The 109723-nt window shown below is 41.0% G+C and overlaps 10 protein-coding genes across 15 annotated transcripts in view; 4 read left to right on the forward strand and 6 right to left on the reverse strand.

Annotated features, from left to right (window-relative positions):
* The window catches only part of LOC114433660 (kelch-like protein 10), a 3651-nt gene extending 384 nt beyond the window's left edge, over positions 1 to 3267 (reverse strand). Inside the window, exons 1-3 of the mRNA XM_028402304.1 lie at positions 2794 to 3267; positions 907 to 1491; positions 645 to 794 (exon numbers count right to left, since the gene is read on the reverse strand). Coding sequence (XP_028258105.1) covers positions 645 to 794; positions 907 to 1491; positions 2794 to 3210 — 1152 coding nt within the window. The 5' untranslated portion in view covers positions 3211 to 3267. The remainder of the gene's footprint in view (positions 1 to 644; positions 795 to 906; positions 1492 to 2793) is intronic.
* A 5343-nt stretch (positions 3268 to 8610) lies between these two features.
* On the reverse strand, positions 8611 to 10969 carry phospho2 (phosphatase, orphan 2). Its single transcript, XM_028402471.1, has 4 exons — positions 10900 to 10969; positions 10394 to 10471; positions 10191 to 10285; positions 8611 to 10109 (listed from the first exon to the last, which is right to left on the reverse strand). The coding sequence occupies exons 2-4, from the start codon at positions 10462 to 10464 to the stop codon at positions 9526 to 9528; spliced, it is 750 nt and encodes a 249-aa protein (XP_028258272.1). The 5' UTR covers positions 10465 to 10471; positions 10900 to 10969; the 3' UTR covers positions 8611 to 9525.
* A 279-nt stretch (positions 10970 to 11248) lies between these two features.
* LOC114433780 (synapse-associated protein 1-like) lies at positions 11249 to 15701 on the forward strand. The gene is made up of 9 exons (XM_028402470.1): positions 11249 to 11566; positions 11857 to 11975; positions 12184 to 12250; positions 14007 to 14080; positions 14204 to 14343; positions 14483 to 14622; positions 14707 to 14753; positions 14852 to 15008; positions 15097 to 15701. Exons 1-9 carry the CDS (start codon positions 11365 to 11367, stop codon positions 15225 to 15227), a joined length of 1077 nt encoding a protein of 358 aa, XP_028258271.1. The 5' UTR covers positions 11249 to 11364; the 3' UTR covers positions 15228 to 15701.
* Positions 15702 to 22310: 6609 nt separating this feature from the next.
* adgrg1 (adhesion G protein-coupled receptor G1) lies at positions 22311 to 34590 on the forward strand. Its single transcript, XM_028401880.1, has 15 exons — positions 22311 to 22709; positions 28324 to 28396; positions 28778 to 29043; positions 29346 to 29532; positions 29645 to 29690; positions 29911 to 30007; positions 30447 to 30569; positions 30697 to 30813; positions 31246 to 31288; positions 31402 to 31508; positions 31641 to 31756; positions 31839 to 32101; positions 32185 to 32284; positions 32372 to 32646; positions 33255 to 34590. Exons 2-15 carry the CDS (start codon positions 28333 to 28335, stop codon positions 33380 to 33382), a joined length of 1932 nt encoding a protein of 643 aa, XP_028257681.1. The 5' UTR covers positions 22311 to 22709; positions 28324 to 28332; the 3' UTR covers positions 33383 to 34590.
* Positions 34591 to 37378: 2788 nt separating this feature from the next.
* On the forward strand, positions 37379 to 42543 carry slc7a6 (solute carrier family 7 member 6). 2 transcript variants are annotated; one of them, XM_028401189.1, is made up of 10 exons: positions 37379 to 37622; positions 39288 to 39854; positions 39928 to 40053; positions 40174 to 40318; positions 40397 to 40520; positions 40622 to 40725; positions 40806 to 40902; positions 41107 to 41256; positions 41464 to 41647; positions 41741 to 42543. In XM_028401189.1, the coding sequence occupies exons 2-10, from the start codon at positions 39365 to 39367 to the stop codon at positions 41806 to 41808; spliced, it is 1488 nt and encodes a 495-aa protein (XP_028256990.1). In that variant the 5' UTR covers positions 37379 to 37622; positions 39288 to 39364; the 3' UTR covers positions 41809 to 42543. The 2 variants fall into 2 exon arrangements, with proteins under 2 accessions (XP_028256990.1, XP_028256991.1); XM_028401190.1 differs by having other exon boundaries at positions 37379 to 37489.
* Positions 42544 to 43019: 476 nt separating this feature from the next.
* slc7a6os (solute carrier family 7 member 6 opposite strand) lies at positions 43020 to 46649 on the reverse strand. 2 transcript variants are annotated; one of them, XM_028401191.1, is made up of 5 exons: positions 46215 to 46508; positions 45336 to 45665; positions 44878 to 45084; positions 44282 to 44414; positions 43020 to 43894 (listed from the first exon to the last, which is right to left on the reverse strand). In XM_028401191.1, exons 1-5 carry the CDS (start codon positions 46401 to 46403, stop codon positions 43761 to 43763), a joined length of 993 nt encoding a protein of 330 aa, XP_028256992.1. In that variant the 5' UTR covers positions 46404 to 46508; the 3' UTR covers positions 43020 to 43760. The 2 variants fall into 2 exon arrangements, with proteins under 2 accessions (XP_028256992.1, XP_028256993.1); XM_028401192.1 differs by lacking the exon at positions 43020 to 43894 and having other exon boundaries at positions 44280 to 44414; positions 44830 to 45084; positions 46215 to 46649.
* Positions 46650 to 46749: 100 nt separating this feature from the next.
* Positions 46750 to 52013, reverse strand: adgrg3 (adhesion G protein-coupled receptor G3). 3 transcript variants are annotated; one of them, XM_028401187.1, is made up of 12 exons: positions 51856 to 52013; positions 51553 to 51594; positions 50870 to 50957; positions 50585 to 50684; positions 50297 to 50434; positions 50155 to 50209; positions 49971 to 50062; positions 48556 to 48674; positions 47915 to 48189; positions 47609 to 47711; positions 47183 to 47508; positions 46750 to 47097 (listed from the first exon to the last, which is right to left on the reverse strand). In XM_028401187.1, exons 3-12 carry the CDS (start codon positions 50872 to 50874, stop codon positions 46973 to 46975), a joined length of 1338 nt encoding a protein of 445 aa, XP_028256988.1. In that variant the 5' UTR covers positions 50875 to 50957; positions 51553 to 51594; positions 51856 to 52013; the 3' UTR covers positions 46750 to 46972. The 3 variants fall into 3 exon arrangements, with proteins under 3 accessions (XP_028256988.1, XP_028256987.1, XP_028256986.1); XM_028401186.1 differs by having other exon boundaries at positions 51540 to 51594; XM_028401185.1 differs by having other exon boundaries at positions 50585 to 50713; positions 51540 to 51594.
* Positions 52014 to 54585: 2572 nt separating this feature from the next.
* Positions 54586 to 59726, reverse strand: LOC114433861 (adhesion G-protein coupled receptor G5-like). The gene is made up of 14 exons (XM_028402616.1): positions 59671 to 59726; positions 59272 to 59360; positions 58829 to 59038; positions 58503 to 58671; positions 58253 to 58418; positions 58052 to 58174; positions 57825 to 57944; positions 57684 to 57723; positions 57315 to 57421; positions 57094 to 57209; positions 56654 to 56919; positions 56453 to 56558; positions 55015 to 55343; positions 54586 to 54927 (listed from the first exon to the last, which is right to left on the reverse strand). The coding sequence occupies exons 1-14, from the start codon at positions 59676 to 59678 to the stop codon at positions 54815 to 54817; spliced, it is 1962 nt and encodes a 653-aa protein (XP_028258417.1). The 5' UTR covers positions 59679 to 59726; the 3' UTR covers positions 54586 to 54814.
* Positions 59727 to 60200: 474 nt separating this feature from the next.
* Positions 60201 to 68307, reverse strand: LOC114433862 (adhesion G-protein coupled receptor G1-like). 2 transcript variants are annotated; one of them, XM_028402618.1, is made up of 15 exons: positions 68113 to 68307; positions 67079 to 67218; positions 66915 to 66984; positions 66678 to 66819; positions 66354 to 66467; positions 63440 to 63565; positions 63301 to 63346; positions 63123 to 63217; positions 62373 to 62488; positions 61894 to 62162; positions 61736 to 61826; positions 61396 to 61525; positions 61068 to 61224; positions 60421 to 60515; positions 60201 to 60312 (listed from the first exon to the last, which is right to left on the reverse strand). In XM_028402618.1, exons 1-14 carry the CDS (start codon positions 68118 to 68120, stop codon positions 60421 to 60423), a joined length of 1599 nt encoding a protein of 532 aa, XP_028258419.1. In that variant the 5' UTR covers positions 68121 to 68307; the 3' UTR covers positions 60201 to 60312. The 2 variants fall into 2 exon arrangements, with proteins under 2 accessions (XP_028258419.1, XP_028258418.1); XM_028402617.1 differs by lacking the exon at positions 60201 to 60312 and having other exon boundaries at positions 60338 to 60515.
* A 2741-nt stretch (positions 68308 to 71048) lies between these two features.
* mmp15b (matrix metallopeptidase 15b) lies at positions 71049 to 92574 on the forward strand. Its single transcript, XM_028401337.1, has 10 exons — positions 71049 to 71168; positions 77506 to 77654; positions 77871 to 77993; positions 78301 to 78608; positions 80999 to 81160; positions 81524 to 81720; positions 84012 to 84150; positions 86618 to 86768; positions 87230 to 87348; positions 87562 to 92574. The coding sequence occupies exons 1-10, from the start codon at positions 71049 to 71051 to the stop codon at positions 88068 to 88070; spliced, it is 1977 nt and encodes a 658-aa protein (XP_028257138.1). The 3' UTR covers positions 88071 to 92574.
* The last annotated feature ends 17149 nt before the right edge of the window (positions 92575 to 109723 follow it).

Genomic DNA, 109723 nt, shown 5'->3' on the forward strand with positions numbered 1-109723 from the left:
ACCCTTGGGCGTCATTTGGGTAATTTTTGCCTCTTTACCTGGCCACCATTTTATCTGTGTTGGTGCATATCGCACAATTTTTTGGCTCTCTCTAGACACATTTTAGAATTCAAATTTCAATTTTTCAAATACTTCACCAGAACATGGTGAAACAAATTTACTACCCTTTTGTGTAATTCATGGACAAAAACATCCACTGCAAAAACAAAACTGCTATAAAAAATTAACAGATTCATATTTTTTCTGCTTTTTTTCTGCATAAATATGTTAAACAACTTCAGCCCTGCTCAAACCTACCAATCATTAAATCATTTTGAGGAATTTAAAACCCTTGAAAAGCCAGTTTGATTACTTGATGTCACAATAATATTTTATAAAGAAAACACAATAAATGAGTTATTTTCCATAAAACAAAAGTTAGGTGGCTGAGGCATTATTTTTATATCTGTCATGGATATGTCAAAGATTGGACAAAATATTGAGTTTGAGTTAAAATTTACTACCCTTTTGTGTCATTTAGGACAAAAACGTCCAAACAAAATAAATTCCTCAAAATGATTTAATCTTTAACAGATTTATGCAGGAAAAAAGCAAGGGTTAAACCGCTGATGACAGCTGGTCACACATTTCTTTCGTGCACTTACTGCATAAACATGGTTGTCGTATGCAATGACTCCTACTCCATTGCGCCGGCTGCTCATGGGAGAGATCAGGGTCCACTGGTTGGTCTCTGGGTTGTAGCACTCTGCTGTTTGCAGGTGCTCATTCCTGCCAAATCCACCACATATGTAGATCTGAATACAAAAAGGGGGAGTGGGGGGTACAATAAGAAATTGTCATTTTTGTTGGCTCAAACAGATCTTTCTGTTCTCTGTTATGTTCCATTGTGAAAAATGTTCCACCCACCTTGCCGTTGAGTGCTGTGCAGCTGGCGTCGCTCCTCTGCTCATGCATGGGTGCAGTTTCAAGCCACTGGTTGGTTTCTGGCTGGTAGAACTCAGCACTGCTGAGACGTGTGTGCCCATCATAGCCTCCAATGGCATAGATGCACCCGCTCAGCACAGTCACACTCACATTAAAGCGGCAATAGTGCATTGGTGCCACCTCTTGCCATGTCCGTGTGCTCAAGTCAAACCTGCACACAGTATTGGTGGCTATGAACAACTTGTCAAAGCCACCAACACAGTAGACATACCCACTGAGGTAGGCTGCACCATGAAAGGCGTGAGGAGGCTCAGAAAGGTCTGTTATGTTTATCCAGTGATTTGCACGGACGTCAAATGCCTCAATTACATTAGGTAGATTCCTGCTGCTGCTAAAGCCTCCAATGGCCAATAGGATGGCAGAAGGCATACGAGGCCGACCAAGGATTCTGTCTTTGCTTTTGATGACCTCAGAGACCATGGCCTGGCACATCAAGTTGTCCGTCACCAGCTTATTGGACAGCACATGACTCTGTATGTACTCTGTAGGCATCATGCTCAGCCTGACCTTCAACAATACAGATAATAAAGAGGATATAACTTAACAGTCTGTGTCAGAATAAATAAAAATACTTAAAAAAATCATGGTTCCTAATAAAGAACATCACAATAAATACAACAAGTAAATCAATAAAATAATGGTCAGTTATTTGAAATGCTGTTAGCAACCGGAACTAACGAGGTCATCATTCTCTTTGTTTTACATCGTGGCAGTCAGTCAGGATCAGTGGTGGAAAGTAATTAGTACTAGTAGTATTTGTACTTTGTTACTGTACTTCAGTAAAGTTTTATGTATTTCTACTTTACTTAAGTAAAAATAATAGTGCATACTTTATACTTTTACTCCATTACATTTTGCAGCTGTTATCAGTACTTTCTACTCCACTACATACAGCACTGATGTGAGGTCAGACTCTGCATGGAAGTGGTGTCACGCTGCCTGCTGTGTTTCTATAATGAGCCTACAATGGCTCAGTTAGCTAACTAGTTAGCTACTGTCTGCTAACACCAGTCCATCCATTAATGTCTGATTAACATAATTCATAACATTAATCTCAGCAGGAAATACTGACACAGTAAAAATGCTGAATGCCTGTTTTTAGTCTGCATTTTAGTCTTAAAACGCTCATTAGATGCTGCTCTATCAAACTTGTATTACGAATCGTTTCCGCACGCCAGGCTCTCAAAGTTGGAATGGTTTTTGAGGTCTCCTCTGCTGTTACCATGGTGACAGGTTGACGCACAGAGGCATACAAAGCTCTGAATTGCTCTGATTCTCCAGCAATTCAGAGCAATCCTTCACATCAGCGTTCAAAGCAATGCTTCAGCTGCAGCAATCAAACTTGTTAGTTTACGTACTTGTACTAATAATAATAAATTATTATAAATGCTTGTGCCAGCGCCCAGCTTTAACAGGAGGTTTAGTAACTTTTGTTTCATTTTCTCATATTTTCATTTTTTGCTCTTTCATAGGTAGGTTGTCACACCACAAATGCTTGGTAAGGTTTTGGAAAGGATGATGATTTGCATAAATTCTCCATTTTCAGAGTCACCCAGAAGACCAGCATTCACATGAGCACAATGCCTCACTCAGGTAGTCTGTGTTGCTTTCTATTTATCACTCATCAGAATAGATGATGTTGCACCTTCTGGCCTATAAAAGGGTAAAGGATGGCTGTACTGACCATCATCATGACATGGAGCACATCTAATAACAGATAACCCTCTATTGGGCTGAGGTTGGCTTCAGTCACTGTCTTGAAATAGATTAACCTATAATATGAAAATTATAATGTATAATATAAAGTACCTTTGGCAAGAGAAGATCTGCATATCCTTCTCGTTCCTGAGGTTCATGTGTGATCCACCGAATGATGGCCTCAAACACAGCTGCCTCCTGTCTCACATTGAGGTTGTCACTGCTGATGATGTCAATGACATCCTGGTCCGAGAGCTGCAGGAACTCCTCGCCGAAAACCACTTCCTCAAAGTGACTGAGGACATAGTGGAAAGCCTTGAGCTGCAGTTCAGGGACGTGGTAGTTTTTTGTGAACTGCCAGATGCTGGTGCAGTTGTGTGGGCAGAGCGTCTTTTCAAAAAAGTTGCAGCATATTTGCACCAGCTTCACTATATTAAGGGAAACAGCTTCCATGAAAAGCCTCCGTGCATTGGACTCTGTCACGTTAACAGAGCCGGTGTATGCAAACTCAAGGATGAGCTCCATCATGTCTGAGGATAGGTCAGGAATACTGAAGACTTTCTTGTCAGCTTCAGACGAACGTGTGAAGAGAACTCTGAAAGACACAGAAGAAGTTCCACAACATTATACACCACTTTGATGCATTTCAGTTTTTAAAACAGACACTAAAATTAGTCACTAAGTCACTGGTGGATTTATGGGTAACTTTATTCAACAGTCTAATTAAAGGTCTAAATCTGATTGCTGTAACATTATATAATTCACTGATGACTTCTAAACTATAAAGTTTAAGATAATAATTATATAATATGTTTGAGCCTATAGAGGGAAAAATCACTAGTCATCACAACAAAATCAGCAAACACACTGAAACACTGTGAGCTATAAAAACAAGATTGCAGTGAATAATCTCCCAACACTTACATCATAAACTACAACAAATCCTTGTTTTGTCTCCCTATGTAAAAGTTACTAACACATTCATTTAAAATTGAGATAATCAGTTCACCTGAAGTAAGTGTACTTCGCTAAAATGACTCTGTGGATGGGAAAGTCCTCATCCTCCACTCTGATGACAGCATCGCAGAGCAGCCCCTGCTCACGAAGATCTGTGAACACGTTCATGTTGACTTTGCAGACTTTATATTTTCTCTGTTTGTTGCCTGTCTCCTCTCAGTATATAACAGAAGTTCAAAGACTGTGAATGGAACTGTTGTCATCAAAGCAATTCACATCACCATGGAGACATGTGTATACATGTCTCACATCATCATGGAGACATGTGTATACATGTCTCACATCATCATGGAGACATGTGTATACATGTCTCCATGGTGATGTGTGCTTGTTTACACTTAAAAACTATGTATCCTGGCATTGCATTTGTGTCTTTAGTTGATTTTTAAATAATGCCCACCAATACTATGACAACAAATACAACTTTATCAGGTGCTCCAATACATCCCTATAGCCTTCCATCCTCTTTCATAACATGGCTGTATTATTAGTAATCCATGGCTGAGCTGATGCATTTGATTTTTCGCTGTGCCAAACAAAGTTGTTCTCTGTTTACAGTTGTAGTCCACATTTTTCTAACATCAACTAACACTAAAGGGGGGGTTGTTGAAAACAGGCCAGGGGTCACCAGGTCTTTTTTTTTAATTTTCAAATGCCATGAAAGGCCAAAACAAAACCTGGCAGGCTTTTCTGTTCTATCTCAAAATTCCAACTATAATTGAATACTGATAAAACGTTTACTTTGACCAACCTGACTTGCACTATGTTTTTGGTCCCCCTCACCTACAAGTTAACAATTACCTGAGTTAACAAAGCAATGACACTCATATGCTAATTTGATTTATTGTATTATTATGACACTGACGTTTAACTGAGGTAAGATGAACATTTTTCTGACCTGTGCATCTTAATAGTCTATAATACGTCTTGTGTGTCATTCAGGAGCAATCGTGACCTGTTACTTCAAAGTGATTTGACAGTGCTTTATCATTTCATTTGTAATGTTCTGTGAATAAAAATAAATCCAGTTTGGACATTATTTGATTGATTGGAACACAAGCAGTACAAGCCCATATGACGTCTTGGCTGGTGATAAACAGGGTAAATAATAGTAAATAGTTATGCATGCCATGTGCAACCATGTCCTGCAAATTTAATGCTAACATCCGTGTGTGTGTGTTTTATGTTGACATGTTATTGATGTTGTTGGGTCCGTGTGATCTTTGATTAATATTCCTTCGTTTTGCTGTACAGTAGCTGTGGCCCAGCAGTGGCCCTGTCCCTGGTGGTGGATTTTCTTCATGGTGTTTACATTATTGAAACAGCTTCTATTACTTGCCATAGTTTCATATATCTTATTTTACATTTAACATTGCCTCAATTATCATCAGTCATCCATATAAATATTTAGTTGTGCTTTCACATTGAGACAAGGCACACAGTTTACTACCCTTGATTAGGTGGGTCAGTGCTGATTGGCCACAGATGAGCATTACATATGAGCGTACCATTGTCCTGGCACAAGCCATCCAATGAATGTGACATCATAATGACCATGACCTTTGACCTTTGACAACAAATTGATAATGATGTGTCCTTAAATCCAAACAGGCATTTGTACTAAATATAAATTAATATACATATAATTAAAATAACATCAAAGTGTAAAATACTGTGTACACAAGACAGGCAACAGACACATGGACACTACATGCTGGTTAAGATATGACTGCTACTACTAATGTATAATGCTTTCCAGTCATGTTAATATTCCCTCTTTAAGTTCTATGTTTTTTGTATTAATAAAACAATCATTTGGTTAGCGAGAGTTAATAATATAAATATAAAATATAACCTCAGACAAACAACAACGTCCAACATTGTTCACCCTCTTCCATCTAGAACACCCTATATACAGAGATTATGGCTAAAATGAGCTCAAATCATCAGCCCTCCACCGCCATGCTTGACAGTGTGTATGAGGCGTTTCTGCTGAAATGGTGTTTTTGCCTTTTTCCAGACTTGGTGGTGATCATTAAGACTAAACAACTCCACTTTGGTCTCATCTGTCCATAGGACATTGTTCTACAAGTGTGTGTTCTATGTTCAGATGCCATTTTGTTAACCTCAGTTTTTTTTTTAGACAGAAGAGTGTCCTTGTAACACTTCCAAACAACACTTCCAAACAATAACATAATAGATATGCATGCATTGTTTTTGCTCTTTAAAAGCACGTGTTGAGTCACAAGTTACCCTGCCTCTTCTGTTGCTATTATCAAACGTCACTTTTTTTTGTTCTGTTTAGGAGAAATGATTGTGATGGCTTGCTTAGGTGTAGCTTTTCATACCAACATCAAGTTTTCAGCGTTGTTGTCTTCATTGTAGTCTAAATTGTTAAAACCTGTGTCCCTGTCTGACACACTTAGTGTCATGTGTCTTCATTTCATACATCAATAAAGCTACACAAACTCAAAGAGTATACAAGGCCCGATGATGAGTCTTCAGCTGTAATACTAAGTTATACCTTGCTGTCTCTGTCATGCTCTAAATCCCTGTTCAGATCCCTACCTATTTGTGCCAGTCTACTGAGCTGTCTCTCTAGTCCTAGGAATATTCTGAAGGAATATTTTTGCATCCTCTTCATTTAATCATGGTTGACATTTGGGTGACAGCAGCACATTAACATTTACTCGTATTGGCAGAGGCTTTTATCTAGAGTGATGTACAGCTCAGGTACCATGAGAGAAAAGTGTCTCTGTTCCCTGATCCACTTGGAGGGTCCTGTACATGCATTTCCTAAACACTGACACTGAAAACATCATGGAAACTAGATGTTCACCATGGTGCACTAGACTCCTTTAGACTGGACTACAGTACAGTATGTGTTTGTTCTTAGTTCATCTAATATTACAACTAAAGTACTCATACAAATTGCATACTTGTGATTGATCACATGCTATATTCCACATTTATAGCCAGATTGTGAAAACCTGCTTGATAACCACTGCAATAACACAGCTTAGCTTGACTATGGTGTTAAGACTCAGTGAACACAGATCTTGCTTTACAAGTACATCCCTTGGATAGTGCATAGCTTTGCATGTTACTGCTGCAATGAATTGTGGGACACCATAAATGTGACAGGGACAGTGCCCTAAAAATAGAATAACCTGATTGACTCTTAGCAGAGTAACTAGGCCGTTCACTTTGACTATTTAATCACTTACAGTGGGGAAAAAAGTATTTAGTCAGCCACCAATTGTGCAAGTTCTCCTATTTAAAAAGATGAGAGAGCCCTGTAATTTTCATCACAGGTATACCTCAACTATGAGAGACAAAATGAGAAACAAAAATCCAGAAAATCACATTGTAGGATTTTTAAAGAATTTATTTGCAAATTATGGTGGAAAATAAGTATTTGGTCAATAACAAAATGTCATCTCAATACTTTGTTATATACCCTTTGTTGGCAATGACAGAGGTCAAACGTTTTCTGTAAGTCTTCACAAGGTTTTCACACACTTTTGCTGGTATTTTGGCCCATTCCTCCATGCAGATCTCCTCTAGAGCAGTAATGTTTTGGGGCTGACGCTGGGTAACACGGACTTTCAACTCCCTCCAAAGATTTTCTATGGGGTTGAGATCTGGAGACTGGCTAGGCCACTCCAGGACCTTGAAATGCTTCTTACGAAGCCACTCCTTTGTTGCCCGGACGGTGTGTTTGGGATCATTGTCATGTTGAAAGATGGAAGGAGGTTTTCACTCAAAATCTCACGATACATGGCCCCATTCATTCTTTCATTTACACGGATCAGTCGTCCAGGTCCCTTTGCAGAAAAACAGCCCCAAAGCATGATGTTTCCACCCCCATGCTTCACAGTAGGTATGGTGTTCTTCGGATGCAACTCAGCATTCTTTCTCCTCCAAACACGACAAGTTGAGTTTTTACCAAAAAGTTCTATTTTGGTTTCATCTGACCATATGACATTCTCCCAATCCTCTTCTGGATCATCCAAATGCTCTCTAGCAAACTTCAAACGGGCCTGGATATGTACTGGTTTAAGCAGGGGGACACGTCTGGCACTGCAGGATTTGAGTCCCTGGCGGCGCAGTGTGTTAATGATGGTAGCTTTTGTTACTTTGGTCCCAGCTCTCCGGAGGTCATTCACTAGGTCCCCCCGTGTGGTTCTGGGATTTTTGCTCACAGTTCTGGTGATCATTTTGACCCCACGGGGTGAGATCTTGCGTGGAGCCCCAGATCGAGGGAGATTATCAGTGGTCTTGTATGTCTTCCATTTTCTAATAATTGCTCCCACAGTTGATTTCTTCACACCAAGCTGCTTACCTATTGCAGATTCAGTCTTCCCAGCCTGGTGCAGGTCTACAATTTTGTTTCTGGTGTCCTTTGACAGCTCTTTGGTCTTGGCCATAGTGGAGTTTGGAGTGTGACTGTTTGAGGTTGTGGACAGGTGTCTTTTATACTGATAACGACTCCAAACAGATGCCATTAATACAGGTAACGAGTGGAGGACAGAGGAGCCTCTTAAAGAAAAAGTTACAGGTCTGTGAGAGCCAGAAATATTGCTTGTTTGTAGGTGACCAAATACTTCTTTTACTGAGGAATTTACCAATTAATTCATTAAAAATCCTACAATGTGATTTTCTACATTTTCTTTTCTTATTTTGTCTCTCATAGTTCAGGTATACATATGATGAAAATTACAGGCCTCTCTCATCTTTTTAAGTGGGAGAACTTGCACAATTGGTGGCTGACTAAATACTTTTTTTCCCCACTGTAAGTGGTCATTTGTGACAATTTTTAGGATGACCTTAAATGTGTTTTTTGCATATTATTTACATCTAAACAGACACCTTTTCGGAGGATATACCGTGAAAAATAACAGACTGGACTTCTTGCTCATTTATGTTTAGTAGAGCCAAAAACAGATATTTAATAACATGATCTTTGTTAAACTTGTTTAAAATTAAAAATAAAAAAAAAAGAAAGAAAGATGTAAAACACATCACTGGAAGACAGAGGCAGCCACAAAGCAGCACATACTGTTTATAAAAACTAAAATACAACGCTCAAAAATGGATCAAGTGTGTACATTCCTGCTGCATAAAACAAAGAACTGACCATAAAGTTATGCATTTCTTGATAACCAGAAAAAATGAATACATTAATAATTTCAATAGTATTTAGATCAAGTGAGGTAAGTTCATTAGAGGTGTTTTCATTCATAATTCTGATTATGTCCACCGTATAATACGCTTGATATGTTTTCACTGAAGACACTGAGACAAGCCCAACTGTGGCTAACACTGTGATTCATGGCTGAATTCCTTATGGCTCCTTTAATTGTTGCTGGATCATTCTTGGGACAAAACATAGGGGCAATAGCATCTGTGCTTTACCTGCTATGACAAATCAAAACATCATCACTGTCCCATTAAATGAACTGGGTATACTTAAACAGGTATATTGGACATTTAAATATGGTAAAAAATAAGTATTTGACTGTACTGTCATTAGTATGACAAGGTGGATAAAATATAAAGACAGACAAATCTTCCCTTAGCTTAGCAGCAAAAAAACAGGATATTGTATATGTATTACAATTAAACTCTGTAGCACCCATTTTTAAACACCTAATTTCAAATAAATTACAACAAATAATTTGATCACCTAAAATGTATTTCAGTTCTTAAAATTATCATTATTATAGTGTGAAGAAAAAAAAAAGCATCTCGTAACACTGAATCCTCTGTAGTGCAGACTCTTTTGCATTAAGCGCAGTGTTTCCATTACAAATAAGAAGTGTATTACTTTACCGGCAGTAGCTCTGACTGCACACTTGTTTTCAGCTCCTGCAGGATGTCAGTGCCACTGCTCCAGGCAATGACTCGAGCTCTTAGAGAAGCATTGCACTCCTGACCTTCCCGTCTGGCCAGCAGTTTCTCCAGAGTGTACCCCTTCCTGGGCATTACAACATCATGCACTCTCAGACAGGCAGTAGGGCAGAGATCATTCCCACCATCTCCCACGTAAAAGACACGCTCATACTCCACGCCTCTGTCCGACTGCCCAGACAGAAAAAGCTCCAGGACTTTTTTCTTGCAGAGGTTGACGGGGCATCGGTCGCAGTCATGAGAATGATGGCACATCACCTCCATGTACCCGGACTCATTGATCTTAGCCGGGTTGGTGAATACTTGATCGACAGCTGCCTGGAGTCCAGATGCTTGCAGGATCCAGTCTATGAACATGGTATTGGAGTCAGAGATGACAATGCAGTCAACGGCGCTCTTATTCTCTAAAATAAATGTCAGCAAGTCTGTCATTCCATCTGTGAAGGGGATGGTCTCCATTACACTGCGGACCCTGTCAGGGCTGACCTCCTGGTCTCCTGTATGAAACGGGGGAACAAAAATACGTAATATAATAATAATAGAGGAGTTAATATACACACATTATGATGAATGCTCACCTATGTAGTTCATCACTCTGCCCATAAACTCAGTCCAGTGGCCTTTTCTGTAAGAATTCTTCACAGAGTCAGGAAGAGTCTGGCTTGGAAGGCATCTGGGTGCAAGAAGAAACAAAAAAAAGTTATAAATTAGTTGTAACAAATTGGAAAAAATCATTATCTTTAGCAATATATTGATATTAAATAGGACCTTATTGACCTACTTTATCACCCATGTGTCACTGTTGTCGTCAACCACGGTGTGGTCAAAATCAAACACCATCAGAACCTTCATGTTTCAGCTAGAAAATACACAATTGTTTCAGACACACGTTATTGTGCTGCTGGACGTCAAAAAGTATGCGTCTCGTTGCTTATCTCTCATATCTAGGAGTAACCTTTATTTTCGTTTTTTCAGCACAAACTTCAATCAACAAAAATAAACATTTTCCATAACATGTATGCCGATAGCATCGTAACATGTAAGTTAACCTATATATATAGCTTCAGTTATTCTCTTTTAAGTTTGAATGTCGAATTTAACCTCATTACATTTTAAACAAGGCATTTTTAAAGGGAGTCTGGTGAAAACAGCCGGCTAATCGGCTTCCCGTTAAATATTGTACTAACGCTTCAGATAAAAACCACGATTATCTTTATTTCTGTACAATACAACATATGTAGTAAATAAAATACACATTATGATATAAAATATAACATAAAAACAGACCTGTTTTTCATAAGTCCACCGGTCTCTCTTCCTCCTCGTCTTGTTGTGATATAAGAAACTACTTCCGGGCTCATCAGCGCCACCTGCTGATCGGAGACGCACGGTACATATTGAGTGCATTATACAGATACAGCCTAATACTCTTTATATTACACAGCTGTAGCCCTAGAAGATACTCTTTTATCCACTATAACAAGTTTAGACAATATTCTGCCTTTAGTGTTTTTATTTTAAAAGATGTGTTGAAAGTTTATTGTAAAAGTTGTGAAAAATGTAGCTAAATCACTGACAGAAATAAAGGAGTCTTTACGGCGTTTTGCCCAATAGGTGGCAGCATGACACAACTACAATACAGCACAAAGACAGAAGAAGAAAGCCCGTTGGTTTATTTCCTGGTTACACTTCGCCTCTTCTGTCAGGATTGTTGTTTTTCATCGTATTTAGAGACACGTTGTGCCAACCAACATGTTCAAAGGTTTAGGGACGTGGTTGGGTTTGGAGGACACGACGTACACGAAGACGTCGGAAGACAAGGATAGCCTAATTGTGGAGGAGGAGGTAAGGGTGGTAGAAGCACAAAACGAGGTAAACAAACAGCAAGCAGCTGACCAGGATGGAGAACCAGAGGCGGACCAGGAAAACTCGGAGAAAAGCAAAGGACTGGGTGGTGAGGAAAAACTTCTACTGTCAACACCTGCTGTTTTTATACACGCTAGCATAGTTGTGTCTAGCGTCAAGCTAGGTAATGAGATGTACAGGATATTCAACTTGGTAATCTTCCTGTCTGTATTAACTCCTAATGCCATAAAACCAGTTGTCGAACAAATGTCAAGTGTCACTCTCTGCTTTGCTTTTTTCATCAAGAGGTCTGTCTTATTGTACACAGTATATGAAGCAGTGTTTTTATTGAAATGTGCTAATGCTAACACCTTGTTTTGCTCCTCTTCATGTGTGCAGATTTTATTTTCAGTTTTGCATCCAGTGCCACAAAGAAGTTCTCCGATTCTGTGGTGGAGACTGCCCAGACCATCAAGAAGACCGTAGAAGAAGGGAAGATCGATGGCATCATAGACAAGGCATGTTGTTCGTTATGAATACATTTCCTAATACATGGTGAATTAAGAAGAACTGCACTTTAGGGTCCTAGCAGAACAGCCCTTTCTCCTTTGTTGTTATTATCCTAAACAAAAATCACTTTGAAATGTTGCCCTTGGAAATATTTTGAATCTATAAATAAGTCAGTTGCTGTCTTTAATGTGTATCTGATTGTGTGTTTGATTCCAGACCTTTTTAGGAGACTTCCAAAAGGAGCAAGAGAAATTTGTCCAGGAGAAGAAGGCAAAAAAGTCAGGTAAAACAAGAGTGTATGATTATATTCAGTTACTTACTTGTATGTGCCCCGGATAAGTGGATGGATGGATACTTACATGTACACTAAAGACATTTTTTACTGGGCAAATGTTTCTCCTAAGGTCATATTCTTCACATTTAAGTTCACACTGGGGATTGTATAAAGGAAAAATAATTGATTGATTGAGCTGGATTTCAAATCTTTTAAAATCCCAGTACTAGTAAAAGAAATAATTTTTATTGTGGTTGGGAGTGCTGCATAGAAGAGTGAAAAATAAAGAGTTAATAATGGTTCAACAAATACATGGTTCAGTTGGGAAATACAACCAAATCTAAGCTTAAAACTGGGATATTAGATTAAACCCAAATTATACATTGTTGTATGTTTGAGGATTCATTGTATTACTGAACCGCTACAGTGCTCTCAGTCAATCCAATTTATTAGTAAACCTCAAACCTGAATAATTAAGAAGGTATAAGTGAGGTTTAGGCTTTCTGAGGAGAATATCTGTATGTGCACAAGTATTTAGGAAGCTTATTAGTGTGCAGAGTTATTATGCAACTAAATGAAAACACTTGATTGTTTGCATCTGTTAAAGTGATATAAATGTATAAATAATAGATACACAACTCAAAACACCAAAAAAACAACACTAAAGCCACTCTTCTTGTCAATAACAGTCATAAACCTTCCATTCATGAAATCTGTCTGTTACTTGATCTGTTTCAGAGAGGTGTAGTTTTCCTTCACCATAACTCTCCCCTTTAAGAAGGGCACACAAGTTCTTCATAGTGTTTTAGCCTTTACTGGCTAGCCTCACAGTGGAGTACATGGATGCATGCAGTGGATGCATACACATCATGGTCTTCTTTAAAGATGCAGACTTCTTCCTGCACCACTGCTGGTTGGACCTAAAAACAGTTCCAGCTTTCTCACATTTAATAATACCAGCCTCTACCAGAAGCCCACCTCCACTGTGCTGGCAAAGTCAAAGTGGAGCTCTGATACAGCCACGGGCACATCCATCTGCTCCACCAACTCATCAGACCAGAACAAGTCTGTCTTCAAATATGTCTTGTTCCAGTCTTGATGTTTCAAACTATGTGATCAGTGTGGTCAGATTCCAGCCTTCCTTACCTTGGCCATGTCTGAAGCACTGAACACCACGTACTTCTGGAACATGACAGCAGTGGAGCAGAATGGCTTCCTGGTAGCTTCTTCTCAAATCTTTGGCAGTTCATTTGGCTCTATTTTACTCAACATGTTTCTTGATCAAAATACTCAGCCAAACACATATCAGTTAAACGTTCTACAAAAATGTTGACCAATTACTATGGTTGATGCAAATACAGATACCTCTAGTATGTAGTGTTTTTCCACTTATTAAAAAAATAGATTGAGTCCAGTATGTTTTTTATGTGTATAACTGCACACAAGATACGTAACCTTGAATTTCCCCTTGAAACAACACACAAAGTGGACTTTTTATGTTCATTGTTAAAAACAGTGTCATGTGTGTCCATGAGAGGCAAATGAAAAGATCATTGTATTGAGGTAGGAGACTAGGGATTAATTATAATCCATCCATCCATAATCCGAACCTGCTTTGTCCTGCAGTGCAGGGTCACAGGGGGCTGGAGCCTATCCCAGCTATCTACAGGGTCAGAGGCAGGGTACACCCTGGACATCACAGGGCAATTAATAATAATGATAATAAAAAAAGGTACTCTATGACTGACTCTGTGTATGTGTGTAGAAGTGGCAGTGCCTCCATGGGTGGGCTACAACGAAGAAGAAACAATCCAGCAACAGATTCTGGCTCTGTCGGCTGTAAGTGAACACATTTTGTCTGTTAGCATGTTGCTCAGATACACATGTGCCACATTCCTGAATATGTAAAATATAATTATCCCTTTGTGTTACGACTGAGCTAACTGGCTGCTGGTTCTCTAGGACAAGAGGAACTTCCTGCGGGATCCTCCTGGTGGTGTTCAGTTTCACTTTGACATGGAGCAGATGTATCCTCTGGCTGCTGTGATGCTGGAGGAAGACCAGCTCCTCAACCGCATGCGCTTTGACCTGGTTCCTAAACAGTCAGTGCTCCTCCCAACAAAACATATTTACTACATCTATTAGACAATATGTGTCTGCTCCTGCATAAATGGAACTGTGCAGTCCATGTTGAGCTGATAATGTAACAGTGAATTGGTTGTGTGAATGGTTGTTTGACAGTGTGAAGGAGGACGTGTTTTGGAGAAATTATTTCTACCGGGTGTCTCTGGTCAAGCAGTCGGCACAGCTCACGGCGCTGGCGGCGCAGCAGCAGAAGGACGGTGGGGACAGTGTTTTACCCGAGGATGTTGTTTTAACAGGTGGGAATGTTTACTAGATCCAAAGCAAATGTATTCAAGTCCATGTCAGTGATTTTGGTTGAACTCACAGCACTTTCTTTATAGACGTCAGACCAAAAACTCCTCCGGTTTCCATCAGTGACATACAGAAGGTAAAAGTCCTCCATGTCTGCACGCTATCTACCAATCATTCTAGTTAGGAAAGGCTGCAACAGTTTCCTTTTTTTTGTCCTGTCTGTGCGACACTCAGCCACACCATGAAGATGAGGAGGAGATATCAACAAGTCCCGGAGTGTCCGAGTTTGTTAGCGATGCTTTCGACTCAGCGGCCATCAACCACGAAGACCTGAGAAAAGAGATGGAGCAGCTGGTGCTGGATAAGAAGGACAGCACCTCTTCTCCTGACGGTTTGTATAAACTTTTAGTCTAAATTAAAATGCAGCCTTTTGATGTGTAAATGTTGGAGTTTGTGATTGTTTTGCCTGTTACATTTAGAGGAGACAGCAGACTGGGAGAAGGAGCTGCAGCAGGAACTTCAGGAATATGAGGTAGTGACCGAGTCTGACAACAAAGACGACCAGTGGGACCAAGAGATTGAGAAGATGCTCCAGGCTGACAACAGCTAGAGAAGCTGCTCCGTTAGCTTGACGGGCAGTGACCTGGCCTTGAATGGATGAATACTGACTAGCGATGCACAAGGGGAAGAGCCGTCTGCCCGACTCAACTGTGATTACAATCGTGTAAACGTTCTGTACCCGATGAAGTGGTGTAGATCCAGAATTATAGTAAGAGTGTGTCACATCTGTCGGCAGTAGCAGCCATATTGAGGCATATTAGTGAAGTACTATTTCAGCGCTCCTTCCTAAATTAGTTTTGTCTACTCGCTTTCTCCTACCCTCTGTCTTTTTAATAAGAAAAGTCACTTGAGGGTACTCCAGCAAAAGTACCATGATTTTTAAAATGGAGGGAGCCTTTCTGTATTCACTTTTAATCTCATTTTTCACTGCTATTTCCTGGTGAGTTGTGCAGTCAAGTCATGATATAGTAAAATCAAATGTAAAGTCAAGATTTATGTAAATAAAGAAGGTTCTAACACTATACCTCAAGTTGCATTTCATTTCATTATATACAGATACATATGTATAAACAAACGCACATGTGCATTTCCTTTATGCTTTGTTTCTAAACAATTGAGATACTGTCATTTGTTCTGTTTTATCTGTCCGCCTTTAATAAAGTATTTATCTCATGGACCATAATGCATCATGTTAGTACACAGAACATAGAACTAGGTTTTAAATGAAATGTATTGTATGTTTTTTTTATTCCTTCTCAATACGGTCGTATGAAGTACTGTAATTAGTAGTACACATAGTTTTCATACAGAAATGTTTTATTTTCTGTCTCCTCTGTTCTCTTGTCAGTGTCCCTCCCAGTGGATATGCAGCCAAGGTCCTTCAACATGTTTACTGCTCCATTGTACAAATAATAGTATTGTTGTGCTTATATGCACCTTTGCTGACTAATACATATTTATATATAAAGGTTTATTTATCTTCATTTCCCAGGTTGTACAATCTCCTGCTCGATGTGCATATGTCCATTCTATCAAGGTGGATTCCTCCTCTTCACAGAACACTTAGTATCTTCCCATAAAACACAAAAGGTGAAGACATGGCTGTCAACCCTGACCCTTGGGAGTTACAATGCAGTCGATCTTTTTAGTGTGCTTTTCTCATGTTTTTAGATATAGACAGATGAATTGAAATATAGGAAGTATAAATACTAACCAAGAAGACAGAAAAAACACAAAACTTTATGCGTTGACCCATTCTGACCTCAAGAGGGTGCCAGAGGTGCAGTAATGTTATTACAATGATCATGCATCATCAGTGTAGATGTTCAGTGTAATAGCAGTTTATGTAAATATCACAGGCAAGTAATGAATGAACCTAATGCTTTAAAGTGTAAGTAGCATGTTTTTTTAATGATTGGATTATACTTTGTTGTGACACACCACCATACCATGTGTTTTTTTCATGTTATACTATGAAAATTATTAAAAAACACAGTGTCTTTGAGGTGACCCCAAAACCGAATAAAATAATGTTGCAGGCAGCAGAGTGTTCTCCACGGCATCTCCAGACTCTGTTACGTCTGTCACATGTGCTCAGTGTGAACCTTCTCTCATCCATAAAGAGCGCAGGGTGCCAATGGGAAATCTGCCATTCTTGGTGTCCCCTGGTAATGCCAATCACCCTGCATGGTGTTGGGCTGTAAGTACAAGCCCCACTTGTGGACGTCAGGCCCTCATACCTCCCTCATGGAGTCTGTTTCTGACAGTTTGAGTAGAAACATGCATATTAGTGTCCTGCTGGATGTCATGTTGCAGGGCTCTGGCAGTGCTCCTCCTGTTCCTCCTTGCACAAAGGAGGAGGTAGGAGGTCCTGCTGCTGGGTTGTTGCCCTCCTACGACCACCTCCACGTCTCCTGGTGTACTGGCCTGTCTCCTGGTATGTCCTCCATGCTGTGGACACTGTGCTGACAGACACAGCAAACCTTCTTGCCCCAGCTCTCATTGATGTGCCATCCTGGATGAGCTGCACTACCTGAGCAGCTTGTGTGGGTTTAGACACCACCTCATGCTACCTCTAGGGGTGAGAGCACTGACAAAATGCAAAAGTGATCAAACATCAGGCAGAAAGGATGAGAGCAGAGAAATGGTCTGTGGTCAGCACCTGCAGAACCTCTCCTTTATAGGGCTGTCTTGATAACTGCCTCTCATTTCCACCTGTTGTCTGTTCCATTTACACAACAGCAGCTGAAACTGATTCACAATCAGTGTTGATCCTAACTGGACAGGCTGATTTCACAGAAGTGTGACTGACGGAGTTACATTGTGTTCCCTTGATTTTTTTGAGCAGTGACACAAAAACCAGGAAAAAAGAAATTATACTCGTGTGTATTTTCCAGTTCATCCACAAACCATGTGTAATTCTGTGCCAAAAAAACAAATATATATATACACTTATAGAATATCCAGAAAAGATAAAAAACTTAAATAAATAAATACAATTGAAAGTTAATGTTTTTGTAAGAAATATAAGAGCCGATGTGGAAATACCTAATATGGTAGAGAACTCGCAAAAATGCAAAAGTGGAAGGGGTTTAAGCATTTACCCTTAGGGTTTTTTTTAATGGGTCAACTTAATGGGTTTTGTAAGTAACATGAGAGCATGAAAAAACACCCTACCTAGTTTTTTAAAAATGTTTTCCATAGAAATATGGCAAAACACACCTTACAGTTTACAATTCACAAACAAAAAATTCTCCCACACCACCTGTCTTGCCTTCCCACTGCACCTGTATTTCTTTTTTTATGAATATATTTTTAATCTCACCCTGCGACCACATTTTCAAAAGAAAAGTAGTTGTGCTGAAACTGATAAGTCAAAGTTTTCCATCTCAGTCAATGAACTCAGTGTTAACATTTAAACTCGAGTTCGCTGACATTAACCCCTAATCAAACAAAATGCAATACTCTTGTGAACAAGACATCAGATTTCATGTCTGGGACATTCTGTGTAGCACTGTGTTTACCCCTTTCAACTCAAAGATCTATCCAAACCACCTCTCTAACTTATATACATAACATGTATGTTGCATATACAACAGTGCCTTTCTAGCCAGATGTGAAGAGAGACTAAAGGTAGAGAAGAAAGTCATTTAAGAGAGTGAGTCAGTTATCATGGAATGATGGTAAAGAGGCTGCCTGCATGTTTTGGTAGTAGAAAGTCTGTAATCATGTTAAATGAGACAACACATAGTTCTGCCTGTGCCAAGCAGACAGTCCTGTCTCAGCATGCTCCTTACATTCTGTATGAGAGAGGCTGAAACAGATGGCTCGCTGTCTGGAGTGTCAGCACTATGATGAGAACAGTGAAAGGAATTGAAGAATAAATACTCATTTGCAATTAGCAATCAATACAAGGATCAATAAGGCATGTATGTGCTTTCTCTCCTCCTCTTTGCTTCACAGCGTGTGTCCAGGCACATAATGGAAAGCTAAGGCAGCTTAACGAATAGGCCGATTCTCTCTTTGTTTTGTCTCCACATACATACACACACACACACACACAAGTCACATTCTCCGTTAATCGAGCAGCTGGTCTCAAGTGGGACAGGGACCCGTCGCCATGGTGATGAAGCATGACAGATTAGGACCCATGTGTGTGGTTTGTTACTGTGGGTGATGTTGGTTTAACGGTATTTTAATAATTCATAAAGGTAGACAGTGTGTGAGTGTGTGTGTGTGTGTGTGTGTGTGTGTGTGTGTGTCTGTCTCATCCACATAGCCTGCGGTTTTCCCCTGTCAGGCAAAGAGATCAGAGATAGCCATATTAAGATACTGGCTGAAATACATCACAAACCGTTTTGAGATGATGATATGATGAGAATATTGTAAATTGTAGGGATTTTTAATAACTAACATGTTATAAAGAATTATATACAAATAAAAAAACACTTCAAAAGAAATGGTAGAAAGACTAAAGCAAACACAGAGGGCCTGTCATGGTGGTAGCTGTGCCCTCATTAAAGTCAGTTGTTAGTAGTGTTAATGTCCAGAGCTGCATTGCTAGCTGTGATCTGATTCTGTGGACGATGTTAGCGTGGGAGTGAGCATTCTAAACAAAGGAGCACATGGATTATCATGCTACTGCAGCTAGCATCAGTGTCATTTGATCGGGGAAACGTTAAAATTGAACATGTTTTAAGCATGTTAGAAATGATGATAATGTTTATTTTGGTTTACAGAAATAATAAATAGAATCTTTTTTCTGGCGACTGGGTTGGAAGAGACTCCAATTTACACCTCCTTGCCTTGTTTCTGTTTGTGAGGAAAGGCAATTAGCATGTGTGACGTGTGCTATTATTGATCAATTCAACAGTACGTGCTATTTCAACACATAGAGTCTCTGTCTTAAAAACCCATATAAATCCATATTATAATCCATCCAGTCTGATATCAAATAACCGCATCTTTTCCTCTAATGATAATTTAAATAAAGTCATTTATTGAACAGCATGCAATACAATGACCATATACTGGATGAACAGATATTTAAAAATATATATTTAGTTTTTATATGCTTACCTAAAGACAAGATTGTAAATGGTGCTATATAAATAACATTGAAATTAAAGGGGGAACCCCCCTCTTTAGTCATCAGTCTCAGTGATCAGCACACCATCAAACCTTAAAATGCTAATTGGAATTATTTGCATATTGCCTGCTAAGACCTTTATTATGTCTGTGAATTCAGCTCCTACACAGCGGATTACAGTTTTCATTTACTGCAACTGTAAACTGTACAATGAAATAAAATGTGAATACAATGTGAACGTGAGCATGAATAAGTGATAGGAAATAACAGTCAGTGTAAAACTCAGAGTGCCAACTTTAGACATGAAAATGTGAAAACGGTGTCAAATGTGGGACGACAGGTGCCAAGCTGATTCAAACCGCGGTTGTTTTCATAGCAAATGCTCCTTTATGACACGCTGTAAAGTCATTTAGACTGCAGTGAATGTAGCCCAGAGACCTCGAAAGGCTCTGAGACCCCATTGTGACTGAATTTAACAAGAAAGGGGCTCCAACAGTGAAAATACATACAAATGACCCCAGTGGGTCATCACATTACTTACACAAAAGTGTGAGTTAAACACACTTTTAAAAAATAGGGTTGTATATTGGCAAAAGTATTCAAGTTCAGTAGGGTATTTTTCATTGTGGGTACTTTCCCCTTTATCAAGTGTGTTTGCTTTCACAGCACTCTCACAGATTGTTTTCAAAACAACACATATATTTATAATGTAGTTAGTTGATAGTGAGAAAAGATAATTGCAGGGTTTTAGGTCAGCTTTCACTGAGCTACCACTGAAGTCACAGTTGACTGCAGAGGTATTTGTTTCAAGTTGAGGCGAATGTTTTTCACCAAATATGGAGAGACTACTATTACTAAGGGACAAGCATGAACAAATAACGTTACCCTGTTTAACACCAGACCCTTAATGGCTCATCTATTGAGGAGTGACCTCTGTGTCCATCATGGTTTTGCATGGAGATGGAAGATAACTAACCTGTCTAGACTTGTGTGCTGGCTGCTACTCGATATGGTGGTACTTTGTCTAGTTTTTCCTCATCAACCCATCTTTCACTGTTGTCTGTATTTGTATGTGTGTGTCTCTGTCTGTCACCACAATGCCCTTGCACAACTCAGCTGCATGATACACAACCCCCACACACACACACACACACTCTACCACTCACGTAGACAGTAAAACAGAAGAGAAGCCAGGTGCTGAATGAAGTCATTTCCTCCTTTCTTTCTTTCCCCTTCTCTATTGCCTTATTTTTACATTTAAATTGTCAAGGGAGTGCCAGCAATGGGTTCAGATATTAACGATGGGATTAAACATTAACCTGTTTTTATTAGCTGCAGGTGCTCTGTGTATATGTGCCACAAGTCAAAGCCATGTCTATTTAGACCTTATTAACACATGCACACACACGTATGTGCACACACTCAGAAATGAACTGTGGGGCCAGAAGCTGCTTTCTAAACAGACAGCAAAGCCATAAAGTCAACTGTAATGTTTACTGGAACGAGATGTCTTAGTTTAAAAAGGCCACAAAACGAAGGGCACACTTTTATTATTTTTTTCTCTGTCTGTGACATACAGGTTATGAGTATGTTAGTAGTGTTTTCACACTTATATAATAAACATGTATGTTTTATTATGACCTATTTTGGTGAGTATTTTCATGAGAGGAAGTAATAATCCTAGTCGAAGCTAATAGCAGGTTTCAGTTCCCAGTGGCAGCAGTTAAATCCTTGTGTCATGTTTCAGATCTGCCTAAAACGATGCTGTCTGAAATCATTGTCCTCGGTGGACACGTTGAGGTGTCCCGCCATGAAATGAGTGCTGCTTGAGACAGCCTTACCACAATAACAGCTTAAATCTATGTAAATCCGGTTATACAAACTGAGGTGGATTAGAAGATGTGATAGCAAGACCTAATGTGATAAAGGGCCAATAGATCAATAACAATAAAATTAAGTGTTCACTTTTTCATTAAACAAATAAAAACATGTAGACTTAAAGCAGAGGGTTTGTCTGCTGTGTGGGCTGACAGTGGCTGTTAGGAGTGAAAAGACTGATTGTACCTTCATGAGATCCAGCCCCTCCTCTGTCTTCCAGCATTCACCCTGTTTTTTTAACACCTTGCTGCTCTGCAAGGGAGTCAAGGGAGACACCGTATTAGAAAAGAATAGGAAAAGGTTCTGATTTCAAAATAAAAGCACGCAATTTATTACCGCGATAACCAGTGAAATTAGCCTACGTTACGTTCATATGTGGTGTTTTCATTAATTCTCTGAAAAAAACTATCACAGTTGAAAAAAATAAATAAATATATAAATAATGACAAAATAAATAATAAATAAATAAACACAATAAAAAAATCGGGCTTTTCAGATAAATATGATGATTGACTTGAAATTGAAATGAAAGTAAATAAGCTTGGATAGTGAAGATAACTGTCTGTGAACCATGAACAAACTTATTAATTTCACTCTTCACTCTTTGCGTGTCGTGAAAATCATAACCGGAAGTAGCGGTCCCCCCTCATTGAGACCGCATGACAGCAAGTGTTGCTGACACTGTCCGTGAACAGGGGCTTGTGCGAAACGGCGTGAGATTCAGTCCAGGCTGAACTTCGGATTTTCTATTTCCCCTTTTTTAACTTTTATATGTAGATTCGTCTTTTTTATCGCGTGTGCCGAGGACACAATAAATGACGTATAAATAAACAGCGAAAAACACCACTCCAGCTTTTAGTCAGCCCTCTGGTGAACCTGAGTGAGTTTTTACATGACTGATCGTATCAAGTCATCGTCGCGGTTTTTTTTCCATAAACATCTCTTACTTGGACCCGTGTGTGAGAACAGTGGGTGGAAGTTTTGACTGGAGGATCAGAGCATCAGAGAGCGTTGCTGTCTGTAGGAGACCAGAAACGCACAGTGCGCACAGGAGAAGCACACAAGGTGAGCAAAAAGACATATACACCAACAAATACACATTTTTTGTATGTATGTTATTTGTAACTTTTGACTATTAAAATATTTGATATTATTGCATTAAATCAAACTATGATTACTATGATTTTTAGGGGCTCTGTTTTTAGTAGGCAATCCTGAAAGAGAGGTGATTGGCTATGAATTAAATCAACATGTCACTTACATGTGTAATTTAAGTTTTATTTATCTATAAATGAATCATGAAATTGTTTGCCCAGCTACATTGTTCACGTTGAAGTGCTTCTTGGGGTCATGTAGAGTCATCCATAATTCATTGATTACAGTAACAGGGCTGTTCCAAGCCTCCCGCATCATCCTCTTCATCACCGCACAATAAAAGGTGTTGTTTGGGTTGGTGTTGAAAGGCAGCCATCAAAGACTGGAAGGTGGTATTTTTTTTTTTTTTGTTGGCACTACCTTGCGCTTGTTACATGTGTACTGTGTGGTTTCCTGGCTGTGCTATGGTGCACAATCAGAAGACTTCACTCGCTTCAAAATAAAAGGTGTGAAAAAGGAAGGAAAATGTCCTTATTAAAGATGAGTGAAGTAGCACATGAGGTACTTGAAACTGAAAACAGAACGCACAAAGGGACTTTTTTTTGAATTATTGAAATGCAAATATTGCATTGGACAGTGTATGAGTCACTGCAGACAAGCCTTTGTGCTGACTTCATTTTTCATAATGAGGAAAAGAAAGCCCGTGATGGCTAACCAATCCTTGTGACCCACACCTAAGGCCACACAGGGATGATTTATGCCTAATATGCGTGCCTTTGTTCGTGCATGTGCGAGTGTGCGAGTGTGTGTGTCCATTCATTGATTTGTTCATGCCCCCTCTGAAGGAAATATGTGCAGCATTCCACCTGCTCCTTTAATTTCCTCCACGAAGAGGTCAGGGTAGAGATAGAAGGAGCACATAAAAACATGCACGGACCTACACACTGCATCACTATGGTGCTATCACAAAGTATGCGAGGCCTTAGGGAGCATTCCACATCAGCCATATTACATCTAGGCTTTCACTTCAACTTGAGACAGAGGCGTGCAGGGGTCGGTAACACCCTTTACATAACAAGACACGACAATCGGTTCCACTATAAGATAATGCTAATCTGCTGTTTTTCATGCACAAGTCCACAGCTTTATATGATGTGACTCAGAAACACCAACTCAGAATCTTATCTTGCTTGGCAGCAGCAGACACAATATCTTCTCACAGCTGTGTGTAGGTTGTTTCCCCTTCGCTTTCATACTCCACTTTTAGAGAGCTGTTTTCTGTACGTCTCTGCAGTTGTGTGTCTTTTTAACCATCGGCTTAAACAGCCCACAATGCAGCTAGTGATCTTTGACCCTCATTCATGCTCGCTGTCACTTCAGCTCCAAAGCCCGACAACAAAGAGCAGCTTTTTTTTTGTTCCTTTACTCTTTACTCTGCTGTGCACATTCTTTGCTGCTTCACCGTGCTGCTTGTGGCAGAGTGGGGTAAAGGGAAGCAGGGGAGGAATCCAAAGAAAGTCTACCGACAAAACTTCTCTCCATCATGGAGGGTTCCTATCCTCTTTAGGGTATTATGGTCAGCCAGAATAGCGTGTGCAAGATATTCAGAATGACGACTTCCCTAGGAGATCCTTCCTTCTTATGGATTCGCCTAGTCATGCAAAACTTTTCCTTTTCTGTTGAATTTGTATAATTGTACAACTTCTACCATTAATAAAACAGATGTGAGAATACATCATTTGAGTCACAACCCCGTATGACAAACAGAAAGAGAAATTTTACTGGAAGTCATGGTGCAGCAAATGGGTGCACACAAGCACACAAGAGCAGTCTGTCATCTCATATTGACATGACGTATACAGCAACTTTGTTTCAGGTTGAGTGTGGTGTTTGTCCTTCAAGCTGAGAAATTCCAACAACGAGCAACTTTTCACACAGCAGCCAGTCTGCCTTTCTCTCACGCACACACAAACACACAAATGAGAGCTGGGAAGTGAAAGAAAAAGGGGAAATTCTTCTGCTGAATTGATGCCTGCCTGCTATGCAGCTACAATAGGAAGGGTGTGGGAGTCGTAAGTGTTAGTTTACATGCCCTTGCAATTTAGCAAGTGAAAATGCTATTCATGCAAGGTAGAATTTATTAGTTTGTACTGAGAAGGTGAGTTTAGTTTTAAGATCCATACATCCACGAAAATCCTATGAAGTGTTGACTGATAGTTACAGACTTGTGTGTAAGGCAGCCATTTGTACATGGATGCATATCACACATACAGAGTATTGTGTTGATTGGGAGGGGGGGGCATTTTTGTGTCTTCCCCAACCCCCTCTTCCAGAACTGAGCCTTTCACTGTGTCATGTCATTGTAGCCGTGTGTGAGAGAGTGAGAGAGAGAGGGAGAGTGTGTGTGTGTGTGTGTGGGGATGACATTGGTTCACTGTGTCTTCATTGCCACATTGTGTATACTCAGACCATAATGACCGAAATTCTGGTTGAGGCTGAGTCATACATTATGCTGCAGGTTGATTCACCACTACTACGATGCACAGTGACTCTGGCACTACAGGCTCTCGTTGATAAGTTGTGTCTCGTCATCCCATCTCCGAAGAAAGCATAAATTTAGCCACTGCTATCACTAAACCGTAATCTGCAAATACACTCCATATTATCCCTCTGGCCTCTCTCATTTTAAGTTTTGATACAGACTTTTGAGAGGTTTGTTTTTCCAAAAAAAAAAAATCTGTATGGCTCTTAAAAGCCACAGTGGCTGTACTGACTATACAAGTTCATTAGAGTATAGAAAAACAATAGCCATGGCAATAGAAATCAATAGTGTCTCTTACCGTGATCATGCAAATACGAGCATGGTCTAGTTAGCATGGGCCCATCGCCTAGCAGCAAAAAAACTCCATTCATTGTTGTCTAGAAAGTACCTAGAGTACCTAGAGAGAAAACCAATGCAGGCACAGGGGGAATGTGTAATCACGGGCAGATTTGAACTGCTAGGAGGCAACATTAGACATGAAGTTTAGTCAGAGTCAGACCACAGAGTTGCTCGACTGCATACTCTTTATCCGGCTAAAAACTACGCCATAAACCCGACCCTCTCTTCTCTCCATGCACAAGTGATTTGAATTTGGCGATGGTTGGAGAAGCCGTAGGTGCAAAACTGGCAGCCAAGTCTCCAGTCAATGAATGATGCTTTTAACGTAAAGAGCCTTGTATGCCTTGAAGAGCACTATGTGATGTATATTATTATTATTATTAACTGTATTTGTGTCTTTATCATAAACCACTTGAAGACACACCATGGCACCCTTTTCTTCTGACATACATGATGTCACTCTCAAATAATGTGAAAAAAAGGAAATGCCCAAACCACAAAGGTATGAGTTTGTGCTTCACACATCTTAAGGTGTGATAGTTTGCCATCCTGTGTGTAGCACATTCATGTGTGTAATACCCACTGTCTTCAGAATACCCATTTTCCTATTTCTCACAGTCTTGTTGGTGTTTTTGCCGACTCTCATAGACAGGACTTATTCAAAGTGAAACAGAAAATATGAGGTAAGATAGATTCCCGCATGCAAGTCATTACATGTTGTACTTCTCACAGCACCGGAAAGCAGAGGCCTAAATAAAGACTGGCTCTTATCATTCCTTGTGGGCCTCTTTGTTTTTTGTTTCCATCTTTTGCATAGTACAGATTAGAATGTCTATCGTGCAGAAAGGGGAAGAACAATCGAAGGACGGTTGGCTTATCATTTTGTTGTCCAGGTGTCAAGAATGCCGTGTGAACAGATGATAAATAGGAAGATTTGAGCTTGTTTTAACAGCCACAGGATCTGGGCACCTTGCAGTCATTGAGTGGACCATGAACTCCTCTGTGTGTCAGGGTATTCTAGACACAAGTAAACTGTGGGCCACAGGGTCATGCAACAGTCTAATAATTCAAAACACAGCAGGAATTCTACATAAAGAAGGCTGAAAAATAAAACGATCAAGGTTTTGGAATGGTCTTAGTCATAGTCCAAACCTCAACCCAACTGAAATGCTTTGGTGGGACCTTAGGAGTGCTGTGTATAAGCAAATCTGTAAAAATGTAGCCAGGGTCAAATTGTGAATGTGGCCTATAAAAAGGCAGAAATGTGCCGACTGTGAGAATCTAACTGAACCTGGACTTTTTTAGTCTTTACGGACATTCATTTCTATTTCTGAGTCTAAAGCCTGGTTGAACTGGTTGGACCAGCCTAAGTCTATTTGACCTAATAAAATATAAATAAAATAATAAAAAATAAAAAATAATAAAATATGATGTAGTTAGGGTTAGGACCTTAGAAGATCAGTACAGTTCTGTTGGTACAATGTGATGCTTTGAACATAGATACAGTCTTTTGCTGTATAGATATTAATATTAGTACTATTTAGAAATATAAACCTTTAAAATGTAATCAAAGCAAAAGTGTTACAGAGTTACATAACACAACATTTAGCTTCTGCTCAATGTTGTTGTAACACTGCGTGTGTGTTTATCCATGTCTACGTGGCTGTGAGGTTGTCTTCGGTCCTTCTCAAGTATCAGGTGTGTGTTTCTCAACACACTCTTATAAATAGCCGGCTGACCCCGCAGGCCATGCAGTTGTAGTGATATTTTTCCTTCTCTCTGCTGTTTTTTTTGTCTTGACTCCTTTTTCGCTGCTTTGTCTGTGGCTTAACCAGTTCCTGTCTTGTCTTGTGATGTTGAGGTGAACAGCAACTGTTCTGTTTCCTCTGCAAGATCAGCGTCTGCATCTCTTTTCCACAAGATCTCTGACGATTGTCCGTCGTGCCGCACAGTAACAGCACGCAGTCACACGACGAGTGTTTGCTGTTGCTACCTATCACAAAAGTCTAAGCGCACCGGCCCTTTGATAAAAGCTGGCACATGGTTCTAAAGTGTGGGCAACAGGAAACCCTTGTACAGGATGAGCTGGCATCTTTGGATGAAACTGAAAATAACAAAAAAAAAGCCTGTTTGTACGTGTCTGTGGTTAATGCATCGATACAACGTCTGACTGGTTGTTGCAACATGATGTGTTTTTTAAGGGAACTTTTGTCGGTATCAGCTATCTTACGTTTGTCCATAGAAAAAAAAGAGAGGTCACGTTGCTGTAGGGTGATGGAAAGAGTGAACTGCTGCATGTTCACAGTTACAGGGGAAGGCTGTTTCCATTGATAATGGACATAGAAGGGTTCCTGTGTGTATTTTGGGTCTGCACTCATTTGTATTCCTTGAAATGAGTGTGCAGATAACCAAGCAGGCCTGTAAGTAAGAATAGTATCATTAAAATAACATTTTCTTTATTATGCTGAACATGTGCTTCCTCTGGAGACCATTTGGTTTTATTTAGGAAGTGTGTCTGCACATTGAGCATATCAAAGTGCACTTTTAGGCTTTATAAACTACTTACAAATGCACACTGTGCTTACTCATTTAAATCTTATTTATTCAGCAGGTGCTTTCTGCTTCGCTGAATGGCCTGTCTTATTGCATGTGCAGGCAAAAGGATACATTTCTTCCTAAACTCTTGTGTTTTCCCTGTTGCAGTTATAACAGATGGAGCTCCGTCTAACAGATAATCTGAAGATTGTTTTCTTCTTGATCATCCTCTTCTCTACTGGTAAGCTAACCACACTTGAACCACACGTTTCGTCTCGTTTCGCAGCTGTGCTGCTTCAAGATGGGGCTGTACTCCTGTGTGTTGGTACATACACACAGAGACATTTAAAAGCATCATACACCACATGCTTATGAGATGAAGCAGAAGTAGAAAACAGTAACTTCTCTTTGTGGGTGTTAGAGGTAGATAAAGCTTTTTTTTTTTGCTGACAGAAGATGGAAGATTACATTTTCCACTAGTGTACTTTCACTGGTGGAAATAGCCATCTCTGAGTTAGTTGTACTTTAAATTTTAGCATCAATATAACAGCACACCCATATTATCTGCTTATATATGTAAATATATATATTTTTTTTGTATTACTTTTCTGTGTTTTAACAGGTTCAAGCGAACATGACGTGGACTGGAACTTCTGCGGCAGGTGGCGTCACGGCAGCGGCTCCCTGCAGCTGAGCATCAACCTCTCCACAGGCTGCAAGAACCTTTCGCTTTCAGCCAATGAGAGCACTCTGTCCGTCAGCGGGAGGATCACAGCCCAGTGTATGAGGTCCGATGTGATTACCCTTGATAAATATGTACCGGATCCAAAGAACGACACTTATTTCTGTGTGTACTGGGAGCCGCTGCTGGATCAGTTGAAGCTGGAGGTAAATCGAATGCGGTCTATAAAAATAAATTCACCTGTCTTATGAAGCAAATATAGTATTTGTCACTCATACAAAGTCAACACAAGCGTCCAGTGCATTTGTCTGCTTTTATCTGGTATGAAAGGATGACAAGTGCATGACAAAGTAACACCTATTTTGTCATTGCATATTTTGTAAGTGAAGTGTGACATATTATACATATTTGCAAAAGTACAGACAAACTGAAAAGCACATGTTCCATTTTTTTGTTACACTGAAGGGTTAAATGGGGATTGTTTCCTCACCCTTATGTCAATATACAGGTTGGAGAAACAAACTTAACTCTGTGCTGGCCTGCAAACACGCGTGAATCCTGCTGCACTGACCTGTCGTATGGCGCCAACACACTTAAATCGGACTACGGCATCTTTGATGGGGCGGTCAAAACCGATCCCCTACATACTCCATTACAGACAGCCTACAACTTCAACACAAGACACACCCAGTGTGGTAAGATGTGAATGCAATATATACATAGAGATAAAAGCTTTACACTTTTTATTAAAGTGTCAGATATTACTGCTAAACTTCTGCTTTTCTTCTCTTTTTTGTATTTTTGCAGCTGAATTATGTGCTCTAGCCGTGCAGGGATCCAACATCAAAAACATGTAATTTCCTCACTCTTTTTCCTCAAAAGGCACTCACTGTATCCCATTTCTGATAACATCCTTCCTCATACACTCCTTGTCTTGATTGCTAAGGCATCTGTTTATCAACACAGTACAGTACACCGTGACTCACAAACAGGAAGCCATTCTTTAAACCATGTTAGGGTGTGAGTCTGAAAGTTTCAAATCATGGTGTTATAAATGTAATGTCTGTGTCCAGGCCTAAGAAATCTGAGACGAACGCGGAGCACCCCTGTGCTTATAAATCCGAAGTGGAGCTGAAGGACGATGCCACCAGATACAACGTCGTATCACCTGTAAGACACACACTCACGCTTTTTAAATTATGTGTAATGTGGAATGTGACATTATGATTCCGGTTTCATCACTGTCTCTCTATCACAACAACCTGCAGAGTGCTCATTCAGGCCGAGAGGTCTGAGGCAGTTTAGTTCAGTAAAGTAAGTGAGAGGTTAGCCACATGAAAGACAATGATAGCAGCATTCTACTGACAAGTAAGAGGATGCGTTTCTAAAGCTGACATTTCCCATCTAAACTACCTTAAAATAGTGCCATTTGTGTATGTCTAAGTACCCAGCAATCAGCAGCAGATCTACTCATTACAGCTGTGTGGGAGTTGTGATGCATACTCACATGCAGGGCGTGACATTTAGTGAACACCTATTATTATATTTATACGAACCCAAAAAAAAAAACGTGTTTACCTATTGGTATTGCGGTGTGTCTGTTTTTCAGATATCCCGCGGTGTATCTTCAGAGGCCGCTACCATGGTTCATATCCCGCCCGCTGTGAAAAAACATCCCAATAAGTCCAGCAAAGTGTCCGTCACCTTCTACCAAAACAACTCCCTGTTCCAGGTAAGGCCTTTGTTTGCCTACTGAGGTGTGACGTTTAGGTGCATGTGTATATTTCTACACACAGGAAGGATCTTTTGTTCCCGACTGTGCAAAGATGAACATAAAGATGTGTGTGTGTTTGTTCCAGGATGGTTACAAGGAGGTCAAGGTTATAGACGAAGTGGTGGAAATCACAGTGGAGAATGAAGTCATTGTGAATCTCTCTGAGCCAATTAGGATCAATTTTCACCATGATATCGTACTGGTGAGTTTGTGCACCTTGTCAGTCTTCTGTGTGTACCGGCATGACAGTGTCTTAAAGTAGTTTACCTGTTTACTGTTGAAGTTTTTACTGTAGTGTGTTCAAATGTGATGCATGTGGTGAGGCTGCTGTTGCAAAAGAGAGCGTGAATTTAATTTCCGTGACGTCTGATTTGTCTACACCATCAAAAATAGGGAACACACAGAAACCACGTCTTACCTCATGTGTTTTGTATGTACCTTAGACTCTCTGCCGCACCATAAAACCACTTGTTTTGCGTCTTTTTTTTTTTTAGTACAACCTTCGGTAATGTGAACCAGGTTTTGCATCGGGTTTGCAAGCAATGCATGTCTTCACTTACAGAGGCAGCACTTTCAGTCAGGACTAAATTAAAATACATAAATGCACTCATCTAAAATCACTCCTCTATTTCAGAAAGGGCATTCAAGGAGGTGTGTTTCATGGGACACCAGGAAAGGTAGGAAACAAGATTATATATATATATATATGTATATATAGTTATATTCAGCGTACTGGCTGTCCTGACTTGTTTATTGATGATGATGATGAAGTGACTGTGTCTTTGTGCAGATCCTTTTCTGGTGAACTGGTCTGTGGTTGGTTGTGAGACCAAACAGATTGGATCAAAGCACACCGAGTGCCTGTGTAACCATCTGACATACTTCGCTGTGCTGGTGGTGAGTATTTTTTTTTTACATAAATAACAGTCAAATATCCGCGTAAAGGAAGTACATAGATATTAAACGTCTCGTATTATTATACGTGAAGGCCTCTTTGCTCTTCTCACCGTGTCTGTGTCTCCCCTGCAGGAACTGGAGCCTCGACCAGTGCGCCACCTGCTGGCACTCACAGCTATTACATCTCTTGGTTGTGCTGTATCTTTCATCAGCTGTATCGCTCTCATTATTTACCTCTGCAGGAAAAAGTATTACTACTTTTTTGAGGACTTATGTTGCTTATTTATAATTAAGCAAAGCCACTCATTTTCCACTCTGTTCTTCTACCAGGAAGCGACCCAAGGAGCAGTCCATGCCCATCCACTTGGGCTTAGCTGTATCTCTAGCCTTCCTCTGTCTACTCTTTTTCCTCACTGGTGTCTTGGCCAACGTTGGAGAAGACAGTGTGTGCACCTGGGTCGGGCCGTTGCTCCACTACGCCCTGCTCAGCTCCTTCATGTGGATGGGCGTAGAAGTGTTCCACACCTTCTGGTTGGTCCAAGTGGTTTTCAGACCCTCCCCAAAGACTTACATGTGGAACCTGGTCGGCTTCGGTGAGTGTGTGAGGGGGCATTTCTATAAATTGTAGCACCGTTAAATGGATAGAAACTCATGACTCGTGGCTGTTTCTTTCCAGTTGTCCCTGCTGTTCCTGTGGTCATCCTGGTTTCAATCGGTGATATTTATGGAGTCAGAGAGGTGAAGCCATTCGATGACCCCTCCAATCCTTATCGGATGTAAGTCTTTCCTCTTTTGATTTGGGCAAATTCTCCAGAAGATTCATAGAGAAATCAGTATATAATAATTGGCATGCTTTCTTCTAGGTGCTGGATGGCAACAAACCACAAGGCTTTACTGGCTCACTGTTTCACCACCATGACCGTCCTGGCCATCCTGGTGTCGTCAGGCTTTGTGATGCTCTTCTTGGTCTACAGGAAGATCCGCCACAGGGATGAGTGGAAGCAGAACCGCGTGGCTTTCTTCAGCATCTGGGGCCTCAGCTGCCTCTTTGGGACGACATGGGGCCTGGCATTCCTCAACTCCGAACCAATAGCTGATATAATTCTCTTCCTCTTCTGCATCCTCAACTCATTTCAAGGTGTGTGTTTGTGTGTGTGTGCACATATATGCAGTTTTTAGGGTAATACATAAATAAATATGACAACTTTAGAGGCATTTAGAATAAGAGTACCCTTTTTCAGCAAAAGAGAAAAAGCTTCATCAATCATAAGAAACTATGATCATCATGTTGCTTCTTAGACTGTTGTCCCTGAAAGAAAAATGTCTTGTTGCATGAGGTTTAACTATTTATAGTCAGCCTTTGGACAGGGCTCTTGTCATTGTTGGCTGTGTATCCACGGCCCAGTGGGCCATTGTATCAGTGTGGGAATGAGACAATGGCCGTGGGTTAATCAAGGCCTTCTGCTACTGGTGCCTGTCAGAAGTAAAGCTGTTTCCTCCCACAAGAGGACATGCTTGTTTTGCGATTCATTGTATTTATTAACCCCATCTTCGCTGCACACTGGTAGTGCTATGAATTTTGTATCCCAAACAGCTGATGTTGCTAACAGTCTGGTATTTCATCTGTGGCATTCATGGCCACACTATAAGCAAATCAGCATCTCATGGATATAATAATAAGATATTTAAGCTGTTGCCACACATCAAAGGTAAATGATTGACTGCTGGTTCTCATCTCTGCTCCAGGTTTCTTCCTCATGTTGCGGTTCTACATGCTTGACTGGATGCGGAAACAAGCTGATGGCTCCAATCTTGTCAGCACCAGCAGTGGATCTACCAAACAACAAATGCTACCGACTAAGGAGAAGAGTTAAATGGGGTTTAGTAGAGAACAATTGCTAAGTGACAGCTGCACGTCTCTTTTGCTGTAAAAATACAGTCCAGAGAAAAGCTTCAGTATTGACACCACAGAGTGCTCAAGTGTGGTGGAAGCAGCAATCAGGCACCGCACATATTATACATTTCATATTTTGTCTTTAGTTTTGGGTTGTTATCATCCCAGGGCAGCTGTGTAGGGAAACACAAACACAGACAGCAGCCTGTGAAATTACCAAGAGCCGACCCACAATCGGTTTGAACTCTCTACCTATCTATGTGCAGCTTTCGGAGGTGGGGACCGCTGGGTCAGCATTTCAACCTTTACATCATCTGACAGCTGTAGCACCTCAGATTAAACTTACTCATCTCATGAGTATAACAGAGAACTGTGGTCAAACGCATGTCAGGTGAATCAGTGTTATTCACTTTTAGCGTACAAGTATCTCTCTCAGTTTCTGTGTGAGGCATCAGTGAGTTGATGAGAAAGTATAACATAAATGCTGGACATGTTTTTAAGTAATTTGGTGTTGTAAGCTCAAATTAAAAAGAAGAAAGGATACTTCTTCTCTGGGCCAGTGAAGAAGGAGCAACACCATCTCAGGAACTCATAATACATGCCTGGAGCCTGTATTTGCTCAAAAATCTAGACTGGCTCTAGTTTTAGAAGGGAAAATAAAAAATAAGGAAACTTAAGATGGGCATAAAATGTAACTCCTCAGATAAGGAAAAATGAGACTGTTAAATGATTGCAGACTACTGTGTTGTGATGTCTATTATTTTGTATATAAAGATATCTATATATTATTATTAAAGAGCCTCTTAGATAAGCTTGTTTTCATTATTTTGTACTGTGTACGCTTTTTTATAGTTGATTGTTTTTAAGATAGCACTTTAGATGTTCAGTCGGTACTCATAGAAACTCTGTGATCTGTTGTTTGTGTTGTTTAAATGTGCATAGGTGAAGACATTTTTATAGAAACCCATCTGAAGGTTAAAAGAGAGATTTGTACCGTAAAATGTTAAATTCCTGTTATTTCTTTTATTTGGATAAACTTCTTTTCATCTCCAGAAGAACCCCTTTTTTTAGATACTGTGATATTTGCACTTTTTATTTTATAAAATGACGTTTCTTGTATTTTGTATATTTGATTGTTTTTGTGGCTAAATATAGAGATTTAATAAAAATCCTATGAATCAACAAGAACTAATGGTTCTTGTGTTAGTGTGTCTGTGTGTGTAGCGTTGCACTGTAAGCACATTCAGAGCTTGCAGTTTTCCTGCTCAGTCGTCCCTCCCTCTTATCTGTGCTTCCTCTCCAGAGGTTTTATATTTGTTGTTCTCCTGCTGCGGTTTTGCTGTTGACATTCTGCCACAGTATGCATCCCACCCATAGGCGTAGCTGCCATTATATCAGAGGGGGACGTGTCCCCCCCACAGTGTCATCCCACAAAGTCTTATGCGTCTGACAACATGTTGTTGCCTTTTCTGCTCCCTCCCCACACACAGTGGACATGAGGAGATTCACAAGAAAGACACGGAGAGTTTGTTTTCAGCATTAACCCATATTGTAATGAGGCCAGGTTAGCTTCTGTTAGCCTGCTAGCTTCAGCCTCGCCTGTCAGTGCACACAGCCACCTGCTCCTATTCTTATCAGCAAGAATAAAATACATGTGATGGACCGTCAGGACACAGTGGAGCATTATATGAACAGGGAAACACTGATGTAGCAGATGAGGCATCATTATGAACACATCCACAAGGTTTGTTGTGAATTAAGCAGTTTTATAAACAAATAAAATAAAGACATGCATCTTTTTGTAAGTTAGTGTTTTTAGTGTTTCAGTATTACCTGCATTAAGCAGAGTTTGGTTCATGGTCCAACAACTTTTTGAAACTATATATATTTGAAAGCTCACTTATATTGGTTGTTAATTGAAAATTAAAGCACAATCTCTCCATCTATCTACTCCATATTTGAGGTTGGTACTGAGAGTGGGTCAGAGGCAGGGCCAGCATGTAGGAGTGTTCTATTGCTGAGGTGAGTGATGACGGGAAAACTCTATCAGGTGGACATGAGGGACATTTGCCAGTGATTTGTCTTTGTAAATGAGAGAAGGCCTCAGATATGGAGGCTTTGTATGATCTGTTAGTGTAGTGCCACCAGTGTGGTTGACAGAACTGTTGTTTCACTTGGAATTCGTTTCTGTATGTCACCGTGTTTTAGAATCAATGAGTGTTTGTTGAATCTATCTCTGAAATAGTCATGAAGTGTTTACTTCTGTAGGTAAAATAGATTAACATCCTGTTAAAATCCGCAGGAAATCGCAACTACTTCATATTATTATATTATATAATATACTACCCCCACATTTTTAATGCTTCCTACGCCACTGATCCCACCTATTGTAGTTAGAAAGATCATACCAGTCATTGATGAATTAGCGATTTGTTATCATGGAAATTATTCTTTGTGTGTAAAAACAGATCAAGATGTGTTAAATGTTGGGATCCTGGCACTGTTTATTATCTTTTTTTTTTACATATTGGCACAACTTCCACTACTGTTACCGTACTGTTTGGGGTTACCAGGCCAGTTCTACAGCTCCGTTCATCAGCATAACAGTTCAGCTGTGCTAACATCATTTCACAGGAGTTTTCTAATCATCAATGAGCCTTTTTAACGTGATTAGCTAACACAATGTAGCATTTGACACGGGAGTGTTGGTCTGTTTACTTTAATGTTATCTTTATTGAAAAAAAATGTACAATCTACAGTAATGTAGGTGCTCTGCTCACTGCTGTTATGTTTTGGTGTCTGAGGAGGCATTCTTTAAGACTCTTTAAGACCCCAAAAGCGCCCCCCAAGCCTAATTTGAATCTACAACTGTTCTAGACATTTGTAACGAAACGATAGCAAACTGTGAATATAAAATGTTGATGCAATTATACTAACATCTCCAGGGAGTGGCCAAATTACAGGATTTTACTCTTTAGAAAGTTAAGTATTTTTAACCTACAGTGGGAATGGTATGATCCCCAGTTTGATTCTTCTTTTGAATCCTTCATTTTTAACTGATCTTGTTTTGGAGTATTTGTACTCCCTGGTTTATTGTGGTTGTTTCCTGTTTTATTTTAAAACTCTACTTTCCTTGTGTGTTTCTGTGTGTTTTACTTCCTTTTGTGTTTCCCTCCATTGTTTATTACCTGCCCTCCCCTAATGTGTGTCACCTGTGCCTGGTTATATTGTGTATTTAAGTATTTTGCTCCCCTTTCTTCCAGTCTGTACTGTGCAGCTTCTGTGATGTTGTCTCTTGTGTCTTCTGTTTTTTCCCCCCTGGTTTGGTTTAGTTGTACTTTTACTGTTTTGTTTGTATTAGTTTGAGTGTTGTGCTTTTTATGTTTTTGGTTAATTTTAAAGCTCACTTTCAGTTAAACTTCTTTGCTTTTTGTGTGTGTGTTTGGATCCACATCTGAACTCTCACACATTTATAACAGGGAACCCTTCACCTAACACACCCCTGTCCTTCTCCTTCTCAGACACACAAGCATTGTGAACCATTCCAAACATGTCATCCCCTGCAAAACCAGTTTGTGGCTCGGTGTGCTGACATAAATCTAATCACTTCAGTGACACAGCTATGACACATTCTGTCCAAGCACCCGTCCCCTCTGTGCCCCTCACAGGGCCTCTCTAATTGGACAGCAGTCCTTCACACTCCAGCAGCTTTAATGTGGTGATACCATAGATTTACACTAAGTGATTAAGGAGATCAAAACTAATCAAAGTCTGAATGAGCTTTAGTGATCTATGTCTTATAAAAGCAGCTGTGGCTTGTATCAGCAGGTATGTTGGTAAATGTTTGCTTTTTCCTCAGTAAGTGAGGAAATGCTCTGTTCTGAAAATACTCCTAACACATATGTACTGTGTGCGCGCGGTCACATGACGTCTCCTCGGAGCAGCAGCAGCAGCAGCCAGTTGTTTACGGTGCTGATGCTTTTGTTAGCAGGCACCGTGCTGGCTAGCTGTCAAAAGCAGCAGGACAGGAGGCGAACCGGCGCGGACAAACCCGGGAAGCATGCCCTAACGCTTTATCCCTGAGCAGGTAGAGTTTTTGTTTTTGTCAAATATCTGCTTGTTCGCGGATGATGTATTAAGTTTAGATAACGGGACAAAAGGAAACTGTGTTTGCGACGACGACGACAAGCTGACAGAAGATAGCCGACACGGCGCAGGAGGTAAGCGGCTCCACGTTCAAAATGAAAGCCAAACAACAACACGCCGATTTAAAATGTTTTTAAGTTGCGTGTTTGACGGAAGGTTTAGTCATTTTATTCAAGCGAGGTGAGGGAGGATATTTTTGTTCGTGCTTCGACTGGCAACAGATAATAAGCTAATCATTTCAGCAGTTACCTTCATGTGTCTTCAGGCATTATTGTCAGCGGTGAAGGAAAATGTGCTGTTAATGTTTTTTAATGTGATTATTATATTAGGCCTGTTATTATTTACTTTCTTGTGTAAACTGCAGGTTATTTGCGTTGTTTTTGCACATGTAGGATATCAACTGCCCCCGTTTATTCAAATGTTTTAGGTGTTTTTTATGCATATAAACGTTATTTTACACATTCTGTTTAAGGTGAATAAAAAACACACCACTAAATGTATTTTCTATGAATATATTTTCTATAAAACATGAAGGCTTGTTTTATTTTGAAAGTGTGAAGCGGAAGTTGGGCTTAGTAATCAGCGTGACTTGACCCCGGTTATTTTGAGGAAGAAAACACCGGCAGCTGTGTCCTTTTAAGATGTTGATTGTGTTTTGTAATGTGGGACAATCTTTGCTGCCAGTTGACTTATTCCCACAGAGATCAGTTTTTTATTACCACATTATGCTGGAAGTGTAAATAGTTTAATCTACAATATCCCAATATAAAAGAATCTGTGAGGAAAACATAGCACAGGGAATAAATGGGTTTTCATGATCAGGAGCTATGTGTCATGTTTACCTGGAGGGTGCTCCTCCCACACTGAGCCAGTCTTTGCACAATGTTGAAAGCAGATTTCACAGCCCTAGATAATGATCTTTCTTTGTCAGACACACCGTGGTCTACAGTACATACTCACACATACTCACACACACACACACACACACACACACACACACTAATACTAATTGAGCAGAGTACAGGGGACGGTGACATCTGGGCTAAAATTCTGGCTCAGTTGTCACTATATTATGACAGACATCTAAGATATCCATGGATGTCACATAATCTCTTGCCCAATAGTCAAGTGATAACTGAGTGAAGTTTTCTACAGGATTGTTAACTGAGTTGCATATCGCCTGACATGTTTTGCAGGCTGATGATGACATGCACATGCAGACACACCTTTAGCTCCAAGCAGTGTTCTGACATAAAGCCCTGGCCAAACAGGGTGTAGGAAGCTGCTGCTGTTTTCTCTTGCTGTGTAATGTGATTTATGTTAAAAGCATTGTAGTTGTTTGAGTCGTTGATTGGTCTGTTGTCGCCAGGTAAACAGGTGGTGCAGTGGTGTTTGTGCATGAGGAACAGATGGTAATGACTGAGCTGAAGCATGCACTTCACATGCACATCATACAAGCAACAGCCCCAGTTTAATAACCGGCTCATGATTTGGATTCACTACACACCTACGTTACATACAGCTCGACATGCTTTGCCTCGATCTGTGTACCTCTTTTCTCTCCATGTTTTACCTTGATTATCATTGTCTAAAAAATTTTTAGGATTCTTAACCACATTTTCCGTTACTGATTCCACTCCCACTGTCCTTCCTTGTTTGACAATGATTGATTATGAGTCACAGGACATTCTCCTGACTCGCTGTGGCATTGAGCTCCTCTTTCTGAATCTGTTGGACAGGTTGTCAGAGGTTGCTGCAAAGGGACAACAGCCTGTAGCATCCACAGGTGATCTTCTGTTGGTCATCCCACTGCACCATGGCCGACCGTGAAGAATCGGGAAAGATGAACGGCAGTGCTAGCCACTCTTCGAATCTTTTGGACCCTCCCAAAGAGAGCATGCAGCTTAAGAAGGAGATCTCACTACTCAACGGAGTCAGCCTGATTGTAGGAAACATGATCGGCTCAGGCATCTTTGTCTCCCCCAAGGGCGTGCTTATCTACAGCGCCTCTTACGGGCTGTCACTAGTCATATGGGCCATTGGGGGTTTGTTCTCAGTAGTGGGGGCTCTCTGCTATGCTGAGCTGGGCACTACGATCACCAAATCAGGGGCATCTTATGCATACATCTTGGAGTCATTTGGTGGCTTTATTGCATTCATCCGCCTTTGGACATCTTTGTTGATCATTGAACCCACCAGCCAGGCTGTCATTGCTATTACATTTGCAAACTACCTGGTGCAGCCGCTCTTTCCAACATGTGAACCACCCTATGCAGCATCCAGGCTCATTGCTGCAGCTTGCCTATGTAAGTACTTACCTGCTAGTTTCTATTTATACAGGAGATCAAGTATGAAGTGTTCCTCTCTGTAACCCTCCAGGCTTACTGACATTCATCAATTCTGCCTATGTAAAGTGGGGCACCCGTGTGCAGGACATTTTCACCTATGCAAAGGTGGCAGCCCTCATCGTCATCATCATCACTGGCATTGTTAAACTGTGCCAAGGTGAGTGCTAGATCCATCTCGATGAATATTATATATACAGACACAGTATTATGCTTATCGTTTCCTTCGATGCACTGCAATTACTTTCACTGACTGTTCCTTTAATTATTGTCTCCTTAGGCTACACGACCAACTTTGAATCTTCCTTTCAGGGCTCATCTACAGACCCTGGTGACATAGCGCTGGCGCTATACTCTGCACTTTTTTCTTACTCCGGTTGGGACACCCTCAACTTTGTAACTGAGGAGATCAAAAACCCTGAAAGGTAATCTTTTCCCTCCCACTTCAGTACAAACTATCTGCAGTGCTATATCAGGGTACTTCACTGTTCTTGTTGTTACAGAAATCTGCCCCTGGCCATTGCCATCTCGATGCCTATTGTCACCATCATCTACATCCTTACCAATGTGGCCTACTATGCTGTTCTGGATGTTAGTGCCATACTGGCTAGTGACGCTGTGGCAGTGGTGAGAAACATTTTGGAAAAACAAACCTGATTAGATGAAAAACAAAATCTGCATGCACGTAAGCTGTGAATGCAGTTGAACCATTTCGTTGTCCTGTTTAGACTTTTGCCGATCACACCCTCGGTGTGATGAGCTGGACCATCCCCATTGCTGTGGCTCTGTCTTGTTACGGAGGCCTCAATGCTTCCATTATTGCTGCATCCAGGTAAAACACAAACACACACTGCTCTGTTTCTTACTGTTTTATCGTCTTGGTATCCATCAACTCATGTGTGTTGTGTCCAGGTTGTTTTTTGTCGGCTCTCGCGAGGGACACCTTCCAGATGCTCTGTCCATGATCCATATACAGAGATTCACTCCAATTCCAGCTCTTATCTTTAATGTATGAAACTGCATCAATGAAAAGCATTGTATAGCTGTATTGATATGCATTCTATTATGAAACTAATTGGGAAGCCTTCTCCTGCTAATTTATATTCATTTAAACCACACCGACCACACAGATAATTTAGCACGTTTTTTACTCGAAGAGGGAAAAATATAAACTGTTTTCTTCTTTATGTCATTCTCCCTTTCTGCTGTCCAGTGTATCATGTCACTGATCTACTTGACAGTAGAGGATGTCTTCCAACTCATCAACTACTACAGCTTTAGCTACTGGTTCTTCATGGGACTGTCCATTGCAGGCCAGATCTACCTCCGCTGGAAGGAGCCTGACAGACCCAGGCCTCTTAAGGTAATGCCAGATAAACACAATCACACTTACTCAATGTGCATCTGTCCACATTTAGTAGCTTTTGGGCGATCAGCATGACTTACAATGAGCCAGATTTCACAGTCACAGGATCCACACACAGGTCTCCACACCGAGAGTGGGGCCAGGTCCAGTTCATGCATGAAATGCTGATGCTCAGCGTCTTCCTCCTGATTTCTGTCTCTGCAGCTGACTTTACTGTACCCAGTGGTGTTCTGTCTGTGTACGATTTTCCTGGTGGCAGTTCCTCTCTACAGCGACACCATTAACTCTTTGATTGGCATCGCCATCGCCCTGTCAGGCATTCCCGTCTACATCCTCGGTGTCTATCTACCAGAGTCCAAGCGGCCACCTATCATCACCAAATTACTGCGTGAGTACATCTAGCTGCCTGAGGCAACAGGCAAACTTGTCTTCCCAGAAACCTCTCTCAGTGGAGCTAACACGCTGTTGTCTCTAACTGCAGGTACTCTGACTCACTTCACCCAGTTCAGCTGCTATTGTGTACTGACAGAGATGGACAAAAGCCAATAGCATCTATTAATTACTTTAAAACTGCACCAGACAAGGGATTCTGCTGGGTGAAAAAGGATTTTACCATTCTGTCTGCTATGTCAAAGCTCTCTGACCTCACTAAGTTGTTTACATCACTGAAATGCTGCCACAGATGTTCACCTGCAGGTTTATCTAGGGAATTCGAAGAATTTTCCACCTCCAGTAGAAACAGTACCGTCGTCATGTCATAACACTGTTCAATGCAATGAATCATGCACCTTTACAGGTAATCATATATACTATATGCCTTTTATAGAGTACATGCCTGTGAGATTTTACAGGTTTATTATCAGAGCAACCTAATAATGATGCAAATACATTATATGGAGTTTAATGAATGAATATTGCAAGCATTATGAGTGTGCCTAATCACCCCTGAGAATTAGTATTAACTGTCATGTACTGAATGAATTAAAAGGAAGAGAATCCTTTTTGTGTGCTATCTGAAGATGCTGACTCCTGGTCCTGTCATTGTATGTATGTACTGTTAGTGCCACTGCTTTGTTGTTTAGTCTCTCTGTATGTTCGAAATAGAACGTTTATATGACTTGAGAATGTTTAGTATTTTACTTTTCCAACTTTGTTTGCTGTGAATGTGCAATGTGAAGTGTTCATTAGGCTAACATTGAGATCGAAGTTATGCATTGAACTGCTCCAGCTTTTCAGTTACGGGGCATTTGCACATCCAATTTAAAGTAAACTATGCTTCAAATAGTCTTTATCTCAGAATCTTTCTTCTAACTGCAATTGTGGATTTTAAGCTGCATTAAAACAGCCACTAATTAAGTACATGCTTTGACCTTGAAAGGAGAATCCTGCTTCATGAAAATGCAACAGGATGATATTTGCTGACATCCAAGAATGCTTCTGTATTCAACATAAAACACGACACCTTGCACGCTTACAGTGCATGAATGTTGTCCGTTAGAATCTCCTTGGAAGATGCTACTTTCCATCACTTTAGTTTCACACCAGCTGACACCAATTTCACAATCTGTAGTCATTAGCCCACCTGAAAAAATCCCCTTTAGCATAGTAATCATGTGTCAGAAGAAAAAAAAATGTTTTGTTACCACACTTTTTGAGTTTCTCAGTAAATGATGTGGCTTCTCAAAAGAATCCTTTTGGTTGTGATTAAAGATGTACGAAGACTTCTTTAAATCAAACTACTTTAAGCATATCACACTAGAAAAATTGACATGGAGATTTTTATTTTGAAAGCTTTCTTTTTATACACATCTACATATTTACAAAAATCTTTTAATTCAACAAGCATTCAAGAGAAACAACCTTAACTTCAACAACCTCAACTGGGAATTTCTGAAACACGCACACACACGACAGAAAGTACGCACCACGCTTTCACAAAAATCTAACACACAAGTATACGTACACACACTACCATGCACAAAATGCAAACACCCTAAATTGCAACCACACACGGCCCGAGACATCTCACTAACATAATTGCCAACATCACAAAGCATACAAGGCATATCGCGCTAATGTGCAACATTTCTAACATACATCCACTTTGAACAAACACCCACACACAAATTCACTCCACCACAGTAAAAAAAAAGTAAGAACAAAAGAATTCCCTGGATCCAACAAATAACACACCTTTTCCTCCATCTGTGTAGTATTGATTTAACGTAGGATGACATTTTGTGGACAACAAGCTTTGTTGCTTTGACATTTTAATATTTTGGCACTGATTTATTTCTGATTAAACTAATTCAAAGAGTTTAGAATTCTGTGGGTGTCAGAAGATGCTTTAATTTGACTTGAAACTGATTTTAATTGACTCAAAATAAAAAACCTAAAGACTTTCTACACTACACTGTGGAGCAGTCATTCCACTTCAACTACACAAAGGTCTCAGAGTGCAGAGTTACTTGTTTATAGAGCAGGGTGCTCCGAGAGACAGATCAATCGGAATCATATTTGTCTCCATCATCGTCGTCCTCGTCATCATCGCCACGGCAGCCCAACTCCTGTAACACCTCCCTCTGATAACGCTGCCAGCTCCTTCTGCTGTACGAGTGTTCTTCCTCCCAGTAACCTGCACGCCAATGACAGGGAGGACTTAGCAGCCTGTGGGAGCACAATTCTGACCTCCTCCTCCCTTTAAAAACACAATCTGAAAGCTGCATGGCAAAAGTTACTCACCATCCCCCAAACACAACATAAAACACAGGCGGATTATCTGACACTTACATGAAGCAGCTAAAACATTTTTATGTAAACAGCCATGCAGTAAACCTAAGTTTTACTAATTAGATTTGTAATGTTTTTATGTGTTTTAGTTGCTGTGAAGCACACATAAAATTTACTCACTTGAAACAACCAGTGTGTTTGTATCTGGCGCCAACCTGTGGTTGTATCTATACAACGCATGTATAAGGACTTGTAGCTACATAAACTTTGTTAACTTGACATGTCTACTTACCGCCATAGCGCTCCTCTCGGTCACTGTCTGCATCGCTGTCCTCATCAGGGTAGTCATTCCTCCAGTTGCCTTCCTCATTCTCGTCATCCTCATCTTCATACACCTCTTCTTCACGAACCACGAGGTCAGGAACCTGAGATAGAAGACAACCCACTGTTAGCTTTTGAGTCTTCAGAAAAACAATTAATAATAATGTGATTACTTTCTTCTTAATCCAGAGAGCATGCTATTCATTAAAACATCATGGCCTGCTTGCACCGCAGTCTATCTTTTAGTATTAAACGCAGAGGATATCATGGTTCTTTTTACAGTCTAGTGACCAACTGCTGCAATCAGCAAAAGGGCATACAGATGATGAAATGCAGCAAAGATCCACACTGCGTAATCATCGCCCAAAAACAAGAAGCACCATTATAAAAAAATTATATAAAAAAATCATATTTTCTAATTCAATATAGTTTAGACGGAAACTATCCAACAGCAACCATTGCTTTAAATGAATAAAGCAAATAGCCTCTACTACTTCAACCATGTCTTCATTCACTCACTCCGATTTCAGCACTCATTCATCTGTCCGTCCATCCATCCACACACACCAGTTCTCCCTCATCAGCGTAGGCCCTAACAGACAAGATGTCCTGGATCCATCCGGGTGTGACCGTTTCCTGGTAATAAAGGTCGTAGACGTAATCGTCCTCCTGCTGCCGGTGCTCTTCCCCCAGTCTCTCTCCTGATATGCTCAGATGTTCTCGCAGCATCTTGGTGTTGTTACACAGGATCACTTCTGGATCTGGGGGCAGCATCTTAAAACACAAAGAAAAAGAACACTTGAGATAACACTGGACTTACCAAGCAAAAAAATGCATCAGAAAAACATAGTGTCCGTTACCTTTAACAATTCAACTGAATATTATGCCAAACAAACAATTAATTATGGAAAGATTTGTTAAATTATTGTTGATCCCCTTCGAGTTGTAAAATGAGTTAAGTAACTGAAACATCTATAGACATTTTTCCCCAAACCACTGGTAACAGACAGCTCATTTCAACTCACCTTGCCAGATGGTTTGTCCTGGTCCTCTACATCCTCATGGATGAGATCCACCACCTGGATTTCACCAAGACCCCAACTTTTGTCTGTCTCTTTCCCACTTTCCTCTACTGCTTCAGGGGCATCTGTCCGGGGTGTCTGCTGCTCAGCCTGGCTTGACAGCCCGGCACGGTGGCTTGAGAGTATTCTGTAGCGTTCCTCTCTCCGGGTACTCCACTTTGTGTTCCGTAGGTCCCCAACTATCCGCTGTGAACTGGCAGCTGAGGGGCGCAACGCATGGGCCATGCGCGGCCGAGCCAAAGCCTGTCGAACCTGCGTCTGCACAGGAGCATCCTGGGGATAACATGTCAAAGTTTAATTCTCCACAAAGTTGAGTTTACACCAAATTATATAATTTTTTTTCCTCTCCAAATGATAAAGAGCGGAAACAAGTAAACTTTAATTTAACAAGCACGCCATTATCATTTAAACGCTACAACAACAAACAGATCGCATGCTCGGTGCATTTACATAAAAGCTTAACAGCTCATCAAATCATTGTGGACTAAATCATTTCCGAGGCTCGTAATCGCGTAAAAACTACGTCGAACGTCAACAAAATAAACGGCTTCAATTTGAGGCTAATGTGGCTAATGTTAGCAGCTTTGACTAGCATCAATGCTATGGTAAAAACAACAGCTAGCATTGAGGCGCATTAGTTAAAAAACAACATCCGTCTCCTATATGAGTTAAACGTGTCATATCACGTCGTTTAATCGTTAATCCTGCAAGGCTAATCTAACTAATATTTTAAGGATTAAGTCGTCGCTGCCGTGTTTACCACCAGTGCGTTGTTAGCCAGCTGTGATAACCTAGCATAGCAAATAGCAGCGGGCCTCTCACCTGTGTCGCTACAGTCGCCACGAGTTTGAAGACGGAGTTTTCCACTTCGGCTTCGCTGGGCTCCGGTACCGTTTCGCTTGAATTCTGCGACGTTTCCGGACGGATACGTTTACACGCCAACAACAAAGCATCTGCAGGGTCAGTGCCCCTTTTTCTCTTGACTCGCAGAATCGTAGTGTTTGGATCCATGTTGTGTCTCTGTGTCTGCGTCTGTCTGGTTTGTCTGGAAGCTCCAGGAGAGGGAAACGCGAGAGCTCCCACTCCGCCTTTGTTTCCGGGTAAGCAGACATGAGCCGTAGTCCTCGAAAAGCGGCAACAGTATTTTAAATCTGCTCTTACCATAACTTTTCTATGCGTGTCTATTTGAACTGCTACGGCATGGTTGCCCAGGGCGACCAATACACATTTACTTGCATAATACATACATTTAATGAAAACTTAAATGATAGACAAGATACATATTTAGTATTTTAATACTGAAAACTGTAGTAAATGATGCTTGCTTATAGATTACTGAACAAGAATCACAAACACTAAATGTGTATTATAATCTGTGTATAAAAAATTGAATTACACCTAATATATACCTAATATATAATACACCTAGTGGTTGTAATATTTTCTTATCTGACTGTGGAGCAATGAAGATCAGGAAGCAGCTGTTCAAGTTCTTTATTCACCTCCCGACATCCCGTCACCACGCTCGATGCTCCAAACCTAATGCATGTCACGGCGTACATATCACAGTCTGACCTTTATCAATGCCCTGGACTATAAACTACTGTAGTAGCCATTTTCTGAGAAGAAGGGTCTCTGACTGATGAGTATTTGTCAGCCCGAGATTTGCAGGTCAAAGCCACTGACCACAGGAACATGAATACGCCTGAGAAGAGAAAACACAGATAATGAAATCCTCCCGCAAGTCATCACAACCCAGCGCATACTTAAAAAGTCATACACATACTGACCCTGCAGGGCGTTAAATATTGTGAATATGTAGATGCCAGTGACGTGGTTCTGGCCATATGTGGTGCTGGCTAACGCCCATGGCAACCCCAGCACACAGCTGAGGCCCAGCACAGTGGCACAGTCCTTCCATAGCCTGGTCCATCTCTCTCTGCTCATCTTCTTCCCGCTTCTTTCAAAACCTCCGCTGCCTTCTCTTAGTGTTGTGAGCTTAAAAACTACCAGTCCCAGCATGAAGGTATTGCACAGTATCACCAGGCAAAGAAAGGCAACAACGGTGATGTAGATGACCAACTCCTTGTGGGGGAACTGGCTGCTCATCCAGCACCTGATGGTGAAAAAATGACATTTCTCTATTATGAGTGGCACAGATTGCAAACCTCCACTGTGGTTGCAATTTTAAAATCATGAAAATGAATGTATCTTACATTTCTTCAGGTAAAGTCTCGCCGTTGGCATCCTTCAGTGGGAGACTGTATTTGCCATAAACACCTAAAATCCCACAGATTGACGCAACCAACGTAGGAAGACCTGGAAAAAGAGAAGACAGGGTTAAACTTAGACTTAGAAGAATGGCATCCTGCTCCATTCAAGTCATACAAGAGTATAAGTAACATTGTTACCGTTTTCAGGTAACGCATTATATTGTTTTTAGATGAGGAGGGTGATTTGTCACCATGGCGACCAGGAAGACGGTGGAGAAACATGTTGTAGTACCACCAAACTGCACTCACCCCATCCGACCGAGCTGAGTTTGAGCAGGTATCTCCTCACGTAGATGTTGAAGACTTTGACGAGCAGAAGGTAGAGGTGGAACCCCTCGAGAGCGGTCCACGTAAACGTAGCCAGCAGGGACCAGTGTAAGAACAGGCCCAGCATCTTGCAAACCCAGCCGTCCTCTTTTTGCTGCCTTGCCCAGAAATTGCACAGCAGGTAGCTGAGGTGGAGGCAGAACAGCGCACCTGTGAGCTGCATGTGCAAACCTATGGCCTTCTCTGGGCGTCGTCGACTGAAAGAGAAACAGGAGTTTAACACTTTCATATTTGGAAGTCTTCATCATTTACAAGCAGAAATCATGCATCATCAGTGTGATCTCTTGTGTGGTTGTTGGTTTTTGTTGGATATCAGCCTAAGCTTCCAGTCTACGTGCTGAATGTTCACATTTATGCTAAACTAAAAATTATACAAGCATTATTTAAAGTTATTTGTAAAGTTTGTATTTGAAAGTTATTTTAACCACAGAGGTTGTTGCTCTGATGAAATGATCATCTGTAGCTGCCCTTCTCTGTAACTTCTCTGTGGTTTGACACTGCTAAATAAGTCACCATTTTCACACCAAGTATTTCGCAGTAATATGGAAGGAATGAGAACTCACTGCAGATGAATGTAGATGATCAAGCTGATAAGCGTGAAGATGACGGAGAGTGCTGATCCTACGTAGTTGACATAGCTCAGTTTTACAGCGTCACTTTTTGTCACAGATAGGTCTGGGTTCTGGAAGAGAAAAAGGTCATGTTTGTGGGGGGATACTGAAACCTAAGGGTCAAGGCAGACTTGTCTCAAATAAAGTACAACAGGGGGCCTTCCATTGACTCTAAAAATACAATGTGTTCATGCACATGTGTTTTAGCTTAGCGGTAGGTAGAGCTTTTATTGTTTTAACCACACTAACCTACACATTTGGCTTATAAGTGCGGTAACCTATTCTGTAAGTGTACTAGGTCGGTGCATTAGAGAATAGGTTACTTCACAATAGTCAGTTGATGACAATTGATACACTTTTGCTTCTTGAAAATGCCATCGGCGCCTCTGTTCGGGATGCTTTTGTCATGATCTTCAGTTTGGTTTTCACTTAAGTCCTTGTTTTTTTTGTACTTTGATATATTTGTATTATTTTGCCCTGTCCTGGTTAGTTTGTGTTTTTATTTGAAAGTGTGGTTTCCTGTGTGACTGTGTGTGTTTTACTTTCTCATGGTTTCCCTCCATTCTGACTGCTTGCCCTGCTCTAATGTGTTTCACCTGCGTCTTATTTCCCCTCATGTATTTAAGTCTTGTGCTTCACTTTGTGCTGTTCCGCTGTGCGCCTGTTTCATCCATATGTCCAGTGTCTGTTTGGGTTAGTTAGCTTTAGTAGCTTTTTGCCTTTTGTTATTTCACCTTGTGTATTTTGATCTTGGACTTTCTGTTAAAGGATTTTCAGCTTTATTTTCCTTATAGCTCGCTTTTTGTTGGATGTTTAGGCATTTTGTTTTAGTCTGTATTTGGGTCCTCTAAAATTCTAAAATGCAACAACTTTCTTTGTTTATGTTGTAAATTTGTTTATGTATAAATAGGCCATTTTTAATAACCAACATGTACTTGCCTTCATTACATGTTGGTTATTAATTCGCTCAGTCACCTGCAGTAAAGTTGCAAATATTGTCCAATATTGAAAGAAATAAGTCCATAGTGAACTTAATTTTTACACCATGTCTCTACACCAGGAGGAGATGGCAACTTCAATAGAACAGGACATCACACACCCATTAAACAGGCACCTCATGCCACTTCACTCGGGACACAGATACAGGGCACCAAGAAGGACTCACTATGAGAAAAGTCTGATCCCCTCTGTGATAGCAGCCAGAGGCCTTGCTGCACAGGCGGGCATGTGGACTATGTTCATTGTGCCTTTGTCTTATAAATGTGTTTTATTTTATTTTTGAATATCTGTTAGTTATCTGATGAGTCATAGAGGTTTGGTAACATTAAATGAGAGGATATAGGCTGTAGAAACCCAAAACATTTTACCACAAGCACTGCAAAGAAGCTCAGATGGTTGCAGCTGCAAACAAACTCAGTTACATTGTTGATGGTGTCACAACCCGCTGTACTCCAGCGACCTACAAAGACACATACACAACGTGTGAGGTTTTGTGTATAATGTGGTTGAGTGTGAGAGCGAAAGTACCGAAGGCTGGTACATAAAGCCCACCTGTTCCAGGCTCTATCTCTGAGTCTAGCCAAAACACGCAGGTTCCCCTTTCCACCTGAAACACAGTGTGAATATAAGATTCAAAATACAAAGACAAACTGGATATTACATTTTTAAAGTCTAATCCTTTGTGTCATTTTACCTTTTCAGGGTTTGCGAAGAATAACCTGACCGGTTGTGAGAGGTTATTGACTGGACTGTGTCCTGCCATCACTGCCAAGACTGAATTGCCCAAAATAGTCAGGTTGGAAACGACGGCCCTTCCTCGTGGGCGACTCAGCTTCAATGAGGCAGACAGGGGAGGCGTTAAGATAACTTGAACTGAATCAGCTGGCAAATAGTGTGTTAGTGTATTAGCAGTAGCTCTGTTTTCATATAGTACACAGCAGACACCACCTTGGACATCAATGCCTTTTTTTATGTTACTGACCTTAAAATTAGAACTGTCTATCACTGCGGCTACCAAGAGGACCTCATCACCTGGCTGTCCTTGTATGCTTCTCTGGAGAGCCAATGAAGGTACTTTAACCCTGTAATAAAAGGAAGGCGCCGCTTCAGCCTAAAACCACAAGATATACAGAACACAATTAACACAAAAAATATCTATATTTGTGTTGATTTCCACACGTTTCATGAAAAAAGGCAATATATGAAACTAAAAACATAGAGAGAAAAAAAGGTTCATTTGAACCCTAACAACAAAATATGGCCTTACCTCATGTGATGAGTTCACAGTGTGACGGTAAAAGCCCAACTGACGACCGAATGTTGTTGTGCAGGTTCTAATTCTGTCTTCATAACATCTACCAACACACAGTAAATATATTTAATCACACTACCCAAATTAATTTAATTGAATATGTGACCTTTGAATCTAGCAGGTAGAAGTAGTTAGAATAGAAAGGACAGCTATGTGAAAGGGCTATAGGATACTGAGACACAACTTATGTCCATAGAAAGCATATACTGTCTTCACTGATGATGAACAGACTTCAATAACTTTAAAAGTCACGCAGCAAAGTCGATATGTGTGTTTTTGTTCACCTCCCCTATGGTAGCACTGCTTAAAAAGTATGTTGCACCCTTTAAACATACATAACACTGATGACACAAATATAACCGCAGTTCAAGCAACAAAGGTTTTGACCACCCAATATATATTTTTTTACTTCATGAAATTAGTCTGAGAAGTCTAGGCTCTACTTTTTTCCTATTATAGATATAGAAATACTCTTTGTCTGTCTCTGAAAGGCCTTACATAGACAGGGGTTATTAAAGGTTTCACAATCACACCAAAGCAATCACATGATCGTCAGTAGCCATTTAAAAATATTGGCAGGAACAAATGTATACATTTAATGGCATTAGTGCACAAAATCAGTTACCTGGTCCAGTTACCTTTATCTGCTCGACAGTCTGTGATGACATTTTCACAGCGTTCTGTGAAAACGACAGAAAAAAGTATACACACCAAGTATAAAACCGAAGACTTGAAAGAAGCACATCTTCACTGAGAGACGATGTTTCTTTGGAACAGTTTGATCAGCATTACTCTTCAGAACTGGGAATTTTAGTATTGTGTTCCCACTTAACTGCTATTATTTTGTTCTGGGTTGGATGATCTGTGACTTTAACATATTAAGTGTAGTTTACCTCCTCACAAGCACAACACAACAACATTCACATGTAACGTGTACTCACTGGTGGCTCGGGTTGTAGAAAACCAAAGAAGTGTGTCAAGGTAAAGAATAATCCACATCGCCTTCATCATTGTTTCTAACCTACTCTGTTCCATGCACTGGCTCGTCTGGCTGAGGTTTGTTAAATGAAGTGAACTGTTAGTTTCACATGTGCATATTGTATCACATGGTGCTGGCAAAGCAGCATTTCACAGCTCAGAACAGGAAGTGATTCACATCACACGTATATTTAGAGGTATCATCGTCAGGTTTGCGGGGTGAGATATAGATTACCCTGCGTGGAAATCGTGTGAAGTCAGTAATGATATATTTATTTTGAAGGTGTTGGAACAACATCAATCATCAATCAAACGCTGAGACTAAGGTGGCACTGCTTAAATGAAAGAGGAAGTTTCCAAATGTCACTGGTTTCCTACGCACGCAAGAGACAAGAAATTGTGAAGTCATTATGGTCAAGAACAGCCTGGGACAGAAATGAAATTCTCAGTTGGCAGCATGCAAATTATAATGCATTTTATGCTTGGGTGATTTGAAGACAGTGTTCGATCAGACGGTCTGATCTCAGAGGGAGGAGTGGTGCAGTTCGATGGCCACAGGAAGGAAGGACCTTCCCCAGTGGTGCTTTTTGGAGGGTCTGGCACTGAAAGTCCTCCAGCACCTGCGCAGCAAGTTGTGGAAAGGATGGAAGCCGTTCTCCAGGATCCCCCGCAGCTTAGACAGCATCCTGCTGTCAAGGAGTCCAACATCATCGGCCCTTCTGATGAGTTTGTGTCCGCGGCTCTCAGTCCACTGCCTCAGCACACCACAGCAAACCAAATGGCACTGGCATTCCCAGCGGGGCCCCTGCTCACCACTGTGTCTGACACACACCGCTGCAGATGCACATACTGTGGTCTACCAGATAGATACTATGCTGTGTTTTACTTCCTCCTATGTTCCCCGCCTTACTGATTGCCTGGCTGGCCCTCATTGTTCTCACCTACATCTTGTTACCCTTCTTTGTATTTAAGCCTTGTGCTCCCCTTTGTCTTTGTTAGTTAGTCTGCATTAATACTTCACTCTAAGGTTTCTTCATCTATTTCTGTTTGCTTGCCTTTTGTTTGGCACTTTGTTAGTTTTATTTCTCTTGTGGTTTTTATTTGCTCAGCCTTCTGGATTTTTTTGAGTCTCGGACTTTATGTTTATATACAGTGTGTATGGAAACCATTCAGACCCCTTAAATTTATGGGGTGCTGTGTGGACATTAATGAGGAACAAAATGAACTTAAATGATTTTAGCAAATGGCTGCAATATAACAAACAGTGAAGCATTTAAGGGGGTCTGAATACTTTCCGTACCCACTGTATAGCTCACCTGTTGTTTGGACTTTGGTTAGTCTGCATTTTGCTCCTTCTTTTAATGAACCCGAAACATAAGAAAATATAATTTTAAGTATTAACCTTTTGTCAGCACATGAGGCTTACATGTGGGATTAGCTGTTTGTGATTAGCACACAGCAGGTTTTTTTTATCAACCTTGACTCATGTTTCACAAAGGTGCTGTTTTGAAGTTAACACCTCAAAATGACAAGGAGACATTATCAAACACAGTCAAGATGAAAATATAAACTATAAATATAAAATGAATAATAAAACAAGTAAAAGTACTGGAGTACTAAAACTAAGGTTTTAATCTTGTTAACCTGGAAGATAAACACAATTACTGGCTTTGTAAAGATGCTGTTTACCTGTGCTTTCAGTCAGTTATAATAAGATTGGTCAAGCTGTGTAATTTTGATTAGCTAATCAGCAATTGTTTGTAAATGATAGGTTACTTACCCTTGACCAATAGTGTTTTTTTTTATTATTTTGAAATAATTTAATTCAAAATACTACAGAACTACACAACAATATATAAAGGGGTACATTTTTGTTACACAAAGGAAGTTACCAAAAAAAACATGAAGTAAACAGGAAATTCAAACATAAGGTCAAACTTAATTTTCCCACAGGGGTTAATAAAGTAATAATAAGAAAAACAGTATTACTTAAGATACAGTAAGAGCGAAACAAAGTATAGATCATGTAGAAACTGAGAAAAGGAGAACTTAGTCACAGCAGGGTTTGCTTTTCTTCTTGTTGCTATCTTCCATACTTGTCACCACTTCCTTTCTCCTCCTTATCTACTATCTCTAGAGGTCAAAACACAGAAGACAAACCACAATATTTCATAAATTACACCATTCAGCCAGAAGGTGGTGCTACAATGTATACAAGTAAGAGAAGGGGGAGAAAAGCCACACGCAATTACACTGAAAAACACTTTAAAGCCAGAAGCTTTCAATTTAGAATTAACAATGACATCTGTCAACAAACAGTAGGTAGCAGTCGTCATATCATCTCTATGTGTTTCTAGCACTTTATATCCAAATAGATTTCCAGTTTCCACACAAAGTGCTGTCTAAATTATTAGCATCTTCAGCTGTGATGTCCTCAGATTCGCAGACATCTCCACAAATCTATCCAGAACAGAGTGACCTCGGCCAAATGTCGAAGAATTTAAGAGTCAGAGATACAGCATTGTTGTCAATTACACTTTATTATGCATGAGTTTATAGGTTAAATGAGTATATACATAAATAACATGCTGCCTACCTCCTTGCTTGAAAGAAGATATGTGCAAAGCATATGTCTGTATATGAATATAAAATCACTATATAAGTGTAGTACAAACGTCAAACATTCCGTTGAAATTATATATATATATATGATACTTATACAATAATTACAGTATGAACTATCGATTTATTATAACTGTCTACAAGAGCACAATCAAATATTCTTCATTTAATGACATACATAAGGCAATAGTTTACAAACAAACAATACAAAGTCTCTACTACAAATATTGATTTAAAGTGTTAAAAGTTTTCCACTCAAGCGTTACATGTAGCAGAGCAGTCAAAACTAGAAAATGTAATCTAATCAGATTTGGTTGTTAAGGTCTTCGCAGGAGTTGAAGACATTTTGTCCTCCATGTACCTCCTTCTTTGCTTCTTGACAGCCAGGCAGATCCACAGGAAGATAAAGAAACCTTGTCGAAGAGACACACATATCACTCAATGGTTTTAAATCAGTCCGACCTCACAGGGAAAAGTATATTAAAAGACTGGAAGCGAACCTTGTGTGGAGTTAAGGATGCAGAATAGGTAGAGAATGGGATAGTTGATGTATCCAGAGCCCAGGAAGGCCAGACCCCAGGTGGTTCCCATCAGACAGGTAAGGCCCAGCAAAGTGAGGCCACTCTTGCAGGATGCACTAGACCTCTCTGGAATTTTTCCTGACATTTTCCCTGACACTGTTCCAAGCTTTGAGGTTCTCTTGAATGCTTGTTTTATCTTGCATATGCTTGAGCCCACTGCCATTAATATACCAGAGTTAAATATGAATATAAGGGTGAAATAGACCAGATTCAAGGAGTAGAAGAAGGAGTCATCTGTGATCCAGCAGCTATGACACAAAAAGTAAACAAAAGTCATAATTGTAAGTTACACATCCTCATGAATAAAAATGCCTCATTTGGCTGATAATACACCCACCAGATACGACTCATGGTTACAGTTCTGCTAATGCCAAATATGGACGTATTTTTACATACAACATTTCTTATGTTTGCATTAACAGACCATATCATTGTATTGGCAATGGATGGATGAGTATCCAAAGTGCCAAACTTTCACTCACTCAGCTCATTCATAAATGTCATTTTTGTACGACTAACTTTTAAGTTTTATTTTCATAAAGTTAACTTTTGTTTTTGATCGCAGCTGACTGGTTAACCCCACCCCCATGAACACAATAGTTACGGTAGAAACATCAACTTTATCAACATTATTTTCTGGAGAGGACTGACTGAGTGCAGAATACCACTGTAAACAGGCCAGTTTGCCACAATGTGGTGCCCTTCAACTGTAGAAGACCTTTAGATCAGCTAAAACCTCACACAATTTGAATCACAAACATGGCTTCCTAGTAATGCTAATTTGTATTTTTTTAATAATCTTCTTTAACAAAAAGGCTTCACTCTAAGTGATTTTTGACACACATATATTTTCCACACATGATGCAACCAGGGACCACCAGATGGTCTAATGATTCTGCCTGTTTTTACAACTCCTATCTTCCTTATTTTGACTAGCCTTTACATGCATTTCAATCTTACTGCAGGTTTTATGCTTAGTTGAGACAAAGGGTTCTGTTTTAATCCAAAATATGCTTGCTTCCACATCCCAACCAAATTATGGCAACATGGCAAAATTCCACTCAGGAGTCCAAGGTGAGAGTCCCCCTGACATAGGGAGCTGTTTTGTTTTCACTTTTTTAGTCTTGTTTTTATCACTGTTGATTCAGCATAAAAGCTACTGGAAAGTTAGACATTTAAAACAGGGTTGGGGGTTAGGTACCTTTAAACACTCACAACACATAGATCTGTGGCCGGAGATATACGCACACGTTCCATTTTCAAGGATTCAACATAACACCCTTCCTGGTGAGGACAAGCTTTGTGGTAAAATGGATTTTGTTTGTGGTCCTGACCAAAGCTGTTCAGATGTACTTACATAGTGTTAGTTTGGTTAGTATCGGCCATTGACAGATGTGTAGGCCCATACAACTGTTTGTAGTCCATCATTCCTAAAGAAACGGACACGATAACGCCAGGAATCCCTGAAAATCCCACAATAACGCACACAAGCACATTAATGTGTTAATTTACCAGCAACTAATAGACTTCATACAGTAGGCGCTCTGTCGGCACTCACCCCATCCAGCAAGAGACAGTTTGACCAGGTAGTGTTTGTAGTGTGTGTTGAACACCTTTATCAGCAGCAGGTAGAGGTGAAACGCCTCTATAGCCATCCAGGTGAAACAGCAGAGCAAGGAGTAATGCATGAACGCTGCGATGAACACACACACCCAGTCTGACTCGACTGTGGCGCCCACTTCAGTAAGCAGGAAGGTTGTGTTGAGCAGAAACAAAGCCCCACTCAGGGATGCATGAATGGAGATGGAGTTGTCCCGTCTGTGGCTTTTGAGCAAGAGAAAAAACAAAAACAGGACATATGACAAAATTGTAAACACGATTTCAGCCAGTAACTTCATATGATTCTACTGGTACAGGGGTCACAAGGATCGCTATGCAACAAAGGATGAGCATTATTATAGCACTTTTGTCAGTGTTTTTGATAGGAAATACACCCACCTGCTGAATACATGTATCACAATAGACATGGCAGTGAAAAAAGCAGATATGCCGCAGCCAATGTAACTGATGTACGACAGTATCTTCCACTGGATTTCACTTATTGGTTGTCTGATCTGCAAAAAGATACAAATGAATCAACAACTTTTTCACATACCGATCAGCTGTATTTCTTTTTTCCTGTATTATGTCATAAAAGTTTAGAAACTTTGTCCTGTTACCAGTAGCACAGCAAATGGTGTATTATGGTCACAGTAGCATGTAATGATTTGATGGTCATTGTAGGTTTTATTGTGGGTTTCACATCCATCTGTTCTCCAAGTATGATCTATAAACAAATGGAAGGAATTAGCATAACCAAAAACGTATAAAGTATAAATCTCTGCCAGCATTTTAGTTTAAGAGTGAGGTTACGATTTTATGTTATCATCAGAATCACACATTCAGAAGTCGCTTTCCAAATGTGTGTTTTAGTTAGACGCCCAAAAAAGTCGTGAACATTTTGATTTCTAGAAAACTTTTTATGTGTTGCTCGTGTGAGACTAAACTGGCTGCTCTATCACAGTATAATAATAGAATACAAGCCATACCAAATTCATCAAAATAGTGGCACAGGAACTGAGAGTTATCCTGTGAACAAACAAGAATTGAAAAAGACCTTGATTAAAACATATAAACATAATATACAATAAGGACATGGTTTTAAAATATATTTTTTCAAATAGACTTACAGCCACATCTGTGTGTCTAACTCTGAAATTCATCTTGATCGGTGGTTTCAGATTTTGGAGACGATGTCCTCCCTGTAGCTCTATCCTTTGAACCATCGATGATACTTCCACCAATTCAAACTAACAGCAGGACAGACACAGTGTAAAAATAATTCACACACACTCTGCAGTTCCTGGTTTTAACAAGAGGGGTGTCACTCATGAATGCAGATGGAAACAGGATGTACTTGGAAGTGGCTGTGATCCATGTAGCTGACCAAACCAATAATCCTCTTCTCCTCAGGGATGGTCTTCAAGGCGTTCACAGGCAGGAAAATGTCAGGGACGAAGGATGAGTTCTCAGGCAGTAGCTGTAAGAGTTGACTGTATGTGTTAACCATGTCCAAAAACAATGCTGTAAGTGCAAAAAAAATTATTTAAAAGCACACCTGCGGAGCCTCTAGCTGGATGCGGTTGTTGGCTACTTCAGCGCTACAGTTATCATCAGTGACATTGATCACGTTCATAGACAACATCTTCAGGTTGTAATTGACTGACTGTCTGGTCTTAAACTTGGTTGTTCCCATAATGTCATGGATCATCATTGTTTCCATTCTGCAGAGAAATATACATATGTATAATCAGTGTTATCATAGATATTTAAATCTGAACCACAGTGATGGACCAACCAGCACTTGCTTTATAAAGACTTCCTTGACTGCTCGATCTTTCCTGAAGAGCTCCAAACATGATCTCCTGGTTTTGAAAAGTTGAATTATTCCACTAGGGTCAGAGCTGTGACTGTTCAGCGATTGAATCAAAGGGATGATGGTCGAGTTCTCACAATTGTATATAGTGCAATTTACGGCTGAGAAATGAGACAGACAGGGAGTGAGATGAAGACACGTCATTTCTTCAGGACAAAAATAGAGAGAAAAGGTAGAAGTTCCAGGTGGCTACGAGTCAAAGTATAATAGCCTATGTGCCTCTGTTTTAATGACTTGATTTGGGAGACGTGCACTTACATGTTTGAATGCTGAACTCCACCTTGAAGGAAGTGTTTGTCACTTGAGCCTCTAAGCAACCAGACCTGGTATTGAGCCATGACCCGTTGCTGTAGCTGCATAGAATGACGCACGGTTGACTAGAATGCTGGCACTCCGCATGATCCATCACAGAAATGTGAAGATCGGCCGTGGAGACACTGATACCATAATTTGAAATGTTGAAACACACTGAACACAGAAACAGAACAAAATAAACTTGTTATGTAAAGAATTTATATAATATATACAGTAAATATTATTATGACCCATCCTGCCTAATTGAACCTTACATTAAGTTTGCTTAATGTAAGGTTCAATGAGGAATTTAAGATGTTTCCCTATACACTCTTTGCCTGGATTTTGCAATACGAGTTAAAAATAATTCAAATTTTGTATCAGTGCTCTAAAAATTGCGATTGAACCTGTATTGTTAAAGCTGTTATTTGGATTTTGGCCACCCAGGGACTCATGCAGCAGCAGGAACAGCAGTAAGGGAACCATTGTTTTTCTTCTGAATGTGGGAAGTGAAAATGGAGAAATAATGCGGGTTATAACACAATTGGTTCATCAAAAAAATTACTTATTCAATGTTATATATAAAGCATTAAAGACAGTTACACCTGAAGGTGTTGTTCATATTTATTTAAGGAATCACATTTTAAAAACAGATGAGTCAGTTCACCATAAACTGTAAAAAATTTCAAAGCTCATACACACATTATATGTTCAAAGAGAAAAATATTTTATACATTAAAGAGAAATCTCATCATTTTACAAGAATTCTTATCTGCACCTAAAAGAAAATAAGAAAACAAACTTACATTAACATCGAGCAGACACAGAGTAGTTCTATGATGTGACCAGGCTGAGAAGCATCGGTGAGCTGTGCCAACTCATTATTTGAGTAAATGTGTTTAATATCAGTAAAACACAGTGGGGCTTGTGTTTGACCTGCGGGAAGTGTTTGTTTTATGCAAATTCTTTTTACAAGAGTAATATAATGACGGCAGTGAAGCACACAGAGCGTGTTTCTTTTCAGTGGAATTTAGACTGTGGCACATGTGGTATCAGCCTACAGGTCTGACAAATGGAGCTTTCATCAGTCACAGTAATGTCAGTGTGTGTGTGCAATGTGCTATATATATAAAGTATATATATAAATCTGTATTTGATATACATTATGTATTAAATACAGCTTGACAAAATAGATATTAATCTCCGAGAATTTGCAAAAGCATTCAAAGAATGGCAGGTGAGCATTTGCGTTGTAGTTTTAACACAGATCATGTTGTGAAATATGAATGTGTTGCCTACCTAAACAATCCCAACCTCTGACTGTGGCTTTCTTCCCTTTTTTATCACAAAAAATATTTAGATAATCAGATGAAATAAACCCAAAATACACAAGTTTAAGACGACAGATATTTACATTTGTTACAAAGAGCTGGTGCTAGATGGGAAACATGTTATACAAACACCATACAGAAATAAACAGTAGTATTACAGTACAAATTCTACACACACACACACACACAAACACACACATATGTTGTGCAAAGATGGGTTTAGGCTCAGGTGTTGGTGCTGCGTGTTTCACTGCTCGTGTTTTTCACTGAGTTTCCAGCCTTTTTTACAGACAATACAAACCAAAGGAAGATGAACAAGCCTGCATGAAACAGGGAGAAGGGAGAGAGATGCACAGGAGGTGAGGCTCATGCAAATCATGCAAATGTCACTGATAAACACTTTAATGACACTTGTTTCTTGTTTGTTAATGTATTTAAAAATACACCCAGTACAAAATCTCCTACCTTAAAAGCATATCTTTTCATTATTTATTCAATGGTAATTCTTCACATAAAGTAAAGTTGTTAATTTCCCGCACTGATTTAAAGAAAAAAAAAATCTGCTCAGTTTTGTTTTGTCTCAACTGTGAAATTTTGCATCTCCATTACATATTAACTGCTGGCCTGCATGGTCACGGTTGGACAGAGTTACATTTCCTGGTAATAACCAGCGTCAACTGGGCTACAACATAATAACAGTAACAATATCTGCTATGCAGGCATGACAGGATGACGCATCACCACTATCTTCTTAGGCATCTTTTGAAAAGATGAAGTTAATATCTTTTGTTTCCATCAACCTAATTCAACCACTGCCATCATTTCCTGGTTAGTTTATCACTACAGAACACATGGAAACAGGCAGTACAGACCTTGCAGTGAGTTCAGGATGCAGAAACTGTAGAGGCCAGGCGTGGTCAAGTAACCAAACGAAAAGAAGATCAGGCCCCAGGTAATTCCAAGCAGAGTGGTGATCCCCAGCAAGGTACAAATGTCCTGCTTGGCTCTGTTACGGTCACTGTGTCCAAACTGATTTGCCAAACGTATTGTAAAACAGCACAGATGTTGATCAGTAACAGTTAGAGACTTTATATTTCATTTTTTAAGGGTGCTTTATGGACTATACATTACTCATCATGATTTAAATGAACATGAGACTTGTCATTTAGAAAGGAATTGAATACAAAGCTGAAGCCCTACCTCGTTCCTACTGCGGAGACTTATAACACGTCTGACTGTGACCACCAACATGACCATGTTAAAGACGAACACCAAGCTGAACACTCCCACAGTAGTCGTCACCTTCACAACATCATTCCTTATGTAGCATCTAGAGGGAAACGTACATTTAAATGTCATACTTCAAAAAATGTCTATCATAGAAAGGTTTAAAAAGGTTTGATGTAAATGTAAAATTGTTATCCACCATATGTGATAGAGGACATGCATAATCTATTCAAATTGTATCCAAATACATAGAGAGTTTATAGACAAAAGTCAATAATTAAACCAAAGATCCAACATGCTTGTTTCCTCTTACATTGCAGTGCTGTTGGATGAGTCCAAAGGGACATGACCGTATGTATCCTTGTTTATGATCAGCACCAACGACACAATGACCGCAGGAACACCTGAAACACGACCCTTTTGTCACTCAAGAGTAATTTGTTAGTGCACAGTTTAGATGAAGCCACTCACCCCATCCAACCACACTGAGTTTGAGCAGGTATCTCCTGACGTAGATGTTGAAGACTTTGACCAAGAGCCAGTACAGGTGGAACCCCTCCACGGCCATCCAGGACAATGAGGCCAACAGGGAGTAGTGGAGAGCGATGGCCATATACATACAAAACTCGTTGGAGGACAGCGCTGCAACTGCCTCATTAGGGAGGAAGTGAAGGTTGAGGAGGATCAGAGCAATGGCCAGGTTGATATGGACCTTCATGGAGACATCTGCTTTGGCTTTTCTGTTGGGAAATGGACAGGTAAGCGACAACTTCTGTTATTTCGGGGTTATATTATTCAGGCCCTTTACAGTGATAAAGATGGAAATACATGAAGCAACAGAGATATTACAGAAAGAAAATGTTAAATATCAGAGGAAGACGAGAGCTGACAGGATGAAGACCTGTCTAAGGGGGAATAATGAAATGTGTACAGGGTAAAGAATGAATTACTTGTTCGTGATGAAGAGGATAACAGTGACGACCAGGGCAAAAAGAGAAAGACTACAGCCAATCACAGTGATGTATGTCAGAATCTTCTGGTTTTCCTTTGAGACGGAAGGCGACACCTGTAGAGGAAATACACTTAGTTACAAATGTCTTTTTCTGCTTTGGCTGTACTTCTCTTTAAATTAATTATTTAGAAAAAAATATTTAAAAAAAATCTTGAATGTATTGCTGTATTATGTTGAGGTACAAGGCACAGAAGTATTCTGTTGTATCCCACTCACCCGATGATTCACACATAATTCAGGTCATTTATACATCTGACTGAAAATATTCATATTAAACTTTAATGTGAAATACTGAAGTGATCATGCATAAAAAGTCTGACTGCGGTTTGAAACGAAGTCAACTGAATATTTTGCTTCATGTATGACATCTAGTGGTAGCATTGAAAATTGCACAATTCTGCAAGCTATTTATTTATCGAACACATTTGTATTGATGAAAGCATCAACCCTGAGGGTATATTGTTGGTAAATTATGATTGTACACATATTTATTACATCACAATGTGCTAATAGTGTGCAGGTCAGTGAGCATTTGAAAGTACAAGAAGTGTTGGAATATAAAATGAAGAGGGGGAAAAATGAGATGCGACAAAACAGTCTATGTCTAAATTTTCTTTACATTTGAATCATGACCTAGAGATCAGTATTTACATTTTTCTACTGTATAACAACAAAGGACCAGTCCTACCATGAGCACACCAAAGTACGTGAGATGGTTACAGGAGCAGGTGATGTGACTCTGGTTATGATCCCACAGGGTCATGCAGCCATCTTTGTAAAATTCTGACAGACAGAGAAACATCAATGATGCTGTCACATGTGAATAACATATAATATGCCTATGAATTTGATCTTTAGATACTCACTGTTGGTTGTAAAATTATAGAACTGACATGAGAGTTCCATGGTTTTCTGTGACACAACATTCAAGATGTATTATATTTCTGTAGAATATTCACTAAAAGTGCCAGAGCTTTAGAATAAATAAGATGAAGACAGAGTTACATTTATGGCAGGGATACTGTTTATGGTGATGTTGACATGCTCTCGTAGTCCTGAAATCGTCTTGTTCCGCACACTCAGGCCAATCAATCTGTCTTCAAACAGTGTCACCGAAGTTCCAAAAATAGCCTGCAAGATAACAGATACCATCGGACATGCAATCGATTGGCCTGACAGATTTTCTGTGGCAGTTATTGGGCAACATCAACATCCTATTCTGCAGAATATTGTGTTAACAGCAAAGTGGCACAGGGACCTCTCATTCTGCTCTTGTTCACAGCCACTGTGTTCTGTGGTTTTGACCCCCTCTCTTCATAAGAATGTGTGACACATGTCTAAATGTGTATTACTGCTAAGTGCAATACTATAGAGCAATAGCCTATTTCTCCACAATGATGTAGTGGAATATTACCCTTAAACCTCCCCTCCTGTTTGGCGAGATATTTTTTTTTCTGTGTCACTGTGACCCATCACTTTTTTGACAGACGCATAAAATGTGTGACTATAATGATTGAATACCAAAGTGCAAAGTGCAAGCTGCTGTAGTATCTTGCACGTTAGCTGGAAGTCAGCTTAGAGGATGTGGTAACTGTATAATCTGGATCTTTGCAACATTTCCTTTTTTTTGCTTTTAGTAATGCAAATCATCTCACCCAGCCAGTGTGCTAAAGAATGATTGAAATTTAATTCCAATAAATATGTATTGGAATGATTTTTGGTTATTACAAAATGCTGGTGATAATATCATATCATATTGTATTGTAATCCCTATATGGGTAATATTGTGGCCTCGATCAAGCTGTGTATGAACTTGTAACATCGTTCTCTTAAAATTATATCACACATAACGTCCTGTAAACTGAGTGGCAAGGGACATAATATACAGTATTGCTCGAAAGTTTGCCTTAAACCTGGAAAAAAAGAACCCAATCAGCGAATGAAACAAAAAAATTTCACTTTGTGTAGATGTAATATTGGATCATTCAAGAAAATGACCCAATATTACATATATGTAGGTGACAAAAGTATGGTAACCTGAGGGATTAGCACAGATTGAACATGTGTTTGGGGAAGTGTATAATGGCACAATCAAAGGACCTCAGACAGATTGTGTATGAATGGAAGTAATTCATGTCCAGTGTCCATTATTAATAAAGATTACTCCAAAAAGACGTCATGTACATTTTCATGAATCCACCAGCAGTAAAACCCTGGTGTGTACGGCAGAGCTGCAATAAGAACTGTTCTCCAAAAAGAACACTGCTGCCTTGATAACGTGGGCCACTGGGAAAATATTAGAAAATTATAGATGAGAATATTTACTTTGGCTTAAATGAGATCCCTTATGTTGGGAGGATGACTGTCACTGCATTTTTTCACTACTGTTGATCAGAACTGAAGTTAATTAAAAGGTCTATGCAAAAAAATATGAAAACAAATATTTATCTGATATATTTTTAAAACCGTTAAAGTTAGGGGACGTTTTTGTCCCAAACAACACGAAAGGGTAGTGTTTGCGAATGTTGCACAAGGGTTAAATTAGTGTAACTTCTCTTTACAATCCAATAGCAACCAATTAGTTCGGCAGTTTCGCATTAAAACGAAGAATATGAATCATCTGTGGAAGCTATAAAACGTTAAAACATCAGCCAATCCTCCGGATGGACCCTGTGTGGAGTATTGGCTGGTCACTCTCCTACCCTACCTTTAAAATGATTTCTTTGATTGTTTTATCCCGTTCAGATATCCTTTGCAATGGAAATCAATAATATATATATTTGGTGTGTGAGTACTTTTACTTTTAATACTTTAAGTACATTTAAAAGTCAGTACTTAAGACTTTTACTAGTAGGATTGTTGATGTAAGTATATATTTTGCTGGGTATTTGTACTGAAGTCTCTCTTGCCCTACGTTGTCGGGGAGCACAAACATGATCCTCTGAGCAGTTTCCCCCTTACCCTCTGACCTCTCCTCTACTCTCCTTAGTCTGGCTCATACTGGGTAATATCGTCTCATAATCTGTGTTTACTGTCTTCCTCATAGTTTTGTGCCTTGCTCTCACTCTCTCTCTTTGCAGGTCCCAAGACCTGCATGCTGACCTGCAGTCTGGCCCCTGATCTCTCCTGTGCTCATCGACTTCATCAGCCCCTGCTGCTCATCTTTGCTTTGATTACTATCAAATTACTATCACTACTTATGGACTGACAATATATATAGATATCCATTATAATATAATGACTGTTTCATCTTGCTGTCATGTTTGCTCTGTACTGTATCATGTTTGCTGCATGTTTGCTCCCCTCTCTCTCTCTCTCTCTCTCTCTCCTTCATCCTCTCTGTCCTGTCTCCCTCTTCTTCTCCTCCTCTACCCAGCCGACTGGCAGCAGGACTGGTTCCCCCTTAAGTTGACGGGTCCTGCGCAAGGTTTCTTCCTCTTAAAGGGAGTTTTTCCTTGCCACAGTGGACGACTCACCAGCAGTTCATTCAAACTATAGTAGATGTTATTGCTGCACAAGGATCACAAATGGTACTGAAAGCAAAGCTTCACATACTCTTGCCACTTACACATGAACACATGTAATACTGGAGCATTTTCTTGAATAAAGGAAAGACTAATTGCAATAATTCTATTTCATTTGCTTGGTTGGTTTATCATTTTCTACTGTCAGGACTTGCCAGTGTTTTGGGTCTATGGATCTATTATTTATGTAGAAATATATAAAACTCTACAAGGCTCCCAAACTCAGTGGCACTGTACTTTGAATGGCAATACAGACCAAATGCACTGAGGTGGCGAGAACATAATGGAAGGCATGACCAGTGATGATGAACAACAACAACAATAATAATAATAATAAGCATTGCAACATTGTGATTTCTTTCATTTTGATAGGAAAGAACAGTGCAGCCTCTGACCTTGTTTGTTAAGTTAATCATGCAGAACAGGATTGTGTCATCTGGCCCAGGATTCAGCTCCTTCGGCAGCTGAACATTCACTTTACTTTTGATGTCAGACCCTCCTGATATTATCTATATAAAAGACAGGAAATCCATATTTTACACCACATTATTAACAGATGATAGTAAAGGCTGAAGATGGGGAGACAAACTGAAGGTGGCGCTACAGGCAAAGTCAACATTCTGATGGCGAAGTTGGACGTATACTAAATGATGATGCAATTCAGCAGGTCTGTCATTGAAAAGCTGCTGTGTGACTGTCAAACTCCACTATTGTTTTACCTCTGCGCCATTGGCGTGAAGCTGAAGGCCATTGAACTTGTCCGGTTTATGCAGCAGGACCATCAACCTGCTATTAGACATCTTGGTCGGCTGTGATGAGACCTCTGTGTCCTCCAGAAACTTTTCCATGTTTTCCACGGTACTTGTTGAAAAGGACAAATGTATATAATTATACACACATAAAAAACAACAGCTCCTTCACAGTATCTATTATGAGGCAAAGAATAGAACATTTACCTGATAATGTCAGTGCTGTTTTCTAAGAGGTCTTCTACACAATCTATGCAACATTTGGTTTCATCAGTCGCTGCAAAGTAATGGAATTGTTTCATTTATTTGTTCATGTTAAGAATATGACCAATAGCATAGTAGAAACGATACATCTTATGAATACATCTTACTTGGTTTTTTTTTGTAATTCTTATTACAATTCGCATTACACCGTTGGTTGTTGTTTTGGCTTTTGCACTTGTTATTTTGAGATGTTGTGCTGTCCCCAGAACATGACACAAGCAGCCACCAGAGGATCCACCACTTCATCCTACAAAATGACAACTCTTCAATTAGAATAACAAAATGAAGTCGTCACACTGTAGATTCTCTTTCCCCAGCAGTGTCCTGGTGGAAGCACACTCCTTTATTTTCATTAACACTGAATCTTTTTGTTATTCTCCTGTAGCTGTCTAAAACTGTAGTGGGATCCTTCTCCAGGACTTTGAATACCAGTCCCTAACATGTTTGCATTGGTTCTTTCAATTACAGATATTGGTGATATATCTGCCGCGGGACAGAAGCTGAACCTGCTTTGAATAAGGCACATAATCACATCACTGATCTTAACAATGGTGTCTCTCTTGCATGGTGACAGTGACCGGTGTTCTGGTCATCTGGTATTTAGTGGAGACTGAGCTGAACTGAACTGTATGCACACATATTTCCATCTTTATTTGCACATGTTCCTTGAAATGAGTTATTTGTATTTTGCATGTGGGAATGCTAGAAATATAAAAGCACTACTACAGTAACAGTCCTTCCTGTTCAGTTTCCAGTTTTCCTCGTAACAATAATAGGTGAAAAACAGATCATTATGAACTTTTCTACACAAGCACTTTGTAGGACTGTTAATCATTTTATTATAAGATTCAAAGGGTAAACCATCAATAATGTCTGTGTCATCTTTAATGGACAATGTAGGTCATATGAGTTAAGGTTGTATTAAAAACAAAGTGACACAACGTAGGTTTGACTTCAACATTGAAACTATAAATGATATCTTGAGCTGTATATACACACTACACATGTTCCTGTTCATTTCTCGGAATACAACATCACTACATTGAGACGTAATTTCTGTAAACTTAATGAAATAATGCATATTTCTTATGTGTAATATCAGCTTTAAAGTACGTGGTTTTCAATAAGAGAATCATCTTACCTTGGCATGTTGCTGAGTTCTGATAGAAATGAAGTCTCATAACAGAATGTGGCAAATGTGGGCGAAGCAACCTAGTCAATTTGAAAAAAAAAAAAAAACCCTGGGGGAAGCTGTTAAAAAAAAACATGTAAATGGCATTGTGAGAGAAAAACAGGAAGCACTAACATACACCGCTTTCCATTTTCGTCTCTAATATCAAGCTGACATCAGAGAGTGGAAAGATACCAATACACGTTGCTTGTGCAACGCTACCACACGGTAACCCTGTATAAGTTTCTTAGAAGGTATTTTATCTTGATGTTTTCATTGGTCGACATCATAGGTTGATTTGTGACAGCATGTTGTTACACTCACCAACAGAGGGCAGTGGTGCATAGGAAAATAAACAGTGATATTGTGACATTATTGGTGTATTTTAGAAGAAAGTCAAAAGCAGAACTTAAAAGAAGTGGTAATTCTATATAAGCGGTATTTTTTATAAAAAAAAAAGAAATCACTGTGTTTCTATGGAATAGTAAAATGTGCCTTTCAAATGAAAAAATCTACAAGTCCAGACGCCTTGCTTCAATCTTCAATCTTCTCTACGTACTTTGCATGGCCACACATGCTGGAGGAGAGCTGTGTGTACTTTTAATGGCTTCGTGTGTGTGTGTGTGTTACAGTCTATGCTTTCTCCATCAGCAGGTTTACTGACTGGACATGCAGGTGGTCTATGTGCAATGTGTCCCACAGACAACATAATGTAATGACTAGAGGAGACCTGATCAGAATGAAGAGGTCTATCTGCAACTGTTACAAATGCCTGATATATAATACATCATATAACTGGAATTGCTTTGTAACTTCTGCTTTTTATTTTATTGGTAATAGGATTCCTTTTTATTTCATACAAGGATGTGGTCTGTCGGCTGGGGATTTCCGTCTGTTTGGTTGATGTTACGGTTCAGTTGTTAGTGTGTGGGCAAGGGTTGACTGATGTTATCCTGTGGGGATTGATCCCACCTGACTGAACAACTGATCACCTGGAGGAAAAAAAAATCTTGTGTAGAAGAGTGACTCACATGCACGGCTGCTGCTCATTCTCTTTATGACGAACTGGAGGAAAAAAAGCAAAGTGATAAATATATATGCTGCATTTGCATATAACATTTTAAAAATCAGTCAGCAAAGAGACTACCAGCAAAAGAGTGTAGGATTTGATCTGCTTTGATGATTTTTGTGTTTATTATTACACCATAGCCACAACCTGAGATGTTCCTAGGCCCTACATATATATATACATAGACTATATGTATACATAGACACAGATAGGCTTACTAATTTCAGCAGCCACAAGTAGCTACTTCCTTTAGTCCAGTTTACTTTAGATTGGATCCTGTGATAAGGATCACATAGACAAGGAGCAAAGGACAGATGCAGCCTGAGTGATGACAGGTGTTTCCTCCTCACCTTAGTGCATTGTGACGCCATTCAACAAAACAGCAACTCTTTAAAAAGCTCATATCATTGCTTTCAAATGTTAAACATATGATGCGCACACACACACACACACACACACACACACACACACACACACACACACACACACACACACACAACTGTATGTGTACTCTATTACTCTATTACGTTGGTGTGGTAGAAAGGGGGTCATTCCCTTCCCTCCTGTTACTTCTACACCTCCATCTGTTTGGATGACAATAGAATTATAGTGGTCTGCAGATAAGCCAATACCGGAAATATGTTGCCTTCAAAATAAAAGGAGAAAAATGAAATCTGGCTCGTGCGGAAAGGTGCGCAATCTACAGTAGTTTTATATATAAATAAATAAATATAAATAAGTATAAATGAAATAATGTTTCTAATAAATATTTATCATGTTGAATGAATAAGTTGATTGACATGACTGTTTTTCATGTGGCTTGCTCCCATGTATTTATATATTTTTAAGTATTTTTTAATATTAAATAGCCAATGGTATAATCTTTATTGTTTTTAAATAAAATTTGCTATTAACACGTGATTTAAATATGTGATTTTCTTTCTTTTACTTTATTTTTTACTCGCAGTCACAACGACCAGAAGTTAGATTTGCTTTTATTTTGAAAGTCACAACCGGAACTCGTTGTCTGTACGGTCTTGACGCTGATACGCCACGCTTAGTAAAGAATCATAAGACCAGTGGAGCACTCAGTCCGACCTGTTCCGGACCCGGTGCGGAGAGGACGCAGACCCTGTCTCAGGACAGGACTGAGAGGGGCGCGCTGTAAGACGGCAGCCGGGCTGTCCAGAAGGTTTTGTGCAGGAAAAGGGAAGAAGACTGGATGTAACGGGGACAGAAACAGTGATTTGTATGATCTATAAATCAACCGTGGTCGCTCACAGCTTGAAGCCTCTGCTGAAGAACTTATTGTGGGCTTTTTGTGCGCGTGTGTAACTTTTTTTCGGGTGAATGTAACCGGTTATCTCGGGCATTATCACGAGATGATGTTATTGACTCACTGGATTTGAACATGTCCAGAGCAGTAAATGATTTACTCCGGCATTCCTGCTGCAGTCTGTTGATATTACCGGAGACGCTGTGACTGGTTTGTAAAGTGCGCGTTCAAGGTTACTAATTAAGCCAAGACTTTGATGTTAAGTTAACGAGACGCGCATAAGACATAAAACAACAGAAAGCATAAAGAAAGGCAGGAACAGCTCCAGGACTTTCATGTTATGGACTCTTTACGGTGAAGAAACGGCACCGAGATTTACGGAGGGGCTCTGAAGTGTTCCCGGGATGGAGTTCTTCAGCAGGATGCAAGCGCACTCCTGAAGACTGTTAGCGTGTTTGCTCCTCAACAGTCCTCCATAGTGAGTTTTTTTATTCATTTCCCATAAACAAAGCACATTGTAAGACTTTGGTTTAAACCCGTGGGAGCGAACCACAAAGAGCCATGGCCTCAACCTCACGGGACAGCAGCCTCTGGTTGCTCTGGAGACGGACCCTCCTCGCGCTGTGGCTGTGTGCGGTCGGTGCGCGTGGAGCGGAGGATGAGAGCGGCTTCAACTCAGAGGTAAGACACAGCGCGCGCACCACACCATGGACGTGGACTTCTTTGCTATGGAATGATAAACCGACATGGTGCTATATCCTTCACTTTGATCTGTCAGAGGGAAAAACTATGATGACGTTTCCAGAGGACCCCAAAAAGTGACGGACATCTGATTATTTGGCAGGCTAATAAGAAGCTAAGGGTTAAAAGGGAACAATGCACACTAAAGGTTAATATAACAGCACTGATTCAAGCTTAATAAAGCAATTGCAGCCAGGTCCGTCACTTTCTGGGTTCCCCTGGAAACATGTTTGTGGTTGTCTACAGAACTTTGCTCCTGCTCTGAGCAAATTTTCTTTAAAGATGCATTTTTTACATTTTATTTATTTATTTTTTTAAACAATTTTGGCTTTAAAAAATAATGAGGACAAAACCTGCCATTTCAAACAGCCCTTCTCCCCCTGTCTCCAGTCTAAATGACCTATGATCTATGGATTTTCGGCAGTGAGCCTCAAACACATATCCAGTTTTACATGGTAAATTGAACATGCAACATATGGTCCCTAATATTATGTTATTATGATGCCTGTTTTCACCCACGTTATCTTCCCACTGACTGGCACGTGCTACAAAAATAAGAGCACAGTGAGACCGAAGTGTGTACTTCACATCTAGATCACACCTCCTTAAGATTTCCACCCTTTTTTTAGTAGTGAGGACTCTTTGATCTCCTGGTCTTGGCACCCTTCTTATCACTATGGTGTAGGATTTAGGGATCCTTTCAATAAACCTTAAGTTGTAGACTTGCATGTGTGTCAGTAGATGCCAAAGTATCAAGCTAAGACTTGATTGAAGACATCTTGCACTGCCCTAATCCATTACTTAGCCATCCTAACTGTTTGTTTTAGGATACAAAAGGAGGTAAGGCCTATAAGAAGGTGATTAGTGATAGAGCTTTTAGTTTGACAGAGTAGGAGAAACAGACTGACTGACAAGTAGACCTCCCGGTCATTAGAGAGGAGGTCCCATTAACAGACTGAGGGACCTGGTTCTCGGTGCTGTTACAACACTTTCTGTTTGGCTGTGTGTGTGTATGTGTGTGTGCAGGTGTGTGCTAATGTGTCTGAGACAACAGACAAAGGGCTTCCATGGTGTGTGTGTGTGTGGACAAAGAAATTCCTAAGCACTTGCTAAATGCGCTAATGTGTTTGTATGTGTCAGCAGAATTAGAAGCCATTATCCATGTTGTCTGTTTAACACTTAGAATGTTCCATTATAAACATAATCCTTTACTCAAACAGCATTTTAACTGACAGGGCAATAATATAAGACGACAATGTCATTTTTTGTATTTTAAGCCTATGCTGAAATGTCATACGGTCAGGTTTCCTGTGTTGTGCCAAATCTCGAGCAGCTGCAAACCAAACCCTGTGATATGACGTGTCATTTTCCAAATATAAGGAACAGGGATGTTGTGGTGTTGCCTTGGAAGAAATTGTAATAAGCACCTGTCGGCAGTTGTTTTCCATCTGACAGGATTGTTTTCAGCGTGCAGCAGCAACAGAAACATTGACAGCTCTGTGTGGCTCTTTGACAAAATGGTGACAACTTAAGAAAGTCATGCTGTATGTTTCAGTGCTGCTAACCTTTCTCTCTCTCTGGTCTTTCATGAGGAAGGAGAGTCTGCTTTTATGAAGTCACACTGTGTCTTTGTGGCTGATGAATATTTCTCTTGAGTCTGAGGGGTTTAGATTAGTCGTCACCCACAGCAGCCATAACAGTGGTTATGAATGTATGAATGGCGAATCAGTTTGCATAAAATACTGTATATATGCTAAGATAAAGGGCTTGATATTAATATTTTAATGCATGTGTTGCATTAAACACCTGCCATACAGTTGATTCCCATATTAGAAGTACAAATCCTTTGGACGTCTGTGCTTCCTCTTGAGTCCATAGCTGTTCTGAAACTTCATCTCCTACTCTGAACAAAAAAGGATGAAGTGGGAGGTTAAAAGTATGAAAGGAAAAAAGCAAGGGGTTATTAGTGTGTGTGTGTGTGGGTTGAAGGGACACATTTTGGAGGAATTTGTGTGCTGAAATCTACGACAGAGTTGTATTTATGAAAGAAAGATATGGAGAAAGTTGACGGGGACTCTCAGCTGTGCAGCATGTGATGGCTGAATGTGACAGCTGTTCTCTAAATGGGACACACACACACACACACACACACATACATACGCACACTGCACAGGCATGCCGGGCCTGGGACTCCAAGGCATCTCAGGAAATACAATGGGAGCTCTTGTCTGAGCAGAGCGAGCTGTGAGAGAAAACTTGTGAATAGGATGAGAGTGAAAACATGGACATGATAAGAGCAGCTGTTAAAAGGAGCAGAAAGTAGGAAATAGGAGTTTGTAGCTGAAAGTAATGAAGGGCGGGTTAATCAGTGACTTTACAGCACAAAGCTGGACAACTTCCTCAGTGTGTATTCTCTTTATATCCACGTAATCTGCAACGTGCTGTCACTTCACATTCCAGCCCCCCCCCCAGCTCCTCTGTGATTGGCTATCACCACCATGTCCATGAAGACTCACATTGCTACAGTGATAAGATGAGGCAGGGCAATGGGAACGGCTCTGTTAGCATAAGGAGATTGTGTCTTTATGTAAATGTATGTTGGTGTATCCTGTGTTATGCTCAAATATATAACCTTTCAGGCTCTCTCTCTCTCTCTCTCTCTCCCTCTCTCTCCCTCTCCCTCTCTCTCTCCCTCTCTCTCTCTCTCTCTCTCTCTCTCCCTCTCCCTCTCTCTACTCCATTTACTTATTCATCTTCTCAGTAGGACTTTCGGGGGGTAAGATATGGCAGCAGACCAAGCTCGAAATAAAAGCTCTGTTAGGATCTTGGCTGACATTGTGGTGGACACACACACACACACACGTTCACACGCATACACACTGGCAGATTTTACAACTCCTTGTATATTGCTGGATCTGGTTTTGGCAGGTAAGCTCAAGGACTCTTTGAAAGACCATTTAATTGACGAGGCCCTGCGTACACACACACACACACACACACACACACACACACACACACACACACACACACTCACAAGCCCTTTTTTCCTATTCCTAGTGTTGTTTTGTATTCAAGCCCAGTTGATGAGGGAGGTGAGCAGGATGACTTCAAGTGCTTTACTGCTTCAGACGATGGGGGTGAGAGTTCATATGACTCCATACATCTTCCTAACAGCACTGCAGTTCTGCCCTTGTGCTCAACAACAGTCTGTTGTAGTAACTCTCCCACCTGGATATTACAGAGATGCATGAGTAAACACACACACACCCCTGAGATGTAAACATCAGAGGCATGAAAACAATTCCTTTTTTATCATTACAGCACATAGAGATGCTGATGGAGGCAGGAGTGTTTTTTTAAAACAGTTTTATTGGAGCTCAGATTGTAATTGTATTTTTTTACCACTGTTTTTCACTGACCTTTGCTGAGAACATTACAGCGTTGGCACATGCTTTGTTTTTTCGCTTCAGACAGTATGAAATATGAACAGCATTAGCTGAAATGAAACAAAAATCAATAATGCTCATTACTAATCAGCTCACGAAAGATTTTCTGTCATTTAGGGACATGTTTGCTCGTCAGTTAGGAAATTCACTTATTTTTGTTGAATCTATGCGTGAGTACAGCCCGGCAAACGTCATCATGTAAGCTGCCATCCAGTATTCCAGCTTCAATACAAGCCAGACACCGCTTTTTAACTAACATGTTATGCAGCTATGGTTGAGCTATCGCATAGATTCATTAAAGTAGCATCCAAACCGCCTTTACAGCTGTGTGTTAGGTCATTAAGTTATCATGTAAATTATTCATAAAAGGCTTAAAAAAACATTCGGTGAAGCATTTTTCTTTAGATTTCATCAGCAGGTCTCTCTGCCGCTGTGTTTGGTGATGCCTTCTTAGTCTCTGCAGTGAAAACTATGCTGCAGTTGCATGTTTTGTGAACCTTGCCACCTGTTTCCCTCACCCTGAGATTATGAATGTGTGGGTGTGTTTACATTTTTGCAGGAAGTGTGTGTTTGGGGATGGTGGGTGGGTTTTGGTGGCAGGTGGCAGGGGGGTAACTGTAACTGTGCTTGTTTGAGGCTTTGTAATGTTAAAGTTTATAGTTGGGTCCAGATCACATCCAGTCAATATTTTCACTGAAGAAAATTCATAAAAACCTTTCCATGTTAGTCACAGTTACATCGATTATATGGTATAATTCTGTTTTATGGCATTATTTGGCAAATGAGCTTGCTTAACAGCCTTTCTCCCGGTTTTAACTGTCAGCCATCCTAATGGACTGTTTTGATGTAAAACCTTAACCTTCAGGGGAAACGAGAGCTGGTCATAAATTTAATGGGTGACAGCAGTCATCTACTCCCTTAATTGATCACGAAGGATGAGATGCTGTCAGACACCTTTCAGCTGCTGACAGTGATTGATCGATAAGGCATTATGCTTTCACTTTACCATAATTACTCAAAGCAGCACAGTAAAGGACTGTCTAATGGCAAAGGAAGGACACATCCTACATACAACTAGGGTTATGTAGGAGGAAGTCAGATTTGCTGTATTTACTGGATGTAGAGGGTGGTTTTAAATCACTGGCTGGGCTTGGGTTTCATCAGTTTCCCTCATCAGAAGGGGATTTCACAGGTCTGCTGTTTAACCCATGCAGTCATAGTTGTCTACACAGTGCAGGATGCAGGGCGACACAGGAAGAGAGCAAACAACACACTGTATAGCTATGATATGAGATATGAGAGCAGTTTGGATTCTCAGTGTGAAGGCTCGCCATCTTGGCAGCATCCGACTCAACCAAACTCCTGGGTTTGTATAACAGACATGCCCAGATGTTTTGTGAACCTTGTGATCTGGCTAAGCATTCAATAATATACTTTATATTGAGATATATACAAGACACTTGCAAATTAGACATTTTTTTTCTAAATTCTCTCTCTCACTCCACCAATCCTGACTAGCAGACTTACAATTTTGAGATGAAAAAAAAACACACAACAAAAGATGTAAAACTATGATAAGGAGCAATTAGAGATGCAGGAAAACTACAAAAAGTCCAATCGATCAAAGAGAGGCACAGGAAGACAATAAAATAAGGGGCACAAAATGATCAAACAAAGGCATCAAAAGACAAAAACAAATAAATATATAAAAGAAAAACAAGTGTAAAATGAGCAGTAAGTAAGTAAGTAACATAAAATACAGAACAGATAATTCTTCAAAACTCAGGTACCTTTCAGATTACGAGGAGAATAAGTTTTTCAAATGCAGTGGCTGGTCAAATCGAAGGATGACCATACATCAACACAGTCAGCGTCTGCCCCCAGAATTAAGCAGCCTAATCACTGGAGAAAGCTTTTTAAATGTGTATTTCTGCTGTAAAGTTGGGCGTTTTAACGTGGATGTCTGCGGGGATTGAGTTACGTTCAGAGCCAACTTCAGATGGCAGAAATGTTTTGGCACTTTCTTTGCTGGATTCATTGTTTGGCCCCGGAGGTCGTAGCTTGAAGTAAATCAAAGACAATCTGAGGCACCCAGTTTGTTTTGATTGGTCTAGTGGAAGAACTGGTATGTGTCGGACACATACAGCAAATAAACACTTTGTCTGGGTGGTGGGTAGAGCAGATATGTGACCACTTTTTACGTGCAGTGTGTCATGTGTGAGAGTGAAAAGAGGTGAGGAGTGTGTTTGTGACTTTTAAGGAGTGGGTAAGTAAACACAGTTCTTTATCAAGTGCTCTTTTGCATTGTGAAAGATGGGCGTGATCTACGGTGCATGCAAACACTCAGACACACACACATACACCATGTGAAGGACTGCTCGGACTGTGTGAGGGCTTTCCTGTGTGTGTGTTCATGCACTGGTGATATTGGGTTTCTACATAACAGGTGGGATAGACTTTGCGTCATCTGTGATTGGATCAAATATCACATTTTCCCCTTTAAGTGTGTCATTACCCCCCAACCCACCCTCCCTGCCCTCTTGGTGTTACACTCCCACACTACAGTCAGATACAGTAGGCCTGTCTGTTTCTCCTTCCTCTTCTTGCGCACAGATTCACTCTCGAGTCAGTTTAAAACCAGCAGTGTGCTCAGATTCAATATCAGATAACAAATATAAATCATCACACAAAAAGCCAAACAGCTAGGCAAATCATGCCAATGTGCTACAGAAGCCAAGGAAAAGAACTTCATCGTGCTAATTTATAAGCAATTAATAGATTTTCATGTTTAATTGTTAAATTAATGTATGTTTTTCCCTGTATGTCTTCAGACATGGCTGAGGATGTACGGTTACCTGCCTCAGGCCAGCAGACAGATGTCAACCATGCGATCAGCTCAGATTCTGTCCAACGCCATCAGCGACATGCAGCGGTTCTACGGTCTGGAGGTCACTGGAAAGATGGATCCTCAAACTATCAGGTTAGCATAAACCTTTATCATCAGACAGTCACGGTGTTCAGTTGGTTGATTTTAGCCCAGTAAAAAACAATGTGTATTATTTTCCACCCATGCTCAGTAACTGCTGTTAGTAACTAAGGTGCAGGGGTTTCAGCATCACGTTTCCCTTTATGTCTTCTCTTGGGAGCTTTATCCTTTCAACACACACTGCTCTTGATTTTATTTCAACTCCACCAGTGCTATGAAGAGACCCCGCTGTGGCGTGCCTGACAAGTTCGGAGGCCAGATCAAAACCAACGTGCGGCGGAAACGATACGCCCTCACCGGACATAAATGGAACAAAAAACATCTCACTTACAGGTAACCCTCAAGACAATGATAACATCTGATTCACTTGCCACAAGCGTGCATTACACACTTACAGTTCTGTACAGCTTGCCACAGCACGTTTTTCCTTATCTAGAAAGCCTTACCACCCAAGAACCCACACATTATTTACCATACCTGACACACACGGCTGGAAATGTTTAAATTTTCCACAACCCAACATTTTTTATGCTGTTATCTTCTTCAAATGTGCCTACAAAGGACCGTGCCGTGCTTCAAAGAGAAATGGGTGACTGGCCTTTGAGATTTTTTTTCCCTCTTCCCCTCTTTGTTCCTGTAGTATTCAGAACTACACTCCCAAAATCGGAGAGCATAACTCGTTTGAGGCCATCAGGAGGGCCTTCAAAGTCTGGGAGAGTGTCACCCCGTTGACCTTTGACGAAATCCCCTACCAGGAGATCAAATATGGACGCCGCAAGGAGCCCGACATCATGATCTTCTTCGCCTCGGGTTTTCACGGTGACAGCTCTCCTTTTGACGGGGAAGGTGGGTTTCTTGCTCACGCCTACTTCCCTGGACCTGGGATGGGTGGAGACACGCATTTCGACTCGGACGAACCATGGACTATAGGCAACCAAAACATACAAGGTACGTTCGGGAGACAGCTTCTTCTCTTATCACATGACATGGTCCGTACATGCTGCTCACACCTGCTGCTTACGTTTAGCCTCATCCTTCCATGCTTCATCCTCAGCCTTGATACTTTCCTTAAGAACTCTTTTGAATCCAATTACAAGCTGTGTCCAGCACTAAGCTAATCACATGCAGAAGTGACAATTAAGATAATATGCTCCTCTTTCTGCCTCACACCCATTAACCCTGGGGACCTGAGAGTGATGTTTTTGCGACAATGGGCTTTCCTGTCCTGTTATTTGCATATAGACACTGTCTGTGTGTGTGTGTGTGTGTGGACATGCACAACCTATGCGATTAGATGTGTGCTCACTGTGCGTGGGACGTGTTAGAGGACAGATCACAGGGATGGTGGAATGCCACAGTAAGTGGGAGTGTGTTCCACTCTGAGAGATCTGCAGACTGGTCTCTTTGTTGCCCCACGCTACTTACACAGCTTAAAAGCAAAGTGCAGGCAAATTACAATCTGCCCTTGACTTTAGTTAGACACATTTCTAAGTAAAGTCACAGATGCTGTCGCCATTAGCTCCAAAGTGTTTACAGCCTTTTTTTCTGACATGTACGCCCTCACATACACTATGTGTGACCAAAAGTAAATGGAAAAGTTCTGTGAATTTAGCAGACCGCTGCTCCATTTTTGTTTGTAAAGGTGTGAAATCCTAATGCTGTACTCTGCAGTTGATGATTGTTTGTGTTATTGATTGATTGTCCATGATTAATCAATCAATAAATGTCCTGATAATGTTCCTCTTTCAAACTTATGTGCATATAGGTTGGATACATAACCAGAAAATTAGAGGCCAGCTATCACTTATGGTGGCTGAGTGTCCACATGCTTTTGTCTTTATACTGCAATGTTGTAATTATGAAACTTGATCGAATGATTATGGGGAATTACTCCAGAACTGCTGCTTGCAAAATCAAAAGAAGCAACAAAAAGGGGAGAAATTAAATAAAGAAGTTAGATTTGAGAAGTTGTGTGTAAGTTTCAGTGAGTATTTACCCTCCTGAAGGGCAACACATGAGCTCTGACCTCTGCCCTCCTTTTGAATTAAGCCCAGTTTAGCAATCAATATCTAGAAAAAAATGTAAATGACAGCAGCTGACGTTAAAAGCACACATCCCTTTCATCCATCCTTTGTGGTTTACAGTGTTTTCTTTCCCTTTCTTTAACCTTTGTGAATAAGAATCGTATTAGCCTAAAGATTTTTGGTGTGAACCTTGTGACGCACATCGGGATTAATCAGCCCAGATGGTCTAACAAAAACATCAGGTCAGAAGCTTTTGTGGCCAGATGAAGCTAATGTGAGCAAGTTGCTGGCAAAAAGACAGAGCAAGTTTGGAAAGTGAATTTCGGTTGTCAAGGTGCTGCTTTAGTCTGTGATTTTTGTTTTTACACAGGGAATCCTAGGCTGCTGATGAATGAGGTGTGAGACGTGGTAAACAACAAAGCTTCAGAGAGTCTAAATAGGACACCACTGACAAACTGTGTGTCTGTAAGGTAGTCGGAATTAGCAATAAGTGCATTGGCTGAACTTCTTGCTGTGCTAAGATGTTTGAAGTTTACTCCTCCTTTTTTCTGTCAAGCTGAATAGTTGTCACAGTTACCTCACAAAGGCCTCTTTATCTGCTCACTCTCTTTTCATTCACCCTCAGTTATCTCCTGCACTCCGTCTTGCCCTCCGCTGTTTTCTCCCCTTGAGTGTTAGCTGCAGCTTAACATGCCATGAGGACATTCATGTGACTCTGAAATTATAGATGGCAGAGGAGATGACCTGTGCGTGTCCTTGTTGTGCGTGCGCTCAAAAAGGGAAATGCACAAGGGCAGGCATCCGGAGCATCTTTACCCTTCTCTGTCAGAGTGACATCACCATGTCCCCCTACAGCGTGATGTCACTGGCACTAATCTGACCAATTACTTGTGGCCCCTCAAAGGGAAGACAAAGTGGCCAGCAAGTTCAAAGTTCACTCAGGCCAGGGCCCAGGGTGAAGAACAACAAAGAGGTATTGATTAAGGGGAAGTACACAGATGTGTGCTGGCTTTACTTCAGAGATTTTACTTGAATCTGAAGCTTTGGTTTACTTTCTAAAGAAGTCTTTCGCGTTGCAGCTTCATTGTTAGATTGTCAATGTGCAGTTGTTGTGGTGGCAACAGAAAACAACATTGATTGGTTAGAGAGATGGACATGCAAACAGATTCTTATACTCTTACATTAGCATGCCATTTGGTGACTTATACGTCACATCTGTGGGGACTATTGTTTACCACATCCATTGGTGCAACTATGTGCTATACAGAGACACAGACAATCCATCCTCCCCTAACTTGTCCCTTGTTTGTCCAGGTAATGACCTCTTTCTGGTAGCTGTCCACGAGCTGGGACACGCCTTGGGTTTAGAGCACTCGAACAATCCTCTGGCCATCATGGCTCCATTTTATCAGTGGATGGAGACTGAGGACTTCCAACTACCCGAGGACGACCGGCGGGGCATACAGCAGATCTACGGTAGAATGCTCTAGATGCTTTTTTAGTGTTTAAATCATGGTCACTTGCACACTTTTGAGTTTTGGTGCTTTTTTATCAGCCAGTATTTTAGAAATATTAAAGCACAATATCGAGCTCTTGTACTACAATCTGTTTTTTTAATCACCTGTTTTCAGCTAAGCCAACCAGAATTTGGCTCCCCACATGTTGTCCCAAATCTACTAATGCCAACATAAAGTTATGGAGATGTAGCAAATGTGCAACAACAAAGAAGTAGCTACAGTATCCTGCTGTTTGTTTTCATTGCTACGGTGCTCCAAAATCAGAACTACTGTGCATCTCAGTGCTGGCTGTCATCACTAACCCTCTGTCACTTACTTAAAGGTCCCCCAGATGGCAGCCCCACCCAGGCTCTGCCCACAGTGACGCCACGTCGGCCAGATCACAGGCCCCCTCAGGCACCGCCTCGTCACCCCGATCGCCCCAGGACCACAGAGAGACCGGATCACTTTGGACCCAATATTTGCGAAGGGAACTTTGACACAGTTGCTATGCTCCGAGGAGAAATGTTTGTCTTCAAGGTAAACTGTTAGCTTGATTTAAGCGATGAGCATAAAACTGTTTGACAGTGTAGCTTTTTTTCACAGTATGTCCTTGCTTGGAAATTCAGCCAGCAGTGGGGCCGTCTCACGAACTCGACTGTGTCAGTAAATTAGTTCTTCTTTTCCTCAGGATCAGACAAACGACGCGTGCAGGGCTAACAAGGGCTCTGTTTTCAATCAGGTCTTTGTGGACTGTAAACCAACAATGTCAGTGTGCTTTTATGAGCTGGAGCACTGTAAAGAGGGTGGGGAGTCGGTCAGGTGTTTGTCTTAAAGGGCCTCTGGACTCATACAAAACATTCATATAGGCTGAAACAGCAGTGAAGTTAACTTTAAGAGATCCGTTATAGAAAACTGTCTAAAACTGATCTCCCTTTCTTCCTGTGTGTTTAAGCCTCTCGAGGATCATGATGTCTCATACATAGTGCAGCTTTCCAAAAATGGGTTTCACTTAGAGAGAGGTCAGAGGACGTGTCCTGCACTGACAGCACCGAACAGTGAAGCAGATTGCAAATACTAGACCAAGCAGGACATTGAACACCCGGGCTTTGCTGTGAAGAAGTTTCACTCGCTGAAAAGCTGCCAGGATGTCTGAAATTTTGACATTTGATAATGAGCTGACTCAAGTGGGGAGCCAAGCAGCCGGAGATATCAGAGTGTCAAACACAACATGAAGTAGATGCCAGTAAACATTTTGACGTGCATGTGTCAAGGGTGAAATATAAAACTACCGTATTTAGTTTGTCGAGCTGGAAAAATGCGTTGAAAATTTGCTTTTTTTGTTATTATGTGAGCTTCAAACACAGATCAGTCTACGCATATCTCAGACTCCATGTGTCCGAGATAGAAGATACTGACCAGTTGACACTGACCAGTCCAGCTGCCTGGACATGTGCTGCACATGGTCAGATATATCTGTGGATTCATTTCAGCCTGTAATGTCTTGTTTCTGGGTTTCTTCCAAAGTCATGCAGCAGCAGTGTCCAAAATTAACTGATCCATTCTCTGTCACAGATGGTCTAATCAGAGTTAAGGTAATTCAAGTATCAGGATCAAGATCAGAAACATGTAAGCGTTTGCATAAATACAATCATTATGAGATAGTGGTGGTTATAGGTGATCATGGTTATCAGGGACACACTTATGTTAAAGTTAAAATGAACAGGAAAAATGTACTGTTACTATAAGTACTATAAGTACTCAGACCTGCTGGCAGTATTGAAACTGAAGCACTTTACAAACTAAATCATCCCAAACATCTTCTGTAGAAATAAACATTCAAGATTGGCACATATACTGATAGTGATACTGGTGCAGACAGATATTGAGAGACCAATATATTGGCTGGGCTACTTCAGTTATCAGTGCCACAGATTTTGAATAGTCCATTTGGAAATGATACCTTCAATATCTAAGTCGTGTAGAGATTTCTCTCACACTGTGGTTATTATTATCATGTGGTTATTCCTCCACATCCTCTTCCTACACCTCACAGCAGACGACAGAACACAGCAGAGCACACTAAGCTGCTTTCAGTATTGAAACTCCCACTAATATCTCGTCTGCACCGCTGAGGACTAATATGGTCAATTCATTTCTGTGTGGGGCTGTCAGACCACACAAATCAAAGCGCATCATCATGCTCCGCTACATCTCCAGTCTGCTCCCCATCCATACTACACCACGCCGTGCTGTCTGCCAGAGCGTCCTGCTTGAAGGACGAAACTACGTGTGCTTGCCAGAGAGAAGCAGCACTGACTGACTGACTGACTGACTGAGCTTTTTGCTGTTACATTATCCAGGACGGGCTTATTGACTCACTGCTTATGAATGAGCCTGAAGGCCTCTGGCACAGTGCTTGCAGCAGATATGAATTTGCACAAATGTACTTTGGTATGAAGCTGTTCAGGTAAAGGTCATAATAAAACCAGGAGGCTGGAGACAGACTCATATTAGGAACATTATCCTGCACATCCTGGAACAATCTTTACACAAGTGGAATGTGACCTCCATTAACAACGAGGTAAATTCTGCTGACTGATAATGTAACGTCTCACAGTAGCCCTCTGTATGTAGCACTGCCTGTTGTAATCGGAAAAGTTTTCAAAGGGCAAAGAAGGAGATGAGAAGCCGGCTAACTGTGGTATTGGTTTAGTGTTAGATTTACTGCATTTGCCAGGAAGACAGAAGAAAAGAGAAGCTCTTATTGAGTTCTGACTGACAAGATAAGAAAGCATGCACTCTGCTAAACATTCATTTTGTCCCCTCAGGGCCGCTGGTTCTGGCGAGTGCGCAGGAACAGAGTTCTGGATAACTACCCCATGCCCATCAGTCACTTTTGGAGGGGTCTGCCCGGAGACATAGACGCTGCCTATGAGAGGCACGACGGCAGGTTCGTCTTCTTTAAAGGTAAGCCGCAAATAATTCCAAACACAAAGTATTTCTGTACATCACAACCGAATGCAGCACATCTCTACAGGCTTGCTTTTGAACAGGATGGGTAATTGGAGGACTCATTTTGAGAAATATATTTACCACCTCTCTTGTTAGCCAACAGCAACTTCTTTTAGACATAGAACATGCAGTCTGTGCGTCTGATTACTGCCGTTGTAAAAACAGGCCTGTGCCCGTTCTAAATAATCTTTTTCTGCTATTATTAGCCGTCATTTTTAGAGCATGACAGACTTCCCAGTCACAACAGTAACCTTAAAGAATGTACCCAGTTTTGAAATGAGGCCACTTGATGCCTTACAGCAGGAAAATAACATACAAAGTTTGTGTGACAGAGCGAATCAGTAACAAAACAACATCGTTTGGATTTGCTCTCATGCAGCCAGGACGACACACAGTCAGCGCTGGGTATTAACGTACAGTATGTTCTGTATTAGGGCAGCTCTTTTATGGATTAGAAGTATATCTTTCAAATGTGTATACTGCACAAAAATATCCAACATCTGGTCTCTTTTTTACAACCTCAGTTCTATCACTGCATTGTGATTTCAAACCATTATCTCCTAACGCGATCATATTTTAGCAGTAAAACAGATTATGAAACTTTTTTCATATAATATTGAAACACGTACCCCTACCTCCTTATGAAAGCTGCAGCACCGTATATAATGTATTCTACATGCAGAGTATAAATCTTTTTTAGCACAGCTCATTATTTATACTGTGAGTCACACAGAGAGCAGCTTGTCTTTTACAGCGGTGGATAAGGTTGTTGAATGAAGAAAGAAAAGAGCGCAGTCCTTTTAACGCTTTGATTCTGGGAGCTATGGGCTTCAGGGCAGCTGTTGACGATGAGGGGAATGATGTCATAGGCAAGCCTCTCAGTACGACACCTGGCAAAGAGCCATTAAGAGAGGAAGAAAGAGGAGGACGAGGACTAGAAGGCAAGAGGAGGAGGCGGAGGAGGCAGCAACTTTGTGCAGTCATTTCTAAGTCCTCTGCTAGTGTCCTTGCTGTCGTGTTCCTAAGAAATTGTCATAATTCAAGGATGAAATAAGGATCGATGAACGTCTTCGGACATCAATAAAAGGTTTTTTTTTAAGCTGAGCATGGAAGGCTAGTTAATAATAAACTTTGGAATAAACTTTGAGAGCCAGCCTCAAGTGGCCACCGAAGGAACTGCAGTTGGAAACACTTTCTTTTATGGCATCGCTGTTACAGTATCTACCTAATTTGGTACAGTGGTACAACATGTGTAACAATATGGAATATCATGTACTAGTGTTGTAACTACATAATGTATTTGAGCTGTGTACACATAAGTACAACACTAGTATTTTTTCGGCGCCTTCAGTGTCGACTCTTTCCTTTGCTGTGGTTTTGATGATTCCTAGAAAGCATCCTAGCACACATGTCACATCCATATACAGTACTGACACTATATGTCATAACTGTCACCCCCTTGGTTGGTTGGATTTTCATATGGAGAATGATGGTGCATTTGCAAATAATACAAGTGTGGTAAGAATTTGAAGTGTAGAGTTGTGTGTTTAACAGTGATTCAGATGCATGCAGTCATGGATGGATGGTACTGGACATCATATACCTTGCATTCTGAAATCCAATCTGAAAACTCAGTACATTAACATGCCAGAGTTGTTTATCCGAGGCAGATGCACAGCTCTTTTATTACCCAGATGTTTCACTTTATCCCAAACAAACCCACGTAATAGAAACACCTTTAGAAAAAACACATCACTTAAAGGCAGCAATCAAACCTTTAGGTCACTGAGCGCTTTTGGCACAGTCTAAGAAAGCCACAAAATAAGTCATGGGATTTTACATCAAGCATTTGCACCACAGGATCCATTGCGTCAACCTCTTGTTCTCTCCAGATGCTGAGTGTGGAGCATTCATTTTAAAACGAGGACCAAGGAGCCAGAGGTGGGTGGGTGGGTGGATGTGGGTGGGGCGCAAGGGGTGTGGAAGGAAGACGGATTGAAGCCAAAAAGAGATGTAATGGTGGAACGCCACCCCCACCACACCCCCTGCCTGTAAAAAAAAAAAACAAAACAAAAAAAACAATAAAACCTTCCCCTCAGCGTGATATCTGCTTACACCTCACATGAGACACACCGCTACTCTACTAAGGGATGATTACAAGCCAAACCCAAACTGATGTCACACTCGCCTCTGCTGTGTTTTTGATCACTTGCCAACAAATCATTATCGCATTCTTATAATTTACAAGTGTGTGTAAATTCTGGTTTGATTCCTGGGATTGTTCTTATGTGGAGTGCCTGTCAGATCGTGTACATGTAGCTACACTTGAATGTGCACATTAACATTTTCCAGTATCCTTTATTGACTTTAGAGTGTTTTGTGTATTGGGAATAACTCTAAAACTTTCCTCTCCTCTCCTCAGGAAACAGATTCTGGCTGTTCAGGGAGGCTAACCTGGAGCAGGGCTATCCGCTTGAGCTGGTCGATTATGGTCAAGATATTCCCTACGACCGAATAGACACAGCCATCTGGTGGGAGCCATCAGGCTACACTTACCTCTTTCAAGGAGACTGGTAATGCAGCCCACTGCCTGTCAGCATCACATGAAACCCCTGGCATTCAACTCCTCTCCAGTATATTAGTGTATCACTTTGATCTCTTGATGTTTCTTCCAGCACTGCCATAATGCTACCTTATAATAAGTTGTTGAACTCATGCTGAAATGCACACCTGCTATTAGCATGCTACCAATATCAGTGTAATTTTGGTAGCATTTAGCTCAAAGGATGCTGAGCCTCACGCTGCCGTCTGTGTGTATGACTCTGTACAGGAAGGAGCTCTTTGTCAACAATGTAAAAAAGTTCTGAGCAGACACAAAAGTATGGGTTACATATTTATAAAAATAATAACACTTAGATTCCCATGTGCATTTAGCAGTACACACACACACACTGTAGCCCCACCATACACTCTAGTGTCTAGTGTTTGTACAGCTGATAACAGTAACAGGCGTCCTCTCTGCTGCTGTTTGCAGGTACTGGCGTTTCAATGAGCAGTCGCGCTCAGCTGACAGAGGCTACCCAAAGCCAATCAGCGTCTGGGGATCGTCAGTGCCCTCCACTCCCAAGGGGGCCTTCCTCAGTGATGACGGAGGTGAGCTGAGAAAGCAAGTCTGTGGTAAACAAAGACATGTCTGAAACAAAGAAAGGGTGTGGCCATGTGATTGTCAGGAGAGAGAGGGGATGGTGTGTGTCTATAGGGATGTGAATTTGAGCTGACATGGCTTTGTGTATGGTAAGACAATAGATAGTGGGCGTGAGTCTTTGTTATGTGTTTTCACATTGTGTTTTTCCTTGAATGTTTCAGGGTACACCTACTTCTATAAGGGCTCCAAGTACTGGAAATTTGACAACCACCGTATGAAGAGTGAACCCGGCTACCCCAAGTCTATCCTGAAGGATTTCATGGGCTGCAGTGTGGACCTGGATCCAGACAGGGACACCGACACAGACACAGGCCGCAAATACCCAGATGTGAACCGTCCGCCGTTCAACCCGGACGCAGGACGTGACGGCGACAAGGGCAAAGACGGAACGGATCGCGGAGGAACGGACAAAGATGCGGACAGGGGCTCAGACGGCGACAAAGACGAGGACTACCGCGAGGGGCGCGAGGAAGACACCAACGAGGTGGACGTAGTGTTGAAGGTGGACGACAGTAAAGAGCGGACCATGAACATCCTGATGGTAACCATCCCCCTGGTCCTGGTGCTGTGCATCCTGGGACTGATCTACGCCATTATCAACACATTGCAGAGCAAAGGGGCGCCGCGGCTGCTGGTGCACTGCAAGCGCTCACTGCAGGACTGGGTCTGACCCCTGACAGTTAGGGGGCGCTGAACTTTGAACTTGAATTCCCTCCTTCCCTTTTTCCTTTAATCCAACTCTCCTCCTCGTGATCCATCTGTCTCCAGTCTCTGTGCTCGGCGGCTCCTGCAGCTGTGGTAGTAGATCCATGCAAATACTGTACTGATACACACAAAGTAGAAGCAAGCATAAATTATGTCTTACATTTACACACTCGCATACACACACACACACACCACCCTAACCTCCTCTGTCTCCCATGGTGCTCTACAATACGATGACTGTAGTCTATTTATATGAGAGAAGTTTGCACATTTTTTTTCTTGTTATTGTTTTGGTTCATTTTGTGTGACATTTTTTGTTGTTGTTATTATTTCTAAAGCAGGAAGGCCGTTCTATTCTCTCTCTCTCCCTCCCCTCTCACTGCCCCGCCCTCCTCCTTCCCATAATCTCAGTAGGGGCTTTTTCCTTGCTGATAGACTTGACATCTGCTTATGCTATCTGAGTAGGCACAAAAGAAAGAAATGCAAAGGGTCAGACCGGCTCTGCAGACAGACCGCTGTGCTTCGAACAGGGATCGGTGCTGTTCTTTCCTTCCTCACATCATCTTCCTCTTGCTCTTTTTCCTCGGTGTCAAGGGCTGGGAGGAGGTGGGTTAGAGAGATTTGATCAGAGCAGACATTTCACAGTGAAGAGGTACTCTGAGACCTGCCGTAAACCTAGATATGATTCTCCTTTGACACCCTTTGATGGTTTGATTTAATTCAAGGGGCTGCACAGTGATGTAGTGGGTAGCCTTGTTTGCTTACTGCAAGAAGGTTCCTGGTTCAGATCTGACAGGGGCCTTACTCCTTCTTCCTCCCACATACCACAGACATGCAGGATGGGTTGACTGGGGGACTCTAAATTGGCCGTAGGTGTAAGTGTGTCTGGTTGTTTGTGTTAGCCCTGACACAATAGACCTGTCCAGACCCCCTCCAGTATCACAAAATCTGTATTAGGTCATCTAATTATCAGTATGGCCATCTCTCTTTGTGAGCATGTGGGAATCCTAAGGCAACGATAGCAGCAGCAAATCCCCCATATCAGTATAGAACAGAGCAGGTGTCAGTCACAACAGATTGCAACAAGATGCAGCATAGATAGAAGCTGGACCGGAGGTGGGACGCAGAGGAAGCAGAGGATAGGTGGACTCCAGTTTAGATAGAGATTCAGCTGAGCTAAGAGCCGATGTTGTCTTGCATTGAGTTCGGCTGGGGTCAGCTGAAGCCATATTCGGATTTTGGCTGAGCCAACACTATACTCAGTTTTTAGTTTTACCACCTCCCCAACAAACAGATGATCAGTCTGATCTATTATTCATGTTCTCTTTTCAAAAGATGGCCTGACATTTTTGGAAATGGGTTGTTAGTTGACAAGCTCTGTTTCCCATTTTAAGCTAAGCAGCTGCTTGCTTTAGCTGCATATTGAGCTTCACTTCTCAGAGAATAAGCAGATTATCTGCCTGATCATTCCTCTAATAATCACACATACAGTCAGCTTTAAATTTGATGACAGAACATACAAGAAGCAATAATGGCACAAGCTGTACTAAATTGTATTTGTCCTTTAAGGTCAGACCACTAAAATACCCTCTTTATCTGCAGCTCACACTGTTGGCCAATACGTCTACCTTTTTCTTTCCCTTATTTGGGAACTATTTAAAGAGCTCTTTGGCTGAAAGGATAAACAGACTTTAAAGGGGACCGCTTCCCTTTGCTTTCAATTACAGGGTTAATTCTCAGAGTGCCTCTTTTCTGTCAACAATAAGACCTCTCCTTTGTGCTGCAGAGGAGACAGACTAAAAAAGACAGCTCACTGTGAAATTGCACAGGACAGGCAGCGCTCATCCCATGTGTGAGACATAAAACAGTGGAGAGACAAAGCGAACCGCAAGCCATTAAACTTCCAAACAGGATGTAACACCGAGCGGTCACAGAGTGCAGCTAATGTGCCATGCTGGTCGAGGACACCCCCAGTGACGGCCTGTGGTCTTAGTGATTTTTAAAGATATGTGTAAGAGCCAGGGTGGGCTCAGACCACGCAGGATCATGTGAGCTAATCCTCCTCATCAAATAACAGCAGGTGTGTGCAAATGCTGTTAACCTTCATGACCTCTTAACTAAACCTTGAACTCCTCCGGATCAAAACACTCCCCCTTTTCATCTTGAAAGAAGAGAGAGAAGAGGAAGGCATTAAAGGACCAGACTCATGTTTTAAGTGTGCCACTGATGGGCTAAAATATAAAAAATGAATGGGAGGAAGGCTTATCTGAGGTAACATTAAGAAGTAAGCTGCCACTCTGACCGAAGGGTGGGGGTTAACTTATCCGGCTCAGGTTACACAGATGTGGGAGGGTGAGGAGAGTCCGAATTTCCTGCAGCTGAGACAAGGAAAAGGTGAAAGGGGTGAGTTGCAGAGGGGAGGGACAGCGACCTCGTCTCCCTGAGCTTGCAAAGTTTGGATCACAGAGGGGGTTGGCACACGTCCATGTGACCTACATTCTCCTGCTACTTGCTCCACAACACTGCTAGTGGCCAGAGAGGAAACTTTAGCTATTTAGACATTTGAGTCTTCCTTGTTTAGAGCCCTAATAGTCGTTTTAGATCCTGTATACTGGCACCCACAGCTTTTGTTGACAGGTATAACCGTACTGTGCCATTTAGCCCTCCGGCAAAGTGAGGACAGATTGAGGGGAGACACCTCAGACAGAGGACACTAGTACTGATGGAAAGAAAGGGAAGAGCCGTCACCAGAAGTCTGCAGATTGATCTGAGGCAGGTCGATAGCGGTTGCCTGGAAACGGTATCCTGTGTCCATCACTCACCTCTTCGTCATCATCAGGGTTGTGTGTGTGTGTGTGTGTGTGTGGGAGCGGGGGAAGAAGGTTGGCGGACGTAGCTAATCAGCGTTAAAAGCACCCCCACCCTCCTCTCCTCTCCCATCCTTTCTTCTCCCCTGTCCTGTCCCGTCCTGCTCTTCCATTGCCGGCACGTCAATGTGCGCTCAGACAGACGAGCGTCTGGACAGGCTCACAAACTGCAGACTCATTGCACTAGACAGAAAGTTGTTTTCAGAGTTCTTTATCAGTTCTCCTCTGTTTCTCCTCTGTAACCTCCAAACACAGGGCCCACGGGGAGTTAACCACTTCAAAGCTAAAGTAACCACTTGAAGTTGCACCTGAGCGTGCTTTACTTGAAATCGCAGTTTGGGTGATTCAGCACTTTGAGAGATGGTCTGTAAGAAGAGGGGGGGGGGCACTAAATTTAGTTCACTGTCTTAGGATGCTAAGCAGAAGTATAGAAAGGAATCTGTCAAAGCAGATTGATGTGTGTGTTTGTAGAGGTATTCAGTTAATCAGCCCTACTCTCCATAAGCGAGGCTCGCTTTCTGACTGTAAATCTCCCACACTCTCCCCTCCCCGTACTCAACCCAGCCCTCTAAGCCCGAGGGGATCATAATAACAACAATGGCCTTCTCTCTCTTCTCTCTCACTCTCTCTTTCTCCTCCCCCTTTTTTCTCTCCTCTCTCCCTAATACACACACAAACAAACACATTATTGTCTTATCCGACCTCACCTTCCTCCCTCCCCCAGTCCAGGCCGAGGTCCAGCCTCTCAAGAGTTTTCAGATCCTTGTTCAGCAACATTTACACTGTGGAGGACTCTAAAAACACTGCACCTGTCATGTTTGGGGTTTGTTGACTTGGCAACAGGATTTTACATTCAGATGTGAGTTTTGCAAAGGCCGATGTGCTTTAATGTTAATGCCAGGCCCTTGATGCAGAGTTTAGGTAAGGTTAGGACATGCTGAGCTTGTCTGAGCTTTCATCTCACTCAGGATGTGTTTCTGTAAACACTGCATGCTAAGCGTTCCTGGTTCGGTCACTCTTTTTTTTTCTGTCAAAACCTTCATAATCATCCAGGTTGTGTCTCCACAAAAAAGACTGACAAAGATAAAAAAAATGAAAAATGAAAATGACGGACTGGTGGTCTCACAAGCCCCAAAGGATTATGGGTCTTGTTTTTTTTTTTTTGTTTTTTTTTCCCAGACTGCATCTCAACTCACATCCACTCTGAAACCACTGATGTTAAATCACCACTCAGACCTCTCACCGCAGGGGGGAAGGAAACAGAAAAGATGGCTGACAAATGACTTTGCTCCGGACGAGTGCAGCTCTCATCGTGCCTCAGAAAGGCGTTGAAACTGTCGAGCAGCCTTCTTAACAAAAACTGTTTGCATCCACTAACTGCAGCTACAGTAGTGAGTAGATTTTTGTTAGATTCAGTCAATTATGCACTGACCATCAATTAGTGGAACTTGGCATCTCACACTAGTCTCTTTTGAACTTCTCTCTTCATTACTAGCAGAGTAATGGTTCTAAAAAAATAAAATAAAACTGCACCTTCATTCCTGTCTGGGATGAGATGAGGGGAAAGACGCAGCAGTTGATTAAATGTTTGATTTTAAGAAAGATGTCTTATTTTGTTTTTTATTTGTGCATTTTCTCTCTAAACTTGATACATTTTTTTGTTAACATTCCAAATAGTTCTTTGTTTTTTTTGGATTGGTTGTTAGTGGGGTTTTTTCTTTAGGAAATGTAAGATTTTATACATTTGTTTTGTGTGTTCACCTCTAGTTGAGTGTGTTAACAAGCCATGCTGGACATGTACACATTAAAAATGCTCTAAAAATCTTCATGTTCTCTACAGTGTGCAGTGCATTCAATGCTTTCTGACCTATCAAGGGGAGAACAAAAAAACACACACACACCCTCTACTCTCTTCCATAGCTCTCTTCCTGCGGTGAGGTCACTGTCCATAGGGCCTTACTTCCTGTCTCACACGGGACAGGCAGCGGAGCAGCATTATGGGATCCGTAGGGGGGGGGGGGGCGTCTGGCAGATTGCCAGGAAGCCACATGAGCTGGGAGGAAGTTAGCAAGCAGCCTGTTAGAAACCAACTGGGCAATGGTGTCATCACACAGAGAGGAAATTCATTGTTCATAGCAGCACCAGGGTTTTTTTCACACACTCTTGGTAGACTTCCATATGCCAGTTGTGCTAACTTTAAAATCCAGGACATCAAATGTAGCAGGAATTTCCAGTTGTCATCATCACTCCCTCCTGAGCAATTTGACAAGAGGCCAATGACCGAGCTGCAACACATCACATAAATTGTTACCTGCAACCTTAGCAGCATTAGCATGACCTGATCCACAAGACGGTTTGTCGCACAGAGTGCTCCAGGAATGGTGTGTTTTTGTTGGCCAGCCTGGTAGTTAGCCTCACACCAGTTCCCCTTGACAAAAAGCCAACAGGATTCTTCCACTGGCTTCTGGTGTATGGCAGAAAATAAGGATAAATAAGGAACCAGGAGGGCCCACATTAGGACTCATTCCTGTTGCACTCTGAATCAGGAGTCATCCTTGGAAAGCAGTCAATCGTATATATCATGACTAATCAATCGTGTCACTTACCTACTGATCAACACAGTAAACTGGTCCAAACCATTGTTGTTTGGCCATAAGTGCAAAGGTGGTGCAGCATAGTCACTAGAAGCAAAATCTGACTAAGATTCTCTCATGCTTTAGGCTCTAAGTGAAATACTGGAACCTTTTTATACATATTCTGACATTAAAAATATTTTCCAGGCAAGACAAATGTCAATCTGATTTAGCAAAATACATGAAACTTTTTGATTGGCAGGCGGTGCTTAGTAAAGTCAAAGCTACAAATGTGCTGATAGAATAACTTGACAAACCCAGTGAGATGCACACCTGCGTGTGTATAAACCTTCAAACTGTGTTGTGACCTAGATTTAAATTCACTGTCAAGCATTAAGTATTTTTTTAAAGTCAGACATACCTCTGTGCACTTTGTAAACAAACAACTTTAATGGTGCGTGCCCTGTGTGTACATGGTATGTGGATGTGGCCTGCTTTGCACTGTGTTTACATGCTTTTAATGCTTTCCTGCTGTGTGTGTGTGTGTGTCATGGCTTGTTAAATCTATCTGCTACAGTTATCACCAGGTACACCCTGTGGAGTGCTGTAATTACTTGCAGTCATCTTTTTTTCTCTGGGTAGAAAATTAACTCACTTTTAACCCTACAACACACACACACACACACACACACACAGAGGAAGGACAGGAAGTTAATCACTTGCAGCTGGAGTTAATGGCTCTGCTGCAGATGTCTGAGTGTGATGCAGCAGAGCCACCTGTTTAAGAGCACTTTTACAGAAACGTATACACCTGTTGAGCTGAGTGCTGTATACAAACTGTGAATTATTGTCTTAATACATTCACTTTTTCACTCATGTGGACTGATGTTGAGGTATTTAAGTAGGTAGACATCATGTCAATCTGTTAGAAATCCAATGGAGTGATGTGACGTGATTTCAATGATCCCCTCAAAGAACCTTGTGTGTTCTGTGCATGCGCGTCTCATTTATTTTCCTTTTCTCTTCTCACTGTCACACCCCTCTCCCTTTTTCTGTTATTGTTGCACAGTGAGCTAACATCTGCAGCTGTGTGATTTGGTGCTATCTTTGGCGCATATCATCCCTGTGAAAAGTGCAGATGTGCTGCAGCCACTGTTTTGGTCAGTCCCACATTGCTCTGGATGCTTGTAATATGTCAGTTGGAGGTGAGACTTACTCTGTTTTTACCCTTCATTCTCATCTAAGATTGGTCTACACAGACACAATAATCTATCAAGGTTCACTGCTCTACTATGTCATAGACCCTTTAACACATGCAATGGACTGGACATGAGCCGGTCTTTGTTCTACCAGCACCATTGTGGAAATACAGTAGTAGTAAAAGTCGTAAGCAAGTGAACATGTTCATGTGTCTGATCTATTTTCCTTGCTTCTATAATTGAGGGTGATACAGTCAGCTCAGACATTGAGCCATCAAAAAGACTTATTTATACACAGCTGTGATAATGTGTGATTTTATAAATGTTATTTTAATCAGGAGGGACACCTCCCTGTAGAGCCCTAATTTAGTTCTCCATCCTACACCATGATTATGCTTGCATCAGGTGTTTATTATAAATAAAAAACATTATGTTAGATCAATCTTATTATTTTTTTCTTAGCAGAGAAATGTTATGTATAACATTGCTTTGTATAATACCAAAGCAACTTCTTTGGGATCTTAAGCCCACTCATCTGCTGTGGAAACCCAGCTGGACTCCGATATAGAAAAGCAAACAACACCTGGATGTACTTACAAACACAAACATGCAAAGAATGTGTGAATTAACACACAGGTGCATGGGAACCTTAGAGGTAGACCTGATGTGGCCTGATGGCAGATCAGTTCTTTCCTGAAACTGACTCTTGTGTGGTTGCATTTAAGAATGAACCACTAAGATGTCATCATTGCATTTATTCCAGCTGACGTGATCAGTGTCACCTACCAGCAGTAAAGACAACAGTGTGTGTGTGTGTGTGTGTGTGTGTGTGTTTGGATTTCCGTGGCTTGAGTTTTCCGCACAAACTTCCACAGTCAGCCTTCATTTCCTGAGAGAAAGTTTTGACCTCATCTCCAGAGCAGCTGAATCCAAAGGACAACCGAGATCATCACTTCCCACAACCCCACAGCGTTATGACCCTTTGACCTCCACAGGCCCAGGAGAGATGGGACACAATAGCAGAATGATATGAATCCTCTCTGTGAAGCTTCCTGCTCAATGATAGAAACATTATACCCATTTCCACAATTATGTCATTATTAATCTTAAAAGTCTTTTCATTTATGAGACTCTTTCATCACCGTGTCCATCCTTCACCCTGTGGGGGACATTTGCAGCCCAAGAGGAGGAGGAAAACCTTCAGCTCCAGCTCCAGAAAATCCCACTCCAGTCATGGTCAGACTTACCTGTTCATCATTGTTCTGCTGGTTTTACATTACTGTCTGTGAACGTTTATTACATCCCACATCATCTCTCTGCAGCGGTTCATGTGTAGTGCAGCACACTGACGTGCCTAAGAGCCGAGAGTACCAACAACCCAGATGAGTTACAGTGTTTTACTGTGATATGAAGCTTCCCTCCTCGGTACAGTAAAAACTATGTGACTATACATTAAAAGGTGTGTGTGTGTGTGTGTGTGAAACCTGCATGCAGTCTGTTTCACACTGATGTTAAAGCTATCATAACACTTTGCAAGAAAGCTCATAAAATGATGGGATGCAATAAAGTTAATGAGCACAACATCACAGGGGATGCATGTGTGTGTATGTGTAGCTGTGTGTGCTTAGTGTAGACCATAACACATGCTGTGGAATACTAAGTGTTTGCTTATTGTATGTTTTCTCTAAATGTCTGTGACAAATAATAATCACTTTTTTTCTGTACTTACACTACCATTCAAAAGTCTGGGGTCACTTAAAAATGAATTTTTCAATCTTTGTTTTTTTCAGATTACATTAGAGTAATCAGACAAACAGTCTAGACATTGTTAATGTGTTAAATGACTGTTCTAGTTAGAAAAGGCTGATTTTAATGGAATATATACAAAGGTATACAGAGGCCCTTTTCCAGCAGCCATCATTTCTATCTTCTAATCATTGTGTTAGCTAATCATGGTAAAAAGGCTAATTGATGATTAGAAAACTCCAGTGAAATTATGTTAGCACAGCTGAACTGTTATGCTGATATAGTTTCAAAGATTCTATGGGACTAAGACATATTTCTATAATGATTATTTCACTTACAAAGACTGGATCCAAAACCTGACTGCTGGATGAGCTACAGGTGTGAGGGAGGCTGCAGGAGGGCTGATTATGGATGACTGTCAGGTGCCACACACACATATGCCAAGAGACGATAGAGAGAGGACACAAAGGGAGACTGACAAACATAAGGAGAACACAGGTGGACACACAGGCTGGACCATGGGTGTGTTCTTATAGTGACATTACACACCACGACATTTTGCAAAGTTTGTTGTGTGCAAGCACCAGAGCCTCTGCAGAAAGTCTCTGATAGCAGGACTAGATGGAAGGACTCGTCATGGAGGACTATCTCTCAGTAAATTGTAGGGTACACTAAAAATATTAATTGACCTGAAAACATTTCTATTGTTTTCAAACTCCTTCCACGTTTTGTGGGTTTTTGTAATAAAAGTGTTGTGCTTGTCTTTTGTCATTTACACTATAAATGATTAAACTAGCTTTTAATCTGCCACACGTGGGCACATCTCAAAGTGAGTCCTATAACCAGCTGTATTCTCCTACAGATTAATAATTGTAGTTCTATTGGTCATTCTAACTTTGCACACCTCTGTCACAGAGGTTCAAGGACACTCAGAATTGCACCCTTGTCCTTTAACTGAATGTTTGTTGTGTGGGTGGGTGCAGGTAATTTAGCTGATATCGCAGAAAACACACACACATACGCTGAGCATCTGGATACAAGATTAGTCATATGCTTTCTGCCCATGATGTCTGGCAGTCTAACATCTGTTAGGGTGGCACCCGCATACAAACACACACACACACACACACACATAATACCTTCATAGGGAGAGAGTGAGCCTCGACCAAGGGCAGGGACATCTGGAGTTTGTGGAGTCCGGTGTGAGGCAGCGTTAGTAGGCCACACAGCAGGAGGGGAGCCCCTGATCCTGGGCAGACTCTGGAGATGTTGTCATGTTTTCCAGGCAGCTGGGGCATGAATGGTGAGGCAGACTACAAACTAGCAGAAAACAAACAGATGCCAAATGGAGAAAGGAATGAAAGGAGGAAATGAGAAAAGTTTATGTACCAGGTGGATTCTCATGCCCCTTTGACCCAAGTCTGCTTCAGGGGGAGGAAAAAAAAGTCTTTTTTCCTCATTCGCTGGATGTGTGCCAGTGACAGACTTTGGTAACACTTTGTATGTTCATTTATATGATCAGTAACCTTCTGCTGGCAGCTTGAATTTAGCATGGAGACTCTAAGCTTTGTACTACCTCCGCGGTTCAGCTCAGTGCACAGTGGTATCGATTTCTTCAACAAAGCCAGAAAAGCAGCATCTCTCTGGACCTTTTGCTTCATGAGTTAATGGCCGAGCAATAAAGCTTCCACCGTTAAACTACCTGTGGGTGCCACATTTCACATTCTGACAGCGGCGCTCCATTAATCCAGGGACATCGCTTTGCCGCAAACAAAAAAAAGAGGAGGTGGGGGGGGGCAAGAGTCTCATTCTAGTCATTTCACATTGTATATTATCTGCTGCTCCATAGCACAAAACAAGCTCGAGGCACAAAGAATAAATAAGACGTGGTGCGCATTCAGCAAAAAATAGATCAGAAGCACCAACATCCTGTTTATGAGAAGAAGCAGTTGGTTCCATTTTGAGAAATTAGCATTAGCAATCCATCCTCCCATGGCGTGGTAATTGTTAGAGACTCTTAAGTGTGTATGAAGTCAAATTAATTAGAACAGCATGTCGTGAATTTAATGTAGCTGCTTAACCATTTGCATATCGATAAAGAGTTACTTCTTCACCATCTATATTCAGATGGCGCTCACCGTCACACTGACAGACGCAGACAGAGAACTCCTTTCAGCTTAGCTTTCTGCATCTCAGCTCCTATTCTCTCTCCTTGTTTTCATCTATTTTGTGTCTCTCTCTCTCTCTTTTGTGGCAGAATCCCTTCTTGGCTCGCTTCATCTCCCTCCGTCACTCCTGCTCATTCATCGCGCTGTAGACTACGAGTCTGTTCTGTCTGCTTCTCCGTCAGATCCTGCCTCTGGCCAGAAGGATCCCTGTGATAGCATCCTCAAAGTTAAAATATGCCTGCACACATGAAAGAGAGAGGGAAGGCTCGCACACACACGTCAGCGTCAGACACTTTTTCAGTTTTAATCTGCTTTGACTTGAATATTATAACATACATTTCTCCTATAGACTCAGATTGGAAGTGAGAAAGGTAGAAAGGTAGCTTAGTTTCTGAATTTCAATGAAACTATATGTTTTAATTAGAGACCAAGCCCGGGCCTAACTGTGTTTGATGCCTGTAGCTTCGCTCATATTCTCTCCACAGCTGGTTATCAGTCTCTTCTCACCCCCTCCTTCCATTGGTCTAATAACCACTGCGCCTTTGCTCTCATGTGTGCCTCAGAATAAAGGATTCTTGTGCAGAGGGAGAGCGGTCTGGGCTGACTCTCACCTCTATATGCATTCCAGCCTCCGTCTCCTCTCAGCCCAGGGCAATGGCTTCAGTCTTGATGGCTGAGTGGGCTGAGTAGGTGGCTGCTTGTCTATCTGCAGTCTGGCTGCATGACTTTCTAGCAGGCTGACGGGGTTGATAACCAACTAAAGGTGGGCGTTTGATGGAGTTCAGGTTTTTTTTTGGCTTGCCGAGTGTCAGACACAGCCATGTGTTCATTTTAAAGATGCAGTGAGAAGAAGGCACACTAGCTGCATACGGTTCAGCCAGGAGTTTGGCCTCAGGCAGAGTGCACCGGGTCGCAGAGACAACCTGTTTACAGCAGAATCAGAGATGGGGAATACATGAATATTTGACAGTAACACATGCCACTGACATTGTTTAGCACACTGCTGACAACTTGTCATTTTATATGTATTTTGTTTTTGCCATAAATGAATAAAGCAGAAAGGAAAACATGACTTTGTAAATTCCAAATTTGGCCCCCGTGCTGACGTGGTGTCTGGCTGTTTGACCCTCTGGCTACTGTCCTGCTGAATGGCGGTATTGTCCCTCACACTGCGGCTGATGCAAAGTGCATGTTTGAATTCAGACTCTATAGGATATGTGTGGTCCATGGTTGACTTGGAACATTCAGCACAAACAAGCTTGTTCCCGAGGTTTTCACGTGCCATTGTTTGGCTTTAGGACCAAAGACAGAGGACAAGGAGGATGTACCTCACAGATAATGAAAGCTAAACCGTGCCACTGTGTTAAAGAGGAAGACATAATGTAAAGGTCTCAATTTACCCATTGGTCATGGAATTGGAACAATATCACAAACACAAACAGAAATGTAATTTCTCCTCAGGGTGTCCGGTTAAGAAATCCAGGGTTTGATATTGAGTAATTTCTCCAGAGACTAGCTGAGGTAGTTCAGCCACCTGGTCAGGACGCCCCCGGGGCGCCCTTCCTTTAGAGAGGTACAAGGCATGACCATCTGGCAGGACACTGAGGACAGGGATGTCTGAGGATCTGTATTCCCTAATGGATTAAGACGTCTGGGGGATGAAGCAAATTCCAGGCTTGACCTTAGTTCTTTTATGTCTATGTCTATGTACCATGACCAGGAGGCTCAATTTATTGTTTATGGAATAATGACCCTTCCGTCTCTAAGCCTTACCCTTAACCATAACCTTCAGCTGGTTTCTATGGATGACTACATTTGGGAGCAGCGGTGTCTTGTTGGGAGTGTCCATTTTGTTGTCGATGTACTTTTTTAGGTCCAGGAGAGTCTCAAAGAAAAGAGGTTTGAAGACTGTTTTTATTCTGGGGATGATCCAGACTTTAATCTGATGGATGAGGGCTTTGTTTTGCTTTTAGAAACTGAGTGCTGCCATGTTAAATTATCCTCCTCGCTGCAACGGTCCTACTCTATGTTGCACTTTCCTCCCTCCTGCGGCCACCAAGGAAGTGTCCTACAAATTGTATTGATCTTCAAATACTTGTTGGTATTATTACTGGAAAATGTGTGTTGGTAGTGACACACAGTAAAAAGAAACACTAACAGTTATTATGAGGCTGGCATGTGAGGACACAGCTTCATACCAGAGCTGGGTAAGATATTGGGAGCAGTGATTATTTTCAGAAGTGATTCATGTCATTCATGTCGCTTTAAAAATAAAACCTTTTATTTCTAAATATTCTTTGCAAACTTTAACAAAGACAAAGTTTGGATCCAGACTCAGCAGAGAGATGAGTTATATTAAGGATATATAATCATCAGGAGACATACAGTAGGCCTGCACGCTGGGTGGAAATTAAATCAAGACGCCACTGTAAGAGCGCCTTTGCCACGACTGCCACCACCCCAGTCATCCTCTGCAGCATGGAATGTATTTGTGTTGGTATTGTGTTGTTCCATCCGGCTCAGGAATGCAGACAGATAGTGAGCTAGCAACCACCTCTGTTTTGACAACTAACTTGCATCCCTGGGGTGATGCACAGACCCACACACACACACCGGCAGTAGGTAGCTTGGTAGATTTATAGGGCTATTTATCGTGCCAGTCGACTGTCTGTCTCCTCCTCATCTATTCTTGTCATGCAGCTGCGTAGGTGAAGATAAAACCTCTTCCTGGATCTGCCACTTAATGAAAATAGATGCTATTTAAATGTGTCTCAGTTTAAGTGTAGTTGTGTTGTGTGCTGCGAGATGCTGAAGTGGCTGGAGACACTTAATGGGAAATTGTCTCTTTTTCCTCTGGACTCCCTGGGGGCACAGCAGGCTACATGAAACATATTATACTGTCTGGTTCATGACCTTTTGTTGTGTGTCATCATCCCCACAACTCTCCTCACTTTGTTTCGCTTCCTTCTGTGTATGACGCAAAGAAGCAATCAGCCCCAAAATAGTTGTATTTCTGAGCTCTGAGGCTGATGCAGCAGGTGTGGCAGGGCAGGGGGGCAGCAATCCACAACAAGAGGGAAGAGGAGAGACGCTGGAATGGAAAATGTCGAGCAGTCATTACACTCAAACGTAACTAGCATGTTAGGATTGCGGTTTTAAAATAACTACATCAAAACAGCATTAAGTACAAAGTGAGCACGGGAGTTAAGAATGCCAAGTATGAGGATGTAATGAAGTGAGGACTCAACCACAAGCAGAAGTGGGGGGGACTAAGGACTACTGCCTCATCAGGGCAATTACAGCAAAGCCTGCATCCCTCAGGACATGAGATATATTGTGTCTCATACACAATGGTTGGTGTTTGTGTGGCTGCATGTTTGCATTGCTTTGAGCTCATGTGATGTTTTCCCTGCTGGCTACAAGCCCCAGTTATCACGCGGGGACAGATATAGTGCTGTATGTACATGAAAGTGCTGGTTCGACAACATGTTTCTGACTTCACTTTGAAATGAGGGACTTGAAGATTTTTCTTTTTTTTTTGAAAGAGGTTCTTGGCAGTGTGAAGAATCCTGTTTATGAATAATTCTGTCAGATTTTTTTTCTTTCTCGTGTCTCAGTGAAAGGTAACTTGCACTGACAAATACCAGACTTAGAACTTTCTGGCTTTTTGCTCTGAAGGCTGCTCGGATGTCATGCTGGTGTGCATTAAGTACTTTTTAATGAGTTGGAAATACTTGTTCCGCTTCATTTGTCCATTTGTCATATTGATATATATATATATATATATAAAGATAATGTGGCTGTTTGGAACACTGGCTGATAAAAGACAGTATCCATGACAATACATGGCTCCCAATTCAAATTGCACTGAAGACATTCTAAAGCCAACTATATCCGTTGACAAACAAACATACATATTTTGACTTGGTAATGTTCATCTATTGGTACACTGGCAGAAAACATATACATATCTGCCCATATTAAAATATTGAGACATCATCTCCTGGGGGCAGTATTACAAGCTAAAACACACACTGTCTGATATTTGTATAAAATTATTAAAGTAACACTCACATTTGTCATAAATCCAGCGTCTATAGAGTGGAAGGCTCTGTTCCATTATGTTAAAGTGGTAATAAAACATCAACAACCAGAATGCAGTGGGCTCATTGCCTTCATAGATTTTTGTTCCTAAAATCATACAATTAGAAGGTAAAAGAAAGGTTAAGAAAATGTCATGTTTTCTCATTGAAGTACTGTTTTTATCAACAATAGAGGAGCAGCTAACATGGAAAAAATAAAATGAGCCAAAGCTTGACTCAGACCCAGAGCCAACTGTTGTCTCTGCGTCAGTGGACCCATGTAAAAATGTGTAAAGTTGAGCAGACAGAGAGTCAGTGTGGGTGGCCTATTGTCATTATGAATGTCTGGACTCATGATCGGAAAATGCTAACACCCTTAATTGTGCATAAATTTAAACCTATCCTTAGAATTCTCATTTTTGCATCAGGTTTGTAAACATGTATTCCTATTTTTAACATGAAGGTCTATGGGGAATTCACTGTTAAAGACAGCTCCATGTGGCCACACAAGGAACTACAGTTTTTTTTTTTATTTATTTCCCAGTCCTGAATCAAAGTTTCTGCTGGGACGGGCTGGAAGTTGTGTATACCTGCAATTAAAAAAAACAAACACACACACACGCAACTTTTAGAGCTCAGCTTCTATGTAGTTTTTCCCCTTTGCCCCATCCAATCCTGCTGATTCTCATTATTCTTTTTTTTTGTCTAACCGTTCAAATCGATCTGCTAAAAGAGGATATATTGCTGCTGTTTTCTTATCTTAATATAGGATCTAATGTTATAAGTTTTCCCTGGATGGTCTTCAGCATTCAAGCCCCTCGATTTAATTTGAGCAAACAGTGAACTGATTTCATTGAAATTGGATGTTCTTCTGAATTTCATCCCTGCCTCCAGACTCAGGCAGACAGCCATGGCTGTGTTTTATTTACAAATCTCGCCTGGTGTATCTTCAAGACCTATTAGGGTCATGTAAGACTGTTCTGTTTTCATTTAGGTGTATTGATGAAAAAGCTTGTGCCAGTGGCAACATTTTCTTTTGTGCAATATTGGATAATCTTCCTGCATTAGACAGATTGTTAAGAGAAAGTCTGCTTAAAAAACAGATGCTCCGCAGGCTGTTTGAGCCGCATCACCACCAAGGACCATTTGATCTGAACACCTTCTGTGGTTACAGACTGCCAGCTGCTGCCCACTCCGTCCTGAAGGCCAAAGAATGTGAACACCTTTTAAAAAAGAAGCCCTGTGATCCCACTACTGAGCCTCATGGCCGCACACATATGCACCTTCTTTGGTCCTGCACGTATTTGGTTTTCGTGTTTTTAATGTAAGAGCACTTTCCAGTTTCACCATAATAATGGATGTGTATTAACAACATGGTTACTTGTCGTTGTCTGTGGTCAGATCATTACAATAAAGAAGCTCTGCATAATAAAAAAGTATTTGCTAAACAAAAAATCTCCTTAAAGAGTTGGTAGAGAATGAATGAATGCTAATGTGGCTCCATATATCTGTTTGGTGCAAAAGGGGCTACTACTATTAGCTGTATAGCTAATAATCAGCTGCCTGATTAAATGCCAACTATGAAGCTTGATTCATGACATGCAGATCATCCACAATAAGTATTTGTTCTTATGCACACACACTAAAAACAACTTAATGCTGTGTTGAATTTTTTGATCATAATAAATTTAAAAATTTAAAATGTGAAAACAAACAAAAATATGATTCAAATAATTCTTGATGTTGGTATATGTCTTTAATACGCTCCAATAAGCTACAAATGTACCAGTTGGACCGGTCACAGTTCTCAGGAGGATGTCAGGCCTGCACTGATATTTACTATTTTGGCTAATTAGGTCTCATACTACTTTACATTTAAAAGAGAGAGAGAGAGCTGAATCAAATTAATAGTTTCTTTTGAAAATATAATTCTCTAAAAAACTAACAATTACTCATTTTACATTTTCAAAGCGTTCATTCAGTGAGGTGCACACCACCACATTTGCGCAAACCTGCCCTCCACTAAATGGGCTGTTAGCTCTGCCTATATGATTTAGCACCACTCTAGCTGAGTTTCCCAGTGTGTGTGTGTGTGTCTGTGTGGTGGGAGAGAGAAAAAGACAGCCAAGTCATGAGGTCAGCCAATGCCCCGTCCCTCTCCCCTGGCACCGAGCATTGTGGGATGTGAGCCAGAGTATCGTCCTTCATGGTAAATGGATAGATATTTGTGCCTTGATCCTTGCTGCACTCTTTCCAGTAAAAACAAACAAAAAGAAGCAAGGGATATGACTTGAGAGGAAGCTGAAGGCTTGGTCCTGACCTGCTTCTCACTGCACACCCTTATTTACACATCTACAGATTGTTGGTACCAATTGTCCTCTTGTATTGGAAGGGTATCAGTCAAGTGGTACAGTTTGTCTTATCTTTTTTTTTGTACAAGTAGTTGAGATGTCACGCGTGCAAAGGTTGGATGTGTCATTTTGGAAGGAAATGTTTTAATTATTTAGAGACCAATTAGTCAGAGCGCAGAGCCTGGAGCTTATGCAGCTGGGTGATCCAGCTGGGGAATCCATGGTTCAGAGAGGTGGAGCAGTGGATGTGAATGAACACAAAAGAGCGCTAAAACCAAAGCTCTTTTTCAGAAGAGGAAGAAGAAGGTTGTGCCTCTGACAAGTGAATAGCGTGTTTGAAGGTTAACCCATTTTTCTTAAATGTCAGCATGTGATTGGTCAGCAGTGGTGAGAAATGCATTGTAAACAAAGTGACATTATAAAAGAGCACTTCCATAAAATCTGAATTACAAATCAATGCAGACAAAACTGTAAAATAACCTTCTGCTTCATACATTTACCTGTGTACCAATAAAGTCTTTATTTTTTATTATCTATTAGCCATGCAACTTCCTGTCCGATGTCCTCACTTCTACAATCTAGACAGAGTGCCAGACAGAGTTCATTATGAGGATCCCAAAGGAAACATCGGTGGGCTTGTCCAATCATCCAATCATCCAATCAGGAAATGAGTCAGTGTTACCACAGAGACCAGTTGCCAGGGTCACCAAAGGCAAGGCAGCAGGCTCCTGTGCGTGCATAAACAAACACGGATACACAAATAAGTGAATAGAATTGAGACAGTAATGATGAATATCCATTTATAAAAAAAAACATTATCAATCATTTTACAACACATTACTTCAATTATTTAGTGATGTCTATGCCTTTTTTAAATGTAATGTTACATTTTATAACATGATATTTCAAAAACAGTTGCTTTTACTCACCTTTTAGCATAGCCATACAGTACATCAGCTGCTAAGCTGTAAGATCAGCCACTGCTGCATAAGTCTGTCAGTTCCTGTTCCTCCATTCATCATTATGAATCAGTCAACAAAGCGTTGAGCTATAAACAGTTTTCATTTACCCACGTAGTTAACTAAGTAGCAAGACTAGCCCCCATCTTACTCACACCTACTCCACAAACAACATGCAGGCCTGATGTGCATGGTATAATCCTAATCCTAACGTTCTGTTCTGTAGCTGCTGCAGCTGGAGCCACGGGCGAGAGGTGGGATACACCCTGGACACTGATGGCCAGTCTATCACAGGGGTAACATTGAAACACAAACAGCCAGTCACAAAATCTCTCAGGTTCCAAGTTTCTCATCAGCTCTACATTGTAATTCTTTGACAGTGACATGTCTGTCTAATATATTATCTAATTTCATACGCCCCACTCTTGTTCTTTGATCCCTTATTTTATTCATCCATCTTGATTTCTATCTGTAGTGTAGGTTGGTGTTCCTGTAATTACTGCCTCCTACTCACTCTCTCACAATCTTACAAAACACACACACACACGCACGTCAGACAACAAACACAGGCTTTTTGCATTTCATTTTTATTCCTCTGTGTCTCTCATCCCCATTTATGTAAATTACAGGGCTTCATCAGATTGAGCCTGCCTACCCGGCTCAAATGTGGCGATTCTCTTGTGTTTCAGAGGATTTCCATACGAGTCGGGTAATTATGTCTAGCTATTCAGCCTACGCATAGGGAGACTGCGCTATGGGTGGTAGACTGGCCGCAGTTCATTGAAAGGTCAACAAGTAAACAGGCGTATCGTCTTTCATATAATCCTGCTGCCTGTTCTGCTTATGGGTGTGTCTCTTACTGTACTTTGAGTGTGTGTGTGTCTATAAAAAGTCGAGCTTCATCTTAAGCCATCCTGAGCCACTTTTGAGAGAATTGATCAATTCCCTGGAGTCGAGTGAAGAGAGAAATTCCTCATCATTTTAGTGACCTTATGGTTTATTTCAATGGCAATTTCCTCTGGGAGGATCAATGCACGATTCAGTGGCTGTTTGTCACTCAGCAAGTGGACTGCAGGCGGAGAGGGAGGGAGGGAGGGAGGGAGAGGTCTGAAGGTCCAGATAAGGAGGATTCATGTTCACTTAGCCTCAGCTGTTCATGTAGTGGTAAACACCAGTCTATGACATTTTATGACCATCGCTTGAATAATATGACATTTTTATGAAAATAAAATGGTTTGTGCACGTGTGATGACCCCAGTAAGAAAACAAAACCTATCCTTTGTCTTTGGCAGGTTCATTGCGCTCACAAATACCCAGGAATTGCCCCCCAATTGCACAGTGGTGGCTCCAATTAAGCAGCAAACCTGACACCTGGAAATACTGATTTGTAGTAATTTTCCATTTACACAGTACATCAGCTGCTAAGCTGTAAGATCAGCCACTGCTGCATAAGTCTGTCAGTTCCTGTTCCTGTTGCATCATTATGAATCAGTCAACAAAGCGTTGAGCTATAAACAGTTTTCATTTACCCACGTAGTTAACTACACACACCTACTCCACAAACAACATGCAGGCCTGATGTGCATGGTGTAATCCTAACCCGTTCTGTTCTGCAGCATTTGAGTCCCAATGTTTGTCTGTGTCTGAAGCAGTGCTTTGATCTTTGCTTGTCAGCATTCAGTTTAAAGAGACAGAAGTCAAATATATATTTTATTACTTTTTTATTTATTGTATTATTTGATTTTTTTTCTCATTTTCAGTCATGTTTTATTTATCACTGTTACTGTCCGTGTCTCTTCTGCCCCATGATTGTCTGAGTGTGAATCTAACTACTGCAATGTCATTTACACATTATTAGTTACAGAGTTGTAACTGTGATAAATAACAAATAATACATTTGGGAAATCTGAGGACAATTTTAATATTCAGAAACTTATGGACAGTTCTGTGGTAAGTAGGCGTGACACTAGTCCTCTGCAGTGACAGCTCTTGTCTGTCTGCAGTCATATTCAAGTCAACAGAAAAGTCCCAGAAAAGTAGGACAAAACTGAGCAATAAGTTGCCTGATTGACAGGCGATCTGTCAGAGCACTACATAATCTAGGCGGATTTACACTCCTTTACATACCTGACTGTAACATTGTCGCCGTCTGTCACTATACAAAGCTGTGGAAGTGTCAGTGAACGTCCCTCTCATGCAGCCATGTTGTTTCTGTCTCCACTTAAACATGATGTCTTAGATTCATCATAATGAAACAAACTGAAAAAGCCACAGTGTAAACAGAACTACACCATTTCACCTTGATGCTCATCACTTCACAAGTACATTTGAAAAGCAGCATTTCATTGCCTGAAGAGACTCGTCGCTGTGACCACTGTTTCCCCTCTTGACAGCTGCAGAAGGCAAAGAACAAAAACCGTGATGGATTGAAGGGTCAGAGAGAGGAGAAGAGCCTGGAGGAGAAAAGAAGCAGAGGAATGAGGGGAGACAGAGGGCGGAAGGGGAAACAGTGGCTTATTATCTGACCACCATGGTTCCAGACCAGTAGCTTTGAAAGTAGAGGTCCTGGAGCAAAATGAGGAATGGCTTCAATTAATGTAATGAATCCTATCAGGCAATGTGCTCTGACGATGACCTTTGCCCCTTGTCTTGATGTTTTGGCCTCCACTTCCATCACCTCATTTAATTACAAGTGACTACAGTCGTCGTTTTTCCGGGTTCACCCTACTTGTGTCCATGACATAAAAGAATTTGAGGACAGCACAGGTTCAGAAGCAGATGAGAATATTGTAAAACATACATCCAAAGAGTGGAACCGAATGTATTTGGCCACATTAATTAGGGTTCATTTGAGGGTGGGCAGCCTTCTGTTTTTTTTATTGCATTTGTCTTAATGAAAAAAACACCACATCTGGTTGATGTTACATCAGCCATATACAACACGCGGTTACATTTATGCTAACAGAACATTTAGACACATTGCACAACATGCTGAACCTATGATTGCCCAGCGTCATCCAATCACAGGACCTGGTTTGGTTTCATTTTAAATCAGTTAGGCATCAAAAACAGGGTAAGTGGCTAGGTAAAGGTCTTAAAATACATGAATTCAACACGTTTAGGGGGAATCGCTTTTGTCTACCATCGCTGTCCTCACAAACACAGACTTAAGCGGGAAAAACATGCATGTTGCATTTTTCAAGAACTGAAATACTTTTTCACTTTTTCACCTTACCACTGAATGACTAAGATAACTAACACATCTTCTTCTTTTTGGTGGTTCTCAGTGTCAAGAATGCTTTCTCAGAAGGATACTTCTTCCCAATATTAAGATATTCTTAAACCAGGGTAGAATTGTGCCTCAACACGTGTGCAGAAGATGATTCTGGGAGATTTTTCTCTGCCGTTGAGGAACGGCCTTTGTGTGTGCTTCCTGCTTCTTTCCCCTGTCTGTCTGCGGTGGGCGTCGATCTGGGCGGAGAGCTGTAGCGGTAGCTCTTTGCACACCTGTGGCACATATTCCAAGCGACCCCTGCAGGTGTCATACTCGAGCCAGATTGCCTTGTGGTACAGAGTATACGTTTTTACATTCACTGCAGTACTTTGTATCTGTCTCTGTGCATTCATTCCCTCCCTTATGCTAAACATTCTATACATTTGACATTTATTGTGT

Source organism: Parambassis ranga, chromosome 3, assembly GCF_900634625.1.
Source record: "Parambassis ranga chromosome 3, fParRan2.1, whole genome shotgun sequence".
Taxonomy (NCBI): Eukaryota; Metazoa; Chordata; class Actinopteri; family Ambassidae; genus Parambassis; species Parambassis ranga.

Bases quoted from the DNA above. Each gene is read 5' to 3' on its own strand.
- adgrg1 (XM_028401880.1), top strand. From the start codon at position 28,333: ATGGAGCTCCGTCTAACAGATAATCTGAAGATTGTTTTCTTCTTGATC. The intron at 30,008-30,446 runs GTAAGACACACA...TCTGTTTTTCAG, and splicing joins GATACAACGTCGTATCACCT to ATATCCCGCGGTGTATCTTC. The intron at 31,757-31,838 runs GTATTACTACTT...TTCTTCTACCAG, and splicing joins ATTTACCTCTGCAGGAAAAA to GAAGCGACCCAAGGAGCAGT.
- slc7a6os (XM_028401191.1), bottom strand. From the start codon at position 46,403: ATGGATCCAAACACTACGATTCTGCGAGTCAAGAGAAAAAGGGGCACT. The intron at 45,666-46,214 runs GTGAGAGGCCCG...TGTTATCCCCAG, and splicing joins TGGCGACTGTAGCGACACAG to GATGCTCCTGTGCAGACGCA. The intron at 43,895-44,281 runs GTAAGTAGACAT...ATTGGCGTGCAG, and splicing joins CCGAGAGGAGCGCTATGGCG to GTTACTGGGAGGAAGAACAC.
- mmp15b (XM_028401337.1), top strand. From the start codon at position 71,049: ATGGCCTCAACCTCACGGGACAGCAGCCTCTGGTTGCTCTGGAGACGG. The intron at 77,994-78,300 runs GTAACCCTCAAG...TTGTTCCTGTAG, and splicing joins AAAAAACATCTCACTTACAG to TATTCAGAACTACACTCCCA. The intron at 81,161-81,523 runs GTAGAATGCTCT...ACTTACTTAAAG, and splicing joins GGGCATACAGCAGATCTACG to GTCCCCCAGATGGCAGCCCC.
- phospho2 (XM_028402471.1), bottom strand. From the start codon at position 10,464: ATGAAGGTTCTGATGGTGTTTGATTTTGACCACACCGTGGTTGACGAC. The intron at 10,286-10,393 runs GTAGGTCAATAA...TCTTGCACCCAG, and splicing joins AGTGACACATGGGTGATAAA to ATGCCTTCCAAGCCAGACTC. The intron at 10,110-10,190 runs GTGAGCATTCAT...CGTTTCATACAG, and splicing joins CAGAGTGATGAACTACATAG to GAGACCAGGAGGTCAGCCCT.
- LOC114433861 (XM_028402616.1), bottom strand. The intron at 58,419-58,502 runs GCAAGTGCTGGT...ATTTCTCTGCAG, and splicing joins GTCAAGGAAGTCTTTATAAA to AATGGAAACAATGATGATCC. The intron at 57,422-57,683 runs GTATGGCTTGTA...ATTTGTTTATAG, and splicing joins CCACTATTTTGATGAATTTG to ATCATACTTGGAGAACAGAT.
- adgrg3 (XM_028401185.1), bottom strand. From the start codon at position 51,949: ATGGAACAGAGTAGGTTAGAAACAATGATGAAGGCGATGTGGATTATT. The intron at 50,958-51,539 runs GTAACTGATTTT...GTGTGTTGGTAG, and splicing joins GATAAAGGTAACTGGACCAG to ATGTTATGAAGACAGAATTA. The intron at 50,063-50,154 runs GTGGGCTTTATG...GTGTCTTTGTAG, and splicing joins AGAGATAGAGCCTGGAACAG to GTCGCTGGAGTACAGCGGGT.
- LOC114433862 (XM_028402618.1), bottom strand. The intron at 66,985-67,078 runs GTAAGATGTATT...ATTACTTTGCAG, and splicing joins GAATTACAAAAAAAAACCAA to CGACTGATGAAACCAAATGT. The intron at 63,218-63,300 runs GTGAGTATCTAA...TCTGTCTGTCAG, and splicing joins CTATAATTTTACAACCAACA to AATTTTACAAAGATGGCTGC.
- LOC114433780 (XM_028402470.1), top strand. From the start codon at position 11,365: ATGTTCAAAGGTTTAGGGACGTGGTTGGGTTTGGAGGACACGACGTAC. The intron at 14,344-14,482 runs GTCAGTGCTCCT...GTTGTTTGACAG, and splicing joins TTTGACCTGGTTCCTAAACA to TGTGAAGGAGGACGTGTTTT. The intron at 15,009-15,096 runs GTTTGTATAAAC...TGTTACATTTAG, and splicing joins CAGCACCTCTTCTCCTGACG to AGGAGACAGCAGACTGGGAG.
- slc7a6 (XM_028401189.1), top strand. From the start codon at position 39,365: ATGGCCGACCGTGAAGAATCGGGAAAGATGAACGGCAGTGCTAGCCAC. The intron at 40,319-40,396 runs GTAATCTTTTCC...TTGTTGTTACAG, and splicing joins GAGATCAAAAACCCTGAAAG to AAATCTGCCCCTGGCCATTG. The intron at 40,521-40,621 runs GTGAGAAACATT...TGTCCTGTTTAG, and splicing joins CTAGTGACGCTGTGGCAGTG to ACTTTTGCCGATCACACCCT.